At 40.9% G+C, this 144,179-nt stretch overlaps 3 protein-coding genes across 3 annotated transcripts in view; 1 reads left to right on the top strand and 2 right to left on the bottom strand.

Moving 5' to 3' along the window:
- Positions 1-2,033, bottom strand: part of LOC140495863 (tetraspanin-7-like) — a 14,574-nt gene extending 12,541 nt beyond the window's left edge. The window contains exon 1 of the mRNA XM_072595061.1: positions 1,887-2,033. Coding sequence (XP_072451162.1) covers positions 1,887-1,976 — 90 coding nt within the window. The 5' untranslated portion in view covers positions 1,977-2,033. The remainder of the gene's footprint in view (positions 1-1,886) is intronic.
- Positions 2,034-55,262: 53,229 nt separating this feature from the next.
- On the top strand, positions 55,263-125,757 carry srpx2 (sushi-repeat containing protein X-linked 2). Its single transcript, XM_072595060.1, has 11 exons — positions 55,263-55,416; positions 55,736-55,846; positions 94,746-94,829; positions 99,391-99,582; positions 104,532-104,708; positions 106,047-106,173; positions 108,616-108,737; positions 112,062-112,241; positions 113,924-114,057; positions 115,828-115,949; positions 123,419-125,757. Exons 2-11 carry the CDS (start codon positions 55,783-55,785, stop codon positions 123,597-123,599), a joined length of 1,383 nt encoding a protein of 460 aa, XP_072451161.1. The 5' UTR covers positions 55,263-55,416; positions 55,736-55,782; the 3' UTR covers positions 123,600-125,757.
- Positions 125,758-131,973: 6,216 nt separating this feature from the next.
- LOC140495658 (uncharacterized) overlaps positions 131,974-144,179 on the bottom strand; it is a 14,550-nt gene continuing 2,344 nt past the window's right edge. The window contains exons 3-9 of the mRNA XM_072594649.1: positions 140,845-142,518; positions 136,485-136,584; positions 135,759-135,907; positions 135,254-135,366; positions 134,431-134,520; positions 134,212-134,334; positions 131,974-132,540 (exon numbers count right to left, since the gene is read on the bottom strand). Of these exons, the coding sequence (XP_072450750.1) occupies positions 132,382-132,540; positions 134,212-134,334; positions 134,431-134,520; positions 135,254-135,366; positions 135,759-135,907; positions 136,485-136,584; positions 140,845-142,518 (2,408 nt within the window). The 3' untranslated portion in view covers positions 131,974-132,381. The remainder of the gene's footprint in view (positions 132,541-134,211; positions 134,335-134,430; positions 134,521-135,253; positions 135,367-135,758; positions 135,908-136,484; positions 136,585-140,844; positions 142,519-144,179) is intronic.

The following is a 144,179-nucleotide window of genomic DNA, read 5'->3' as shown; positions in this document are numbered from 1 at the left end:
GCCTGTTTCCACACTAAGTAATCTAATCTGATAAGACTGATGCCAACTTTGAACAAGTTTATATTAAACAAGAGAAATCAGAATGAAAGAGGGAAAGAAAGCTAAAAAGTTTCAGACAAAGCCAGGTCTGCTTAATTGAGTATTCTACCAAGCTGAAATGCAGAGATCAACTATGGAACAGAAAGTTACATACAGACCATTCAAAAATAAAAGCAGCTCAGTTGCAGAAGTGCTATTACATTTGTTGCTTCAACAAGCACAGCACCACCCAAAACCAGCCAGAATTACAGAAAGTGCTATCTTTTAGAATGTAGACAAACATCCAGAGGAAGCAACAGCATGTTGCTCTAGATGTAATAAAATATCCCAGGAGATCAAGAACATGAAAAAGTTTTACTGTCAAAAAGGAAGCCAAAATATAAGAGGTAGACAACTAAAGATGCAGATTTTAAATAACAAAGGGAAGCAAAGTAGAATAGCAGAGGGATTAAGGAGGCATTCCAGATATTTGAGCTAAGGCAACTGACCATACAGGCAATGCTGGTACTGTTGAACTCAGGGAATATGCAGAATGAGATGAGTGACAAAACCTCAGACAGAGCTGAGGATCAGAGAGAGGCTAGTAACAAAAGGTCAGTGGTTTGAAAACAAAGGACCATTTTATTGTAAAAGACTCTTAACTAGGAGCTAGTATTGGTGACTTGGTACAGACTACAGCATAATGACAATTTAAGTTGAGGGTGTAGAATAGAGAGCAAAAAAAGTGTTTCAATGCCCAACAGTAACAAGTTCATTCCTTGTCCACCACCACAATGATCAAATTCAAGAACACCTAGCACAAACCTGAATATCATCTATCACAGTAACAGGTGGTTTAAACAGTAGGATCAGTTTAAAATCTGCACCAGCCATTTTATAACTACATGGCAAATCTCTTGCCATGAAAGGATTTGACAAGGTGATCCATACATTGTTTCAACTGTTAAACTGTTTGCATAATTTACAGTCAATAAAAGAAAATACTAAAGAAATCCCTTTCCATCAAAACTTGCAAAGATGCACATAACCAGCCTTTATGGGGAAAAAAATTGGAACAGGCTGATCACATAGGTTAAAGCAACATAACTCTTCAGCATTAAAGCACAATACAATGCAAAGTATTTGCATTTCTATTTGGTTGTGCATTAAGACTGTGCGGAGTTTTTTTCAAAACAAAGTTAGTACCATAGACAAGGAATTTCCTTATTCCCTCGAACATAAACCACCCACTTTGGGAAACCAAAGCAGGAACACCACAGTCGAAAAACAAGCCGAGTTCGAACAAAAGGAGCTTCGAAAATAAGCACTGGAGATTTTTTTCCCCTAAAAAGCTCTCGCACAAATTGGGAGAAAAAATACCCAACTACTGTCAAAAAGCTTAGGTACGAAATACTTTAAAATCTTTCAGCCCAATACCTTCCAGAGCTCATCAGGTATAGATTCAAACAAATAACGAAACGGCTTTAAATGAGTTTTAAAAACTTTTGAAAACAAAAACTTTCCAGCCCAAACGCCGCTGCTCCCGGAGACCCTGCTCCGTCACCGCCTCCTCCAAAACTAAAAGAGAGTTATTTTAATAAGATTCTGAACACCGAGCAGACTAAAGTCTGACACCAGGAAACTCGTTTGCTTACGAAAAAAAAGAGACAAGTTTTGAAGCGGAGAGTGAGTTGGTTTTGATAAAGAGTATTTTAACCCCCCGCTCCCGGTCTGTAGCCCGGAGCCGCCACCGCGCTCTCTCTTTGTGTAGCCGCTAGTCGGGCCCTACTTACCCCGGGGCTACAACAGCCCAATCCTCCCCCCCCAACCGGGGGACACCACCCCCAGTGACTAACTTACACACTCACCCAGAAAACAAAACTGAAGACGATCAGGAAGGTTTTGAGACAGGTAATGACCGGCTTGGTCTGCAACCGTCGAGAAGAAGACGCCGCCATTTTTTTTCCACTGGCCCAGCGCGAGCAGACCAACTTTAATCCCGCCCCCTCAGGGCCAGCAGGTGACGTTGCTAATCCCAACTTCCGGTGTCTAACATGTGTACCTGACAGCCAATCATCCTGTCAATCACACCAACTGACAATCAAACTGACAGCCAATCATCCTGTCAATCACACCAACTGACAATCAAACTGACAGCCAATCATCCTGTCAATCACACCAACTGACAATCAAACTGACAGCCAATCATCCTGTCAATCACACCAACTGACAATCAAACTGACAGCCAATCATCCTGTCAATCACACCAACTGACAATCAAACTGACAGCCAATCATCCTGTCAATCACACCAACTGACAATCAAACTGACAGCCAATCATCCTGTCAACTTCCTACCCTCATGCCTGATGGAGGGCTTTTGCCTGAAACCCCTGCTCCTCCGATGCTGCCTGACCTGCTGTGCTTTTCCAGCACCACTCTCTGATCGAAACTCTGGTTTCCAGCAACTGCAGTCCTCACTTTTGCCTATCCTGTCAATCAACCTGACAGTCAATCATCCTGTCAATCACACCAACTGAGTTATAGAGTCATAGAGATGTACAGCATGGAAATAGACCCTTCGGTCCAACCCGTCCATGCCGACCAGATATCCCAACACAATCTAGTCCCACCTGCCAGCACCCAGCCCATATCCCTCCAAACCCTTCCTATTCATATACCCATCCAAATGCCTCTAAAATGTTGCAATTGTACCAGCCTCCACCACTTTCTCTGGCAGCTCATTCCATACACATACCACCCTCTGTGTGAAAACGTTGCCCCATAGGTCTCTTTTATATCTTTCCCCCTCACCCTAAACTTATGCCCTCTAGCTGTGGACTCCACAACCCCAGGGAAAAGACTTTGCCTATTTACCATATCCCTGCCCCTCATAATTTTGTAAACCGCTATAAGGTCACCCCTCAGCCTCTGACGATCCAGGGATAACAGCCCCAGCATGTTCAGCCTCTCCCTATAGCTCAAATCCTCCAACCCTGGCAACATCCTTGTAAATCTTTTCTGAACCCTTTCAAGTTTCACAACATCTTTCCGATAGGAAGCAGACCAGAATTGCACGCAATATTCCAACAGTGGCCTAACCAATGTCCTATACAGCCGCAATGTGACCTCCCAACTCCTGTACTCAATACTCTGACTAATAAAGGAAAGCATACCAAACACATTCTTCACTATCCTATCTACCTGCGACTCCACTTTCAAGGAGCTATGACAATCATCCTGACTGCCAGCACTCCAAATGTTAATCATCCCAGCTGTCAATCACCTTGACAGTCTACCATTCCAATTGTCAACTATTCCAACTGTCAATAATCCTAACTGTTACTCATACACACTATCAATCAAACAAACTGTCAATCATACCAACTCTCAATCACCACAGCTATGAATCATCCTGATTGTCAACCACTTTTGTCAATCACTTTGACTGTCAATAATCTTGACTGACGATCATCTCAATTGTGAATCATGCCAACTGTCAATCATCCTGCTAGTCAATCAATCCAATGGCTAGTGTCATGACTGTCAATCATCCTTATTGATAATCAGACTAACCCATCAATCATTTTTTTATTTCAAAAATATACTTTATTCATAAAATACTTTAATGGTCTGTACAGTTGGACATGCCATATATATGTAAACATTCCATTTGTTTGCATACCAAAACAGAGTAATCATTCCTATTTACAGGTCTGTATGATTACATTTTTAGCTGAGGCGTCAGCAGAGCCCAAATGACTGCACGGGCCCCCTGTTCTTCTTTAGGCAGGCAGATGTTACACGGTGGTTCTTTCCTCACCATGCTTTGGCGGCAGCTGCCCCAAGCTTCAGCGCATCCCTCAACACGTAGTCCTGGACCTTGGAATGTGCCAGTCTGCAACACTCAGTCGGGGTCAACTCCTTCAGCTGGAAGATCAACAGGTTTCGGACCGCCCAGAGAGCGTCCTTCACCTAGTTGATGATCCTCCAGGCACAGTTGATGTTCGTCTCGCTGTGTGTCCCGGGGAACAGGCCGTAGAGCACGGAGTCCCGCATCACGGCGCTGCTCGGGACGAGCCTCAACAAACACCACAGCATTCCTCTCCAGACTTCTTCTGTGTAGGCATATTCCAGAAGGAGGTGTGTAACAGTGTCGTCACCCCCCGCAGCCGCTTCGAGGGCAGAGTGTGGTGCAGCTGAGAGTCCGGGCGTGCATAAAGGATCTCACAGGCAGAGCCCTTCTCACCACCAGCCAAGCCATGTCTTGGTGCTTGTTGGAAAGTCTGGCGATGAGGCATTCTGCCAAATGGCTTTGACAGTCTGCTCAGGGAACCGCTCGATAGGATTCGCCCTCTCCTTTTCCTGAAGGGTCTCAAGGACACTACGTGCTGACCACTTCCTGATGGACTTGTGGTCAAAGGTGTTTTTCTTCATAAACTTCTCCATGAAGGACAGGTGATACGGAACAGTCCAACTTCTCGGAGCGTTCCGCGGCAGCGAGGCCAGGCCCATCCTTCGCAACACCGGGGACAGGTAGAACCTCAGTACGTAGTGACACTTGGTGTTTGCGTACCGGGGATCCACGCATAGCTTGATGCAGCCACACACAAAGGTGGCCATCAGGGTGAGGGTGGCATTGGGTGTGTTTTTTCCCCCGTTGCCCAGATCTTTGTACAGCGAGTCCCTTCGGACCCGGTCCATCTTTGACCTCCATATAAACTGGAAGATGGTCCGGGTGACTGCAGCGGCACAGGTTCTGGGAATATCAATCATCATAACTGTTAATGTACTGACGGTCAATCACTTTAGTTTTCAATTCTTCTGATTACCAATCATCAGAGTGTCAATCACTATGTCAATCAACTCAACTGTCAATTACTCTACCAAAAATCTCATGATGATACCAAAACTAGGGGTGTAGTGGACAGCAAAGAAGGTTACCTCAGATTACAATGGGATCTTGATCAGATGGGTGAATTGGCTGAGGAGTGGAAAATGACCAATAACATTACGGCTATACAGGACATTAGTTAGGCCACTTTTGGAATATTGCATGCAATTCTGGTCTCCTTCCTATGTTGTGAAACTTGAAAGGCTTCAGAAAAGATTTACAAGGATGTTGCCAGGGTTCGAGGATTTGAGCTATAGGGAGAGGCTGAACAGGCTGGGGCTATTTTTCCTGCAGCATCAGAGGCTGAGGGGTGACCTTATAGAGGTTTATAAAACCATGAGGGGCATGAATAGGATAAATAGGCAAGGTATTTTCCCTGGGGTCGGGGAGTCCAGAACTAGAGGGCATAGGTTTAGGGTGAGAGGGGAAAGATATAAAAGGGACCTAAGGGGCAACGTTTTCACACCAAGGGTGGTGCACGTATGGAATGAGCTCTCAGAGGAATGGTGCAGGCTGGTAAAATTGCAGCATTAGAGGCATCTGGATGGGCATATGTATAGGAAGGGTTTAGAGTGATATGGGCCAAGTGCTGGCAAATGGGATTAGATTTGGTTAAATTAGCTGGGTGGCATGGATGAGTTGGACTTAAGGGTCAGTTTCTGTGCTGTACATCTCTATGACTCTATGACTATCATGGACAGTGGCAGGCCTCTTCCTTGAGCACATTAAAGCTATACTAATAAACTCAGCTTCAAACACCCCAGCAAATCAGGACATCACTTCAGGTGCCCTGAGCCTGATCAGAACTCTGATCAGAATGTTAGGGTTTTGGGAAGGAAAGAAACATGGGGCCAATAGCTGTAACTATGTTCCTATATCTTTTTTAAAAATTCAAAATGACCACAGAGCAATAATGTCTCACATTTGCCAAAATCCCCATGCAAAATTATCCTCAGCACAGCTGCCTCTTAGCATAACTTTACTAAGACCAATTTTCTCACTAATTTATACGTTTACACAAGTGTTTTAATTCTTTCAATTCACAAGGACGTTTTTGAATGTTTAAATTACTCCAAATGCAGCTTGAGCATTTCACAAAATGCAACTTATTTGATCGAGATTGGCAAGTGCAACACGGTAAAATATGTTGACTTCAGATAGAACAAAAATAGATTAATTAGCTGTTCTCTTCTCAACTGTTTACTGAAGGAGACATCCAATCAGAACTTTGGCTTCTAACTGAAGCACCGTTTATTGCATGAAGCACTGTAATTTCCTGTCTAGCCACCAAACAAAGTCATCCAAACCAGGAATAATTTCACCCTTGAAAACAGACCTAGACAGTGCATTTTAAAGGACATGATGACATCCAAGAGCAAAGTATTTGCAGAGGCTTCTTAGTATATAATGGATAAGATTTCAGTTCCGCATCAGAGGTATATAAAAGTTAAAATATGTAGCCTTAAATTTGACCTTGTTCTTATAACAAACTTATGACAATACACTAACATCTTATGGTCCCCATCTGGTGGGATTGCAGGTGGTGGGTCTGTAAATTTCTCTGGTGGCCATTCCCTCACTCTTTCACAAACTTTTGAATTGTGTGCAAAGTTACAGAGGACAAAACTCGACACCTCCAACAACTGAGGTCCGTAAATGGTGGTGGAGGAGGTCTGCCTGGCCAATCTGCCTCAGACATTAATGGGGTATCTTTCTTAATTACCATCTTTTCACATTGGTATCTCTTCATTAAGATCTCAAGTCTTCAGGTGGCGAAGCAAAAAACTCTGAAAATTCTTCCTGGAAAATCCTCCTCAGTAACTCTCAGTTCCTCTGACAGAACCTTCCAAACTTACAACCTCTACCAGCTAGAAAGATAACAGCCTCAGCTACATGGGAACACCACCCTCTGCAAATTCCCTAACAAATCACATACCATTCTGACTTGGAACTTTATCTCTTTTCCTCCATTATTGCTGGGAACTCCCTTCCTAACAGCACACACCCAAAGGACTGCAAGGTTTCAAGAAGGCATCTCACCACCATCTACTGTCTGGAAATTTGGGATAAACAATAAATAAACTGAGTACGCCAGTGGCATACACATTCAATGAAGGTGACTGTACTTCTAATGAAAATATTTTTAAAATTGACAAAATGAGAGAAACAACAAATGTTTTATTCATGGGTTATTGTTTATTATGTCCATTATGTGTATTAAGTGCTAGACTAGTTTAGTTCATATTGGCTTGTTGGTCTAGGGGTATGATTCTCACTGAGGGTGCGAGAGGTCCCGGGTTCAAATCGTGAACGAGCCCTGTTTTCGGCTCAGACTTGGAGGGCCGAAGGGCCTGTTCCTGGGCTGTAAATTGTCTTTGTTCTTTGTTTGTTCTCTATTCAATATGTGAACTGAATCCCCATTACAGGATGAGGAAATAATCTGTGATGTCAAGTTAGTGCAGTACTGATACAATGCTTTCTCTTGGTACCAACCACCATGGAATATCACTATGCTGATCAATTAGTCATTCCTTGACTGCTATTTTTGAGACTTTGCTGTGTTCAGATGTTTTCTCACTTTTTATAGAGTCATAGAGATGTATAGCATGGAAACAGACCCATCGGTCCAACCTGTCAATGCTGACCAGATATCTCAGCCCAATCTAGACCCACCTGCCAGCACCCAGCCCATATCCCTCCAAACCCTTCCTATTCATATACACATCCAAATGCCTCTTAAATGTTGCAATTGTACCAGCCTCCACCACATCCTCTGGCAGCTCATTCCATACACTTACCACCCTCTGCGTGAAAAAGCTGCCACTTAGGTCTCTTTTATATCTTTCCCCTCTCACCCTAAACCTATGCCCTCATTCTGGACTCCCCAACCCCAGGGAAAAGACTTTGTCTATTTATCATATCCATGCCCCTCATAATTTTGTAAACCTCTATAAGGTCACCCCTCAGCCTCCGACGCTCCAGGGAAAACAGCCCCAGCCTGTTTAGCCTCTCCCAATAGCTCAAATCCTCCAACCCTAGCAACATCCTTGTAAATCTTTTCTGAACCCTTTCAAGTTTCACAACATCTTTCTGATAGGAAGAAGGCCAGAATTCACACAATATTCCAACAGTGGCATAACCAATGTCCTGTACAGCCGCAACATGACCTCCGGACTCCTTGTACTCTGACCAATAAAAGAAAACATACCAAATGCCTTCTTCACTATCCTAAAATCCTGCGACTCCACTTTTAAGGAGCTATGAACTTGTACTCGAAGGTCTCTTTGTTCAGCAACACTCCCTAGGACCTGACCATTAAGTGTATAAGTCCTGCTAAGATTTGCTTTCCCAAAATGCAGCACCTCGCATTTATCTGAATTAAACTCCATCTGCCACTTCTCAGCCCATTGGCCTATCTGGTCAAGATCCTGTTGTAATCTGAGGTAACCCTCTTCGCTGTCCACTACACCTCCAATTTTGGTGTCATCTGCAAACTTACTAACTGTACCTCTTATGCTCGCATCCAAATCATTTATGTAAATGACAAAAAGTAGAGGGCCCAGCACTGATCCTTGTGGCACTCCACTGGTCACAGGCCTCCAGTCTGAAAACCAACCCTGCAGCACCACCCTCTGTCTTCTACCTTTGAGCCAGTTCTGTATCCAAATGGCTAGTTCTCCTTGTATTCCGTAAGATCTAACCTTGCTAATCAATCTCCCATGGGGAACCTTGTCGAACGCCTTACTGAAGTCCATATAGATCACATCCACTGCTCTGCCTTCATGAATCCTCTTTGTTACTTCTTCAAAAAACTCAATCAAGTTTGTGAGACATGATTTCCCACGCACAAAGCCATGTTGATTATCCCTAATCAGTCCTTGCCTTTATAAATACATGACCATCCTGTCCCTTAGTATTCCCTCCAACAACTTGCCCACCACTGATGTCAGGCTCACTGGTCTATAGTTCCCTGGCTTGTCCTTACCACCCTTCTTAAACAGTGGCACCACGTTTGCCAACCTCCAGTCTTCTGGCATCTCACTTGTGACTATTGATGATACAAATATCTCAGCAAGAGGCCCAGCAATCACTGCTCTAGCTTCCCACAGAGTTCTAAGGTACACCTGATCAGGTCCTGAGGATTTATCCATCTTTATGCGTTTCAAGAAATCCAGCACTTCCTCCTCTGTAATATGGACATTTCGCAAGGTGTCACCATCTATTTCCCTACAGTCTATATCTTCCATATCTTTTTCCACAGTAAATGCCAATGCATAATACTCATTTAGTATCTCCCCCATTTTCTGCGGCTCCACACAAAGGCCACCTTGCTGATCATTGAGGGGCCCTATTCCCTCCCTACCTATCCTTTTGTCCTTAATGTATTTGTAAAAACTCTTTGGATTCTCCTTAATTCTATTTGCTAAAGCTATCTCATGTCCCCTTTTTGCCCTCCTGATTTCCCTCTTAAGTATACTCCTGCTGCCTTTATACTCTTCTAAGGATTCACCTCCCTTTCTATCCTTCCTGTAGCATTTGTATCCTGGAATATTAAACTGCCATTCCTACCCATCCCTGAGCCATGTTTGCGTAATTGCTATGATATCTCAGTCCAATGTTCCTAACCATGCCCTGAGTTCATCTGCCTTCCCTGTTAGGCCCCTTGCATTGAAATAAATGCAGTTTAATTTATTAGTCCTACCTTGTCCCTGCCTGCCCTGACTGTTTGACTCACTTCTGTTCTCAACTGTACCAGTCTTATCTACCTAACATTGATTACATTTCAAAAAGGAACATTTCAAATGTTGTGTAAAACATTTTTGAGTGTTACTTATATGCGAGTTCTTTCTTTTAAATCGTTTCATGTTTGGTAATACAGGTGAATGGCAAGTAATTATATTGTATGTCCAGTTGAATTTCATTTTAGGCAATATGCCTTTGGTTGGCTACTGTTTTCTTTCAGAATTTTGACTTTTATTGTTTAATTGCAGATGGACTTTCCAGTACCCATTGCAACACTGGAAAAATAGCACAAATATTTATTTGCAAGAATAACTTTGGGTGAAATTTCCTATGTTCTGAGTGACGTGGGTGAAGATGAAAGGAGTAGCAGAATCAGGCAACAAATGTTGCAAACCCCATCATGATGTTGAGATCATCTTGCTCCAATGTTTATGCTTTTCACAAGCAAACTTGTAAGGTCCTTGCTAGACACCTGTATGATACTCTTTGACAGGAGAAAGTGAGGACTGCAGATGCTGGAGATCATAGCTGAAAATGTGTTGCTGGAAAAGCGCAGCAGGTCAGGCAGCATCCAAGGAGCAGGAGAATCGACGTTTCGGGCATGAGCCCTTCTTCAGGAATTTTGATTCATGCCCGAAACGTCGATTCTTCTGCTCCTTGGTTGCTGCCTGACCTGCTGCGCTTTTCCAGCAACACATTTTCAGCTCTGATGCTCTTTGACAGTCATTATTGCTTGTTAAATGCATTGTCAATTGCTCATTGAACAAGCTAAACATTGGGAAAAATTGACAAGGAAACCAGAGAGTGTACCTGGCAGACTCAATCTGCTGCTGCTCTGAACCACTTCCATGTTGGTCACTGGCCAACAAAATTTTAGGGCACAATCCTAAGGAAGCAGCCAAATGCACTTGTCCTTCATGGAAGTTTGCATCCAGTAATCCATCACGAGCTTCCTGGCATTGCTACTATGCATTGGCATTGTGCTCTGGAAGGTTAGACTTGCATTGTAGGACACCTTAGGCACTTATATTGAAAGGCTGCAGTCGGGACACTTTGTGCAGAGGGACAGGTAGCCCTACACCGATTGGACTAGGCTGCATCACAGGGCTGTTCATTTGCTCTTAATACTCTCTAACTTAGTGGCACCTTCTTGATAACAACATTCCTGCTTTCCTTTGCCTTGCTATGCCAGCTACACAACCACACACCTTGCCTTTTTGCTAAACCTCAGTTCAGAGGTCCACATTTTGCTGCGTGGCAGACTGTTATGTCAATCTCACACTTGCTCTGTATGCCAGCAATATATGTGGCAAACACACTGTATGTCCCGCAAGCATATAGCTATGCATCCTCCACTAAAGGGAACAATCCTCAAAGAGGAATATTCAGGCACCCATCAATGAGCGGGAGCTGGCACAGTAAGTCAAGGGCAGTGTCCCATACTGGTGAAGGGAATTGGCCACTGTCAGGTGTCTGTTCTGGTCATTAGCAGGGCAAATTGGGGATGGAGTGTGCTGTTCTTGGTCAGGGAACCTTTGCTTCTGCAATCCAGGGAATGTGCCACTGTCAGTCCATTGAGTCCATAGTGGCAAGTCTGGAGTGGGGAGTGGTAAGGCAAATGCAGTTGGGGAGATCTACAGTCAGGGGTGTGGGCATTTCTTGCCTGGGATTGTCCAGGCATGTTAGTCAAGGGATGAGCCATAGTCAATCCATCGGGTCAACCCACAGAAAATAAAAGAGAAGGAGGAAGTAAGGGTGTGTGGAAGTGTGGCCGCAGCTGGACCACTGAGTCTCGGAAGTTTAGTCTGAGCCTGAGCCTGAGCTGCAGGCTTTTGGGAAGAACACTGTAGAATTGTGAAGAGGCTGCAGCAATTTTGAAGGGGTGATACTGTCATACAAGGCTGGGAAAGTTGCAGTGCGGATGGGGTTTGTCCATAGTTATAAGCAACCTGGCATAAAAGGGGGTTAGTGAATGACACACCAGGCATTGTCACCCTGGGTGGCATGCATAGATAGGTGGAGGCAAAGAAGGGTTTGATGAGGACATTGGAAAATGTGAATACTATGGACTTCATCAAATGGACTACTAGGAATGAGATTTGGGATGTTTAGATGCTTAATGACATAATCAGGCTGAGGCTAAAAGAGGGGCATTCACTGTCACCTTCCAGCGAGAAGAAAATGGCTACAAATATATGTGGAGTGGGTGGGGTAAGTGACTCGACCTCTGAGGAAGGGGTATGCTGTAATGACTGCACAAAGGGCTTTTAAAGGGGACCAATATAGGTCACAGGCCTAAGAAAGGTGCAGCATGCAGGCATGGAGGCTGCCTACTCCCTGGCCATCCTACAGCATTAACCCTCTACATACACAACACCTCCCTAGCATAATCACTGCTGGAGAAATCTCTCAGATAAAATCATAGCTGGACCTTTGTGCATCAAGAGAGATAGCCTTAGTGATGTTGAACCAGAGAGGCCATAGTGTCAGCAACACCTAATCCCATATGTACACATTGCTCCCCCTGCTTGCAGATACTGCTGTAGTCTGTCTGTGCAGACCTCTCTCCATTAAGCCTCATGTGTGGCCATGACCTGCTGCCAGCTGGTGTGAAAATGCATTGAACTGCTGCATGGAGAAACTCAAAAACAGGTACATGAAAGTTAAAGTAATCAACATTGATGTAGTCATGATTTGGAGATGCCGGTGTTGGACTGGGGTGTACAAAATTAAAAATCAGACAATGCCAGGTTATAGTCCAACAGGTTTAATTGGAAGCACGCTAGCTTTCAGAGCGCTGCTCCTTCATCAGGTGGTTGTGACAACCAATTAAACCTGTTGGACTATAACCTGGTGTTGTGTGATTTTTAACATTGATGTACACTGTTCTATTTACAAAGAAAAACCCTCCAAAGTGACCTCAATACAGTTTCTTCTTTTCTCTCCCTCCCACCACTTCTCAGTTTGGTAAGGTAGGACAAGAGAACTTGTGACATAGAACCCTGCAAAAAAACTCAATGCAAGCAAGATTTAACCAAAACAATGTAAGCTTCAGCTGTCATGTTTTGAGCAGTAAATGATGGTTGCAGCTGTGAATTAATTACATATCCAAAGTTTAATTACTGATCTTTATGCATGTACCATGCGTTCACCAAGCAATGGTGGTCACCTGTAGTGTGACGGCCCTCCTATGGGTATGGAACTTAGCTATCAGCCTCTTCTCAGCCACTTTTCGCTGCTGCCTGTCCCGAAGTCTGCCTTGGAGGATGGTCACCCGAAGGTCCGAGGTCGAATGTCCTGGACCGCTGAAGTTTTTTCTACCTGGAAGGGAACACTCCTGTCTGTTGTTTGTTTTGCGGTGCCCATTCATCCTTTGCCGTAGCCTTTGCTCAGTTTCCCCAATGTACCATGCCACCATTGCACTATATACACACACACAGACACTCCTACACACACACATACACACACACATGCACACAAACAGGCACTCCTATACACACACATACACATGGACACACCTATACACAGACACTCACACACACACTAACAGACACACACGCTCCCACACTCATACATGCATCCTCTCAGAGACTTAGACCACTCTACACTCACACATGCACATATACAGTCTCTCTCACAGACACTCACAACCCCCCAACCCAGACATACACACACTCCCACACTCACACAGCACCCCCTCACAGACATAAGACACTCTACACTCACATATACACACATATACACTCTCTCTCACACTCACAACCCCCCAAACCAGACACACACACAGACACAAAGACACAAAGACCCACATGCACACATACTCACATACGTTTGTGGAGTGAATTTGTACTTGCAGAGTTATATTGTACTTTGCTCAAAAACTGCATGACTTCATGTAAAACTCTGTTATCTCACTTTTTAGATTAGAATCAATCTAAACATCATGGCACAAACAGAGAACACAGGGGGCTAACACCTTCAACATATTGTCTCGCTAACACCAATTGTTACAGTTAACTTGAGAATGCAACTTTTAAAAAAAAAGTTTTGTGATTTACACATGAAAGAAATGAAACTATAATGGTATTCGAACAGATGAGAAACTCAACAGACAATCAAGGTATTTTTCAATGTATAATTTCAGTTACATCACACTGTAAACTTTTGCTATAAATTCTGTGCCTTACAATTGTGGCCTCCACAATCACCTGATGAAGGAGCGGCGCTCCGAAAGCTAGTGCTTCCAATTAAACCTGTTGGACTATAACCTGGAGAATTGGCTGAGTTCTGTAACTGCTTGTCATTTGGAAGTAGTATCAGAAGGATGTGAAGAATAAGATTTATAATTACAGAGAGTGAGTTTAGTAATGGAGTTTTTTTTTACTTTTAAGATTAATATTAAGGTTCAAATAAATGAGTCTTGCTTGAAGTGAGTGATGATTGTTAAATGCTGAAATCAGAATTCAGTAGGAGAGAGCTGCCTCATGATGGACTCAATAAAATTGAATCTGCAATTCAGTCAGAAAGACATTTAGAATAATTAGTATTTTAGAAATCAAATCTTCAAGTTCCTGGAAACAGTTTGGAAACAGGAATTCCTGCGTCTGACATCAGACTTCTGAGCAATCAGCCTGTGGCTTAGATTACTAGGAAATTTGAAGCTGATTGGAAAGTGAAAACTCAAAGTTTAGAGAGGCAAATTTTAGTTTGTGACTAGAATAGACACAAAGTTGTGAGTTTGGTTTTTCAGTGGTTGTTAGAACTGGCATAGACCTATTGTAGTTCAAGTTTTTCAGTAAGAAAAGAGCAGTTCAGGCTAGCTGTAAGTAGCTGTGTGTCCTTGAGATGACCAAAGTAAAAGTTATGGTACAGCTGAAGAAAGAGACCAAAAATGTTAGTTCCATGGGCAAAGCTTATATGGATTGAGAAAGTTATGTTTTTTGCATGGAACACAGGTGAAGGAAAAGTGTGGTTGGATGCAATATCAGATCTAACTCCTACAGGATTAAAGGAATTGATACTCCCACCTGGGAAACTGAAGGTCTCATTAACTGAGATCAATGTCATATATGGTGAAGTGACTATTGAAGATGTTGGTGAAGAATAATAATTTTTTATGTTGCTAGAGTTCTTGGCAAAAATATTCATTGGAAAAATCAGTGCCTCTACAAAGTGAAAAGAGGAAACATTTGTTGGAAAGGAACATGTCAACAATGATCTGGAACTAAAACAGAAATTGTTGGAGAAGCTCAACAGGTCTGGCAGCACCTGTAGAGAGAAAGCAAAGTTAATGTTTTGAGTCCAGTGACCCTTCTTCAGAACAATTGCAGCATATCCTGGAGAGGCACATCATGTTGTGAACTTTCGGTCAACTTTGAAGCTGTTAAAATGGTTGCAGGGAATCATGTTATTTTTTGGCATTTGGAGGTTAGACAATATGAAATCTTTGGTGAACATTTAACTAAATTGGTATGTAGCTGAAGGTACCTCACAGCCAACTGCAAAGATTCACCTATCACTTTATTTAAAGATGAGCCAATAGATAATGACTATGGAGTTTCCAGTTTCTTCATGGACAGAAGCAGACTGTACAATTGGGAAGTTTAAAATGCAGTGACCACTGACAACTTCCTATCGTAATGACTTCCCTCAAACAAACAAAGACCAGGCAGCTCCCAGAAGTGTAAACTCAGTGTTCTTGTGATTGACATTGGACTTGGAGGCTGCATCCTTATTACTTTACAACCCACCATATCCATCCAAATCATCAGTCTTCAGGTAATCTCAGAACTAGATGTTGAAACTAACTGCAAGCAAGTTGTCATGCAGCCAAGGTATGTAAGCTGTTCCAGTTTCAAAGTCCATTAGAGAGTCAATGTCCTAGATGTTCAACTACAAGAACTTTCACAACATGCTATAAACCTTTCGCTTTACAAGACCCCCACTTCAACTTCAATTATCAAATCCATTCAAGAACCTATAGACATGCCATGTGGAACAGTGCAGATCATCAGTCAGTGACTGAATTAAATATAATCTGTAAAAGGGCAGTATTTTGATCTGTATCAATTCTTTATGTGTGTATGAGATTGGATATGTGATGTTGCATTATTGGGTAAGTCAATAATCTTTTTTAAAATTCACACATCCTGCTATTGAATTAATTTGTTAAAATATACAGTCCTGATGTAAGAGGAAACAGAAGTCTTTCCATACAAAACATATTGATTATGAGCAGCAAGAGAGGACATTCTGTCCATGACATTCATTTGTACTGTGTGATAGTTGAGGTTTAGCAATACTTATTACTTAAGCCTCCCTTGAACAGGTCATTGGTTAAAGCTGCAATAAAACCATGTTTATCAATAATTACATCACTCAGCAAACATTTGCCACAGCATTTCATTTCTGTTTACAATTGTTGAAGTTAAAAAGAGTGCAGTAAATCTTCTGCATCTGCGAAATCACGAATCGGGAATTCTCCTATCCACGCCAACAAATAAATATCAACACAAATCAACATCTGTGCTTATCTGTGTATTTTAACCCAATTTTTCAATAAGCTCCACACTCGTGAATTTCATAATTTGTCAGGATTCTCAGGAATGGAACCCTCACTGATATGGAGGAATGACTATATGTTATATATCAAACCAATTGATCCATTAAAACTAAGTCCTTCTCTACTGTAGTGTAACTGTTCCGAAACCTGCTTGGAAAATATAGGTTTTTAGTAAACGCAGGAAAACAATATAAGTCAGTAGCTGAAATGAATGCTGTGAAGTGGCTAGGTGAACAAAACTAAGGCTGTAAGTTATGTATTTAACAGATCTGCCATTACAGATGACTAACATTGATAGTTGCGATCAGTAGTAACTTGTTACATACAAAAATATGAACAATGAGAAGGAGTAGGCCAGCTGGACTCTTGAGGCTCCTCTACCATTCAATAAAATCATAGCTTATCTAATTGTAACCTCAAATATACATTCCCATCTACTCTGATAACTTTTCACCCCCTTGCTTAACAAGTATTTATCCACCTCTGTCTTATAAATGGTTAAAGCCTTTGCTTCCACTATGCTTTCAGGGTGAGAATTCCAAAGACTCTCAGTTGTCAGAGGAAGAATTTCACCTCATCAATTGTCTAAATGCTTGACAATGGATTTTTAAACGTTGATCCCAGTTCTTGATTCCCGAATAAGAGAAAGCATCCTCTTCACATTGCTTGGGGTCTTGTATGTTTCAATCATCGCTCCTTACTCTGCTACAGATATAAGCCAAGACTACCCAATCTTTTCTAAAATGAGGACCCATCCATTCCAGTCTTAGTTTGGTAAATCTTCTCTGAATTGTTTCCAATGCATTTAACATTCTTCCTTAAATAAGTCAACCAGTCCAGTATGGTCTTACCAGTATCCTGTATAACTGAAGCATAATTTCCTTTCTTTTGTGTTCAACTCTCCTCATAATAACGGATAACTTTTTTTTTAGTTGTTCCTAATTATTTGCTGCATCTGCATACTAAACCTTTGTAATTCATGCACGAGGATACCTGGATCCCTCAGAATCTTAGAGATCTACATTAGCTCACCATTTAGATGATGTTTATTTTTTATTCTTCTTGCCAAAATTTATATCACTTTTACAACATTATTTACCAGATCTTTGACTAGTCACTTAACCAATCTATAACTTTTCACAACAAAAACAGAAAATGTTTGATAGTGTCATATCAAACGTTATGCAGAAAACAAAACATCATGAGCTAGGAGTTAATGTACTGTTTAAGAGAGAAGGTTGGTTGACTATGAGGATGCAAAGAGTAGGCATAAATGGGACTTTTCAGGTTGGCAAGATGTAAGGAGACGTGTCACAATAGTCAGTGCTGGAACCTCAACTATTTACAATTTGTACAAATGATTTGGAAAACAGGACAGAAGGCAAATTTGACAACACAAAGGTATTTAGGAAAGTAGATCGTAGACTACAAAAAGATGTAATAAAAACCAAAAAAAAGCAGATGCTGGAAATCTGAAACAAAATCAGAAAGTGCTGGAGAAACTCAGCAGGCTGGCCGTAAATGTATAGAGAAAACAGAGTTACCATTTTGAGTCCAGTGATCCTTTGTCAGAACTGATCAAAACATGAGTAAACTCTTCTAATTAGCCACAGATAGTGGGTCAGTGCCTTTGAATTGTTTCTTATTCTTTAGCATGTAGTTAGAATGTTTATATTCTGAAAACATCCCTTCAATGTCTGCCATTGCATCATTATTGATCTATTCTTTAACCTGACTTCTTAATTCACTTTAGCCAACTCTGCTTCCTGTCCTCATAATTTCCCCTTTTTAGATTAATAATATAACTCACTCCTCTGACCCTCAATCACAATGTAAAATTCAATCATCATAGTCATCACTACCTTGACAGCTATGACATAATTAATTAAACCTATCTTTTTGCACAATGCAGATCTCATATTGCCTAGTTGCCTCCAGGACATGCTGTTCTATGAAATTATCCCAAAATCATTCTATTTACTGTTCATCTAAGCTACCTTTGACAACATGACTTTTCTAGTCTATATGTAGATAAAAATCTCTCCTGATTACTACTGTGCCTTCCTGACAATCTCTCATTATTTCTTCTTTTATGCTGCAAAATACTATGTAGTTAATGTCAGTGGTCCTATATGTCACTCCCACAAGTGATTTCATGCCTTTACCATTTTTCACCTCTACCCAAACCATTTCCAAATCCTGGTCCTGATCTTTAGTCTCCCCTCGCTGTTGTGTCAATATTATGAGGAACTAACAGAACCACCATCCCACCTTTTCCTTCCCAGTCCTCCTGTACCTTTCAAGAGTCAGGTCTCAATCCATGTCATCGTGCAGCCATGTCTTTGTAATGGATACCAGTTCACATTAATCTATGTCTATTTACAACCCCACCAGCTATTTTGTTTCAAATGCGTTCAGATGCAGGTCTTTAGTAGTTAACATTTTTGACACTTCTAGCTTTATGTCTTAATTCACTCTTAAATTTAAACTGTCTATTCCTTCTTACCATGGCCTGTTTATTATTTTCAGTATTAATATCTTACTTTTTGGTCTTGGAGTATTCTTTAATTTACCATATATGCTCAAATTTGATCCCTTGCCTCATTTTAAAATTTAAAATCCTCTCTCCTTGCCTATCACGTTGCTGCAAGAACACTGTCCCCAGCAGATGGCACAAATAAGTACATAACTACATATCACCTTATTTGGTAGCATTTATAACTGTTTACATAACTATAAAATCAGAAATATTTGAAATGTTAGGGGAGGAAAATATAAGTATATAAATTAATCATGTCTAGATTTTCTTGATATTTTTAAGAATCATTCTATATGTTCATTAGAAGTATGAAAGTGAAGTAAACTCTTCAAATTAAAATGACACAAAGCACTAATATCTGAAGAAGGGTCACTGGACTCGAAACATTGATTCTGCTTTCTCTCTGCAGGTGCTGCATTTCTTTACCAATTTCTGTTTTTGTAATCTCTTCAAATGTGTCATCCATGTTAATAACTGTAAGAAACAATGAGCTTCTATCAATTTCGGATTTATTAATGCATTTCTGTTGGACCTCCAATTAGATTCTCTTTGTCTTAGTTAAATACAGTTTCTCTTTCATAGCACCATAGAAAGTTACGGCACAGAAAGAGATCATATACCTCTGCAGGCTCTTTTGTAGAGTTACCTATTTAACCTAGGTCTGTACTGAATGTAGTTTAGAAGGATGAGGGAGGAATCTCTTTGAAACTTAATGAATATTAAAAGGCCTGAATAGTATGGATATGGAGAAGATGTTTCCACTTGTAGGAGAGATTATGACCTGAGGGCAAAGCCTCAAAGCGAAGGGATGACCCTTTAGAACTGAGATAAGAGGCAATTTCTTCAACCAGTGTGTGGTGAACCTGTTGAACTCACTGTTGCTGAAGACTGGGGAGGCCAAGCCATTGAGTATCTTTTAGACAGTGATGGATTAGTAAGGGGATCAAGAGGATAGATTAGTGCAAGGGGAAGGTAGGAGAATTGGGTTGAGAAACATATCAGCCATGATTGAATGGAGGAGCAGAATTGATTCGCCAAATGACCAAATTCTGTTCCGATATCTTATGGTCTGAAGTCATTTACACTTTCCTCATAGCCCTGTAAATCTATTGCCTTCAAATATTTATTCAATTCTCTTTTGAATGCTACATTTACATCTGCTTTCACTCCCCTTTTCAGACAGTTCTTTTTATATCACAAGGTCTGATCATATAAAAGAGTTTCCTCATGCTGCCTCTGGTTCTTCTGTCACTTACTCTAAACCTGTGATCTTTTGGTTGATCTTTTTCTTCTGAAATGGTTTTTCCTTACTTACTGAGTTTGAAAATCTTTATCAAAGTTACTCTTCACTTTCTCTGCTTTCAGAGCAAGTTCGAGAATCCCTACTCACCACATACTTAAAAACCACATATTTGAAAACAGTTGCTTCTGCACACTTTCTAATACCTTGCTGTCATTCTTAAAGTATGATGCACTGACCTGAATACAATACATTTGCTGAGATCTAAACAATGATTTATAAATGTTTGATACAACCTCCTTGGTCTATGTCACCTTGAGGATGGACAATGAGTTTATGTCCCATCATCGTCATGATGGGTTGGCAGATGTCAGATGCCACTGCCTGTGGATGAAGGGTGCATGGGACTGGTGATGTGGATCATGCTCTGAGATACTGTTGCCAGTGTTCAGCATGGAAGCCATTTGGAGCAAGTGACAAAGTAAATCTACCAGATACTCACTTTGGTTTATTAGTTGTTTTCCCAACATAATTGAATGAAATCAGTAAGATGGCAGCCTGAATATTGATAACATATGTTGAGGTATGGCACCACATCGAACAAAAATCTCACAGTGCTGCTTTTGAAACATGTAAAAGATGACACAAGTTGTCCCCTATATCAAAATGAGCCTCAGTACATTTGTTGTGCAATTCTGACAAACATGTCACCATATCACCATTTGTGGCCGGCACGGTGGCACAGTGGATAGCGCTGCTGCCTCACAGTGCCAGAGACCTGGGTTCAATTCCCATCTCAGGCAATTGTCTGTGTGGAGTTTGCACATTCTGTGTGGGTTTCCTCCGGTTTCCTCCACAGTCCAAAAATGTGCAGGTTAGGTGAATTGGCCATGTTAAATTGCCCATAGTGTTTGGTGAAAGGGTAAATGTAGGAGAATGGGTTTGGGTGGGTTGCTCTTCGGAGGGTCGGTGTGGACTTGTTGGGCCAAAGGGCCTGTTTCCACACTGTAAGTAATCTAATCTAATCTAATATCAGATTCTGACCACAATTATGTTTTTGTAAAGCAGATTATTTATTTAACACTAAGAAATTTTATTTATTGCAAATAGTGAATTGATAAATTGTATGGTTCTAAAAACTTCTGAATACAGCCATTTGTCTAATGGATGGTTATCAATCTGTTCAGATTTATGGATTATGGTATATTCTGTTAGAGTGCCACCTAGTGAAAACTTCCACACGGTGGCTTTTACATTTGAGAATAATTTTGAGAAACTGCATCATAGTCCACAAGCAACATAGGCTGGTATGGAACACTGGCCATTTTGGTCTTCATAAAATGTGCCAATTGAAGGGATCCAAATCCATTGACAGGTTTTTGATGATTGAGTTTCTCGAAGTGCTTGGTGGTTTTCATGGTTTTTTAAAGTTGGAAAGATTGGGAGAGTGGACAAGAGCATACAGGGGTTAGAACCGTGAGTGGAGGGAAGGAGGGTAGTGGTTGTGGTAGATGAAAGTGTGTTGGGGAAGATGTTGCATGAAATAGTGAAAGTGATAGAGCATGAGCATTGCTACATGCAGTAGCAAGGATAGAGTAAGCCTCACAGCGCCAGAGGCCCGGGTTCAATTCCCGCCTCAGGCGACTGACTGTGTGGAGTTTGCACGTTCTCCCCGTGTCTGCGTGGGTTTCCTCCGGGTGCTCCGGTTTCCTCCCACAGTCCAAAGATGTGCAGGTCAGGTGAATTGGCCATGCTAAATTGCCCGTAATGTTAGGTGAGGGGTAAATACAGGGATATGGGTGGGTTGCGCTTCGGCGGGTCGGTGTGGACTTGTTGGGCCGAAGGGCCTGTTTCCACACTGTAATCTAATCTAATCTAATAAAGTAACAGACAGAAGATTTTGGTACTTATCCTGATAGAATGGACAAGATCATTAAGCTTTCTTGCTCCACCTATTAGACTATTGTTGTGGTTTCCTTGGGTGGTCCTCTGTGAAGAGGGCAAACCCTCATCTGTAGTATCCCATCTACAAGGACTTTGGGAATGCCGGTATACCTAGGCAATGGTGAGTACTTCCAGCCTCAGCAAGTGAAACAATCAGGCTAGAGTTGGATGAGGGGGGTGCCAAAGGGTGGGGTAGTTAATGAATGGAGTTAGGGACAAAAGCATGAAAAAATGCACCACACCTCCAAGAGGGAAGCCCTGGGAGAAACTGATAACCAAATTCCATACCCATGAGGTTGACCTCAACCATGATCTTGGGTTCATGTCACGCTACATGTAATCCCACCATACTGTTCTGTGTTCGTAAAATATTTCTTACAGTTCTGTTTTGACACCATGATAACTTGTTATTATCTCTCTAATTTAATTAATTTGTACAGTTTTGGATTACTTGTTACTTTGGTTAGACTCTTGCCACACAACTTTGTTACCAATCATTTTATTCCAGCCATTTGGTTTGTCTCTAGCACAATCCTATTTTTGATTTCTTTGTAATTATCTCTCTGCTGTTATTATTCAGTTCATAGGTCATACCTTCACTTGCTATTCAGCTATTTATTCATACAGCCTGACATATTTGACCACTTGCAAAGTCTTGTTATTCAGCCTGTCAACACTCCACTCACATTATTTGTACTTATCTGTTGACACTCTAAATTACCTGGAACTATCTTTCCATTATCTCTCCACCTATATATTCCTAACATGTGTGTTTCCCTCCACATCACCTGGTGAAGGAACAGCACTGTGAAAGCTTGTGATTTCAAATAAACCTTTTGGACTATAACCTGGTGTCATGTGACTTCTGACTTTGCCCACCTGAGTCCAACACTGGCACTTCCACATCTCGTCTATCAATATTCTGTTGTAATTTTGTGCTGTTGTCAATCCTGACTACAATGCCAGCTAATTTTGTATCATGAGTAAATTTGGATATTTGACTTTTATGCCATTATCCAAGTTATTAATAAATATTGTAAATAATTGGAGTCCCATTACAGATCTCTGGGGGAGACCACAAGTCACATTCATAAACTTCCAAAAAGCTTTTGAGACAATGCTGCACAATGGACTTGTCAGCACAGTTCGAGAGCATGAAATAAAAAGGACAGTAATATTGTGTATACATAAGAACATGAAATTTAGGAGCAGCAGTCGGCCATCTGGCCCATCGAGCATGCTCCACCATTCAATAGAATCACAGCCGATCTTTTCATATACTCAGCCCATTTACCCTCCCGATCACCATAATCCTTAATTCTTTTACTGCTCAGAGATCTATCTATCTTTGGTACAAGGTAACCTCTGCTGCTTCATTGGGCAGGGAATGTCACAGATTCTCAACCCTATGAGTGAAGAAGTTCTTCCTCAACTCAGACCTAAATCTGTTCCCCTTACTCTGAGACCACGTCTCCTCGTTCTAGTTTCACCTGCCTCTCTGCTTCTATCTTATCTATTTCCTTCATAATCTTATCTATAAGATCACCCCTTATTCTTCTAAATTCCAATGAGTATAGTCCCAGTCAACTCAGTCTCTCCTCATAAGCCAATCCTCTCAATTCTGCAATCAACCTAGTGAACCTCCTCTGCACCCACTCCAGTGCCAATATATCCTTTCTCAAGTGAGGAGACCAATTGGCTAAGTGATAACAAACAAAGAACAATTGGTAATGGATATGTTTTGGGGCTGGAGGTAAGTTTGTAGTACAGTTAGTATTTGGACCTTTGCTTTCCCTGTTGTATATTAGTAATCTAGATCTTGGTGTACGGGGACAGTTTTGAAGTTTGTGAATGATACAAAACTTGGAAAATGATGAACCGTGAGGAGGACAGTGTAGAACATCAACAGGAAATTGGCAAATAGGTGGCATGGACAGATGAACTGTCACTCAGAAAGGCGTGGATTAATCAGCGATATTCAGTGTGTGTTTTTTAAGGAAAGGCTAAGTCTTACTAACTGAATTCAAATCTTTGTGGAATTGACAAGGATGACTGATAAGGAGAATACAATGGATGCTGACTTCATGGATCTTTGCAAGGCATTTGACAAGGACAACAACAAAAGCAGAAATCTCTGGAAAAAACTCAGCAGGTCTGGCAGCATCTATGGAGAGAAAGCAGAATTAACATTTTAGATCCAGTGACCCTTCTTCAGAACTGACAAGGTCCCAGTTGGCAGACTCCTCATTTGACGGCAGGAGGCATGATTGGGAAATGTACAGGCAGCACAAATATTGGCCATGTAATTGATAGTGAAGAGAATAGCTGTTGACCTCAGAATTATATCAATTGCACTGTTGAGTGGATGGAAAAATGAGGTAATGCATTTGAGGAAGGTGAACAAAACTAAGGAATACAGAATAAATGGAAGGATATCGAGACTAGGGTAGAGCAAGTGAGATATCTTGGAGTACATTCCAAGGTTCCTTGGAGATGATAGCCCAGGTACTAGGTGGTAAAGAAAGCATAGTGAATGCTTTCTCTTTCTGGATGAGGTATAGAATAAAGGAAAGGAAGATAAAGACGGAGCTGTATAAAACACTGGTTAGGCTACATCTGGAATTTTGTGTCCAATTCTGGTCTCTACATTATAGGAAGGACATAATTGCTCTGGAGAGAATATAAAAATTTACATGGCTTGAAAATTGAAGTTATAAGGAAAGATTGGTTGGGTTACGATTGTTTTCCTTAGGACAGAGGAGGCTGAGAGCTGGCTTAACCGAGGTGTAATTATAATTAGGCCTAGACAGGAAATAACTGTTTCTCTGAGTGGAGAGGCCAATTATCAGAGTGCACGGATTTAAGATTGGTAGAAAGATAATCGGGAACCTGAGGGAAAACCTTTTCACTCAGAGGATGGTGGATGACAGGAATTTACTGCGCAGTTTGGTGATAAAAGCAGAAAATGTTAACTCATTTAAATGTACTTGGGTCTACACCCAAAGTGCTATAACTTGAAAGACTGTGTACCAGACGCTAGAAAATAGGATTAGAATGGTTGGCTTGTTTTTCTCTTTCTAGGAAAGGTAGGTATGATGGGTTGAATGGCCTCTTTCAGTCCTTAACTATTCTATATTTCTTAGGTGGCAGATGATTTTCAATGTAGAGAACTATATTGTGAATGTGGAGAAATAGCATAAAATAAAGTGTAACTGCTCTAAAGGAGCAGAGATACCTGGATGTATAAGTCAGTAAAAGTGGAAGGACATGTGTAGAGAGCAATTAATAAAGCTCTCAATATCCCACACTTTCTTCAGAGGGCAAAGAAACAGAAGCAACCTAGTGATGCTGAACCTACATAAGACAAGAGTTAGACTCAGCTGGGACACTGTAATTTTAGGTACCACACTTTAGGTTGGATATGAATGTGTTGAAGGGACTGCAGGTGTCGTTTAAAGGAATACTTCCCAAATTGAGAAATTTCAGTTATGAGACAGATTGGAGGTGTTGTGACCTTGAAAGAAGGCTAAGAGAAGACTCAATGAAAGTTTTCAAAACCAGATACAGGTTTAAGGTGAAAGGAAAAAGCTTTAAAAGGAATCTTTTTTACAACTTTTTCACACACAGTGGTGCAGATACAGAACAAGCAGCCAGATTAAGTGGTAGGTGTGTGTTGAATTGCAACATTTAAAAGATATTTGGATAGGTGCATGGATAGGAAAGTTTTAGAGAGATATGGGCCAAATGCCGGCAAATAGGATTAGTTCAGTTTAGGAAACCCAGTCAACATGAACAAATTGGGCTGAAGGGTCTGTTTCCATGCTGTTTTATTCTATGAAGTGTCTGAACAGAGTAGACATGGAGAAATGGATCCCATGCAGAAAGGATCAAGAATGAGAGAACACAGATTTAAAGTAATTTGCAAATGCAACGTGAGAAACATTTTCTTCATTCAGTGCATAGTTAGGGTCTAAATGCACTCCCTGAAAAAATGATGGAGGCAGGTTCAATCAAAGTATTCATGAGGCCATAAGTTGAACAAAAACAATATGCAGGGTTATGGGGAAAAGGTTGAATAATGGCACTAAGTCAAAATGCTCATTCAGAGAGGCAGTGCAGACATGATGGACCAAATGGCCTTTTTCTGCACCATAATGAATCTCTGATTCTAACTAAATATAGTGTTATGACATGGGGTAAACCGTCCTGCTTAATTTAAGTCAGCAAGAGAGAAAAGATTTATCCCACACAGTTATCTGTGAAAATCTAGTAGGCCAAGAAGTATTTAAAGTAAAAATTAACAATTTTACTTCTGAAAGTATAACAGAGAATAATTAACTAACAACTATTTACAACTCTTTCCTCTAACTTACCTTTTACTGTCCTTTCTATAATGCTATAATGATAAAGCCAACAATTAAGATTTACTGAAAAATTCACATTTCAAAACCAGCCAGCTTTGCAGATTTGCTCTCCAGGTCGGTGTCGATGTCTTTGTCTGTGCAAGCTCCTTCTCTAGACAGATACCTTTCAGAGAGTTCTGACTAGCAGTCTACAGCTGGTCTGGTGGAAGTTCTCCTCCATATGTTCAATTTCCCTCGGTCTTAAAGCATTGGATTGTTTCATTGGTTTTTAATATTGTCAATATACTAAATTCAAACTTGAGTTCGAGGTTGGTATTTTGGGGTATAATTTAAACTGATTGGCTGAATTCGAATTTGTTTTTTTGTCTCCAGGCAACCAGCTATACTAACTATTGGACCACATGCTACATTGTATCTTGTTCAGAACACTTGGTGCTGTCAGATAGTTTCGCTAGCTTTTAACTTTCTTAAAGGTACAGTACACCCACATCTTCATAACAATGGACATTCACACCTATTCTGGAAATTTACATGTCCCTTTTTTTTATGGACCATTAACAACCAGGCAATATATTCCAGCTGAACTAATGTTCTTTTTCACCATGGACAAAGGACACTTTGTAACTCAATCTGTGTTACATAATTATGAGTGAGTCCCCATTGACATTTCATTGTATTGCAGAATGACCGCAGTTTTACAGTCAGAAGAAGGCTACTTAACCGATTATGTCTGCACCAGCTTCTAAATGAGCATCATGACATTGCCATTCTCCTTCATCTTCCCCATTCTCTTGCTTATTATTTCTACTTAAGTAATCATCCCTTCTTGGGGAACTCCACTATAAACTTTTCATCAGCTTGAGAAATATCTGCTGACCATTACTCCACATTTTTTATCACTCAGCCTCAAGTTGCTACTGGAGCTATATCTCTTCTCATAAATCTGTTGAGTGGCACTATATTAAACACATTTTGCAAGTCCATATACACATTCACCCTTTTTGTTATCTATTTAGAAAATCTCTCGCAAGTTTGTTAGACATGATTTCCTCTTTAGAATTCCCCACTGGCTCTTCTTAATCAATACATAATTTTCCATATAACACTAATTTTATCCTAAATAATTATTTCTAGAAGCTTCCCATCACTGACATAAAACTGGCCAGTTTTTAGTTGCAGGACTTATCCCTACAACATGGGTGTGATGTTTGAAACTTTCTTGTTGTCTGGAACCTCCCCCGTGTATAGGGAAGATTGTAAGATTATTCTGCTGTGTCTCCTATGGTCGCAGTGCCTTGTCAACTTCTGTCACCAGCAACATTTCCTTCTTGTCAATTTTGAACTCTTCTAGTAACAAAATTCCCTCCTCTTTCAGCATAACTTGAGTAATATTTACTTTGTTGATAAAGACAGATTCAAAGTACTGACGTTAAATCCCAGTCATGCCTTCTCCCTCCAGGTGTTAATCCCCATTTTGGCTCTGAATCTGTCCTATTCCTCCTTTTCAAATCTTATTATTTATTTACCTGTAAAAGACTTTGAGATTCCCTTTTCTGTTAGCTGCCAGTCTTTTCTTATGATTTGGAGATGCCGGTGTTGGACTGGGGTATACAAAGTTAAAAATCACACAACACCAGGTTATAGTCCAACAGGTTTAATTGGAAGCACACTAGCTTTCGGAGCGACGCTCCTTCATCAGGTGATTGTGGAGGGCTCGATCGTAACACAGAATTTATAGCAAAAATTTACAGTGTGATGTAACTGAAATTATACATTGAAAAATTGATTGTCTGTTAAGCCTTTCATCTGTTAGAATACAGTGATAGTTTCACTTTTTTCATGTGTAAATCACAAAACCTTTTTTTTAAAAAGTTGCATCCTCAGGTTAGCTGTTAACAATGGTGATAGCTAGATCAGTTCAGTCAGTTGAAGGAGGGTGTCGGTGGAAGGGTACTGGTTGGTACGGCGGGAAAGGAAGAAGCGGAGGGCTTTGAGTCCTTCGTGACGGGGGATGGAGGTGTACAGGGACTGGATGTCCATGGTGAAGATAAGGCGTTGGGGACCAGGGAAGTGAAAATCATGGAGGAGGTGAAGGGTGGTGTCCTGAACATAGGTGGGGAGTTCTTGGACTAAGGGGAACAGGACCGTGTCGAGGTAGGCAGAGATGAGTTCGGTGGGGCCGCTTCAGCGCCCGCGGCAGCAACCGCCGCCGCGAACCATGACGTCACTTCCGCCCCCACCGACCATGCAGCCTCCGCGATCGCCGCCCAGACAACCGCCTCCACGATTGCCAGGAAGACCATCGCCGACAGATTCGCGGCCTCCGCGGGGTGCGCGGCTATCAGGAACAACACTGTTTCTGCCGTCCCCACAGCCACTTCCGCCCCCTGGGTTGCCGTCGCTGCAGCCACTTCCGTCCCCAGTGACATCACTCACCTGCACGACGACCATGCCGCATGCGTCTCCGCCCCCACGTCGATCTCCATTCGCACACCTAACCACGCCCCCACACCAATCTCCGTTCGCACGCCAAATCCCGCCCCCATACCGAACCCCACCCCCGCCCCGATCTCCATCCCCGTCACGATTTCCACCCCCATGCCTAACCCCGCCCCCACTCCCAGCTCCAGCCCCACACCAGGTCCTAGCTCCCAGCCCTGCCGTGTTTTCACCATCCCTCCAGAACTACCCCTCTCTGAGGATGAAAGATCAGTCCTCAGCAGAGGCCTCACCTTCATTCCCATACGCTCCCGGATTAACGAGTTCAACACGCGGCAAGACATCAAACAATTCTTCCGCTGCCTTCGCCTCCGCACCTACTTCTTCAACCAGGATTCTCGCCCACCCTCTGACGACCCCTTCTCCCACCTCCAACACACCCCATCCACCTGAACACTCTGTGCTGGCCTCTTACCTGCCCTCGATCTCTTCATAGCCAACTGCTGCCGCGACATTAACTGCCTCAACCTCTCCACCCCTCTCACCCACTCCAACCTCTCACCCTCGGAACGTGCAGCCCTCCACTCCGTTCCAACCCCAACCTCACTATCAAACCGGCAGACAAGGGAGGCGCGGTAGTAGTTTAGCGCACCAACCTTTACACCACTGATGCTAAACGCCAGCTCGCGGACACCTCCTCCTACTGGCCCCTTGACCATGACCCCACCTCCCACCACCAAGCCATCATCTCCCAGACCATTCATAATCTCATCATCTCAGGGGATCTCCCATCCACCGCCTCCAACCTCATTGTCCCACAAACTCGCACCGCCCGTTTCTACCTCCTGCCCAAAATCTACAAACCTGACTGCCCCGGCCGACCCATTGTCTCAGCCTGCTCCTACCCCATCGAACTCATCTTTGCATACCTTGACACGGTCCTGCCCCCTTAGTCCAAGATCTCTCCACCTATGTTCAGGACACCACCCACGCCCTCCACCTCCTCCATGATTTTTGCTTCCCCGGTCCCCAACGCCTTATCTTCACCATGGACATCCAGTCCCTGTATATCTCCATCCCCCATCACGAAGGACTCAAAGCCCTCCGCTTCTTCCTTTCCCGCCGTACCAACCAGTACCCTTCCACTGACACCCTCCTTCGACTGACTGAACTGGTCCTCACTCTGAACAACTTCTCTTTCCAATCCTCCCACTTCCTCCAAACCAAAGGAGTAGCCATGGGCACCCGCATGGGCCCCCGCATGGGCCCCAGCTATGCCTGCCTCTTCGTAGGATATGTGGAACAGTCCATCTTCCGTAGCTGCACTGGCACCACCCCTCACCTTTTCCTCCGTTACATCGATGACTGTATCGGCGCTGCCTCGTGCTCCCATGAGGAGGTTGAACAGTTCATCCACTTTACCAACACCTTCCACCCCGACCTCAAATTTACCTGGACCGTCTCAGACTCCTCCCTCCCCTTCCTAGACCTCTCCATTTCTATCTTGGGCGACTGATTCAACACGGACATTTACTATAAACCCTCCGACTCCCACAGTTACCTAGACTACACCTCCTCCCACCCTGCCCCCTGTAAAAACGCCATCCCATATTCCCAATTCCTTCGTCTCCGCCGCATCTGCTCCCAGGAGGACCAGTTCCAATACCGTACAAACAGATGGCCTCCTTCTTCAAAGACCGCAATATCCCCCCAGACGTGATCGGTGATGCTCTCCACCACATCTCCTCCACTTCCCACTCCTCCGGCCTGGAGCCCTGCCCCTCCAATCGCCACCAGGACAGAACTCCACTGGTCCTCAGCTACCACCTCACCAACCTCCATATACATCGTATCATCCGTCATTATTTCCGCCACCTCCAAACGGACCCCACCACCAGGAATATATTTCCCTCCCCTCCCCTATCAGCGTTCCAAAAAGACCACTCCCTCTGTGACTCCCTTGTCAGTTCCACACCCCCCACTAACCCAACCTCCACTCCCGGCACCTTCCCCTGCAACCACAAGAAATGCAAAACATGCGCCCACACCTCCCCCCTTACTTCCCTCCAAGGCCCCAAGGGATCTTCCATATCCGCCACAAATTCACCTGCACCTCCACACACATCATTTACTGCATCCACTGCATCCGATGTGGCCTCCTCTATATTGGGGAGACAGGCTGCCTACTTGCGGAACGTTTCAGAGAACACCTCTGGGACACCCGGACCAACCAACCCAACCACCCCGTGGCTCAACACTTCAACTCCCCCTCCCACTCCACCAAGGACATGCAGGTCCTTGGACTCCTCCACTGCCAGACCATAGCAACACGACGGCTGGAGGAAGAGTGCCTCCTCTTCCACCTAGGAACCCTCCAACCACAAGGGATGAACTCAGACATCTCCAGTTTCCTAATTTCCCCTCCCCCCACCTTGTCTCAGTCCCAACCCCCAAACTCAGCACCTGACTTCTCCGCCCTCACCCCTACTCCGGCCTATCACCCTCACCTTAACCTCCTTCCACTTATCGCATTTCCAACACCCCTCCCCCAAGTCCCTCCTCCCTACCTTTTATCTTAGCCCGCTTGGCACACTTTCCTCATTCCTGAAGAAGGGCTCATGCCCAAAACGTCGATTCTCCTGCTCCTTGGATGCTGCCTGACCTGTTGCGCTTTTCCAGCAACACATTTTCAGTCTATTTGTTGTGGTTACACCCATAGTAATATTAAGGATGAAATTCCAGGGTTTTAAACCAGTGACAGTGAAAGAACGGTGATATACTTCTGAGTCCGGATGGTACGTGCCTTGGAGGTTAACTTGAGTGTGCTGGTGTTCCTATGTATCTTCTACCATTGTCCTTTTGGATGGAAATGATCCTAGATTTGGAAGGTAGTGTCGAAGGAATCTTGGTGAATTTCTGTAATGCATCTTGTAGATACAGTCATAGAGTCATAGAGCTGTAGAGCAGGGAAACAGACCCTTCAGTCCAACTCATCCAAGCTGGCCAGATTTCCTAAAGGATGCTGTGAAACTTGAAAGGTTTCAGAAAAGATTTACAAGGATGATGCCAGGGTTGGACAATTTGAGCTATAGAGAGAGGCTGAATAGGCTGGGGCAGTTTTCCCTGGAGCGTCGGGGACTGTGGGGTGACCTTATAGAGGTTTATAAAATCATGAAGGGCATGGACAGGATGAATAGACAAAGTCTTTTCCCAGTGGTGGGGGAATCCAGAACTAGTGGCATAGGTTTAGGGTGAAAGATGAAAGAAAGTGGGCGGCACGGTGGCACAGTGGTTAGCACTGCTGCCTCACAGCGCCAGAGACCCGGGTTCAATTCCCGCCTCAGGCGACTGACTGTGTAGAGTTTGCACGTTCTCCCCGTGTCTGCGTGGGTTTCCTCCGGGTGCTCCGGTTTCCTCCCACAGTCCAAAGATGTGCAGGTCAGGTGAATTGGCCATGCTAAATTGCCAGTAGTGTTAGGTAAAGGGCATCTATAGATGTAGGGGTATGGGTGGGTTACGCTTCGGCGGGGCGGTGTGGACTTGTTGGGCCGAAGGGCCTGTTTCCACACTGTAAGTAATCTAATCTAATATAAGAGACCTAAGAAGCAACTATATCACAAAGAGGGTGGTGCATGTATGGAATGAGAAGCTAGAGGAAGTGGTGGAGGCTCGTACAATTGCAACATTTAAGAGGCATCTGTGTGGGTATATAAATAGGAAGTGTTTAGAGGGATATGGGCCAGATGCTGTCAATGGGACTAGATTAGGTTGCGATATCTGGTTGGCATGGACGAGTTAGACCGAAGGGTCTGTTTCCATGCTGTACATTGCTATGTTTCTATGACTCCAAATCTCTTCTGAACTCTTTCATATTTCACAACATCCTTCCTAAAGCAGGGAGACGAGAATTACATGCAGTATTCCACAAGTGGCCTCCCCAATGTCTTGTACAGCTGCAGCATGATCTCCCAACTCCTATACTCAATTAGTACCCACTGCTACCACTGAGCATCAATGGGAGAGGGAATGCATGCTTGTGGATGTGGTTCCAGTCAGACAGGCTGCTTTGTTTTGGTTGGTGTCAAATACCTTGAGCTCCACTCATCCAGGCAAGTGGTGTGCTTTCATTCACACTCCTGACTTGTGCCTTGTAGATGGTGGACAGGCTTTGTGGAATGAGCAAGTGAGTTTTTTGCTGCAAGATTCCTAGCAACCTGCTCTTCTCCCTGCAATTTATATGGTAGTCCAGTTGAGTTTCTGGTTAATTGCAACCTCAGGATTTTGATAGTAGAGAATGCAGTGATGGCAATGTCATTGAATATCAAGAGACGATGGATGGATTCTATCTTAGCGACGATAATCATTGTCTGGCATTTGTGTGGTGTGAATGTTACTTGCCATTTGTCAGCCCAAGCCTGGGTATTATCCAGGTCTTGCTGAATTTGCACATGGACTGCCTCAGTATCTGAAGAGTTGCAAATGGTGCTGGACATTGCAAAATCTTCAGTGAACATCTGTCTTCTAACTTACAATGGAGAGAATGCCATTGATGAAGTGGCACGGTGGCTCAGTGGTTAGCATTGTTGCCTCACAGTGCCAGGGACCCAGGTTTGACACTGTCTGTGTGGAGTTTGCACATTCTCCCCATGTCTGCATGGGTTTCCTCCAGGTGCTCTAGTTTCCTCCCACAGTCCAAAGATGGGCGGCACGGTGGCACAGTGGTTAGCACTGCTGCCTCACAGCGCCGGAGACCCGGGTTCAATTCCCGCCTCAGGCGACTGACTGTGTGGAGTTTGCACATTCTCCCCGTGTCTGCGTGGGTTTTCTCCGGGTGCTCCGGTTTCCTCCCACAATCCAAAGATGTGCCGGTCAGGTGAATTGGTCATGCTAAATTGCCCGTAGTGTTAGGTAAGGGGTAGATGTAGATGTAGATTTAGGGGTATGGGTGGGTTACGCTTCGGCGGGGCGGTGTGGACTTGTTGGGCCGAAGGGCCTGTTTCCACACTGTAAGTAATCTAAATCTAAATGTGTAAGTTAGATGAGTTGATCATGCAAAATTGCCCATAGTATTCAGGAATGTCTCAGTAAGGTGTATTAGTTTGGGGTAAATGTAAAGTAATAGGTTCAGGGAATAGGTCTGGTTAGGTTATTCTTCGGAGGGTAGGCGTGGGCTTGTTGAACCGAAGGGCCTGTTTCCACACTGTATGGATTCTAAGCAGCTGAAGATTGTTGGACACAGGACATTCGCCTCAGGAACTCTGCAGTGATGTCCTGAAACCCACATGATTCACAACAACCATCTTCCTTTATATCAGGTATGACTCCAACTACTGGAGAGTTTCCCATCAATTCCTATTCACTCTAGTTTTGCTGGAGCTCTTAGAATCATAGTCATAGAGATGTCCAGCACCGAAACAGACCATCGGTCCAACTCATCTATGCCGATCCAATGTTCTAAACTAAACTAGTCCACTTTGCCAGCATTTGGCCTATATCCCTCTAAACCCTTCCTATTGATATACTCATCCAGATGCCTTTTAAATGGGTAATTGTACCAGTCTCCACCACTTCCTATGGCAGCTCATTCCATATATGCACCATCCTCTGCACGAAAAGTTCACCTTTCACTTTAAACATATGCCCTCAAGTTTTGGATTCCCTCACCCTGGGGAGATTACTTTGTCTATTCACCCTATCGATGCTCCTCATGACTTTGCAAACCTCAATAAGGTCACCTCTCAGCCTCCGACACCCCAGGAAAAAAACTTCTATTCAGCCTCTCCTTATAGCTCAAACCCTCTAATCTTGTAGATCTTTATTGAACCCTTTCAAGTTTCACAATGTTATTCTTATAGCAGGGATACCAGAATTGCATGCAGTCTTCCAAAAATGGCCTAACTATACAGTCCTGTACAGCTGCAACCTCCCAACTCCTATACTCAGTGCTCTGACTTATAAAGCCAATCATACCAAACACCTTCTTCACTATCCTGTCTACCTGGGAGTCCACTTTCAAAAAACTATGAGCCTGCACTTCAGGATCTCTTTGTTTAGTAACAGTCTGCTGAACCTTACCACTACATGTATTGGTCCTGCCCTGACATGTATTTCCAAAATGCAGCACTTCACATTTATCTAAATTAAATTCCATCTGCCACTCCTCGGCCCATTGGCCCATCTTGATGCCACACTCGGTCAAATGGCCTTTATGTCAAGGGCAGTCACTCTCAGCTCACCTCTGCTGCAGTGCCCATCCCATGTAATATCCCCCAACCCACGCTGGCATTCTCCTCAATCTTTCCCATTGGCCAGTCCTTAATTAGTCAACCTGTGCTGGATTGTGATTGGCTGCTGATGATGGGCAGGAGTGGATGTTATATCTGCTTTCACTTCTGCCCACAGGATCCTCACATTGACCACTAAACTCTGCTTCTGGAGGACAACTTGGAAATTTCAGTCAGTTTTTTGAGGTGACCCGTAATGAGCCTAATCACCGAACTAACACGTGAAGATAGGTAGCTTGACAACAACTTCCTACCATTCTCTCCCCTCAATTCTGTTTCTGGAAGGTGGCTCAGAGGTGGGATAGAGCTCTGAAACTGGTTCAAAAGCCAGAAATGCTGCCCAATTCCACTCCAAATATTGGTGTGGTATCACTATCCTGTATCGAGCATGATTTTAGGAAATATCCTTTTGGGCCTCTCCCAGGCCTTGAAGACCAGCATTTAGCATTGGACATCATACTCCAAGTGAGATACAACGTGTAATTTGTGAAGGTTTTGTATATTGTCCTTGCTTTTGTATTCCAAATATATCCATTTGTAAAGCCAAGGATCTCATATATTTAACATTATTCATTTCAGTTTATATTGCCTCTTCCTTATTCTTCTTACCAAAATACATCGCTCCACAATTCTCTACATTAAATTTAATTTGTCATATGTTTGTTCATTTCATCAGTCTATATTATGATCCTCCAATCATTCTTCACCACATTTCTGACTCATCTGCAGACATTGTAAGTATGCCTTGTATATAAAGTTCATTGTTAACATAGCAAAAATATTTCAAAAGGATTTTTAATTGCAGAATTTTTCTCTACTATTGATGTATTGGATTAATACATCTCTGTCATTGTATTTCATTTCTCCATGCTATTATTTAGTTTTGAAACTCTTCATTGTTGCTGACTTCATATTCACGACATACAAAGCAGTGAGGATAAGTATTCATTTTGTGGTTTCAATTGAATTAAGGAACAGGAATGTGCAAATAGTCAACAAATGCAGTAGCAGCAGTCGCCATCTAAGACCCTGTGTTTATAATGTACTCCCTCACTCCCCATCATATCAGATGATATTTATTTCTGCCACGTTTGCTTCACAGAACATCATGTCTGACAATGAACAATGACCTACAGGCAACATTTGTTTCAGGAACTTTATTCCTTATAGAACCAACATCCACTGTTACATGAAGCTTTTATGTTACTAAATCGTTTCAAAGCACCCAAGAGTCATCAGCCATGTCAGGCACTCTGCAAGGGAACATCTCTCAATAAGTGAATGTTAAAAGAACGCTAAAGTAGAGCGTGCACATCTTTCAGTAGTTAACAGGCTTCTCTCAGTTCCCAAAGTAGTGGATAATGTTAATGGAAATGAAATAACTTGTATTTATATAGCATTTTGTAGATCCCCAGCACCTAAGATAATTTAACTCTTTAAATGTAATTACTGTTGTTGCAGAGATTAATAGAGTACCCTGGTCCCACCAATGCAAATGAAAGATGTAAGATGATTGGAAGGATGTTGGTACTGATTGAGGACTAAATGTTGACCAAGGCACTAGGGGAAATTTTACTTTTAGGTGAAAAGCAGAGCTATGGGAAAATACCGAGTTGACCAACACAAACATTTATGCTTCTCCCAAAGGGACAATAAATAGAAATATCTAAAATTCTACATTCTTCTGGAATTAATTGCATTTGACCACTGAAATGGCTGAGGCCTTGAAAAGGTCCGGTAGCCTGGATAACAGAAAGAATCCATAATGTGTGGATAACCAGAGTATTTCAAGTATATTCTTGATTTTCAATAGTTCATGGAATGTGGGCATCACCGACCAGGCCAGCAGTTATTGCCTGTTCCTATTGCTCTAGAGAAGGAATTGGTGAGTTATCTTCTTAACCATTGCAGCCTTTGGGGAGTAAGGATATCAATAGTGCTGTTAGTGAGGGAGTTCCAGGGTTCTGACCCAGCATCAATGAAAGAGCAGCGCAACCAAGTTAGGGTAGTTTGAGACTTGGAGAGGAACTTATAGTTTTGGTGTTCCCAACATCTGCTGCTCTTGTCCTTCCAGGTGGTAGACCTCACAGATTTTGAAGATGCTGTTGGATGAGCCTTGGTGAATTTCTGGGAAAAGAAGTGACTATTGAAGGTTAATTAAGCAGATGGTTTGTCCTGAGTGGTTGCTTTGTCAGCGTTGTAATGACACACATTCAGGCAAGTGGACAGTATTCCATCACACTCCTGTCTTGTGCCTTATAGCTGGTAGACAGGCAGTGGGGAGAAAGGATCAAGTTAGTCTGCACAGAAATCTTATCTCCTGGCTTGCTCTCGTATCCACATTTTCCATACAGCTAGCCCAGTTCAACTTCTAGTCAATGATAACCCCTGGAATATTCACTAATGGTAATGAAAGTGAACATCAAAGGCCAATGAAACAAAATCAGAAACTGCTGGAAAAACTCAGCAGTTCTGGCAGCATCTGTATTGAGTCCCGAAGGTTGCAATGTTTCCAAGTGGAGAACGAGGTGCTGTTCTACCAGCTTGCTCTGAGCTTTGCTGGAGCATTGTAGCAAGCTTGAGGGAGAGATGTTGATCAGGAATGTAGTCGTGTGTTGAAATGGCAGGCAACAGGAAACTCAGGGCCATTTTTTCAGACAGAACACAGGTGTTCTGCAGCCCAGTCTGCACTTTGCTCCCCAGTGTAGAGGAGACCACAATTTGGGCAGAGAATACAGTAGACTATATTGAATCAAGTGCAGGTAAATTGCTGCTTTACATGGAAGATGTCCCTGGGGCCTTGGATATTGAGGAGGGTGGAAATAAACAGGCAGATGTTACACCTTCTGTGGTTGCAGGGGAAGGTGCTATGGGTTCAGAGGAGGAGAGTAGAGAAGGAGTGGATCAAGGTGTTCTGGAAGGAATGGTCCCTGCGGAAAGCTGGCAAAGGAGAGGAGGGGAACATGTGTCTGGTGGTGGCATTCAGTTGGAGGTGGTGGAAATAGTGGCTAATGATCTTTTGGATAATGGTGCTAGTGAAATAGTAAGTGTGGATGAGGAGCATCCTATCATTATTGTGGGAGGGAAGAAAGGGGATTGAGGACTGAAGTGGGATGGTTTGGACACAGCTGAGGGTCCAATAGCTTTGGTGTGAAATATAATCTTTACAGGAAGCAGTATATGACAGTGTATTGTCAAAGTAACAGTGGGTGGGTTTGTAGTGGATATTGGTGGTCAGCCTATCCCAAAAATGGAAAAAGAGCTGTCAAGGAAGGGAAGGGATGAGTCAGAGATGGAACAGGTGAAATGTGAGGGCAGGTTGGAAATTGGAAGTGAAATTGATGAATTTTTCCAATTCTGGATGAGAGAGGGAAGCAGAACCATTGTCATCAATCTACCAGAGAAAGAGTTAGTGATGGGGGCCAGAGTAGGACAGGAACAAGGAATGTTCCCCACAGAGACATAAACGGCAATGGTTAGTTTCTCTCAATGGCACTAGTGCGGTACAAATATATCTTGCCACTTATCAGCATAAACTTAGGTATTGTCCAGGACTTGCTACGTATGAACATGGATTGCTTCAGTGTCTGAGGAGTTGTAACTGGTCGTGAACATTGTGCGACCATCAATGTCTTTGCTTTTGACCATACAATGGAGGGAAGGTCATTGATGAAGCAGCAAAAGATAGTTGTGACTGGGATACTATCCCAAGGAACACCCACAGTGGTTTATTGAGACTGTGATGACTCACATCCAACAACCACCACCAGCTTCCTTTGTGCGAGGTATGACTCCAATCAGCAGAACATTTTGCCTTGATTCCCATTGACTACAGTTTGTTAGGGCTGCTTGATGCCAAGGGCAGTCACTCTCATCTCACCTCTGGAGTTCAGCATTTTGTCTATGTTTTGACCGAGGGCTGTAATGAACAGTCATGGTGGAAACCAAACAGTTACTAGATTATTCCACTGCAAATGCTGCTTGAAAGCATTGTTGATGATCCCTTCCATCACCAAATAGTAACAGGACTTTGGAGGATGGGCAGGAGTGGTGATGGGAAGGAGAAGAGCAGAGTTCAACAAAATATTCATACACTCTTTCCTATTCCATCTGGATTGAAGCATAAATGAGGTTTGAACTCCAAACAAAAATTGCTTTCCTGGTGACTGTTGAAGACCCATTCTACATTGTGTCTTTTACCAGTGAGAAATTCCGCGACCATTATTATATTTTCTTCAGCACTTTGCAATGGGGTCAAAGAAAGTAGATCATAAAATAAACATTGATATTTTAGAAGTTGCCAACTATCTGCCTCCCTTCTTCCTTCCAGATTGGTAACTGTGTGTGCCCAAACTTGCGTTGCCTTTCACTGGACAATTCCTTTCTTGTTATTGTTATAAATCCACGTAATGATTGCTGTCACTTTAGATGGTTGTTGTAGCACATTTCCCCTTACAGCATTTTCTTAGTAGCACAGAAACTGTGTTCCACATTCACTTCTTGTGACTTGATTTAAGCCAGACAGCTGCGTAGAGTCAGCCAGTTTCTTTCTGTGCTGAATGATAAGTCAGTCTGGCAAGAAACCAAAAATGTGGTCACAGCTAATATTTAATATTCTGACTGTTTCGTTGCTTGCACTAGCCTGGATAATTTGGAATGAACTTATATATTGAGAGCAAAGATTACTATCACCTGTTAATATGCCACTGAATCCAAAAAAAAAGTCATGTTTGTAATGCAAAATCAAAATTCTGTTGTCAAATTGCCATTCACTAGGATTGGACACCTAACAACATCTAACAGCAAATTTTGGCACATTTGTAATACTCAATGGTACCATATCCTAAACAAGGAACCATGCTTAAAATGAGCATGAATTCGAGTAAGGGCTACTTTTACTATCATTTGTCAATGAAAGATTTCTTCAAATATGATTTTACTAGAATTATTAGAATACTAAATTAACTAAATTAAACTCATTTAAAACCCATCCGGTATTAAAGTCTGTTAGTTAATCGTGTTGTACAACTGAAATGTTTTTGGTAAAATAAATTGCAAATTAACCAAGGGGAATCATGAAAATTCATTTATGAAAATAGAACCAGGAGTAGGCCATTTAGCCCTTTAAGCCTGCCCCACTGTTCAATAAAATTATGGTCAAACTGATTGTGGTCTCAGCTCCACATTTTTTTCTGCAGCGCATAGCACTTGATTCCTTTGTCTATCAAAGCTGACTCTAACTCAACCATATAACCATAAGATGGAGGAGCAGAGTAAGCGATTTGGTGCATTGGATCTGCTCCACCATTCAATGAGATCATGGTTTATCTGATAATTCTCAATTCTACTTTCCTGCCTTATTCTCCATAATGCTTGATTCCATTTAGTCATAGAATCATAGAGATGTACAGCATGGAAACAGACCCTTTGGTCCAACCTGTCCATGCCGAGCAGATATCCCAACCCAATCTAGTCCCATCTGCCAGCACTTGACCAATATCGTTGTAAACTCTTCCTATTCATATAGCAATCCAAATGCCTCTTAAATGTTGTAACTGTACCAGCCTCCACCACTTCCTCTGGCAGCTCATTCCATACACGTACCACTCCCTGCATTAAAAAGTTGCCCCTTAGGTCTCTTTTATTTCTTTCCCCTCTCACCTTAAACCTATGGCCTTTAGTACTGGACTCCGTCTCCTCAGGGAAAAGACTTTGTTCATTTATCTTATCCATGCCCCTCATAATTTTGTAAACCTCTATAAGGTCACCCCTCAGCCTCCGATGCTTCAGGGGAAACAGCCCCAGCCTCTTCAGCCTCTCCCTATAGCTCAAATCCTCCAACCCCGGCAACATTCCTATAAATCTTTTCTGAACCCTTTCAAGTTTCACAACATCTTTCCAATAGGAAGGAGACCAGAATTGCATGCAATATTCCAATAGTGGTCTAAGCAATGTCCTGTACAGCCGCAACATGACCTCCCAGCTCCTGATCTCAATTCTCAATTCTCTGACTAAAGAAAAGCATACCAAATGCCTCCTATCAGCCCGCAACTCCACTTTCAAGGAGCTATGAACCTGCAACCCAAGGTCTCTTTGTTCAGCAACACTCCCTTGGATCTTACCATTAAGTCTTACTAAAATTTGCTTTCCCAAAATGCAGCACCTTGAATTTATGTGAACTAAACACCATCTGCCACTTCTCAGCCCATTGGCCCATCTGGTCAAGATCCTGTTGTAATCTGAGGTAATCTTTTTTAGATTAGATTAGATTACTTACAGTGTGGAAACAGGCCCTTCGGCCCAACAAGTCCACACCGCCCCGCCGAAGCGCAACCCACCCATACCCCTACATCTACCCCTTACCTAACACTACGGGCAATTTAGCATGGCCAATTCACCTGACCTGCACATCTTTGGACTGTGGGAGGAAACCGGAGCACCCGGAGGAAACCCACGCAGACATGGGGAGAATGTGCAAACTCCACACAGTCAGTCGCCTGAGGCGGGAATTGAACCCGGGTCTCCGGCGCTGTGAGGCAGCAGTGCTAACCACTGTGCCACCGTGCCGCCCGTCCACTACACCTCCAATTTTGGTGTCATCTGCAAACTTACTAACTATACCTTTTATGCTCGCATCCAAATCATTTATATAAATGATGAAACATAGTGGACCCAGCACCGATCCTTGTGGCACTCTACTGGTCACAGGCCTCCAGTTTGAAAAACAATCCTCTACCACCACCCTCTGTCTTCTACCTTTGAGCCAGTTCTGTATCCAAATGGCGAGTTCTCCCTATATTCCATGAGATCTAACCTTGCTAACCAGTCTCCCATGGGGAACCTTGTCAAACGCCTTACTGAAGTTAATATAAATCACATCTACTGCTCTGCCCTCATCAATCCTCTTTGTTACTTCTTCAAAAACTCAATCAAGTTTGTGAGGCATTACTCCTCATGCACAAAGCCATGTTGACTATCCCTAATCAGTCCTTGCCTTTCCAAATACATGAACATCTTGTCCCTCAGGATTCCCTCCAACAACTTGCCCACCACCGACGTCAGGCTCACTGGTCTACAGTTCCCTGGCTTGTCTTTACCACCGTTCTTGAACAGTGGCACCACGTTAGCCAACCTTCAGTCTTCCGGCACCTAACGTGTGACTATCGATGATACAAATATCTCAGCACGAGGCCTAGCAATCACTTCCCTAGCTTCCCAAAGAGTTCAAGGGTACACCTGATCAGGTCCTGGGCATTTATCCACCTTTATGCATTTCAAGTCCTTAATGTATTTGTAAAAACCTTTTGAATCCTCCTTAACTCAATTTGCCAAAGCTATCTCATGTCCCCTTTTTGCCCTCCTAATTTCCCTCTTAAGTATACTCCTACTTCCTTTATAGACTTCTAAGGATTCACTCGATCTATCCTGTCTATACCTGACTCATGCTTCCTTCTTTTTCTTAACCAAACTCTCAATTTCTTTAGTCATCCAGCATTTCCTATAGCTACCAGCCTTTCTTTTCACCCTAACAGGAATATACTTTTTCTGGATTCTCGTTATCTCATTTCTGAAGGCTTCCCATTTTCCAACCATCCTGCAAACATCTGCCCCCAATCAGCTTTTGAAAGTTCTTGCCTAATACCATCAAAATTGACCTTTCTCCAGTTTAGAACTTCAACTTTTAGATCTGGTCTATCCTTTTCCATCACTGTTTTAAATCCAATAGATTTATGGTCGCTGGCCCCAAAGTGCTCTCCCACTGACGCCTCAGTCACCTGCCCTGCTTTATTTCCCAAGAGTAGGTCAAGTTTTGCACCTTTTCTAGTAGGTACATCCACATACTGAATCAGAAAATGTTATTGTACACACTTAACAAATTCCTCTCCATCTAAGCCACTATGGCAGTCCCAGTTTGTGTTTGGAAAGTTAAAATTCCCCACCATAACCACCCTATTATTCTTACAGATAGCTGAGATCTCCTTACAAGTTGGTTTCTTCATTTCCCTCTGACTATAAGGGGGTCTATAATACAATCCCAATAAGGTGATCATCCCTTTCTTATTTCTTACCTTTACCCAAATAACTTCCCTGGATTTATTTCCGGGAATATCCTCCCTCAGCACAGCTGTAATGCTATCCCTTATCAAAATTGCCACTCCCCCTCCTTTCTTGCCTCCCTTTCTATCCTTCCTGTAGCACTTGTATCCTGGAACATTAAGCTGCCAGTCCTGCCCATCCCTGAGCCATGTTGCTGTAACTGCTATGATATCCCAGTCCCATGTTCCTAACCATGCCCTGAGTTCATCTGTCTTCCTTGTTAGGCCCCTTGTATTGAAATAAATGCAGTTTAATTTATTAGTCCTACCTTGTCCCTGCCTGCCCTGACTGTATGACTTGCTTCTGTTCTCAACTGTACCAGTCTCAGATTGATCTCTTTCCTCACTATCTCCCTGGGTCCCACCCCACTCCCCCACCTTACTCATTCAAATCCTCCCGAGCAGCTCTAGCAAATCTCTCTGCCAGTATATTAGTCCCCTTCCAATTTAGGTGCAATCCGTCCTTCTTGTACAGGTCACTTCTAATCCAAAAGAGATTCCAATGATCCAAAAATGTGAATCCTTCTCCCATACACCAGCTCCTCAGCCATGCATTCATCTGCTCTATCCTCCTAGTAGCACTGAGAGTAATCCAGATTAGATTTGATTACATTACAGTGTGGAAACAGGCCCTTCAGCTCAACAAGTCCACACCAACCCACCACCCACCCATACATTTACCCCTTACCTAACACTACGGGCAACTTAGCATGGCCAATTCACCTTACCTGCACATCTTTGGACTGTGGGAGGAAACCGGAGCAGCCGGAGGAAACCCACGCAGACACAGGGAGAACCTGCAAACTCCACACAGTCAGTTGCCTGAGGTTGGGAATTGAACCCAGGTCTCTGGCGCTGTGAGGCAGCAGTGCTAACCACTGTGCCACCGTGCTGCCTACTCTTGAGGATCTCCTTTTTAAATTCCTGCTTAACTCTCTGTAATCTCCCTTCAGAATCTCAACCTTTTCCTTTCGTATATTATTGCTTCCAATGTGGACAATGACCTCTGGCTGGCCTTCTGCCCCCTTGAGAACATTCTCTGAGACATCCTTGATCCTGGCACCAGGGAAGCAACACACCATTCTGATTTTTTGCTGCTGGGCACAGAAATGTCTGTCTGTACCTTGGACTAGAGAGTGCCCTAACACAATTGATCTCTTGGAACCTGATGTACCTCTCATTGCATTAGAGCCAGTCTCAATACCAGAAACATGGCTGATTTTGCTATGTTCCCCAGTGAATCGATCTCCCCCTACATTTTCCAAAACAGCATACTTGTTTGAAATGGGGATAGCCGCAGAAGACTCTTGCACTAACTGTCTACCTCTCTTACTTTTCCTGGAGTTAACCCATCTCTGTGACTGTATCTGCAACTTTTCCCCTTCTTATAACTGCCATCCATCACATACCATTGCTGTTGCAAATTCTGTCAATCTCAACCTTGAATGTACTTAACAACCCAGCCTTGACAGCATTCTGTGGTAAAGAATTCCAAGGGTTCGCTACCATCTGAGAGAAAAGAAAATCCTCCTCATCTATGTCTTAAATGGACAACCCCTTACTCTGAGATTATGCCCTCTGATCCTAGACTCTCCCATAAGGGGAAATAACCTCTCTGCCTCAACTCTGTCAAGTCCCATGGGATTAATATATATTTCAATTAGATCACCTCTCATTCTTTTAAGCTCCAATGAGTACAAGTCCAACCTACTCAGTCTGTCCTCATAAGTAAATCCTTCCATACTCTGAATCATTTTAATGAACGTTCTCTGCACTACCTCAAACGCCTAACATTTTTCCACAGATTAGGGGGACCAAAAATGTGTACAAGGTCTGACTATTCAACCTTGAATAAATTTGAAAATTCCAGTCATGTCAAGATCTTATACACTGCAATAGATCACCTCTCATTCTTCTAAACTCCAAATGATATGGCCTTACCTTTACAAAGTTTCTTCATAAACCTTTCATTGCAGGAATGAGCCTTCATTGATACGTTTCTAGAACAATTATATCTTTTTTTCAAGTAAGATCAAAACTGTACATAATACTCCAACTGTGGTCTCGTCAAAGCCCTGTACAGCTGCTGTTAAACTTTCCTACTCTTATATTCCATCCCTTGCGCAATAAACAACATTCCATTCACCTTCCTAATTACTGGGGTTTCTATAAATTAACTTACTCTAATTAATGCGCAAGGAAGCCCAAATTCCTCTGTATCACTGAGTCCTAAAGTCTCTCTTTCTTTAAAGAGCATTCAGCTGTTCTATTTCACATACCAAATATAATGTGAAATTATGTTTAATTGAATATTTGGCTTAAGTCATTATGATAGCAAGATAATGTTCATAACTAAAGGTGAGAAAAAGGAGGAAATGGAATCAAAATGGCAAAGGTATTGACTATAAGTTACTGAAAACAAAAAATGCTGGAATCACAGTGGGTCAGGTTGCATCGGCGGAGAGAAAGCAAGCTAATATTTTGAGTCTAGATGACCCTGATGAGGCATCATCTAGAGTCTAAACATGAGCTCGCTTTCTCTCCATGAATGCTGCCTGACCCGCTGTGATTTCCAGCATTTTTTTGTTTGTAATACAGATTCCAGCATCTGCAGTAATTTGCTCCTACATTGACTATAAATTGATACTATTCGAAATATTTACTGTATGTTCAAATTGTTTTCTGTGAATTTTGCCCTGCTGTTTCTCATTCTAATCTGATTGCTGTTTAGACTGAACTAATGTAAGGTTTCCTTGGCAGCTGGTCATCTTCCACTGCATCAAACTTTGACCTCATGCAGAACCCTGCTGTCCATACTGACCATGCCAGCTGACTTACACTGTCTCTTGATCCACCAATCTCTCCATTATAAAATTCTCATCCTCATTCTCAAACTTCTACATGGCTTCACTCACATTATCTCTGTAATTTCTCCCAGCTCTAAAATTTTCCAAGTTACCTGTGTGCCTTTCGTTCAACATTTACACATGCACAATGTTAATTGCTCCCCTTTGGTGGCCATACTTTCAGTGGCCTAGTGCCCAGTTTGTCAAATTTTCTCATAATTCAGGCTGTAAAGAAGCTTTGATGTAATAATTGTTGGAAAATTAATTAGCATCTGAAAAAAAGGATAAGTTATTACCTTTGGTTGACCTGAATGCAGTTTTAGCAATATTTCTGTTATGTTTCCATTAGCACAGCTAAATGCCTACTCATAGTAGAGTCAACAATTGCTGTCAGGTAGATCACATTGAAAATGACAGTATGACTTTTTTGTTCAAAGCTATACTGTAATGATGATGCTCCTTTAACGAGGTTAAGTTGTCCTTGTTTTTATTTCAGGAGGCCCTAAAGACACAAACTCCGAAATGCTGGGTTGATCTACTTGAGAATGCTTTCAAGTTTTTGTTTTTCAAAAAACACCTCTACAATGAAGGCGGGATTGGCTGGTTCTCCCAGCTCAGCTTTTCTTTGATTTGGTTTGGTTTGGTTTTAGCAAACAGTCAGTAACTTTGGAAGCTGCTGGACCCAAAGAAGCAGGTCCATGCTGATCCTCTCTCTCTGACATCTCTCCTGTAAGACCCTGTGTTTGATTTCGTCTTTTTTGCCAAGGGATCTTTATGGGGGTTGTCGCAAGTACTTGGAACAGCATCATTAAGTTGCGATAATCTGTTGGGTTTTTGGATAGGTTAAGTTATTCTGTATTCTGTTCAGTTTTGTTTGTGTTTCATTTGGTAATCTTGTAAATAAATTCTGTTTGGTTTAAAGCTAAGTGGTCTGACCAGCTGTATCATTCTAGGATATCTGAGTTACACTGTCTTATAAAAGTAGCGAAGTTAGGGTCCGGGCTACTTTCTTGAAATGTTTTGAGGGGGTCTGGCCTGGTCTGTAACAATATCAATACTTTTGATAGTCTTTTTTCATTACAGTGCCTTTTGTTTACCTTATCAGAGACTTGTTTTTATGATGCTGCTATTTGCGAACTGCTTTTACAACAGTTTCATTGTCTACCTAGGCTGGTTTTCTGTTTGGTCATGACTGTAATTAGGCTATCTATGCTGGTTTTAAAATATGTGACACTCTGTCTATCTTGTGCCAAAGCAGGCACAAGTTTTGTATTCAAAGCTGTCTTATGGATGAAGATATGTTAGATTGCTTTCAATAAGGCGAATAACTACTTTGTTGGAACTAACTATTTCTTGGACTGTTGGTAAGGGATTGAAAGTAAAGCCTCGTAGACTATCAAGGGAAATAAAGCCTGACTAGGAATAAGGAAATATTATGACATTGTTAATGAGCTCAAAAATCAAAAAACATTTTAAACATGAAAGAACCAGCTAACTACTTTCAGCAGGAAAGGCTTCAGGTCAATCAAAGCTTTGTTTATTGTCCAGAGCACAACAGGCAATCTGTTATGCGACTGAAACTGTGAGCAGTTAATTCTAGCCAAATAATTACAGCCGGCTACATGTTAAATGAGTCAGGTGTATTGATTACCAGGAGTTTAAAAGTTATCGCACTTTACAGCAAGATTGATAATGAACTTGAGCCTGTAGTTTATCAAATAACTCCACAGAGGCCAGTATCCTTTCATCTAATCATCCTTTACTTACACGTGATGAGGTCATCACTGGCTAGACCAGTATTTATTGCCCATCCCTAATTGCCCAGAGGGCAGTTAAGAGTCAACCGCATTGTTGTGGGTCTGGAGTCACATGTAGGTGACAGTTTCCTTTCCTAAAGAACATTAGTGAACCAGATTGGGTTTTTCTAGCAATTGATAATGAATTTATGATCTTCATAAGATTCTTAATTCCAGATATTAATTGAATTCATACTCCATCATCTGCTGTGGCAGGATTCGAACCCAGGTCCCCAAAACATTATCAGGCTTTCTAGATTAACAGTTCAGTGATAATACCACTAGGCCACTGCCTCCCCAAATGAGGCTAACCTCATTACAACCATTACAGTTATCCCAGTTAAAAGGAAGGACTGTAAGAATAGGGGTAATCTATCATGGGTGTCTCAGGAAATAAGGAGGCTATCAAATTGAAAGAGAAGGCATACTAAGTAGCCAAGCACAGCTGAAAGCTAGAAGATTGGGAAAACTTTAAAGGTCAATAGAAAGCCATGAAAAGAGCTATAAAGAAAAGTAAGATAGAACTTGAGGAAAAACTAGCACAGAATATAAAGACAGATAGCAAAAGTTAGTATAAATATATAAAATGAAAAGGATTGGCTAAAGTAAACATTGGTCCTTTAGAGGATGAGAAGGGGCATTTAGTTATGGGATAAATTGGAATTGCCAAGAAATTAAACAGGTATTTTGTGTTGGTCTTCACAGTGGAAGACACTAGTAACATGCCAGTAATTGACAAAGAGACCAAGGTAGATGAGGACCTGGAAACAATCTTTATTATGGAAGAGGCAGGCTGGGAAAGCTAATGGAGCTAAAGAAAGATACGTCTCCTGGCCCTGATGGAATGCACCCCAGGGTATGAAAAGAGATAGTGGGTGAAATAGCAAGTGCACTTGTGGTAAGTTTCCAAAATTCGATGGGCTCTGAGGCAGTTCCACCAGACTGGAAAACAGCAAATGTGACGCCATTGTTTAGAAAGGGAGGTAGACAAAAGATGGGGAATTATAGACCGATTTGCTTAGCCTCTGTAGTGGGGAAGATGCTTGAGTCTATTATCAAGGAAGAAATAGCAAGGCATCTTGATAGAAATTGTCCCATTGGGCAGACGCAGCATGGGTTCATAAAGGGCAGATCATGCTTAACAAATCTTTTGGAATTCTATGAAGACATTACAAACAAGGTGGACAACGGGGACAGTGAATGTGGTGTACCTAAATTTCCAAAAGACCTTTGACAAATTGCCACACAAGAGGCTGCTGCATAAGATAAAGATGATGCATGGCACTACAGGTAAAGTATTAGCATGGATACAGGATTAGTTGACTAACAGGAAGCAAAGAGTGAGGATAAATGAGTGCTATTCTGGTTGTAGATCATTAACTACTGGTGTGCCTCAGGGATCAGTGTTGGGACCACAATTATTCACAATTTATACAGATGATTTGGAATTGGAGACTACGAATAGTGTGTCAAAGTTCACAGATGACACTAAGATGAGTGACAGAGCAAAGTGTGAAAAGGACTGTGAAACTTTGCAGAAGAACACAGATACTTAAAGTGAGAGGGCAAAAGTCTGGTAGATGGAATACAATGTTAATAAATGTGAAGTCATCCATTTTGGTAGGAGTAACAGTAAAAAGATTACTTGAATGGTAAAAAGTTGTAGCATACTCTTATGCAGAGGGACCTGAGTGTTCTTGTGCATGAATCACATAGGGTTGGTCTGCAAGTGCAACAAGTAATTAGGGAAGGCAAATGGAATTTTGTCCTTCATTACTAAAAGAATTGAGTTTAAAATCCGGGAGTTTATGTTGCTGCTGTACACAGAGCTGGTGGGGCGACACCTAGAGTACTGCATGCAGTTTTGGTTTCCTTACTTGAGAAAGGATGTACCGGCACTAGAGGGGGTGCAGAAGATGTTCACTAGGTTGATTCTGGAGTTGAGGGGGTTGGCTTATGAGGAGAGACTGAGTAGACTGGGATTATATTCATTGGAATTTAGAAGAATGAGGGGGTGATTTTATAGAAACATAAAAAATTATAAAGGGAATAGATAAGACAGAATTAGAGAGGATGTTTCCACTGGCAGGTGAAATTAGGATGAGAGGGAATAGCCTCCAAATTAGGGGGAGCAGATTTAGGACTGAATTGAGAAGGAACTTCTTCATCCAGAGGGTTGTGAATCTATGGATTTCCTTGCCCAGTGAAGTAGTTGACGCTACTTCAGTCAATGTTTTTAAAGCTAAGATAGATACTTTTCTGAACGATAAAGGAATTAAGGGATACGGTGAGAGGGCAGGTAAATGGAGTTGAGTCCACGAACAGATCAGACATGACCTTATTGAATGGCAGAACAGGCTCGAAGGACCAGATGGCCTATTCCTGCTGCTCGTTCTTATGTCATGTTCTTATGTTCACTGCAGTTCACTCTTAATAATTTGGAGTAAATCAAAGCACTTGTAATGCTTAGATTAAAGCTTTGACTAATGCATGAAACTGAAGGCAGAGCTAATGTGATAATAATAAAAATAATAAAGCAAGCTAAAAATAATATTCCTTCACAAGGAAATTCTTTAGTATGTTTAGGTTAGCAGATGTGGTAGCAATGTGTTGATGTCACTCAACTACACAAGGCTAATAGGAACATGGGTTTCAGTCCCACTATGGTGAAATTCTAATTCAATATAAATCTGAAATAAAAACCTAGCCAAATGTAAATTGTTGTAAAAATGCAAAGTTCACTCATGCCCTTAATGGAGGGAAAGCTGCCTTCATACCTGGTCTGTGTTACATGGGACTCAAAACCCACAATAATGGTCAAAATACATTGGCCTCGCCAATGACATCTATGTCGCTTGAACAAATAAAAAAAAGTACCAATTCCTTACTTCTGGTAATTTCAAGGGGAGAGAAACAACTTCACAGTAGCTCCATAAACCTATAGTTTACGAGTGAAGAAAGTAAAAAGACTCATTCCACTGTTGATTATTTTTAAAGGTGGTTTCTGTGTAATTTTACAGTCAGGAAGAAAGAATAAGGAATTTGTATTTATAAAGCACAGTGTTACAACCTCAAAGTCCTTCATAGTTTTCAGTAAAAGGAGGAAAAGGAACTGGAAAACCTTCTGAGGGAATATGGATGGTGTAACTGGAACTTGTATGTTCACTTTTCATTATCAGCCGTGTGATAGTCAATGTTGCTGAAGCAACAAAAATGTAAGTTGAAAGGCTAGCCCTCCTGAGCACCCTGATCTTGTGAAGGCTTCCTTCAGATTGTAACCTTAATTAACATTAAACAAAAAGAATGCCATATAAAATCAAATCATAACACTGTTTTTGCAGATGGGATTGTACAGGGGATGCTGGCCTCAGCAGCATCAAACCATTTATAGTCAGTCAAAAGTGACTTCATACAATGCAGTTTCATTGAAAGGGGACCTGCTTGTATTGCTTTGAACAACATACTGCACTGTAAGATGCTGAAGGTAATATTCTTTCTGAAGAATATCCTCATTTCACATTCAGTATCATGCTGTGGTTCTCACAGATTCTGATTGTTCATCACATGACAGTGGCCACTGAGATGACCCCTGTACTTATCTGTCTGCTGTCCCTTTCTTTTCAAATAATGGTTAGTTTTCCAGTTCTCTGGGATGTTTCCAGAATCCAAGAAAGATTGCTCAGTATGCACCCTACCTATGGAACTACTTCCTTTAATATTCTAGGATGCAATTCATCATGTTCAGTGAACTTATCAGCCTTTGCCTCTATTAGTTTCCTGAGCCTTTTTTTTCTATTGTTAGTCATTGTAATGATTTCCTCCCATTTCTCCCCCTTCATTAGTTAGCATTTTTGAAGTACTATTTGTGTCCTCCATTGTGACGACTGATAGAAGTTACTTATTCAACTCTCCTCCATTTCATGATTCCCAATTATTACTTTCCCAGCTTTATTCATTAAGGAGTCTATCTTCACTTTGGTCTTTTTTGGGTTTTTTTCTATATTTAAAGGAGCTCTTACTGTCCATGTTCATAGTGCTTGCAAATTTCTCTCAAAGCTTTTACCTCTGACTTACCACTATACTTTGACACATTATATACTTTTTTCATTTCAATTTGACACAATCCTTAACTTCTTTGGTAAACCATTGTTGGTTTGTCACCTCCAAACATCCTTCTTCCTCATTGGGATATACCTTTGTTGTGAGTCATGAAGCATTTTCTTAAATGTCTGCCATTATTCCTCAGTTGTATTTTTTGCTAAACCTTTTTCCAGTACACTGCAACCAGCTCCACCCTTATCCCTATATAGTTACACTTATTTAAGCTTTTCACAGTAGTTTCCAACCAACGTTTCTTACTCTCTACTGAATATTAAATGTTATTTCACTGTTTCATTGGAGATCTTTTATTCTGACATCTGGTAACTACTGTGGGAACCATAGCAGTAGGTAAGCATGTGTGGTGATTGAGGTGTAAGTCGAGATTAAGTTAAGTAGGTCTTATAGAAAGAACAGATAGGATCAGGTTAATGAATATGGTGGGACTTGTGGTCTGAAGTGTATTTATTTCAATGCAAGGAGTGTAAGAGCAGCACGGTGGCTCAGTGGTTAGCTTCACTGCCTCACAGCCCCAGGCACTTGAGTTCGACTCCAGCCTTGGATGAGTGTCTGTGTGAAGTTTGCATGTTCTCCCTGTGTATGTGTGGGTTTGCTCTGGTTTCCTCCCACTGTCCAAAGATGTGCAGGCCAGGTGAATTGGCCATGCTAAATTGCCCATAGTGTTAGGTGCATTAGTCAGAGGGAAATGCATCTGGGTGGGTTTTTCTTTGGAGGGTAGGTGTGGCCATGTTGGGCTGAAGGGCCTGTTTCCACACTGTAGGGAATCTAATCATAGAACCTGGATTAGTACAAGGAACTATGATGCTGTAGCCATTACAGAAAGTTGGCTGAAAGAAGGGTCTGACCGGCAGCTCAATGTTCTAGGGTTTAGATGTTTCAGGTGTAATATAGAGGGATGTAAAAAGGGTGGGGGAGTTGCATTACTTATTAAGGAGGATGTCTCAGCTGCACTGAGAGAAGACATCTTGTATGGTTTATCCAGCAAGGCCATATGGGTAGAACTCAGGAACAAGAAAGGCGCAATCGTTATGATGGGGCTATACTGTAGGCCACCCAATAGCCAGTGGGAGATAGAGAAACAGAAACATAAGCAGATCGTGCAAGGATGTAAAAAAGACAGGATTGTTGTTGTGGGTGATTTTAACTGGAAGTTAAAAATGATTGGAATTCCCTTAGTTCCAGGGGCTTAGATTGAGCAAAATTTGATAGGTGCGTCCAGGAGGGTTTCTTGAAACAATATGTAGATAGTCCAACTGAGAACGGACCATGCTAGACCTTGTGCTAGGGAAACCACCTGACCAGCTTCAGTGAGGGAGTATTTTGGGAATAATGATCAGAATTGTGTAAGCTTTAAGATAGTTTTAGGATAAGACTAGTCCTGGGATGAAAGTGTTAAATTGACGTAAAGCTAATTACATAATATTAAGCAGGAACTGGAGAAATTAAATTGAGAGTGAGTATTTGAGGGTAAATCCCACACCTGACATGTAGGAGTCTTGTAAAGGCCAGTTGATCAGAGTTCAGGACCAACATTTTCCTGTATATAGTAATGGCAGAACCCTTAGGAATATTGACATACTGAGGGATCTTGGAGTGCAAGTCCATAGCTCCCAGAAAGTGGCAACACTAATGGATAAGGTGGTAAAGAAGCAGTATGACATGCTTGCCTTCTTCATTTGGGGCACAGTTGCCAAGTCATTTGGCAGCTATATAAAATTTTAGTTAAGCGATATTTGGAGTGTTGTGTGCAGTTCCAGCCGCCACCCTATAGGAGGAATGTGGATGCTTTGAAAACAGTGCAATAGAGGTTTACCAGGATATTGCCTGGACATTGGATAACCTTGGATTGTTTTTTGTTAGGGCTTCAGAGGCTGAGAGGTAACCTGAGGGGTAAAAGACACTGGCGGGAGTAATCTATAGACCCCCAGTGTCAGACTATTTAATCAATACTGAACTGGAAGTTATTCCTGAATCCCGAGGAGCTGGGAAGGTGAAGAGGAAGAAGCTCGATTTCGGTATGAATTAAATAGACTTCATCTAATGGCCTCGCATTCTGAAGGCTCTCTAAAAATGAAAGAAAGACTAAATTTAAAGTGATACATAATTGGCTGAAAAATAAAGGAGGCAGGAAGAATCGATCCTCGAGAAGGCACAGTTTTCTTCAGACACAACAATCCTGCTTGGATTTGAAACACGATCTTGAAGTAAACCCGAGCTAATATTCAATGTCATTGACAGTTTCACTAAGCTATATTTTACGAGAAGTTTTTGGGGTGGCAGGTAGTTTGTGGCTATGTATGAGAAACAAATCTCACTCACTTCAATAATTTCAGTCCGAGACAAGATCTGAAGTAATCAGTACGTTTATTATATGCTTGCAAATAGACACACAGAGTTTAGCAAGTACATACCTTATTTAGGATTCACTACTCCCAACCCGGTGCCCATTACTATTGTTTATCTCTTGCCTTATCCGGCCTTGTGCATAACAAAGTACAAGTTTTACTCGGCCATTTCACCACATCCTATTGTGGTCCATTGTTAGGTACATCCTCCTTCACTGCCATCTATTTCCCCCACTTGTGACATTTCCTCCCTTTCCCCAACCATATTGATCCTTATGACCTTTTAATTGGGGTTTGTATTTGTGTTTTTGTGTTTTTGCAGAAGTGGGAAACAGATGCTTATAACTACTGCTTGTACAAGCATATCTGGCTTAACCTACATCCTCACAGCACCTTATCTATTTGTCTGTAACATCTACCATTGCTTGCAGGCACGTTTCATTCTTGTATGCACATTTTAGCTAATACAAAAACAATTATATATTTCCTTCACATAGTTTTCAATCTTGTTGGCTCAGCTCTTGGCTGAAACAATTATACACTGGTATGAGAGCATTTACCTTGCATAAGTAATTATGATTGCAGAAGTAACACTACTTTACCTATATCCCACACTATGCCAACTGCTCTACAGCAAACTCTATTACAACATAAAAATTGTAAATATTGAAAGCTTTCAGGGAGATAATTGGAGAGTGCTCTATTTACTAAATACTGCACATTTTAGAGAAGATGTCTGCTGTTCAAAAGATAAAAAAACTTTATTTTTAAAAAAAGAATTTTTAAAATTCCAATTGATGTAGTAGTGTTTATTCCCCTTCACATTTGCTTTCATACGGGAACTAAGTATTAAACTCTACCAGATTTTGCGATTTTTCCTTCAAAGCTGCTTCTTGTTAACTTATTTAAATTCACAAAACAATATGACGATGAAAATATCTGATTCACATCCGGCATAGTTTTGTTCCTGGCAGCCATTTAAAGCCACTCTTTAGCGAGGTTTATTATTGTTACTGGCGATGTTTAATGTCAGAACGGCACAGCTTTAAGGGGCTTCTAGAAGCCCCTCACTGGATGGAACCGAATGATGTCACTCGCTCCTGCTTCCAGCTTCCTTGCTTTCCATATGTGCCAAACTTCAGGATTGAAATTCCTCCTGTACGGTAGGAAGGAAATATAATATAAAAGGTAATTCATTAGATCTGTCGGATCGTGAAGAAACAAAATTTTCCATCCTAGTGTGGCCTGAATGATATTTGCTCCTTTTGGTCAGTTTCAGTTTACATTAAAACGCTTACTGTTTAGAGAAGAAGCAAGGTTTAAGTGACCCTTCGTCCGTGGTTTTAAACTAAGTGGGTGAGCAACTTTGGCAGGGGTGCATGTCCTGACTTTGAATACCTTTTAGATCAATGTATAATTTGTGCATTATTATTCTGTTGAACTGTTGTAAATGCTCGGGAAGCAGCAACTTTATGGCATAGTTGAATAATTTTAATCTTATTCATAGACATACTTGTGGAGTTTGAAATTTGAATCAGATTAATTGAACGGGACATGAGAAGATTATTTTTCTTGCTCACTCTCTCTGTGAGGGCAGCAGTTGCCTATCGTTATGAAGGTAAGAGTGAATTGTTTTCTTGTTATATTGAGAGGATCTAACTGCCAGAGAATTTTCATTCAATTCAATTTCCTTCCTTTCTTTCCCCAAAACCACTGATTTGTGATGTGGCAGTACACCAGAAATATTTGTGTAGAATATCGAGAGTGCTGGGTTCTCTCCTTTTACTGAGTCAACTCAACATAGTTGAGAATTAAGACTAAAATAATGTGTCCCCTACAGAGTAGACTACTGAAAGAAAGGGTACCTCTTTTTGTGGGAATGCTGATGTAATAGATATATGGATGGTTTATGAGGACGGGAAATTGAGGAACTGAATTATAACAGAGCCTATTTAATATACGACAGCTGGTTTGTTCAGGAAAAAGCTGTTGCTTTTGCTGAGGTGGCTAATTATGATCTGAGTCGAGGTAGAAGATGAGGAAAAGGAAGCTGATGCAAATTCCTGTCAAGAATCACACGAAGTGTAGCTTGGATGTGTGAGGCATAGGCTTATTTTGTCAACTACTTTAATTCATCTGTATCCCAATAGTCAGCTGCTCTTTTCTGGCCAAAGTTGACTGTTAGTAAGTGGGGCTAGGACTAAAATTGGACACTCCCAGGGCACACATTGGTGTCAGAAAAAGGTGCTTGATGGTAAATGGGGAGAGTTGGAATGTAACCAGGCTCTGGAGGGGGTGCCAAAGGGCAGTGGCTTAAACATGCCTGGAGAAAAAGTCCTGGAGATGGGATTGCTCCTGAGTTCACGTTTAGTTGCATACCACTTCAAGAAGGATGAACATATGTCAAGTCTTAGCTTTTGTGTCTTTGCAATAGGGTTTTCTTTTTCTACCTCACCATCTTTTGTAGCTTGTATAGAGTTAGAGTTTTACAGTACAGAGAGAAGTTCTTTGGCTCATTGTATCTACAGTGGTCATCAAGCACTTATCTATTCTCTTTCCATTTCCAGTACTTGGCTCATGGCCCTGTATGCTGTGGAACTTAGCGTGTATCTAAATACTTCTTAAGTTGTAGTTTGTCCCACCACTACCACCCTTTTTAGGTGGATTTCCATATAAACCACTAGGTGAAAAATATTTTCCCTAAATACCTACATTACCCTTCTGCCCTTGACTATAAATTTATGCGTCCTCATTATTGATCCCTATTCAAAAGGGAAAAAAATTCTTCCTATTTAGATCCCTCAAATTTGTACACCTTAAGCATGTCTCTCCCCCAGCTTAACCATCTCTGTTCTTCTTAATTCAGTCCTAAATCTGCTCCCCCTAATTTTTGAGGCTATGCCCTCTTGTCCTAGTTTCACCTGCCAATGGAAACATCCTCTGTCTATCTTATCTATTTCCTTCATAATTTTATATGTTTCTATAAGAAACCCCTGATTCTTCTAAATTCCAATCATTATAATCCCATTACAATCATTATAAGCCAATCCCTGAACCTCTTCTGCACCCCCACTAGTGCCAGTACATCCTTTCTCAAGTAAGGAGACCAAAACTGCACGCAGTACTCCAGGTGTGGCCTCACCAGAACCCTATACAGCTGCAACATAACCTCCCTGCTTTTAAACCCAATTCCTTTAGGAATGAAGGACAAAATTCCATTTTCTTTTCTGATGACCTGTTGTACATGCAGACTAAATTTCTGAGATTCATGCACAAGGACACCCAGATCCCTTTGCATAGCAGTATGCTGCAACTATTTACCATTCAAGTAATAATCAGTTTTACTGTTACTCCTACCAAAATGGATGGCTTCACATTTATGAACATTGTATTCCATCTGTCAGACCTTTGCCCACTCACTCAAAGTATCTATGTTTCTTTGCAAAGTTTTACAGTCCTCTGCACACTTTGCTCTATCACTTATCTTAATGTCTCCTTACAGCTGAAAAGCTCCAACCCAGGCATTTTTATCAATGACTCAGAATTAATGCTAGAGAAGACCATAAGCTTACTCATAGAATTAAATTTCAAAACCAATAGTTAAAGATGTCAATTGAGAAAAGTGCTAGCTTTCCTGTATGGCATTTTAGGATTTGCCACTTTTCCATTCAGCTCTAGTTTGATGAATTGCCAAAGGGTGATTAGCTAAAAAGTTAGCTGTAAAATATTTTTGATTGAACACAGCTGAGATTTATTGAGGTTATAAAGGTACAATGGTATAATGAATTAAAATTGGCATCAAGTGCCACCAGGTGGTTCAGGAATATAGGAAAATCAGAAAGCTAAGTGCTTTTGAGCTTGAAGACCCAGCAACAATTGATGTTAACAATTCTATGGTTTCACTGAGTAAAGGCAATTTTGGAAACAGAAATGCATTCCGCCAGGGTTGTTTTCAACAGATAATCTGATCCATCCCAATAGAAAACAAAATGATCTCTCAAATAGGAAGCAAGATGGTTCAACTAATAATGTACTTTTCACAGGGGCAAGAGAACAACACATAAAAATAACATACTCGCAATCATTTACTGACTAATGAACAGGGAATTTAAGAAACGTGAAAGTTTGAGATTTTCGATAAATTGAGGCAGTGATTTGGTGTGCTTAACTGATCTCAATCTCTTCTGCGTTTCCTTCCCAGAGTTTGATTTGGTTGATGTAATGATGTTTCTGAGCTTGGCTGGACCAGTTTTTGTTTTGTACTCAAAACACTTGCTGTCTATCATTTCTTCTGTAAGCTTTCTAAATTCAGAAATTTACAAAGAATTATTACAATTAGCTATAATTTATTTACCTTAGGTGTTGTTCAAAATGCTCAATGTCACAAAATTTAGAAATCTATTGGTCCTAGCTGCAGTTGCAATTGTTTGAATTGAAGGTGAGTCTGTTATTCAAACCTTGTTGACGCTGCTGTATCTGGCTATTTCACTTATTTGCAAAACCTATTTTTTAAAAATGTGATATGATGGTTGTTCTGCTGATTGTTAAAGTTAGTCTTAGTTAGAATTAAAACAAGTTATCTGAAAATAAACAGTTCTGAAAAGCAGAAACATGATCCTCCCAAGTATGTATTCCTAATTTTCTAAAGGGAAAAATATAGTCTTGAGTTTCAATAAGTTGTATTTGTACAAGCACATTACAGAATGCTAAACTATATTACATCAATCAATGGCAAGTTAATATGATATTGTCATATTAACTAAAGTCTGACATTGACCTAACTTTCCTTTGTGTTATAACATCTGGTAAGAAGGAAAGAAATCTACACCAAGAACTCTAAGCTCCAGTGAGAATATTTGTAAATTGAAAGTGCCCTTGAGGAAAGGCAAAAGTATGAAATCAACTTCCTAACACTTTCTAGGTTAAATTGACAGACAATATAGCAGCATAAATTGGGAATAATCTTCCTAAAAGACCATGTATACTGGTACAATTTGTATGGAAGAATTGTCTTATGAACAAAGGGTAAAAGGTTGGGACTCATTGGAATTTAGAAGATCGAGAGGTGGGCTAATTGAAACATATCTTAACAGACTTGGGAGGATGTTTTCCCCTCATGGGAGAGTCTAGGACCAGAGGGCCTAGTCTCAAAATAAAGGGGTGTCAGTTTAAGACTGAGATGAGGAGGAATTTCTTCTGAGTGTTGTGATTCTTTGAAATTTCTTGCCATGGAGATTTGAAGGGGTGACATACTTGTGTATATTTAAGATTGAGTTTGATAGCTTCTTGATCAATAGGGGAATGAAGGGTTATGGGGAAAGGGCAGTAAAGTGGACGTGAGGAATGTTGGATTAGCTATGATCCTATTGAATAGCAATGCAGGCACGATGGCCAAATGACCTGTCACTGTTTCTGTTTCTTATAGTCTTCTGGTCAAATGTTCAAGACTGAAATTGATCGCCTTTTGTTAGATAAGGACATTGAGGATTGTAGTTATGGTAGCAAATTATAATCAGCTATAATCTAAATAAATTATTTGGTTATTCACTTAAATAATCTCATTGAAGTAGAGCAGAAATGGTGGCTGAGTGACCTATTCCCCTCTAATGGCCCTACAGTTCAACTCCCATGATTTTAAACCACCTATCTGGCTGAATGTTTGTTTGGCTGAAATTCCGGTTTCATACCTGGCCTACAATGGTTAGGTTTGATTTTCAGTTGTTGACTATAGCAGGCACTAAGATAAAGGTCTCAAAACAGGTAGGATTATCTTTAATACATCTTTATTCTGCCAAGCTAATACAGTAACAAAATAGTTTGCTATTGTAGGTGCCCAAAGAAGTAAATTCATTTTTCTTTCTTTCTTCTCCATTTGGGTTAGAAGGAACAATTTGGTACACTCAAGGGGAATACAAGCATTCCCCACCATGCGTTTGTTCTCTTTCCACCCCGACTCAATTATCCTGGTTTTTGTAACAGACCTGGCAGTTGATCCTATTGCTTACTGGGTTTTAGTGACGTTTTCTTTGCTACCTTGGCATGAAATGGATGGGTGGTTAATTGGAGAGGTTTAAATGGGACTTGGTGTAAAACAGTCCCAGGCATAATTTCTATAGCAATGGGTCAGTTTCTATTCCTCCTGCACATGTACATTTTAACTACCCTGAAATTGAGTTTATACTCACAAGATTACAAATTGTAAATGGAATATAAACACCATTGTTTTGTTAACATCTGTATACGCTGTTATGCATGTGTTTGCAAGTTGCCTTGGACATATGGATAATTAGAATGTTGGATCTTTGTGGTTTTATTGACTTGCAAAACTGGTGTTGCTGAAATTTTTAAGAATCTGGTTTGTGCTCTCTCTCATTTGAAGGCTGGGTGTGAAAAGACACGTATGTGTTGTCCACCCAAAGACAGGTTCTCTGCTCATTGCTTCATGATTTAGATATTTCCTCCTAAGTTGCTTAGAGCAATCTCTGATTTCCAATTGCATTACATAATGAACAATATGACTAGGGAAAGGAAAACATTCTTTGCCTTCTTTGTATGTGTATTTCATGGAAACACCGGCTCCCTTCCTGAAGGATCCTCTGCCGATAAGCAGACACTATAATTAAGGTTCTTCTGCTATCACCACTGAAATGTTATGGTTCTTAAGGAGAGAACCTTTACCTGGTAAGTGATAGGATCAGCCATTAAGAGTCCTGCAAATGTTGGGGGTTGTTGGGAGGGATGAGGGAGAGCACAATCATGGCAGTGTTATTTCCTGTGTATTTAAATCACAAAGTTGCAAAGTTATTAATTAATGCTTTTTATTTTGAATTGATCTATTTTGTGCTTCTCAAATTGAGTGAGTGGTTTCAAGGAACCGGAATACTTCTCCAGCTTGCCTATCAGAGTACACATTTTCATGAACACAAAGGTTAAAGCTCCTTCTATACTGCAGCCATTGATTGTAGTTCAAACTTCTGGAGCAAAGTGTTGAGAAACATGTGGCAGTAAAAATTACTGAGAGACATGAAATGATAACAAAAGCTATTTCACTTATATTTTGTATGGCGGAAAGCTGACTTAAATGGAATATGCACACATATTGCTTGAATAGCTGGGTCCATAATTCTAACAGGTAAGTTTCTTTGGAACTCTCACCAGCTAGGAGTTGTAAGAGTTCCAAGAGGCCTGGATTAGGATCCAGATTTTGAAATTAATTTCTACTGCTTTCACAGTATCTCTTTACAAAAATCACATTGCATATGTTCTTAGAGACTAAAGATTTTTCCACTGTATTCATGGGTTATGTCACTTTACTGTGATGGATTAAGAAGGTTACATGTGTCATTACATACATTAACCCTGCCACAATGCGACTGATCGCTATTACCTGGGGCACCAATGAGGCCCATCCCATTTGTGCTTGGAGAAAGGAGTTCAGTGAAACTTAGGGCCTTGATCCTCTTTGTGCTGAATAAATAGTATGCACACACTTAAACATAAAACAAACTCTTAGCAAAAGCAACTGAGGATGAAATGGTAAACTTAGTTTTGAATAAAGAGAATTAGATATCAAGTTCAGCTGTGTCTTTAATTAAATACTTGTGTACCTTCATAATTCCCCTCAGTTTGTCATACTTGGCTGTTGCTTGATTTGAGAATGACACCATGGTTTCTGTCATGGATCGTCATATAATTCAACACAACAATTCTCAACTCCTAGATTTTTGGGAACATTGGGCATGACATCCCATGAGGTCACGGGATCCAAATTGGAGGATTTGCTTCTTTTTTTCTCTGCCCTTCCTCATCATTGCATCAGCATGACCGAATGCGATAGACAAGTTGTTTTTTGAATGACTCTGTAGAATGACTCCCAGTCATTGAAGCTCTCTTTGTAGTGCAGCACCATTAACGTAACGAGAACCTTTTGAAGTGTTTTCTTTGTCTTCCCCTGACCACATAACAATTGAAAAAAGAATACCTGATAGAGAAGATGATTTACTCACAGTGGAGTTGATTTTTGCTGGCATTTTGCCTGAATGCTTGTAGAGCTAGCTTCCAGAGAGACATTAGCCTTTATTTGACTGTCCTCCCTACAACAGTCATTGAATCTGGAGAATACAGCAGAGGCATTGCTAATGGAAATTCTGTAACACTTTTATGCATCATGTTAACAGTCCATGCTTTGCTGAAGTACAGGAGTGTGGTGATGACAGCTTCTCTGTACACCAGGGCTTTTGTTGACTAGCAGAGATCTGTATTGTCAAATATTCATTTTTTTTTTGATTTTGATCATGGAATGCAGGTGTCATTGGCTTTGCCAACATTTATCACCCAGTGACAAAAACAGAAATTGTTAGAAAATCTCAGCAAGTCTGGAGAGAAATCAGAGTTATTGTTTTGGATCCAGTGATGCTTCTTCAGACTTGCTGAGATTTTCCAGCAATTTCTGTTTTTGTTACTGATTTCCAGCATCTTGTGAATTCTGAATACTAGGTGAATGTCCATTGTTGGTTGGGCATGGTGACAGTCTGTCCAGACCTTTGCAATCGGATCCTTGGTAGCTTTCTTCAAGGTCGACAATGAGCACCACGATTTCACTGCTAATGGTAAAATCTGTGAAATGAATAGTAATGTGGAGGATTTGCAGTGCAGACATCTTATTTTTTACTCTTGTGTGCCAATGTTGAGGGACATCACATTTCACTTATATCCAAGCAAACCCCCCAAAAAACTATGCCTCATCAAATATATATCCACTTTTTCTTTTGCTCAATTACGTCTTATCAGTAAAATTTTGTCAGATTCAGAAATCCTTTGACTGGTTATCTCATATTTCTGGATGCTTTATATTTGGAAGATCTGATACTTCAGAAGTAGCAATCCTCTTCTGCTGTGTCTCTGATAACTTGCCAAGAAATGCAGTATTTACTTATTCTGAATGGTTTCCGATTGAACATTTTCATGTGAGTGCTGCTAAAAATAATATCTAACCCTTCTACTGGAGTTAAAGCTAACTGCTTTTCATCACTCAAGACAGTTAACAATTCTTTAATGGAATTAACATCATATGTATTTTCCACAATAAATTGAATCTCTGTCATCCCAACATACTTAGATAATACCAGTGGAATTATAACAGGAATGAAAACTAGTGTCTTCATTTTAATCTGTTATCATTGAGGCTGCAGAAATGCCCCATCACTCTCGTCCCATGGGTCATAACAAAACTAAAATTATCTTTTCCAGGGCATTGGTGATTACACTGCTATGAAAGGCTTATCTTTTAGTAAAATGTCTACATCAAAATTATCCACATTTTGGCCTTTTTAAAATGTTTCCACCAAAACTTATGATCAATCTCATTCTGTAGTCATGACAGACATAACATCAAAATATTTAAGAGCAGATAGAGAGGACTTATTGACCACTACAGACAGATAATCCATATCCCCAAAGAAAATTTCAGATAATGTAACAGAAGAAATACAAGCTGTAGGCCATTCCTTGCTCCAAATCTGCCCTGCCATTCAAAAGGATCTGCCTGAGAGGGTGCTGGAGGCAGATATTATCTCAATAATTTAGAAACAGTGGGTACTTAAAATGCCAGGATATTATAGGCTATGAATCAGGTGCAGACAAATAGGATTAGTGTACTTTGGTATTTGTTGGTTAGCATAGACATGGTGGGCTGAATGGCCTGTTTCTATGTTGTATGAGTCAAGATTAGAGTAGTGCTGGAAAAGCACAGCAGGTCAGGCAGCATCCAAGGAGCAGGAAAATCGACATTTCGGGCAAAAGCCCTTCATCAGGAATGAAGCCTTCATGTGCTTTTCCAGCACTACTCTAATCTTGACTCTAATCTCCAGCATCTGCAATCCTCACCTTCTCCTCTATGCTGTATTACTGAATAACTGTATGACTCTATCATGCATAATCTGCTTCGGTTTCAACTCTTCTTTCATGCCAGCTCATCAATTCCCTAGTATTTCAAAAATGTATCTACTTTCTCCTCAAAACTTCCAGTAATCTCTCCTTTCGGGTAGAGAATTCCAGATATTCACTACCCTTTCCAGAGTAAAAAGAAAAGCACCTCAATTTTAAACGTGTCGCCTAGTTTGAGATTCCCCCACTAGTAAAGTCATCATCTCCAAATCTATCCTGCCAAGCTTCCTCAAAATCTTGCGTGTTTCAAAAAGATCACATCCCATTCACTAGAGATTAGAAGAATAAAAGATTAAAATGTTTAGCTGTTCTTGATAAATCAAGCCCTGCATCCCAGAAATCAAGTTAGTGAATCTTTTTTAATGACCTTTAGTACAAGTAGATCCTTTCTTAAAATCTGTGCACAGAAATCTCGGTGTGACTTCACCAACACCATGTGCAATTGTAGCAAGACATCCCTAATTATTAAACTTCAATCCCTCAACAATAAAGGTCACAAATCAAATATCTACTTGTGCTGCCAATTTTACCTTCACAAACAAATTTTGTTTAGCCATTGCACAGGCCACTATAATGAAGGAAGCATTTCTGCAACATTTTCCAGTAACTGCTCTGTTTCCTTGACCTCACTTTTTTAAAGAAAAATATTGCTGGGATGTGGGCATTGTGAACTGGGCCAGCATTCATTGTCCATCCCTAAGTGCACTTGAGGAGGTGGTCAGCTGCTTTCTTGAATCGCTGTCTGTCTGGTGTGGGTATACCTACACTGCTGTTGGAGAGGGACTTCCAGGATGTTGACCCAGCAACACTTAAGGAATAATTATATACTGTAGTTCCAAGTTAGAATTAGTATGGATGATATGTGACTTGGAAAGAAACTTGGAGATGGTGATATTCTTAAGCATCTGCTGCCCTTGTCCTTTTAGGTGATAGTGGTCATGGCTTTGGAATGTACTATCTAAAAAGCCTTGGTGAATTTGTACTGTGCAAGTTGTAATTGGTACACTTTGCTGCTACTGTGTGTATTGTTGGTGGCGGGAATAAATGTTTGTGGATGCAGTGCCTGCTGAGTAGGCTACTTTGTCCTCAATAGTATCAAGCGTCTTCAATTTTGTTTGAAATGGGCTCATCCAGGCAAGTGTGGAGTATTCCATCATACACCTGACTTGTGTCTTATGGATGGTAGACAAGCTTTGTGGAGTTGGGGGATGAGCCATTACTGTGGCACGGCGGCTCAGTGGTTAGCCCTGCTGCCTCAGCACCAGGGACCTGGTTTGATTCCAGCTGCGGGTGTCTGTCTGTGTGGAGTTGCACATTCTCCCAGTGTCTACGTGGGTCTCCTCTGCTTTCTCCCACAATCCAAACACATGCAGGTCAGATGGTTTAGCCATGCTAAATTGGCCTGATTGTCCAGGGTTGTGTAGGTTAGGTAGATTAACCATGGGGAATGCAGGCTTACAGGGATAGGGTAGGATAGAGTGGGTCTGGGTGGGATACTCTTTAGGGAGTTGGTATGGACTTGATGGGCTGAATGGCCTGCTTGCACATTGTATGGACTCTATGGTTTTATTGTTTATTAACATTTTAGCAGTTCAAGCCTGGATGTTGTCCCAGTCTTGCTGCATTTGAACATAGATTGTTCCTGTATCTAAGGAGTCATGAATGTGCAATCTTCAGAACCAATCATTAGTGAATGGCACTATTTTGCACTTTATAATAGAGGAAAGGTCATTGCTGAAGCAGTTGCAGATTTTTGGATGTAGGATATTACTGAGATGACTGATATCCAACACACTGAATCATCTACTTTTATGCTTGATATGACACCAACCCGTAGAGAACTTTCCTCTGATTCCCATTGACTTAAATACTGTTTCACCTTGCCTCACCTAACTTCTGGATTTGAGCTTTTTTTTGTCTATTTTAAGGACTAGACATAAATAATTGGAAATATGAACCAGAAAGTGCAATTTGGACTAATAGACTATTTTTACTTTTACTTTTCCTTTTTTTCTTTAAAGGAGAAGTGATCCTATGTTCTGTTGCTTTGTGAGACATGCCAGCACCAGGTATCCTTTAGGAATGAAATAGTTGCAGCAACAGCTCAGCTTGTGGATTGGTTACAAAAGTAGCTGTTTCTCACCTGCCTTTTCTGTCCTGTCCGCATTTGCGATTAAAAGTGATATAGTTTAAATTTGCAGATTAGTAACTAATCTATTTTTAACATGTTGGGGAGGCTTGTTACAAGAAAATAACCATGCTAGAGATTAAACTGTGACCATAAGACGCAGGTAGAAAAGTAGTCCATTCGGCCCATCGAGTATGTTCCAGCACTCAGTGAGATCAGCATTGATTTTGGAGTCCTCGAATCCACTCTCTTACCATTTCCCCAATTCCCTTACTGGTTAAAATTCTGTCAAGCATATCCTTGAACATTATTAGCCCCCAGCCTTGAGCGCTCTCTGCATAAAATAATTTCACTACTTTCTGAGAGGAAAAAAACCTCCTCATCTATGTCTTAATCTTTCACCTTTCAACTTAAACCTATGCCCTCTAGTTTTGCACTGCCCTATCCTAGGAAAAAGACTTTGACTATTCACCCTCTCCATGCCTCTCATAGAGTCATACAACGTGAAAACCGACCTTTCGGTCCAACCTGTCTATGCCAACCAAGTTTCCCCACCTAAATTAGTCCCATTTGCCTACATTTGGCCCATGTCCCTCTAAACCTTTCCTATGCGTGTACCTGTCTAAATATCTTTCACATGTTGTAACTGTACCTGCATCGACCACTTCCTCTGGCAGTTCATTCCACATTCAAACCACCCTCTGTGCAAATAAGGTTACCCCTCAGGTCCCCTTTAAATTTTTCTCCTTTCACCTTTAAAGCTTTGCCTTCCAGTTTTGAACTGCCTGAGCTTTGAGATTCTTTTCCATGGAGAGGCTAATCTAGACTGTGCCACTGAACAAACTGAAGGCTGAATTAGATGGATTTTTAATCAACAAAAGAGTAGAAGGTTACAGGCAGCAAAATGGAGTTTAAGCCACAATAAGATCAGTAATTGTCTTATCAAAAAACCAAATATTCTACTCTTGTTCTAATTTCTTATAATCGATGGCGGGGGATGTACCACTGGACCAGAGGTGCTGACTTTCAGGTGAGATGTTAATATTGAGACCATATCTACATTCTTGGTGGAAACATGGAACTACGCAAAAAAAAAGGCAGTTTTCCCAGTGCCCTGTCCAACAGTTTTCTCTCAACCATCACCAGGTAAAAATGGATTAAAGTGGTAATTTATCTTACTGCTATTGTTGCATTTTATACAAAAAATAAGGTTAGATCACAGAGTACAGTTGGAAGTTTTCATGCTTCGTATGAAATGGAATTTGAAACATTAGAGGATGGACAGTGTGGATGTACCAGGATGATGTCACTGATGGGAATTGCAGTTTTCACGGACTTTGATACTTGAACTTGATACTGCCATTATAGCAAAGAGAAAATTTAATAAGAGCTTTTCAAAATTGTGACTGGGGTAGGCAGTAGTAAAAGTCCTCAAATTCTTCGATGTACAAGGAATGAAGTTTAAAGGACTTTTTTTTTGCAGAAGGTTGTTGCGTCATGGTTATGATGTAGTACAAGTTCAGTTTTAAAAGGGGTGATCCTTTAATCGTGGAACCTTTTGAGCATAGACAGCCACCATTCAGCTAATCATGCCTGTGCCTTACCAATACAGTTAATTTCCCATGTCTATTACTGTTAAATCCATTTCTAACATCCTACAGATCAACGGAGAGCATTGTAGCCTCAACATAAAGTGATGACGAGTTCAAATCCCACTTCAGAGACTTGAGTCCGTAGTGCAAGCTTCAGTAAAATGCTGAGACGGGTTTCAACGTTAAGGTGAAAGGTCATACTGACACCCCAGCTTCTCCAAAATGTAAATATTGGCTAGTTCCTTTGGCTGTATTGAGTTTTGGAATGCCCTTAAGCTAGTGCAAGGTGCTATGAAAATGCAACTTGTTAACAAAACAACAGAGGCTGAATTTCAAATAATAAGTGGAGAGAGTGATCTCGAGGGCTTATGAAATACAGAGTTCACATAACTTGCCGGCAGCAGGATGATGGTATAGAATCAAAGCACAGGTCATTTAGGCCGTCATTCTTGTGGCAGCTCTTGGAAAGAAATTATTCCCAATGCCCTGCTCTTTACCCATAGCCTTACAATGTTCCTTCCTTTTACCCTAATTTCCTTTTACTATTGAATCTGCTTCCATTAACCTTCCAGAACAATTCTCCAACCAAGTCTTCAACACCACCCCCTAGACCCCCGCCCCTTGCCAGATTTTTTACTAATTACCCTAAATGTTTATTTGTAATCAACTTTTCTCCATTACAGGGCCTTGCAAAGTAGTCAGGACCTCACATCGGGATGATTTTATAAATCTCTATAAGATCACTCTTCAGCTCCAGGGAAGATAGGCTGAGGCTATCAGCCTCTCCCTATAGCTCAAAGTCTCCAATCGCTGCCATATCATTTTAAATCTTTTCCAAGCCCTTTCAGGTTTAATAATGATCTTCCTGTAGTAGTGAGACCAGAACTGAACACACTATTCTAAAAGTGGCCTCACCACCAATGTCCTGTACAACTGCAACATGACATCCCAACTCCAAAATTCTGTGCACTGACCAATAACAGCAAGTGTGCCAAATGCTGCCTTCAGCATCGTGCCTACCTGTGACTCCACTTTCAAGGAACCATGAATCTGGACCCTAAGGTCTCTTTGTTCGGCAACACTCCCCATGACCCTACCATTAACTGTATAAATCCTGTCTTGGTTTGCCTTACCAAAATGTAATACCTCACATTTATCTAAATTAAACTCCATTTCGCACTCCTCAGCCCATTGGCCCATCTGATCAAGGTCCCATGGCATTCTGAGATGACCTTCTTCACCATTCACTACACCACTAAGTTTGGTGTCATCTATAAACCTATGAACCATAACTCCCATATTCACATCCAAATCATTTATATAAATGACAAAAAGCAGTGGACTCAGCACCAATCCTTATGACAAACTACTAGCCAGAGGCCTCCAGTCTGATAAACCACCCTACACCACTACCCTCTGTCTCCTACCTTCAAGTGGATTTTATATTCAATTGGCTGGTTCTCACTGTATTCTGTGTGATCTAATCTTGCTGACCAGTCTACCATGTGGAACCTTGTCAAATGCCTTACCGAAGCACATATAGACAATGTCTATGACTCTTCTTTCATCAATCATTTTTGTCACCTCTTCAAAAAAAGTCAATCAAGTTAGTGAGATATGATTTGCTAGGCACAAAGCCAAGCTGACTATTCCTAATCAGTCCTTACCTTTCCAAATGCATGTAAATCTTGTCCTGGGAATTGATTTAGCTCAGTTGGGTTGGATCATTGGTTTGCAGAGTAGGGTGATGCCAACAGTGTGGGTTCAATTCCCATCATTGGCTTGAGGTTGCCATGAAGGACTTTCCTTCACAACCTCTTCCCTCATCTGAGGTCTGGTGGCCCTCATGTTAAATCACCATTAGTCACTTCTCTCTAATAAGAGAGCAGCCCCTATGGCCTAGTAAGACTATGGTGACATAACAACAATTCCTGTCCCTCCGATTCCCCTCCAACAACTTACCCATCACTGATGTTGGGCTCACTGATCTATAGTTCCCTGGCTTTTCCTTACTGCCTTTCTTTACTAGTGGCACCACATTAGCCAACCTCCAGTCTTCTGGAGACGAACTGGAGGCTGGAAGGACACAGCAAGCAAGTCAGCATCAGGAGGTGGAGAAGTTAGCATTTTGGGTGTAACCCTTTGTCTCTAAGCTCCAGTCTTCCGGGACCTAACCCATGGCTGTTGATGATACAAATATCTCCGCAAGGAGCCCATCAATCTCTTGCCAAGCATCTCAAGAAGTTCTGGGATACACCTGATCAGGTCCTTGGGATCTATACTCCTTTGTGTTTTAAGACCTCCAACACTTCCTCTTCTGTAATATGAACATTTTCAAGACATCACTATTTATTTCCCCAAGCTCCCTAGCTTCTATGTCCTTCTCCACATTAAATACCGACGTGAAATATTCATTTAGTATCTGGCCCATCTATGCAGTTCCACGCATTGATGGCCTTGTTGATCTTTAAGGGACGCTATTCTCTCCCTGGTTACTCTATTGACCTTAATGTATTTGTAGAATCTCTTTGGATTCTCCTTAAACCTGTTTACCAAAGCTAACTCAGATCCCATTTTTGTCCTCCTAAACTACCCTCTTAAGTATACTCCTACTGCCCTTATTCTCCTCGAGGGATTCACTCAATCCCAGCTGTCTAAACCGGATATATGTCTCTTTTTTTTTTCTTACCCTGGGTAATCCAAGATGGAGGATGGGGAAAGTTTCTAGCTGTAAGAGCTGCTCCTTTTTTTTTAGGTATTTTAGGTGTTGGAGGTGATTTCCTTGAATTCCAGGAACAGCAATTACTGTTTTATATGCTGTTGCATTGTTTTGGAACTTTGGAAAAAAATAGTCAAAACAACAGCAGTTTTAAAAGGGAGAAGAGCAGACAAAGGAAGCACATTGTAAGAATAGTGCAGGAGAGAGAGAGAACCTGCACAGTTACCACCTTTGCTGTTTGAATTCGTGTATCGCTGGACATCAGAGTGCATCTGGGAAAATTAACAAACAGTGAAATTCACAACTAATCTTGGAGGAACTGCTGGGCGAAGTTTGCAGCACAGAATCAGATAAGTTAATTGTTGTTTTAAGTGTGGCCGATAGAGAATCTGCAGTAGTGAGTATAGTGGATTCTTTCTTGATTATATATTTTTGGAGATAAGTCTCTTGATTAAACTTAAAATATAAGCCATAGCTACTAATTTAATCTGGGACAGTGTTTGTAGAGGAATAAGACGGTGTTATTTTCTGGGTCTGTAGATTGTGAAGGAGCAAAAATGTCATATGTGTGAGTTTAAAGAGAGTTTAAAGGTTACTGTGGATTATATCTGCCATAAATGCTGTTGGATGCAAATCTTATCAGATCAAGTGGATCAGTTGGAGAGACAGAAGCGATGAGGAATTTGCAACAGCAACAGTATGTGATGGATGGTAGTTATGGGGTGGGGGGGGGGGAAGTCTCAGATACAGTTAACTCCAGCAAGGGTGAGAGAGGTAGGCAGCTAGTGCAGGATCTTTTGTGGATATACCCATTTCAAACAGGTATGCTGTTTTGGAAAGTGTCGGGGGTGATGGAATCTCAGGAGAACGTAGCACGAACAGCCAAGTTTCTGGTATTGAGACTGGCTGTAATGCAAAAAGGGGTACGTCGGCTTCCAAGAGATCAATTGTGTGAGGGGATTCTGTAGTCAGAAGTATAGACAGACGTTTCAGTGGCCAACAGAGAAAAAGCAGAATGGTGTGTTGTTCCCTGGTGCCAGGATCAAGGATGTCTCAGAGAGGGTGCAGAATGTTCTCACTGGAGAGAGGGGCCAGCAAGAGGTCATTGTTGACATTGGAACCAACAATATAGGAAGGGAAAAGGTTGAGACTCTGAAGGGAGATTACAGAGAATTAGGCAAAAATTTAAAAAGGAGGTCCTCAAGGGTAGTATTATCTGGATTACTCCCAGTGCTACGAGCTAGTGAGGGCAGGAATAGGAGGATAGAGCAGGTGAATGCATGGCTGAGGAGCTGGTGTATGGGAGAAGGATTCACATTTTTGAATCATTGGAATCTCTTTTGGGGTAGAAGTGACCTGTACAAGAAGGATGGATTGCACCTAAATTGGAAGGGGACTAATATACTGGCAGGGAGATTTGCTAGAACTGCTTGGGAAGATCTAAACTAGTAAAGTGGGGGGGAGGGGTGGGACCCAGGGAAATAGAGGAAAGAAATCGATCTGAGATGGGTACAGCTGAGAACAGAGGTGAGTCCAACAGGCAGGGACAAGGTAGGACTAATAAATGAAACTGCATTTATTTCAATGCAAGGGGCCTAACGAGGAAGGCAGATGAACTCAGGGCATAGTTAGGAACATTGGATTGGGATATCATAGCAATTATGGAAAGATGGCTCAGGGATGGGCGGGACTGGCAGCTTAATGTTCCAGGATACAAGTGCGACAGGAAGGACAAAGGGAGGCAAGGGAGGAGGGGGAGTGGCATTTTTGATAAGGGATAGCATTACAGCTGTGCTGAGGGAAGATATTCCCGGAAATACATCCAGGGAAGTTATTTGGGTGGAACTGAGGAATAAGAAAGGGATGATCACCTTATTGGGATTGTATTATAGACCCCCTAATAGTCAGAGGGAAATTGAGAAACAAACTTGCAAGGCGATCTCAGCTATCTGTAAGAATAATAGGGTGGTTATGGTAGGGGATTTTAACTTTCCAAATATCGACTGGGATTGCCATAGTGTTAAAGGCTTAGATGGAGAGGAATTTCTTAAGCGTGTACAAGAAAATTTTCTGATTCAGTATGTGGATGTACCTACTAGAGAAGGTGCAAAACCTGACCTACTCTTGGGAAATAAGGCAGGGCAGGTGACTGAGGTGTCAGTGAGGGAGCACTTTGAGGCCAACGACCATAATTCTAATCGTTTTAAAATAGTGATGGAAAAGCATAGACCAGATCTGAAAGTTGAAGTTCTAAATTGGAGAAAGGCCAATTTTGACGGTATTAGGCAAGAACTTTCGAAAGCTAATTGGAGGCAGATGTTCATAGGTAAAGGGACGGCTGGAAAATGGGAAGCCTTCAGAAATGAGATAACAAGAATCCAGAGAAAGTATATTCCTGTTAAGGTGAAAGGAAAGGCTGGTAGATATAGGGAATGCTGGATGACTAAAAAAATTGAGGGTTTGGTTAAGAAAAAGAAGGAAGCATATGTCAGGTTTGGACAGGATAGATCGAGTGAATCCTTAGAAGAGTATAAAGAAAGTAGGAGTATACTTAAGAGGGAAATCAGGAGGGCAAAACAGGGACATGAGATAGCTTTGGCAAATAGAATTAAGGAGAATCCAAAGAGATTTTTACAAATACATTAAGGACAAAATGGCAACTAGGGCGAGAACATGGCCCCTCAAAGATCAGCAAGGTGGACTTTGTGTGGAACCACAGAAAATGGGGGAGATACTGAATGAATACTTTGCAACAGTATTTGCTGTGGAAAAGGATATGGAAGATATAGACTGTAGGGAAATAGATGGTGACATCTTGCAAAATGTCCAGATTACAGAGGAGGAAGTGCTGGATGTCTTGAAACGGTTAAAGGTGGATAAATCCCCAAGGCCTGATCAGATGTACCCGAGAACTCTGTGGGAAGTCGATCTGAGATGGGTACAGCTGAGAGGGTAGTGGAGGGTGACAGAAGCTAGAGAAGTGATTGTTGGGCCTCTTGCTGAGATATTTGTATCATCGACAGTCACAGGTGAGGTGCCGGAAGACTGGTGGTTGGCAAACATGGTGCCACTGTTTAAGAAGGGCGGTAAAGATCAAGCCAGGGAACTATAGACCGGTGAGCCTGACCTTGGTGGTGGGCAAGTTGTTGGAGGGAATCCTGAGGGACAGGATGTACATGTATTTGGAAAGGCAAGGACTGATTAGGGATAATCAACATGACTTTGTGCGTGGGAAATCATGTCTCTCAAACTTGATTGAGTTTTTTGAAGAAGTAACAAAGAAGATTGATGCGGGTAGAGCAGTAGATGTGATGTATATAGACTTCAGAAAGGCGTTCGACAAGTTTCCCCATGGGAGACTGCTTAGCAAGGTTAGATCTCATGGAATACAGGGAGAACTAGCCATTTGTTTACAGAACTGGCTCAAAGGTAGAAGACAGAGGGTGGTGATGCAGGGTTGTTTTTCAGACTGGAGGCCTGTGACCAGTGGAGTGCCACAAGGATCGGTGATGGGCCCTCTACTTATTGTCATTTACATAAATGATTTGGATGCGAGCATAAGAAGTACAGTTAGTAAGTTTGCAGATGACACCAAAATTGGAGGTGTGGTGGACAGCGAAGAGGGGTACCTTAGATTACAACAGGATCTGGACCAGATGGGTCAATGGGCTGAGAAGTGGCAGATGGAGTTTAATTCAGATAAATGCGAGGTGCTGCATTTTGGGAAAGCAAATCTTAGCAGGACTTATACACTTAATGGTAAGGTCCTCGGGAGTGTTGCTGAACAGAGAGACCTTGGAGTGCAGGTTCATAGCTCCTTGAAAGTGGAATCGCAGGTAAATAGGATAGTGAAGAAGGCATTTGGTATGCTTTCCTTTATTGGTCAGAGTATTGAGTACAGGAGTTGGGAGGTCATGTTGCGGTTATACAGGACATTGGTTCGGCCACTGTTGGAATATTGAGTGCAATTCTGGTTTCCTTCTTATCAGAAAGATGTTGTGAAACTTGAAAGGGCTCAGAAAAGGTTTACAAGGATGTTGCCAGGGTTGGAGGATCTGAGCTACAGGGATAGGCGGAACAGGCTGGGGCTGTTTTGCCTGGAGCGTCAGAGGCTGAGGGGTGACCTTATCGAGGTTTACAAAATTGAGGGGCATGGATAGGATAAATAGGCAAAGTCTTTTCCCTGGGGTCGGGGAGTCCAGAACTAGAGGGCATAGGTTTAGGGTGAGAGGGGAAAGATATAAAAGAGGCTTAAGGGGCAACTTGTTCATGCAGAGGGTAGTATGTGTATGGAATGAGCTGCCAGAGGATGTGGTGGAGGCTGGTACAATTGCAACATTTGAAAGGCATTTGGATGTGTAAATGAACAGGAAGGGTTTGGAGGGATATGGGCCAGGTGCTGGCAGGTGGGACTAGATTGGGTTGGGGTATCTGGTCGGCATGGACGGGTTGGACTGAAGGGTCTGTTTCCATGCTGTACATCTCTCTGCCTCTGTGACTCTGACAGTGCCTCAATGTTTCTATTCAACCAACATTGCTTACCAGCTACACCTACCAGCCTTGCCCTTTACACTAATAGGAATATTCTATCTCTGAACTCCTGTTATCTCATTTTTGAAGACCTCCTACTTTTTGATAGATACTTATCTGATAGATACTCCAGATCACAGCAAAAATAATTACTTTTGTCCCATAAGCATCTTAAAACAATGTCTCATAGAGAGGAAGGTAAGAAAGAACAAATTTGGCCATTGAGGTAGTGGAGGGTGACAGACAGTAAGCATGAGATAGAATCAGAGTTGGACAGTTCACAATATGAATCTACAATTAACTAATAATTAAATACTGGGTCAGTTATGCATTTTCACACTTTGAGGGAGGAGAAGAGTATGGTCTAGTAAGGTCGTTTAGGAAATTAAAGGAAATCTATGCTCCTGACACTCTGAGTGGAAAAGAAATAACACTCAAAGACATTGCAAAAAAAACGAACTGTGAACTCGAGCCACAATCTGAGTCTAACTGACTGCCTCCTGAATTGATGGTTGCTGCCATTGATAATGTAATAGAATCACCAAAATGAAGTCACCTCCTTTCCCTTTCGAGGTTGTGACTCTCATCCATAGACTGTATTTTTTTAAACAGTACTTTCCACCTACAGTATTGCTGCAAAGCTGGTTGTCTGGTCTGATCTGTCCATACTGTATGAATGATCATGTATATTCGGATTTACGGGGGGTGGAGGGGTTTCATGTTAGTAATTAGCAATTGGTGGTTTTGCTACATTTTAGAGGATAAGTTTGTTATTTTTTTTTGTTTTCTTGTTTATTGACGAAAATTACTTGTTTTTAAAAAAACTCTTAGATGGTGGTCACAATTTAGCATTAACCATCCTTGAGATTAAATTGGTCATATTCACATTTGTGATGACTCAGATTCGTGCAGCTGATTTCCATAGCACTTTTCCCATTGTGATCATAAAACCATATTTGGACCAAGGCTGGGAATGATTCAGGAGCTGAATGGTTCTAGTGGGACCCAAACTGAGATCCAGGAGCAAGTTATTGCTAAGCAATTGGTGCTTGATGGCACTATTGATGTCATGTTCCATCATTATACTGATGATTGTGAGTAGATTGGGGCAGTCATTGGCTGGGTTGGATTTTATCAGCAGTTTATGGACAGTATATTCTTTGGTAATTTTCAAATTTCTGGGTAGATGCCTGTTTTGTTGCTCCAATGGAACAGCTGGTCTAGGGCTACGGCACATTTTGGAGCTCAAATCTTCAGTACTAGTGCTAGAGTTGTCAGAACCCATAGCCTTTGAAATGATCAGTGCCTTCAGCCATATCTGGATATCATGTGAATTGAATAGAATTGGCTGAAGACTGGCATTGTGATGCTGGGAACCTCAGGAGGAGTCTGATTTGGATTGTCCATTGCTTTGTGATTAGTCCTGATGAGTACAAGATGTGACACCTCAACTCTTGGATGTTTTTTAAAATAATTTTATGTTCTTTCTTGTACCAAGAGCCATTCTACCCCTATTTTGATTTGGACCTGTGATGAAGAGGATATTACTGTTAACCAGGCAAGATTAGTGTTGGGTTTAAATACGCAGATTTATAAGTGTGGTGTAATTGTGCTATACTAGTAAAGTTAAAATGTGTGTGTGGAATTTTAAGCTTCCCGTGTCGTGAGAGTAATGGTGAAAAACCTGGAAAAATACAGTGAGTGTAAAATATCAAATTCTCAATGTCGAGAGAGACGATCCTCCAGGACCCTGTATCCTTGCAAGACCTTTGTATGTCTGTTTTCACACCAACTCAGCCACAATTCAGCCCGTTAACACTTTACTTTGGAGCTCAGGGCCACCAATGCTTCTGCCAGGTCACTTTATGTACAAGGACAGACAAGGATGTCGTGCATCCGCACAGGTTGTTTTTCCACTTGACGTTGACACCCACACCTTATGGCTGTTAGTTTGCTTTCGTAGCACTTTTAATGAATTACTTGAGGCTTCCAGCCTCTGTGAGGGTTACTTTGCTTTCTCAATGTACAAAGTCTATAGCGATCAGACACTGGCAGTCAGTCTCTGTGGCTTGCATTGTTAAAGGCACAGGGAAAGTAGACAGGTTATGATAAAGATTGACGATTCAGTGTAAGCTACACATGATATTATGTTACATCAGTATCAGATCTGCAAAATGTACCAGCAGTTTAACTGGTGACACACTCCACATACTTCAAAGAATTATGTGAAAGTCAAATTGGAGCAGTTCTTTGTGGGTTAAGTGGGACTCAGTTAGAGATACAACCACAGTCAGCAAAGAGGCTCAACTAATTCGAGTCCAGGGGTTTCCATGGTTATTGAAGCACATCAGTCCTATAAGCATCCAGAAATCCATCAGTTTGCAGTCCGGAGATTAAGGCCCAGTCAAGCGCAGGGAGAGTTTGGTTGATGAGTTGAGCTACTGTTAAGACATCAATTGGAACTTTGTTGCCAATCAGTTTGGGGACTGGGTCACGATCAGTTCTGGGGTTTTCTCAGCGATGGTCAGGGACTTTATTTGAGTGCAATCAGGAGAGTCCTGGGAAAAGCAAGTAACTGAAATCTAAGAATGGGCTTCATTGTACTCATTCACTGAGCTGTGATAAGGGGCAGTTGGAAATGGCAAGATCGGACATCATTGTAAACTGGGTGGAACTAGATGCTCTAATAAGGTGGATCATACAGGTCATGGTAACTCAGGGCTCAAAATAGGGAGGTTGTCGAGAGAATAGCACAGAGTGAATTTATAGAGGCATGGTTGAAATGATACAAAGAGGTTCAACAAAACTGGAGAAAAGCTAAAAGGTCATTGGAACAGCAACAGAAAAAGGAGTGTGAAGAGCAGGAGAAAATTGTGGGTCATGTGGAGCTGATAAATCACTCATATGAAGATGAAGTTGTGACCTTGCTATTCCCAATCGAAAGTCAAATGGTACATTATGACACAAAATGGCAGCCACTACATATAAATTACGGGGAGTAAAGTACTTTTATTTTTCTCTTAGGGAAGAATAAAAACCTTGGATTTTGAGATCCTGCTAAGGATATTTACAGTAATTACACCTTCACTGATATACTGCTACCTAAAAGGCTTCAATTTGTGCTTCTTGTCAGGCCATTCATTGTCCAAGAATATAAATTTAAAATTATGGCCACAAGCAATTAGTAGATTGCATTACATGATGTGCATTAGTTGCCTTCTTGTCATGTAATCTAAAGAAGTATCATGAAAACAAGGAACTTAATGGTACCTGGAATTTCCAATTTACAAACACATTACACAGCAAGTTCTAGAAGAAATACTTTGCAGCAGCCAGATTCTCTCATTGAAATGTAAACATGCAAGGATAATCCTTGGGATATGGAAGGGTGCCTTTTCATTGGGCAGGGACTGAAATTGTGACTTACCTGCAGATTTCCCAATTTGGTATGGAAACTTTGGTTGGGCCAGTATCCACAATATCTCTCTGTTCCTACAATCCTGTGTGGTTGTGTCTGGCAGGTGCAAAACATTCCACTGCCTTTAGCAAGGTCTCCAGTGAAATATCCAAAAAACCTGGAACTTCCTCTTCTCCTAGTTTGCCACTGTTCACTGTTTGCCATGTCAAGTTAATTCCTCCAACCACAATACACCTCACTGGCTAGTAAAGGCGATGGCAAGTTCCAATTTTGGGCCCCCCTGCAGATGCATGCAGCCAGAGAACAGTGCAGTCACCATTGCCTGTGTATAATAATTGTTTGCATTCATTGCATTGAACAAAAACCAGTAAATGATATGTCCCACTATCCCTCTGCATGTTTATATACTTGTGCCTGTTTTTGGGAGGTATCAACTTTATCCTGCTGTCTAAGTGAGCATATTTCAACCTTATTTTGTTTAAGAACCCAATTCTTGGATTGCTTTGTTCACAGGAATTCCTAATAGCTGGTGCCATGCATATTTCATGGAAATCCCAATGTGAAACCTCCAACAAGTCTGTAGGTAGTTGTCAGTGAGTTAAATTGAGAATGTTGTTCCTTTTGATGCTGTGAAAAAATATCTGGACAGTCAATTTGATATCCCATTGCTTCTGACAGGAAGTTCTTAAGTGCATCACTTCAGAGTTGCTTTGTTTAATTATCATCAATGCCCACTTCAAAGTAATTCTCTGCATATGAAGTGCTTTGAGATGTCCCTAAGAACTAGCATCTCTTATCTTTTCAGCTTCCTAGATTTCTTTCTTACCTTTGTCCTTCCTTTATATAAATCATATGTTTTAGACCAGAGTTGTTCCTTTTACATTGTGTTATATTTTAGAATTGAGTTGTTCTAGGCAGTTATGCTCCTGAATCATGAGGAATGACGTATTTGTTTGTGACAGACTCTGAATCTGCAAAGGAAATCAGTGTATTTACTGTTTTGCAGAATGACTCAGGAGTTCCTGTCTCGTCTCATGTTGAGAAGTAGATCCTGCTTAATTTCAATTGCATTATTTTAGCATGAATCAGAGGAATAGTTTAAATGCAAATCCAAGTGAGTAAATGCTTACATTTTCCATGGAATTAATTTAAAGCATATAAATATATACGGTCCTCTTTAGGATAACAGTTCCCCAGTGAGAGAATGTATTTTCCTACAATTGCATATCTGTGGAGAATATATTTTGATTGTTCTGCCAACAAGATTGGCTTACTGTTTGCAAAAACTGTTGATTGTTGATGTGTTCTCCTCCCAAAAACAAGAAAGGTGAATTTTATCATGTCTTCATGTGGGCTTTTCTCTGCACATTTTCCAATAGAGGCTCCTGTTGAGCAATGTAGAGTTGAAGCTCTGGCATTTTCTTTATCCTCCCCCTTAACAAAGGTATTTGGAGGCTGCTGTGATGTCTGCACCATTACTGGCTGAGATCAACTTACTCAGCACGGACTGGAGGGTAAACTTGGAATTATCTGATCTGCATTACTTAGTACCATATTTGGTTTGCATTTCTTCACTGAGATACTAAGGAAACAGTGTAGATAATACATTCAAACAATTGTGCTTCATCATCTACAACTGATATAAACAAAAACCGGAAAGTATAAATCATCAACAAAACACATTTGTTGAACAGTTTACAAACTATTGTTTTGTTTGCTGAACTCCCTTAAACAGAAGTAATTATTTCATAATGTTATCAGATTGACTAACGTTTCTTCAGCAAACGTACATGATATTGAAAACAGAAGACCCATTACACAAAACCAACTCTTATTGTTTAAATAGCTGAAACTTTTTTTTCACATCAAAATAACTTTATTTTGCATCAATATATTAACCTAAATTATGATAATGATTGAAGATGCAATTAAAGTTGTGTAGTTTATAAGTAATTTTTAGTAACCAGTAAAGATCAGCCATTTGAACAACTATATTTACCAACAACCTTTTGTTATCAATATCATCATTACTGTGGCAAAGATTCTCAGTACTCAGAGGAAACAAAAACACAGTGGATTCCAGGAAATTATGGGAGTGTTTGGAAATGTCACTGAAAGTTTGGCCAATCAGAAGGATTTGAAAGATTCAGAGGGAAGAGTTTTTTTTCATTAAGGAGATGTGGGCATTGCTGATTGGCCCAGTATTTATTTCCCATCCCAATTTATCCTTGGGAATGTGGTGGTTAGTTGCTTTCTTACTGCAGTTCTTTTCCCACAACGCTGTTGAGGAAGGAGTTCATGATTTTGACCCAGTAACTCTGAAGAAATTGTGATATAATTCTGCAATGCATTGGTGCTGTTATGTTGATGGTGGAGCAAGTGGATATGGTATCCATGAAGCAGACAGCTTTCTCCTGAATGGTGTCAAGGTTTTTGTGCTATTGGAGCTACAGTGATCCATGAAGGTAAAGAGTATTCCATCACACTCCTAACCTGTGCCTGGTAGATGATGGATAGCCTTGGAAGTCAGGAGGTGAATTACTTGTTGCAGGATTCTTAGTCTTTGACCTGTTCTTGCAGCCATTATTTTTATAGAATGTCCTGTTCAGTTCCTGTCATTAGTAAATGGTAACACCCATGATTTTTAATAATGGGGCCTAAGTGACAGTATTGCAATTTATGAGACAATGGTTAGATTCTCTCATGTTGGAGATGGTCATTGCCTGGCACTTGTACATAGAGGCATAGAGATGTACAGCATGGAAACAGACCCTTTGGTCGGCATGGATGGGTTGGACCAGATATCCCAACCCAATCCAGTGCCACCTGCCAACACCCGGCCCATATCCCTCCAAACCCTTCCTATTCATCTACCCATCCAAATGCCTCTTAAATGTTGCAATTGTACCAGCCTCCACCACTTCCTCTGACAGCTCATTCCACATACCACCCTCTGTGTGAAAAAGTTGCCCCATAGGTCTTTTTCCTATTTTCCCTTCTCACCCTAAATCTATGCCCTCTAGTTCTGGACTCCCTGACCCCAGGGAAAAGACTTTGTCTATTTACCCTATCCATGCTCCTCATAATTTTGTAAACCCATCCGCCTCCGCTCCAGGGAAAATGGGCCCAGCCTGTTCAGCCTCTCCCAATAGGTCAAATCCTCCAACCCTGGCAACATCCTTCTAAATCTTTTCTGAACCCTTTCAAGTTTCACAACATCTTTCCGATAGGAAGGAGACCAGAATTGCGCACAATATTCCAACAGTGGCCGAACCAATGTCCTGTACAGACGCAATGTGACCTCCCAACTCCTGTACTCAATACTCTGACCAATAAAGGAGAGCATACCAACCGCCTTCTTCACTATCCTATCTACCTGCGACTCCATTTTCAAGGAGCTATGAACCTGCATTCCAAGGTCTCTTTGTTCAGCAACACTCCCTAGGACCTTATCATCAAGTGTATAAGTCTTGTGAAGATTTGTTTTCCCAAAATGCAGCACCTTGCAGTTATCTGAATTAAACTCCATCTGCCACTTCTCAGCCCATTGGCACATCTGGTCCAGATTCTGTTGTAATCTGAGGTAACCCTCTTCGCTGTCCACTACACCTCCAATTTTGGTGTCATCTGCAAACTTACTAACTGTACCTCTTATGCTCGCATCCAAATCATTTATGTAAATGACAATAAGTAGAGGGCCCAGCACCGATCCTTGTGGCACTCCACTGGTCACAGGCCTCCAGTCTGAAAAACAACCCTCCATCCTCTGTCTTCTACCTTTTGAGCCAGTTCTGTATCCAAATGGCTAGTTCTCCCTGTATTCCATGAGATCTAACCTTGCTAATCAGTCTCCCATGGGGAACCTTGTCAAATGCCTTACTGAAGTCCATATAGGTCACATCTACTGCTCTGCCCTCATCAATCCTCTTTGTTACTTCTTCAAAAAACTCAATCAAGTTTGTGAGACATGATTTTGCACGCGCAAAGCCATGTTGACTATCCCTAATCAGTCCTTGCCTTTCCAAATACATGTACATCCTGTCCCTCAGGATTCCCTCCAACAACTTGCCCACCACCGACATCAGGCTCACTGGTCTATAGTTCCCTGGCTTGTCCTTACCACCCTTTTTAAACAGTGGCTCCAGCACCTCCCCTGTGACTATTGATGATACAAATATCTCAACAAGAGGCCCAGCAATCACCTCCTTAGCTTCCCACAGAAGTTCTCGGGTACACCTGATCAGGTCCTGGGAATTTATCCACCTTTTACCCTTTTCAAGACATCCAGCTCTTCCTCCTCTGTAATCTGGACATTTTGTAAGATGTCACCATCTATTTCCCGACAGTCTGTAACTTCCATATCCTTTTCCACAGTAAATACTGATGCAAAGTACTCATTTAGTATCTCCCCCATTTTCTGCGATTCTACACAGAGGCCACCTTGCTGCTCTTTGAGGGGTCCTGTTCTCTTCCCTCGGTACTCTTTTGTCCTTAATGTATTTGTAAAAACTCTTTGGCAAATAGACTTAAGGAGAATCCAAAGCTATCTCATGTCCTGTTTTTGCCCTCCTGATTTCCCTCTTAAGTATACTCCTATTTCCTTTATACTCTTCTAAGGATTCACTCGATCTATACTGTCTATACCTTACATATGCTTCCTTCTTTTTCTTTAGCAAACCCTCAATTTCTTCAGTCATCCAGCATTCCCTACACCTACCTGCCTTCCCTTTGACCCTGACAGGAATATACTTTCTCTGGATTCTCGTTATCTCATTTCTGAAGGCTTTCCATTTTCTAGCCATCCCTTTACCTGCCAACATCTGCCCCCAATCAGCTTTCAAAGGTTCTTGCCTGGTACTGTCAAAATTGGCCTTTCTCCAATTTAGAACTTCAACATTTAGATCTGGTCTATCCTTTTCATTCATTATTTTAAATCCAATTGAATTATAATCGCTGGCCTCAAAGTGCTCCCCCACTGACACCTCAGTCACCTACCCTGCCTTATTTCCCAAGAGTAGGTCAAGTTTTGCACCTTCTCTAGTAGGTACACCCACATACTGAATCAGAAAATTGTCTTGTACACACTTAAGAAATTCCTCTCCATCCAAACCCTTAACACTCTGGCAGTCCCAGTTGCTGTTTGGAAAGTTAAAATCCCCTACCATAACCACCCTATTATTCTTACAGATAGCTGAGATCGCCTTGCAAGTTTGTTTCTCAATTTCCCTCTGACTATTGGGAGGTCTATAATACAATCCCAATAAGGTGATCATCCCTTTCTTATTTCTCAGTTCCACCCAAATAACTTCCCTGGATGTATTTCTGGGAATGTGCTCCCTTAGTACAGCTGTAATGCTATCCCTTATCAAAAATGCCACCCCTCCCCCCTCTGTTGTCTCCCTTTCTGTCCCTCCTGTAGCATTTGTATCCTGGAACGTTAAGCTGCCAGTCCTGTCCATCCCTGAGCCATGTTTTTATAATTGCTATGATATCCCAGTCCCATGTTCCTAACCATGCCCTGAGTTCATCTGCCTTCAGTGTTAGGCCCTTTGCATTGAAATAAATGCAGTTTAATTTATTAGTTCTACCTTGTCCTGCCTGCCCTGACTGTTTGTTTGACTCGTTTCTTTTCTCAACTATACCAGTCTCGGATCGATCTCTTTCCTCACTATCTCTCCGGGTCCCACCCCTCCACCTTACTAGTTTAACTCCTCCCGAGCAGCTTCAGCAAATCTACCTGCCAGTATATTAGTCCTCTTCCAATTTGAGTGCAATCTGTCCTTCCTGTACAGGTCACTTCTACTTTCTTCCGTAATTACACCGGCACCACTCCCCACCTCTTCCTTCGCTACATTGATGACTGCATTGGCACCACCTCGTGCTCCCGCAAGGAGGTTGAGCATTCATCAACTTCACCAACACATTCCACCCTGACCCCACCCCCAGGGATATATTTCCCTCCGCACCCCTTTCCGCCTTCCGCAAAGACCGTTCCCTCCATGACTACCTGGTCAGGTCCATGCCCCCCCCCCCCCCCCCCCCCAACAACCCACCCTCCTGTCCTGGCACCTTCCCCTGCCACCGCAGGACTTGCAAAACCTGTGCTCACACCTCACACCTCCTCCCTCACCTCCATCCAAGGCCCCAAAGGAGCCTTCCACATCCATCAAAGTTTTACCTGCACATCCACCAATATCATTTATTGTATCCGTTGCTCCTGATGCGGTCTCTTCTACATTGGGGAGGCTGGATGCCACCTAGCAGAGCGCTTTAGGGAACGTCTCTGGGACACCCGCACCAATCAACCCCACTGCCCCGTGGCCCAACATTTCAAATGCCCCTCCCACTCAGCTGAGGACATGGAGGTCCTGGGCCTCCTTCACCGCTGTTCCCTCACCACCAGACACCTGGAGGAAGAACGTCTCATCTTCTGCCTTGAAACACTTCAACCCCAGGGCATCAATGTGGACTTCACCAGTTTCCTCATTTTCCCCTTCTCCCACCTTACCCCAGTTCCAAGCTTCCAGCTCAGCACTGTTCCCATGATTTGTCCTATCTGCCTATCTTCCTTTCCACCTAACTACTCTACCCTCCTCTCTGACCTATCACCTTCATCCCGACCCCCATTCACCTATTGTACTCTTTGCTACTTTCTCCCCACCCCCACCCTCCTCTCATTTATCTCTCCACCCTTCAGGCCCTCTGCCTGTATTCCTGATGAAGGGCTTTTGCCCGAAATGTCGACTTTTTTTTCCTGCTCCTTGGATGCTGCCTGAACTGCCGTGCTTTTCCAGCACCACTCTAATCCAGAATCTGGTTACCAGCATCTTGCAGTTGTTTTTACCTAGGTCACTTCTATCCCAAAAGAGATTCCAATGATCCAAAAATGTGAATCCTTCTCCCATATACCAGCTCCTGAGCCAGGCATTCATCTGTTCTATCCTCCTATTCCTGCCCTCACTAGCTTGTAGCACCGGGAGTAATCCAGATATTACTACTCTCGAGGACCTCCTTTTTAAATTTCTGCCTAACTCTCTGTCGTCTCCCTTCAGAATCTCAACCTTTTCCCTTCCTTTATGATTGGTTCCAATGTGTACAATGACCTCTTGCTGGCCCCTCTTCCCCCCCCCCATGAGAACATTCTGCACCGTCTCTGAGACATTCTTGATCCTGGCACCAGGGAAGCAACATGCCATTCTGATTTTTTGCTGCTGGCCACAGAAACGTCTGTTTGAACCTCTGATTAGAGAATCCCCTAACATAATTGATCTCTTGGAACCCGATGTACTCCTCGTTGCATTACAGCCAGTCTCAATACCAGAAACTTGGCTGTTCGTGCTATGTTCTCCTGAGATTCCATCACCAAAACAGCATACCTGTTTGAAATGGGTATATCCACAAAAGAACCCTGCACTAGCTGCCTACCTCTCTTACCATTCCTGGAGTTAACTGATCTATGTGACTGTACCTGAGACTTTCCCTCCTTCCTATAACTGCCATCCATCAAATACTGTTGCAGTTGCAAATTCCTCATTGCTTCTAACTGTCTTTCCAACTGTTCAGTTCGATCTGATAAGATTCGCAGCCAACAGCATTTATGGCAGATATAATCGGCAGTAACCCTTAAACTCTCTTTACACTCCCACATCTGACAAGAAGTACATATCACTCTATTAAAAGCCATTCTCTCTCCCTCTCTCTCTCTCTCTCTCTCTCTCTCTCTCTCTCTCTCTCTCTCTCTCTCTCCTCACCATCTACTTCCTTTCTCTAAAAACCCTGTTGTTTTGACTTTTTTTTTCCAAAGTTCCAACACAACGCAACAGCATATAAAGCAATAATTGCTGCTCCTTGAATTTGAGGAAATCACCTCCAACACTTAAAATACTTCAAAAGGAGCAGCTGTTACAGCCAGAAATTTTTCCCATCCTCCATCTTGGATTAACCAGAATCTTCAATGTTTTGTCACTTGTCAATGCAAGGCTGAAATACTGTCCAAGTCTTGCTGCATTTAGAACATTGAACATTACAGGCACTTCAGTCCTTGATGTTGCGCTGACCTGTAGAACCAATCTGAATCACATCTATACTACACTATTCCATTTTCATCCATATGTTTATCCAATGACCATTTAAAATGTCCTTAAAGTTAGTTAGTCTACTACTGTTGCAAGTAGTGCGTTCCATACCCTTACTACTCTGAGTAAAGAAACTACCTCTGACATCTGTCCTATATCTATCACCCCTCAATTTAAAGCTGTCTCCTTGTGCTACATCACCATCTGAGGAAAAAGGACTCTCGCTGTCCACCTGATCTAATCCTCTGATTATCTTATATGTCTCAATTAAATCACTTCTCAACCTTCTTTTCTCTAACGAAAACAGCCTCAAGTCCATCAGCCTTTCCTTATATGATCTTCCCTCCATACCAGGCAACATCCTAGTAAATCTCCTCTGAACTCTTTCCAAAGCTTCTACATCATTCCTATAATGCGATGACCAGAACTGTACACAATACTCCAAGTGCGGCCATACCAGAGTTTTGTACAACTGCAGTATGATCTTGTGGCTCTGAAACTCAATCCCTCTACCAAAAAAAGCTAACACACCTTATGCCTTCTTAACCACCCTATCAACCTGGGTGGTTAACTGTCAGGTATTTATGTACATGGACACCAAGATCTCTCTGCTCATCTACACTACCAAGAATCTTACCGTTAGCCCAGTACTCTTTATTCTTGTTGCTCCTTCCAAAGTGAGTCATTTCACACTTTTCTGCATGAAACCTCATTTGCCACCTCTCAGCCCAGCTTTGCAGCTTATCTAAGTCCCTCTGCAACCTGGAACATCCTTCAGCACTATCCACAACTCCACCAACCTTCATATCATCCGGAAATTTACTAACCCATCCTTCTCCGCCCTCATCCAGGTCGGTTATAAAAATGGCAAAACAGATCCTTGTGGGACACTACTAGTAACTGAACCCCAGGATGAATATTTCCCATCAACCACCACCCTCCTTCTTCTTTCAGCCAGCCAATTTCTGATCCTGGATCAGCCAATTTGGGTCTGGACTGCTTCACTCTGAGGCAGCAAATGATGCTGAACATGATGTAATCATCTCCACTTCTGGCCTTGATGAAGCAATTAAAGAGATGGCTGGGCCTAACCTGAAGGACTGAGGTATCCTGGAGCTGAGATCACTGACCTTTGTGCTAGGTATAATACCAATCAGTGCAGACTTTTCCCTCCATTTCCATTGACACGAGGGGTGGCATTTCTTGATGCTATACTTGGTCAAGTGCAGTCTTGATGCCAAGGCTAGTTACTCTCACCTCAGCTCTTTAGTCCATTTTGGCCTAATGCTGTGTGAGGTCAGAAGCTGAGTTCAGGAAGAGGTTTGAGAGAATCATGACACCTGAAATTCATGTAATTCAAAAATAGAATTAGGACGGTGTGGGCAAAAACTAATGAGGATGTGAATAGAGAATATCATTACTGCAAGTTTTTAAGATATCATGGAATGATAAGTTTTTTTTTTAAAAGTGAAGATGTGCTATCCGATGTATTGTGGAACAGGAGGCCAGTGAGAACGGAAATTATCTGCAAGCAGGGATTCATATCGAGAAAATAAGGCAGTTATGGACAATGTGGAAAAAGTGAAAAAGAACACAATGGTTTTGCAGTCTCATTTATTCTGTGTGCATTTAGTTGGACAGAATACAGCTCATGGTAAGTAATCTGCTCTTTGGATAGGCCTGGAAACTATGGCTTTGTTTCTCTTGAGAATTACAAAATAAAGCTTTGAATTTAGGCATTTTGCCAGCATTGATGTGAGTGAGAGGTTGAAGGCAGCAATGGAGTCCCATCACAAAGGCAGCAACAAATTGTAGTTAGTTGGCATCCTTTTATTGCAGTTAAAAATGCTTGCTGCTCTACAGGGAGTATAAGGAAACAAAATTTAATACTAAGCTATATAAGGAGATATTAAAAACAGGTGAGCCAATGCATGGTGAAAGCAAAATATTTGAAAAAAACAAGTCTGAAATGAGGAGAGAGAACTGAGAGATGTGGGGTGTGAATTTGAGCTTAACACCTAGACATCTGATGGCATCACTATCAATAAACGTACACCGGCTATGGACGGTACCATGAGGGTATCCCTACCTCTTTCTGTACCACCATCTAAACACGCTATTACCCTCTCCAGATACACACCTACTTGCCATGGAAACTATTTACTGTTTCCTCTTTAGTGGGCCCTCATACATTTTATTTTATTCTGCTTGTTATAATTAAATGCTTCATAGCCTGAAGGAAAGTTAACATTGAAATAAGGAGAGCAGTGAAACAAGGTAAGAGTGCAGATTCAAGGATAATCGGGGAGCAGAATATCATGAACCAGGAGAGTTATGGAGGGTGATGAAGCAGACTCGAATGGAAATTTGATTTCTATTTCTGAACTGAATACTTGACTTTTATTCTGCTGAAGCAGCTTTGTTTTGCTAATTCTAAAAATCAGAATTTAAAAGTTTATGTGGGTATATCAATCAAGTCACTGCTGAAAAATTAATTTTTATAGTTTTCTGTGAATATGCTCTTTGCATAATGTTGTCTCACTCATTACAGCTGGAAAATTACTTGAGGCAAAGTTTTCCGACTATTTTGCCTGAGAGAGAAGGATAGCTGGCTGTGTGACTGTAAAATACTCAGCAAATAACTGTTAAAAACAGGCTCATTAAACAAGAGTTCTGACATCCCTCTTTCATTATTGAATATAATGATGTATTTCACTCTGAGAGGGCATGACCTAGCACATCTGAAACATTCCATTACCTGCAGTGGTTGAAATGGACCCAATGAAACAATAAAAATCAGTAACTGCTGCCCTGTACTTAGAGGGTGAGAAAAGCTAGGAACATAACGTTAGAAATTTGGGTCATTTATCTGACCGATGGTCACTGCAAATTGAAAGACACCTCAGAAGCATTAAACTTTCCTGATATCATGCATATTGGGGGTGTATCTTCAGTTTTTCCTGTTTTATATTTCCATTTTCCAACCGAAGGCAGATTAGGAATAATGGACAGGGACTCTGCCCCAATGTGACTACTGATGGATCTGTAAACGTCTGTGCTGGGGCCTCAGTGATGCTCTATGTCTATTAATGACATTAATTTTTGTATTTGCTTATATGGGATGTGGGGGTGAGCTGCCTTTTTGAACCAATCCACTTGGTCTGGTGTATCCACAATGCCATTAAGAAGAGAGTTCCAGCAACTGCTAAAGTTCTTCCACTGGTGGACAGGAGAGAGTTATCAAAGCTTGAAATTTAATCAGAATTAAAATTCCCCCCCCCCCCCCCCCTCCCCTGCCATTGTTCCTATTTGAAAATGTATCTATCTTTACTAAATGATTAAGTTGGATGATTTGAAACTTTGTAGAATAATTTTTTCATATTCACAAAGTCTGTCACTCACCTAGCCGAAAATTCAGAAAGTATCATTCACCAACATGTTGGTTTCATGACTGTTTGCAGATTCTTCCGCTGAGAATTTACAACCAAGTTGCTTGACATTTTCTATGTTATGAAATATTCCTGTAAACTTAAGAGTCAGTTTAATTATTGTGAGAAGGGGCTCAACTATTCAGGTATTGGCTTTAAATTAAGAAGTTGGCAGAGGGAAGGGAAGTTGGTGACATTTTTCGTGGAAAGGATGGTAAAGTTGTGGAATGAGTTCCCAGTTAAGATTATTGCAGCAGTTGCCCTAAGTGATGTAAATAACTTTTAGATACCTTTTGCAGATAAAGTTGAAATTGCAAGATGTGAGAGGTACTAATTGTGAACATGCTTGTTGAGCTCAAAGCTTTTTCCAGTTCTTAGACAGTTTTTCTCATTTAATTCTCCTCCACCCCAAACTTCCCCTTTATACTTCCTGTGGTTATGACTCCCTGCTGTGGAATGCTGCAGAGGCAATGATTTTCCCCTCTCTTGCCTTACCCCAATGGCCATATTTAATGTAAAAATTAACTTTGGTTTGGCTATTGACCTGCAGGAAGCATCATAATCAAATTTAATTCTGTGTTTTCCTAATGTTTATATATACACTTTTCCAGCAGGGGCCTGAGTCTTGTGAATCAGCTAATCACCAAATCCAAGATGCCGAACTTAATTGTAGTAAACTTACCATGATCCCAGCTGAAATCCGGAATTAAAATTAGACCTTCAAGGACTACAGGGCTACTGACTTAGGGGAGAAAACTTTTGCATTATAAAATTGAACAACTGAAGTTTGGTGACCATGCTGCTTGTCATATCGCCACTGATCAATGATGTCTATACTGGAGACCCAGTATGAATGAGATTTATGATCCATAGAAGAAGGATTGCAGGTCCAGTGATTTACAGGGCCTTTGGACATGGGCTTGAAGGCATGGACGTTGGCATAATGGCATGGAATGGTATTGGGCAGCTAACTAAGGACCTTTCTCCCCCCTCTGACATTTCACCAATTGTGGGCACTCTCCACTATGTAAGGAGGCTATGTGCCATTATTTGTCCTCGGTGAAACCTTCCCACTTGCAGGAGCCTGCCTAAGTAGACTTCGCACTCCAAGGTTCCATCTTACTTTGAGGATGCATGCCCATCGATGCCCCTCTTCCTCTCGGTGCAGTCCAAGCACTGCCGACGACATGGAGTGGGACTGCTGATCTATCAGCTCTCTAATTGGGCTGATGGCTTTTTGGGCTGGCCTGCTGCCACCCAGTAACCTACAATTCCTAGATCTGCCACTTACCCCTCCAATCCACTTTCAACCTCAGCCACAGGATTACTGATGTCTTTGAAAAATTCATTGAGACATAGTGAGGGAATGTGGAGGTGGATGTTTTTTTGGGTGTATTAATTGTAATAAACATTTTCAAAAAAATTTGTTTTCAGTTTTAACAAAGAAGAACCTTGCCTTCAGTGATTGGTGTCAGATATTTTAGTGTAGGTTCAACCTTAATGGAAATTTAAAGTTTACTATAGGTTAATGAAATGAATTGAATTTGAAATCTGGTCCTCAAAAACCCTTTCTGTATTTACCCTCTTCATTTGATTTAATAGTAGGAGACATGACTCCTTGTGCTATTGTGTCCCTTTTGGATTTGTTGCCTTGCCAATCTCCAGGCTAGATGGACCCTCGTGTATGATATGGAAGCTTGGATGCAGAAGAATAAAATGAGGCATTCTAAACTTTTTACGTTATGCAATGAAAAACACTTATTTTGATGACAAATGCATAGATCCACATTTTCTACAATGCACTCTATTCCAAGCATGTTACATTATTCATATTTATGGTACAGTTGATAGAAAAGACCTACATCTGCCAAGAATTGTTGTCCCATTAAGGGCAAAAGGATTAGAATTTGCCTCTAGTATGTTTGCTAAGAATGTTATTTGGAATGCACAAAAGAACTATACTTTTTTCAAAAATGTTTTGCTTCAGTAACCTCTCTACATTAATGTTGCTGACTAACTTAAGAATTGGTAGTAATGTTGTCAAGTAAATAAAAGGTTGCTACTGCCATGATGCTAGGGATCAAAGTCACTGCTAGTGATGCCAGTGCTTGTTTTCTCCCTGTGGCTGTGGAAGGGGTAATAGAACATTCAATCTGGTTATTTAACTGCTGAGCTTTCTTGACAGTCTTGTGGACATTCCCAGTTGGATTTGTTTTCCAAATAACTTGTTACGCCTCATTGGAATAGGTCACTGAAAATTAAGCCCATCTTTTCCAGGAATTGGCACAAAAGTTAAAGATTTTTAATAGTATGTCGAATTCCCCAATTTAGCTGTCTTTTAGACCCAGGTTGACATAAAGCACAAGCTAGGTATCTATGCAAAACAAGAATAGATATTTATTGCAATAAAATAGATTCTGACTACAGATAAACAACTAAAACATTGATATTTAATTCTACTAACTAAAGCTCTAATCTACTTAGAATGTTTATAGATATACAGACAAGTATAAAAGCATATCTGTTGTCAGAGGAGGGAAACATAAGATCAGAACAGAACAGACAATTTGGCCCTACTCCACCATGCAATATCCATTATGGCTGATCGTCTAACTCAATGGCCTGTTCCAACTTTCTCTCCATACTCTTTGATCTGTTTAGCCCTAAGAACTGTATCTACTCCTTCTTGAAAACATTGAATGTTTTGGTTACAACCAGAGAATCCCACAGGCTCATCACTCTGTAGGTGAAGAAATGTTTCCTCATCTCTGTTCTAAATGGCCTACCTCATATCATTAGACTGTAACCCTGGTTCTGGACACCCTGTCATCAGAAACATCCTTTCTGCATTTACTGTATCTAGTCCTTTTAGAATTTTATAGGTTTCTGTGAGACTTCTCTAATTCTCCTAAACTACAGTGAATATAGTTATAACCTATCTATGTTGGTTCCTGCCATCCCAGCAATCAGTGTAGTAAAAAAAAACTGGGAAAACAATTCTGAGGTCTCTGTCTAGAAGGTCCAGAGATAAACCTTTCCTGATCAGTTCACTGCTTCTCAGTCATCATCTTCAGGTACTTTTGCTTGTGTGCAAGAGGTATAGAGTGACTGGCTCACAGTTATAAAGGTCTCCAACATCAATCAAAACTCACGAGCTATCTTAAGGCTTGAGATATTTATTATTGCAGAGCAGAAACAGAACTCCTTCCAGTCTTCTGCCTAAACATTTACACCCACAAATTGTTCAGCTGGCTAGGAGTCAATCACTCGTTGTTGGCAGGCAGGGGGGCTTTTCCATTGATATCTGGTCACTAGTCCGCAGTGCTACTTGTCACCTGAATCTCTAGCTAATCTGTAATGAGGCTTCCACTACTGCTTGAACAAGCAGCTGAGTAAATAGTACTCAAACTGAGTGCCAGGCTATTTGATTTTAATAAGTGCATTGATCCTTCAATAATACTTGGCTTTTCAGCCAGTTCTTTTCCTCATTTCAGTCTGCAGTCAAAAATACTGAAGGATGGAAAATTTGGACTTTACAAACTATATATATGTATGTTGTGAAATTCTCCCCTCAAAATATAAATTAGATGCCCTACAGTATAGAAACAGGCCATTTGGCTCAACAAATCAACACTGACCCTCCAAAGAGTAACCCACCCAGACCCATTGCCCTATATCTACCCCTGACTAATTCATCTAACACTATGGGCAACTCCGCATGGCCAATTCACCTAGCTTGCACATTTTTGGACTTCAGGAGGAATCCCACACAGACACAGGGAGAATGTGCAAACTCCACACAGACTGTCACCTGAGGGTGGAACCGAACTCGGGTGCCTGGCACTGTGAGGCAACAGTGCTCACCACTGAGACACTGTGCTGCCCTTGTAATTATATTGGTTTCTATTGTGGTTCCATGAATAAGTTCCACTCTAGGTATTGCACATAAATATTAAGTCTCACACTCCAGTACAGTACTGAGAGAGTGTTGCACTGGCAGAGGTACCATTATTTGACTGAGGCATTTTGGAAGTTTATTGTGCAAGCATTGACTGTCGCATTTTGTAAATTACGACAGTGACTGTCCTTCAAAAGTGCTTCAGTGGGTGTAAAGCATTAAAAATTGCAATGTTAATCTGTTTTTGCTTTTTTAAAGGCCCTTTTTTGGATAATTGGGATGCTTTGCAACATGGAAGCCATCTGCATATTTCAGGCATATGTAGATATTCCGTTTGAGTCTAACTAGCTCAGTTGAGTTGTATAGAACATTTGAGAAACTTAATGCTGCTTCAGTTCCGTTCACCTCAGTGTGACAGTGTTACATACTCATGGATGCTAGCCATTCCTTCTATACCTGTTCTCAGTGACCAGCCTGCACACGCTGGCTTCAGAAATACAATGATGGCAGGTTGGCTGGTTGCTCATCAATTGGTGCACTGCAGATCTATTTGTCATTTTACAGAATATTCCATGAATTGAGTCAATTCTAAGCATTCATTCCCTTTTCCTACTCTGGAGCCAGTAAGACCAGAAAGGGAACTTGCATTTTCTTTTCAAATCAATAGATATAACTGGAAACATACTGCTGGAATAAATATGGTGGAAAGTCAAACACAAAAGAATTAACAGAAAAATGAGACAAACCAACATATCTATCACATTGTTCTTCTTTGTTTTTTCAGGGTCTGGATATTCTTATGTTGAGAGCCATGATGTTGATTACAGTGTTCAATATACAGGAAGCAGCTACTATGTGGATTACAAAGGTAAATTTCTTATTTATAGAGACAGATCTGTAATATTATCACAGACTTTCCAACAACACAATCAAATAAAGTTGTTTTAATATTAATTGCAATATTGTGACAGTTCCATTCATGAAATCTTAAATCTATGCTCTTGCATTTATTTTAGGTGAATCCTGCGAATATGTGAAGGAAGGTTAGCCATTAATAGATCATTGTATTTTGAGTGTTATATGTCTAATGGCTGCCATATCTGTTTCCATGCTGTACATCTCTGAGTCTAGAGGTTGAGGTCATAAGCCAGCTAGTACATGAAGTAAAATAGCTTTCTCCAAGCATTTCCCCATTTCATGGAAAATATTGCGTGTACTTTCAATTGTAGGTGCAAGTTACTCAGATTATCCAATATACATGATATTCAAGAAGTGGATATGTTTTTATGGAAGTTAATAGTTTCAGTAAAGGTGAACATAAAACTAGGTTATAATTCCAAATTTACTAATGAGTTGAATTTTGCATTTTACCATTTACCATGATAAGATTTGAACCTGTGTCCCTAGAACTTGGGTATCTGGATTATGAGAGTAAGAACACTAGCACTATGCCACCTCCCATTAATTGCTACATGTTGCAGACAGATATAGTGGAAAGCACACCTTTAGCCTATTCTCTAACCTTTCTTCTATTCTATTTAAAATAATGCAAATAATAATAATTACCGACTTAAAAAAAATGCTTTTAATATTTGCTAGAAACAGTAAACAAAAGAACATTTGAGAAAGATGCAGCAGAACTTTGTGCCTTCAAAAAATATATTTAATTAAATTCTTTTAAATTAGTTTGATGTGGTATGGATGAAATATTTGATGTATTCAAATTTCAGTGGATTTTCTTCAGTTGCAAAGAGAATGCCAGAAGTTTGAATTTGTGCATGATCATTGCAGCTGCTCCTTTCCTTCAGGTTTCTATTTAAGTTTGAACTCTGCAAATGGGATGTAACATTGGCAACTTTATAGGACTAGTGCTGAGTGTCGTGGATATAATGCTGCCTCGCTGAAGCCTGTCAGTGTACATGTTAGATGGCATTGAGACTCCAGTCCTGCAAAACTGCTTTTACGAATGTACTTGCCTAAAGTAAATTAGGCAAATGTACTTTGATCAGGAGTGTTTATATTAGTGCCAAACTACAGCATATGTTTTATATCAGTGCACGTTCTTCAGCTTAATATAGTCTTTATTTTACATGATTATAATAATGCTAGATTAGGTTTCCAAAGGGGGCCTCTAGCTTTTAAATACCTGAGCTTCTGACCACAAAATTGATCTTGAATAACTGCAAAAGACACTACACACATGCAATGGCTTCAGTATTATAAATATCTTTCATCAAAATACATCTATTAAAATACCACTTTTGCGCTAATATCAGTAAGTTCATATGGAGAATGATCAATGCTTGGAATGAACTTTTGGTCACTGATGGAGACAAAAATCCAAATGCATTTATAAAGCAGTTGTAGCTCATGATGGTATTTTTGAGTACCTCTGGATAGCATAATTGTTTTAGTAAAAATGTCATCCATATTTCTTAGTATTTAATAGTCTTCTAACTAGCAGTGTTGTGGAAACACAATGATGTAAATATATAGAAAGCAAAATTTGCTTTCCTAATAGTTACATTCATATTTCAAAAAATCCTCAAATTGAGTTTGGGGATTTCTAGGTACAATAGAAGAGTTCTTAGTGTCCAAATTCAAAGCACATAGGGTTGTGGGTAATGTAGTGGCATGGATGGAGAACTGATTAGCATGTGCAAAAACAAGTGGGAATAAAAATGTCCTTTTTGAGTGGAAAATGCTGTCTAGTGGGATATGGCAGAGTCCTCAGCTTTTCACAATATGTATCAATGATCTGGCTGAAAAAATCAAATGCACTAATTCAGAGTTCGCCAGCAATACAAAGCTAAGTTGGATTGTGAATGGTGAAGAGGATGAAAAGAGGCTTGAAGGCAATTTACACAGTCTTTTTAGTTTACTCGTGGAATGTGGATGGTGCTGGCTAGGTCAGCATTTATTTTCAGTCCATGGATGCCCTTGAGAAGATGATGATGAGCTGGTTCTTGAACCTTTTGCTGTCCATGTGCTGTTGGTAGCCCAACAATGCCATTAAAGAGAAAATTCCAGGATTTTGACCCATTGACACTGAAGGAATGATGATATATTCCCAAGTTAGGATGGTGAGTGGCTTGGAGGTGTACTTGAATGTGGCAGTGTTCTTTTGTATCTGTGGCTCTTGTCCTTCTAGATGAAAGTGGTCATGGGTTTGGAAGCTGCTTTCCAGTGAGCCTTGCTGAATTTCTGTAGTGTATATGGCAGATGGGACACACTGCTGCTACTGAGCATTGGTGGCGGAGAGAGGTGGATGCTTGTGGACCTGGTACCAATCAAGCAGGCTGCTTTGTCTGGATGGTGTCAAGCTTCTTGAGTGTTTTTGGAGCTGCACTCATGCAGACAAGTGGGGAATATTCCATCACCTTTCTGACTTGCGCTTTGCAAATGCTGGCAGGCCTTGGTGAGTCGGGAGATGAGTTACCAATTGCAGGGTTCCTAGTTTCTGGCCTTCTAGCCACTGAGTCACTCGGAATTCTGTTTTATATGATTTCTGTGGTAACCATAAGAATGTTGATAGTGGAGAATTCAGTGTTGGTAATGACACTTTATGTCAACGGATGATGTTTAGATTCTCTCTTGTTGAGATGATCATAGTCTGGCATTTGTGTTGTGTGAATATTATTTGCCACTTGTCAGCCCAAGCCTGGATATTGTCCAGGTCTTACTGCATTTGCCCATGGGAAATGTCATTATCTGAGGAGTTGAAAGAACAGGAAATAACATGGTAAATTCAGTAAAACATGGATAAGTGTTGATTATCCACTTTGGTATAAAAAACAGAAAAGCCAATTATTACTTCTATAATAATAGATTAGGGAAATGTTGAGGTCCAAGGTGTCTTTACGTCAGTCATTGCTGCACCTGCATGCTTGGATTCAAGCAGTTAAAAAGGCAAACAGCATGTTAGCCTTCATTGCAAGATGGTGTGAGTACAAGAATGAGGATATCTTGCTGCAGCTGTGAGGTGACATCTGGAGTATAGTTTGCAGTTTTGGTCTCCTTCCCTAAGAAAGAATCTCAACTAATTCCTATAATGACAGGCTTGTTGTATGAGGAGAGATTGGGTCCATCAGACCAGCATTCTTATTGAAACGAGATTGAAAATTCTGCCAGGAGTGAACCGACTAGATTCAAGGATCTTGTTACACCAAGCTAAAATGTCTGGAACGAGAGGTCACAGTCTCAGGATACAGAGTAGGCTATTTCCGATTAAGATGAAGATAAACTTCTTCGCTTAAGGTGGTGAACCTGTGCTATTCACATAAGACTGTGGAGCCCAAGTCACAGAATATTTAGGAAATAAGTAGATAGATTTCTAGACACTGAAGGCATCAAGAGTATTGGGTGAGTGTGGTGCAGAGATGGAGGATCAGCCATGGCCCTATTGAAAGGCAGAGTAGGTTCAACGAGCCAGATGGCCTATTCATACACTCATTTTATATGATTCTATGTAATATACGTTTTTGCTCAGGTGGAATGTTTCAGCTTTAATGGCCACATGTGCACTGGAATTGCTTCCTGGGCTTCAAAGAAGCGGTAAAAAAAGTATCAATTTTCTTCAACTTAACAGTTCCAAGTTCAACACTCCCTCTGCTCCCTCGGAGAAAGAATACGTGCATTGACATTCAATGAGGCTGCTGTTCTACCCTCTGGTATTTAATTGATTTGCTGACGCCTGTTATATTGGTTATATTGGCTCACATAGTGAATGGTGATATGAATGACTTACTGGAGGACAAAACCACTTCAAAATCTCATCTTAGCAAGCATCTTCCAGAGAGAGGGTAGCAAGTTGATTGAGGAAAGAAATACTTGCTGTAAGTGCTTGACTTTGTCACTGACTGCAGTAACCAGCGAGTTATTCCTTTATCTAATGTTGTACTTCTCATCAGCATTCTATCTTGGTCAGGTCAGTAGAAAAGCTTTAAACTAGAAAAATGGATCATGTCAAGGAGCTTGAACTGGAGGAGAAATGGAAAAGAAATTGGTTCTTTCAGACATTATAATCAGAAACATTCTTGTACATTTTACTGGGTTTGAATTGAAATGTGTAGAATGCGGTTCGCCCAGTTGTCGGCACTGAATGCCAGCTGGTTGTCCTATGTTATTAAGCCAAACAGCTTTGATGCCAGCAGATGGACAATGCTATCATCTGTCCTGGTTTTTCTGCGGGAATAATATCAAAATACAAAAGCTCCCAACCAGCATTCCATTTCTGTTTGCAGCCTTCCATGCTTTGTGGAAGTCAAGTGAGAACAGCTTCAGCCCTGAATGACTACTTGGTGAGGCATCGCGAGATACTAATGTTCTTGAAAATGTTCGCGAACTTGAATTGATACCTCCCAGAGAATTGGGGTAAGGAAATCTCAATATCCAGCTCTACTGACCCTAAACATATCTTTTTTTTTCAGAGCCAAGATGGTGTTACCCGTTGAGCATAGAAAATGGTGACACAGAATGTCATTCACCAAGGGGTGCAAACTACAGAAGCACACTCGGAACGCGTTGTCGAATACTTTGTGACAGAGGATACCGGTTGCTAGGTCGAAGGCATGTTGAATGTACGGTGACCAGGTACTGGTCTGGTATGAGCAGATGCAAAGGTGGGTCCATGGAAAATGTAGTTGCCTTAAAGCTGAGTTATCATCAAGATCATTTGTGAGTAAATTTGCTGTAAAATGTGCCTTTGTGAATGCTTGGTGAGGGAAAAATCAGACCCAGCTATGTTACCTAAGCTGAATGATCTGTTGATCTTCTCCTGGGAGTACCCGCAGTTGAAAGTACATGTTGGATGAGGTAGTGGACAGTGACCAGCTGCTTTGGAATCATACCCAGTTTCATTAAATTCCTTCAGAACTGTGGACAATGGAGAGAAGCAAGAATCTGGTGTTAATTAACTTATGCTTGCTGGTTGCTTTTCCGCTGTCTGTAAAGCCATAAGGAAGGCCTCTATCAATTTAGATTGTATGAACAAAAGTGCAGAGTATAAATAAAATGCTAAAAATGTACAACAAATTGGTTGGGTGACAATTAAATTGCTGTGTGGAAATGGAAAAATACAGTTCTGAGCAAAATTTCAGATTTTACATTGAGTTGTTAGAGCACAGAATGCTTTTCCATGTGGAGTCATGCAGGCAGAGACCACTATTTGTTTCAATCAAGGGGTAACTGGACCATTAATTGAAACAATCCAACAGAGCTGTATGAGGAGTGTGACATAGTGAATAATTTTGGGTTAGTCAAGTAAAAAAAATCATGGATATAATTCCTTGCTGTAATTGAGCAGGCGCTAGGGGCTAAATGGCCTGATTCTATTACCATGAAAACATTTTGTGGTTCTATTTTTATAATGGGCAAATATTGTCACTGCACACAAGAGAAAAATTTCCCAAAACATTTGCAAGTCTGGGAATGTTCAGACTTTATTTGCACACATTTTATATGTTCATTCTGTTTATGAAAACTGTTCTTTCACATTAGTTACAGTAAGTAATAAATTTACATCTGGCCATCTTTTAACTGGTATAAGTTTTCAATGCAGTTTGCCCTTGGTCTTGCCTATATCATTTTGTTGCAGTTGAAACTTACCACCATTTGCCTCTTGCACATCATGATCTTTGACTTGTATTACTTAGAATATTTCTCAATGTTTCTTCTTTCCTTTTGTTCATTGTCTTACAAAATGAGACAAAAAATATAATTTGATTTGCACATTATTGCAAAATCTTTGGATGATTCTCAAAACTGCAATTTGAAACCTCCTCAGTGCGCACTCCAGTATAGCTGAACAATAGAGGCCATTCACTGCGGTCAGACAGTGTGAATATGTTCCAGGAGCAATTCAATGACTTAAGGAAAAATTGGAGAATATAAACTCCACGACAGTGGAGAAAATGTTTTTGTGTTACTTTTATTTGTATTGGTAATAACAAATTTTGCCATTACACGTATACTTTGAAAACAGGTGACACTTTATCACAATCTGTATTGATCTGTGAATGTGGCGAAGGAGCAGTTGTAATATACCATGTGATAAAGGCAATAACTTAATGACAGAAAATTCTAATCTGTCATTGTTTATAAGGCCAAATGTAATGTTTCAGTAAAAACATTTAAGAAATGAAATGGTTTCATACTGGCTTACATCTATCACTGCTGATGGGAGACAACTGAAAAGCATAGCGAAAAACTCCAAATTCTTCAACTGTGATGTTACAACTCCTCAACTACCGTTATATTAACTATGTTGGCCCTTCAATATCATGGTCTTGCACGATGAGATGAGCATCCTTTTTGGAGAGGATATCAGACATTTGAGGTGTACATGTACTCCAACATCAATTTTATTAGCTTCAAACTATGATCAATTTTTATTTTATGACTGAGGCCCATAACACAGAACATCAATGAATTTTAAAAGCATGTTGCAAATCAAGCAATTCCATTGGTTAGTAATACCAGACTTGATTTGAAAGGTTGTCGCATTTCTGTAAATATGAAAATGTGTTAATGACTAATTGTATGTAGGATTAAGTTAGTGTTCAGCTAGCAGAATTTCTCGGGCTGTTTCTGTTATTTATTTCCTTCATGCTTGGTTTCTTTTTCTAATTTTTTTTTTGCACTTTCTTTCTTGTAATGTTTAAATCCAGCATTTGTTTTCCACACTAATAGTCCTTAAGAAGGTGATGGTGAACTGTTCATCTGGTGTAGATACATACACAATGCTATTATGAAGGTAGTTTCATAATTTTAAGAGAAACTCAATCTAATTCCAAGACTGGATGGTGTGTGACTTTGAGGGGAGCTTATAGGTGATGGTGTTACCATGTGCTTGTCTTTCTAGATGGTGGAGGTTGATGTTTTGAAAGGTACTGTTGAAGGACCCTAGTGGAGTTTCTGCAGTGCATCTTGTAAATGAAACACACTGCCGTTACTCTGCATCAGTGATGGAAGGAGTGAGTATTTAAGGAGGGGATAAAGTGTTGATTAAGTGCTTCATCCTGGATTGTATTGAGCTTATTGTGTTGTTAGAACTGCAGTCAACCAGACACAAAAATTGTCATTACATTCTTGGCTTGTGCTTTAAGCATGGTGGTCAAGCTGTGGGGAGTCAAGAATTTCCTCATACTTATTTGTATGTACTTGCTGCATTGTTCCCAGCCTGTGGTCTATAATTATAGTATCTATATGATTTGGTTTAGTTAAGGTACTGATCAACGGTCACCCCAAGGAGTTGACAGTTGGAGTTCAGATTTGGCATTACATTGAATGTCAGGAGGTGATGATTAGATTCTCCCTTCTTGGAGAGGGTTATTGTGGAATGTGTGGTGTGGAATGTTGCTTGCTATTTAGCAATCCAGGCCTGAATGTTATCCAGGTCTTGCTGCTTATAAATGTGCAGCACTTTGGTATCTGAGGAATCGGGAATGACGCTGAATATCCCCACTTATGAAGAAGGGAAAATCATTGAAACAGTTAAGATTGCTGGGCCTACAACACTGTTGAATGACACGTAAAATGATTTAACAAGGACTGTCAATTACATCAGGTACACAATGACTTTTCAAATATGGCGTGGACAGCTCAGATGCCAGTCAATTTCAGGATATCTGGTGATTTTGAATTCCTCTAAATACAATGAGCAGTAGAGTCAGCCTACGATCAGACAAAAGAAATTCCATAAGGCACAGTAAGTAGTTACTGATGAGTTTGGGAATGATGTGGTGACAAACTTTGCTGTGCCTGACAGACAGAAACCCTCTTTGAAACTTAACTCAATTGGCACAGCCAAAATATGACAATAGTCAGCCCAAACGAATTCCCATGCCTCGATGACTATGACCCAATCCCTGATAAACTTGTAAGGATGATCCTTACTGATAAGTTAACTAGACTTCTGACCAATCTCCAAACAGTTCCCTTACTAATGTATTGCTAATTTCCTCACTGATTGCACTGAACCAGCAGTATCCATTATGGCCCACTCAATGGATGATGATGATATGGAACCCATGACCCTGATTGCCCTGAAAGGTCAACTGAACACGTCCAAGCCTTTGGACGGAGATCACATGCTGCTCTTGATTGATTGTGACTGTGCCAGGACCTCTGGCTTGACCAAGGAGTATTCTGTTGAAGATTTTGAGACATCATTAGTTGGCTGAATGGACACGATGCAGCATAATATTGTACAGCAGCATGTCCACTCTCATCACTGATCACTGCTGGCAACCGTGACAAAATGCCTGTATACAATGAAAGATGCAATGTGCGCTCCAAGGTGCAGCATTAAAGTAGATCACTGTGTTTCTAGGGAGTCAGAGCCACGATGACATAATGAGGGTAGTGTGTTCCCGTTGCCAACCTCTATGGAAAAGGTGGTCAGGCAGTCACTGTCCGTGGAGTGTACGCTGAAGTTCTGATGAGCAAATGGCAAACTGGAGCTGCCAGGTATCTGCTCAGACTTTCATGTTAGGAATTGTCACCATCTAGTTTCTGACTACGATGTGCGATGATAACGAACTGTAAGTAAACAAGGCAAGAATAGTTAATAATGAGACATAAGTACATGCAAGTAAGCCTCTCTGCCACTCACCAATGAGCTATTAGTCTCACCATTCAAAATTTGGGTGGTAAGTTGGATATTTTCCCTTAACAGAGAGAATCTCATTTATCTAATCTTGCCTTATTTTCACCATGGGCTCACTGTTACTGGGAACATTCAATCCCAGCATCAAAATGACACTTATTTCTTTCCATCTGACATCTCTATCTTTTACCTCCAATTGTGTTGTGCTCACAAAACTAATCTGTCTTGTATTTCAAAATATTTTAACTAATATGCTGTGCTTCGCTCTGTTTTGAGGTTTTGTTTCACAGTATTTGAAAATTTTTTTTCTACTTTTTTAATTATTCCTAAATGCTACCAGGAGCCTGAATCCTCTGGCTTCTTGGTTGCTTGCTTGAAAATATGATTATGCATTATACTGGCTGTACTCCATGAGATTTCCAAGTTTCTTTGAAACTGAAAGCTCTGCCTTCCTTTGCAGGCTGGTTTGCCCCACCTGACACAGGAGCGATGATGTTCCATGTTTCTGCAGTGGCCTAAATGTTTATACTGATTATAATCTGACAAGTGCAACTGAGCTCTTTTAAAATGGATTACCATGAGCAGGATTTGTGGAGCAAATTGTGTATAATTGCTAAGTTAATAACTTAAGGTCTGATACCAGTTTGTTTACCCCAAGGTCCTATTTAGCTTATATGATAGCATTACTGATACGTGGAAACGTTGATAAAATGATTTGAATTTTTTGGCATTATTTCATCTAATCCTGATTCAAACAAGGAGGTGCTCATAAATGTTATGCATTTATATGAACTAGTTTTCATCTGATTTGACACTGTAAGCAGAATGAGTAGGATACGAAACTCCTCAAATTTGCTAACCTGGTATGTAGTTAAATTTATGTACAGTTTTTAACTGGAATGTTTTATGACTGTTCAATATGAGTGTTAATAATCCAATTATTGAAGACTGTTTCCTTCCCAGAGGTGCGTTGTCATTCACTTCCTGCATTTCCATATGGATCATTTGTGTGCTCAAAGGGGACACGTGTGGATTCAGAGTGTGAGTACATATGTGAGCAAGGATACCAACTGGAAGGAGATAGAACAAGAGTATGCCAGGAGAATGGCCAGTGGAGTGGGAGTGAACCTATCTGTGTAGGTAAATTGGACTGTAATCCATTTTGCATTGTACTTGCTAAATGCTTGCACCTTATTTAAAAAAAAGGAAAAGAAATGGGTTTTAATTTCTGTTAGGATCTTCAAACCTTTATGCTTCAGACAATATTCCTCAACACTCTGCCTTACACAAATATTTTAGTTCAAAATCTGTAATAAAAATGTCAAAAGATACCAAATATCCATTGCGATTTCTCAGTCCTGATGTTTTATTTTCACTATAGAAATCTCTGCAACCATTTTGTATGTTTTTAGTATTTGTTCCTTGCATTTGGAGCTTCTCATTGGTATTACTTTAGTGATAATTGTTGTTGCTAATGTTAGCAGTTGAATGCTTAAACTATTTGCATGGTATTCCTTGGCTGCTATTTTATGACAGGTGTTACGCTATTTCAAATAAATGGTTAATCTTTTATTAAAATTGTAATATGAGAATAATTAAAGCATTCAGTAATATGGCTAAGAGTAATTTCTAACAGTTTATGTAGTTTTAGCAGGTTTCAAACCTGCATTAGTTAAGGTGAGGGATTTGATTGTTGGTCTTTTTTTGGCATCAGCGTCAAATTAAAAATAAAATCCTCAATTTTAGCATTCATTAATGAACCAGTGCAAATGTTCCCCTAATTTTTGTACCCTTTTAGAATGTGCATGTTACTATCTCAATTGAGAATTAGGTTGAAATTGGCCAAGGGAAAGAATGTCTCATTGCCTCAACAGGGCTGAAGTAGGATCTGCCAAGACCAGACAGAACCTGTTGAGCCAGCAGAGACCTTTTAATAATTACTTCAAGTTGGTTTCACCAGAAGGCCTAGAGATTACGTAGATTGAACAATAAGAAACAAAATTGACTTAATCTTCTCAGCCCAGTACATATGTATCTTAGAAATATCGGACAGGGAACCTAACTGAATCACATACATCCAGAGTTCCCTGGCTTGACCCATAGTGTGTGCTCACTTGGTGTTCTCTGTTATATAAAGATGGAGCCGTTGCAATTACTTTACATTAAGCGTCCGGGGTCTAGTGAAACAGAGTCAGCTGAGCTTTACAAACCTGATCACTATTCATTTAAGCTTTGTTCTAAATGTGTGTACACAATTTTGTCAGCTGCGAACAGTACTTCTGATTCTCCCCTGTATTCACGCACTATTCATAACCAAGGTCCACACAGGGGAAGTAAACATATGGGCGTGCAACTCTACTACTGCTGTTTTCATTAAAACAAACCCCAGCAACGACACTGCCTTCCGGACAGCTGGGACTTAAGGATCCAATTGGAATATTTAAAAAAAACTAATTGACAATTTATTGATTTTAATAGATTATGAACCTCCAAGGATAAAGTGTCCGGGGTCCAGAGAGAAGGTGGCTGAACCAGGGCAGCAGACTACTCGTGTATATTGGGACTCACCGCGTATAAAAGATGTAGCCGATAAACACAGCACCAAGTTAGTATGAAACATTAGATCGCGTGCTTTTCACTCCATTTCTGTAACTATTTGATCTTGGAGAGACGAACCCTAGTGTGATACCCACATCAAGGAAAACGGAAGTAATTGGAACCAAATAAGCGATGGGACAGTATAGGAGAGAGATGGGAGGGAATAGGAGAAACTGAGGATGAATTAAAGTGAACTGGAGATGGGGAAAGGGAGGGAGATGAGGATGTAGAGGTCAGTTACTGACAGAAATATACAACAGTGACTTTCTGGATCCATTTAGAATCTCTGTGGAGTGATGAATTAGCAACGTCTCTGAGTGGAAGTGCTATGGATTTTCTGCAAGGTGACAAGCGTAAACAACTGGGAAAATAGTGCCACAGAAAGGAAAATCTTGCAGCAGAATTAGGTGGAAGCATGCATGGGAGAGCATTTGATAATATCTTAATTATTTACATTTTAGAAACATACGTGTATGTATTATTTACCTCCTTTTGTTATCTATTCAAAATGTTTACTAGTTCTGGCCAAGGCTGCCCCATGGTGACATCTTGTGGTCAGGAACCATGATTACAGGCAGACTCGATTTGCGTTTCCACATCAATGATGTGGAGGTGCTGGTATTGGACTGGGGTGGACAAAGTTAAAAAATCACTCAGCACCAGGTTATCGTCCAACTCGTTCATCAGGTAGCTGATGAAGTAGCAGCGTTCCAAAAGCTGGTACTTCCAAATAAAACTGTGGATTATAACCTGGTGTTGTGTGATCTATAACTTTCTACATTAAGTATTGCCATGCCACCAAAGATGGTTTAAATAACTCATTTAATACTGAATACTGTTATAATTGTAGCAGCACAAATATTTAAATTAAATTTCATTTAAATGTTCATATATTTGTAATGAGCTTTCAAAGATCAGTGCAATTTACTTTTCTCGGGACCTGGAGTACAGATGCCAATTGTACTTCCCTGCCTCTGGGATGGAATAATTCTATTCTGGCTCCAGATTTGATAATCCAGTGTGTGGCGCATCTCATCCTAACAGCTGCAGCATTTGATCATATGTCAGATTTGATTCTGTGTTCCTTCACTGATGAGTTTGAAAGCAGAAGACATGTAAAATCCAGTGGATGATCTCCTTGCCATGTACCAGGTACCCTGACCTGTCAGAAGTCATACATTCAGAAGCATCATCAAGCTATCTGCTTGCTCTTTGTCTTCTTGAGGCCATTATGGTGCCAATTAATCACCACATAAAGAGCTCATCTGCCCTGTTGGCATTTACCCATTCTGATGGGAGGCCAAAGGAATTCGGGAAATAGTCATAGAGATGTACAGCATGAAAACAGACCCTTCTGTCCAACTCGTCCATGCCAACCAGATATCCTAACCTAATCTAGTCCCATTTGCCAGCACTTGGCCAATATCCCTCTAAACCCTTCCTATTCATACACCCATCCAGATGCCTTTTAAATGTTGTAATTGTACCAGCCTCCACCACTTCCTCTGGCAGCTCATTCCATACACGCAGCACCCTTTGTGTGAAAAAGTTGCTGTTAGGTCCCTTTTATATCTTTCCCTTCCCACCCTAAACCTATGCCCTCTAGTTCTGGACGACTCCACCCCAGGGAAAAGACTTTGTCTATTTATCCTATGCATGCCTCTCATGATTTTATAAACCTCTATAAGGTCATCCCTCAGCCTTTGATGTTCCAGGGAAAAGAGCCCCAGCCTATTTCAGCCTCTCCCGAGAGCTCAAATCCTTCAACCCTGGCAACATCCTTGTAAATCTTTTCTGAACCCTCTCAAGTTTCACAACATCCTTCCTTCCGATAGGAAGGAGACAATTGCACGCAAAATTCCAACAGTGGCCCAAACCAATGTCCTGTACATGACCTCCCAACTCCTGTACTCAATATGGAAAGTTTAGCTGTGTTGGCTGGTATCAGGAGTTACTAGGCCCTCTGGGCCCATTGGAGACATTGGTCCAATCTCCCACAACCTCTTCAACCTGGCACTACACCTCATCTCCCTTTTTTGAGGTCCCATGTGCAGACTTACCTGGGTTTCTCCCAGTGGTGAGACAACCTGTAGTGCCAGCAGTAATTATTGATTGGTGCTAGGTGGATGGAGAGTTGTCCATTCTCTAGAGAGATGCAGGATCTCCTTTAGGCAATTAATGTTGCTCCCTGCATTAAATTGTGGTGGGGAAAGCATCTAAACCATGAGCAAGCCCTTTCCAACAGTTTAGCTGGGATGAAGAGGGGGAACCTGTAAAATCTAAGCCGAGATAACGAGTACCATTCCAGCAACTGGGCAAGATAATGCAGCTATGATTCACATCTTATGATTTGTTGCTGTGAGCATATATATTTACAGAATTCTTCAGCAGTAATTTGTCAAATACTCAGATGTGACAGACAGATAATAAACCTTTCGTTCTTTCACAGAATAGTTCTGAGAGGACCACCCTCAGGTTCTGAATTTGGAAAGGGGGAGCATATTATTCGCTATGTAGCATATGACAGAGAGAGGAACAAAGCCTCCTGCAAGTTTACTGTCACAGTTCATGGTCGGTAACCTACTACATAGTTTGCTTCTCTCATGTTTAACATCTTCAGGGATGTATGATAGCATGGTACCAACAATAAAAAATTTATATTCGTAGGAATTGTTCGGTTGAAATAAACCATCAGAGAAACAAACATTCAGAGTAAGAAATGTAAAATCACTTCAAAGAATAATAAGAAAATGTGAGTGGCTGAGCTTTTGTGTAAACAATAAAAATAGATTGGAAGACAGCAAAAGCAGTGAATAAGAGAAAATGAGTTTGAAATTTTGTCAAGTAATGGAGGTCAGGGAAAGCTGAAACTCCAGTACTCCCATTCCATCGGCACAAGTGAAATGGATCAGAACTTTTATTTGCTCAATTCCATCCCCACTGACATCCATATCTCAAATCTTGAGCTTCAGGTGATTTACCTGGTAGGAATATCATTAGAAGCTTGAGGCATACAAAGATGGGATATCACTCATTCAACATTTACTCCCTTAAATTAGAGCAGAGCTCTGCCTGCTTCTATCAGTACCAAACCCATACGATATGACATTGTCATGACGCAGCTCCCCATGTACTTGCTCTGTTGCTATTATCAGAGTATTGATACAGTTAAGCCCTGTATTCTATATTCTCCCATCCCAGCCCCGCAAGCCCAAGTGATTAAATTTCTAAGGATAGATGGAACACTTACAGACATATACAAAGTTGTGGAGGGCAGTGGATGTAAAACGTATGCACTGGCCCATCTCCTGAGGTTTACACCTATAAATTAAAGCCATTGTTTTTGAGTCAGGAACTGCTTTCTGATGAATGAAGCTTTTTAGAACTATTCAAATCCCTACAGTGTGGAAACAGACCCTTTGGCCCAACTAGTCCACAACAACCCTCAGAAGAGTACCCTTCCCAAACTCATTCCACATTACTCTACATTTACCCCTGACCAATATGCCTAATCCTCACATCTCTGAACATTATGGACAATTTAGCATGGTCAGTTCACCTAACCTGCACATCTTCAGATTGTGGGAGGAAACCAGAGCAAATCCATGCAGACATGGGAAGAATGTGTGAACTCCACACAGACAGTCGCCGAAGGCTAGAATTGAACCCAGGTCCCTGGAACTGTGAGGCAGCAGTGTTAACCACTGAATGTCCAAACTCCTTGGATATAAGTGAGATTAGGGTTCCAGGTTGGTGCATTTCAGTTTGGAGATATTTTGAATTATTTATGTGATATTTAAGAACTTTATTGTCATCGATAGTAGAAGTCCAAGTTATCCGTCTAATTTTATTTGCCTTTTGTCTCTCTACTTTCCTGATTTGCTGACTCATTCTGCATTGGGACTAGATAAACTTTGATAGTTGTAAAAATTCTCACCCAAGAAGCTATTACTGATTTGTGAACCTCCGCAGAGGTGACAGCAGGCTAGTTTGATCAATAAGGTAAAAACAATGACTGCAGATGCTGGAAACCAGATTCTGGAAGAGCACAGCAGTTCAGGCAGCATCCAAGTAGCTTCGAAATAGGCTGTTACTGGTGCTAATCTTGCACTAATCTGACGTCCACACATTTGCATTCAGGACACATCAGTCAGCAACAATCAGGAGTGGAAAGCCTTTTAATTCAAGGCCAATTGTAGTGATCACTTAGCTGCCTTGGAAGGCATTAGGTTGTTTAATCATCTTCTAACTCCTTAGTAGAACATGCCAGGATATTTATCAATTCCGCCATTAGGTAGTCTTACTGTGCATGCTAGTTACTACAAAGCTGGAAATGATTGACTATTTTAGAAGATGAATTCTCAACCTGTTTGTATGACAGCATCTTGTTTAAATGAATTGCTTAATGCTCCTGCAAATATGTTAGAGGAATGTCATAATGCTAAGAAATTTGTCCATAACATTACCAGCAACAATCCCTCTATTTGGATAAACAACTTTTTTTTATTCTGGAAAGAATGAGACCTGTGGGAGATCCTACTGAAGTATTCAAGATCATTGCTTGTGATGGATATGAGATGATTAAGAAGTTTATAAAAAGGGGAAATGATTTCAGGCTGAGAGTAGCAGGCTGTTTGGATTTGACTGTTCAACTGTGCCTGGTAAATAGTGGGACAACTGTCCAGGCAGCTAATGGAGGTGAATAGTCTTCTAGAGATATTAGAGTCCAAGAGACAATTATTAAATACGTAAGTCAGACAGATTGGTTGGTCACTCACAATTCTTTTACATCTGTTTAACTGTATCATTTGCCAGTGTTCCTCTTTCTACAATTTGAATAATGATCACAGATCACAGTGGTCATAGTTTTTTGAGCTTTAAAGTCAATATCTCTCCTGTTCTCATCACTTATTGTGATTTTATGCTTCCCCCTTTGGGGAATGGAGGAATATATCCTTTATTTGTTGGCTCTGACTTTGCAAGGGCTGTAACTGCAATATGACTGCAGTGAAATCATATGTTAAGTGATAGTTACGGTTCAGAAGTAGGGTTTATTTCACACATTCTTAGACACTAGAGTGGGGGAAGTTGGGTAATACTTCACAACGATACAAGTAACGAGGAGAAAGATAATTGAACAAAAATATTCAATTAGTGAAAATTAAGCTTGAATAACATTTTCTCTTTGCTTTTTAAGATGGAGTCCAAAGTTCTAAAGTTGGTGTTGCAATTGTAGAATGCTTTGTGGGGATGGTTGGTTGGCAAGTCAGAAGCAGAGTGAAAATAGGAAATGTCCTCTCCTCCAATCTTATAAGGATTTTTTTTCAGGGTGTCGCACCTACTCTGTGTTGATGAATGAAAATTTTACTTGCAGGGGCAGGTTGTTAGCTGTTTTTAAATTATTGTACAGATCAGAAGCTTTTTTTATTGTAGCTTACAGTAAAGGGCATTGAATCAGTAGATGTGAAAGGAGCAGCTCCGACCTCTTACCTGTCTGCTCTTTTTTCTTTCAAAATTATGAGTTCCGCAACAGTTGGGTTCTATACCTTTGGAGGTCATGTGAGCAAACCTCTTTGTCCTGGGCAGAGAAACAGTTACCCTGGAGACAAAAGTTTGCATTGCCACTCCAAGGATTAAGTGGAAAGTCATTAACACCATTTCATTATGTAAATGTTTCTCATGGAGACAATAGTTTCTCTCTCAGATTTGTAACAGTGTGAGCATTCTGGACCCATCAGGACAGATGTAGGTATTAATTGGTTGCTGTTGAGAGGGTTCCAGAAGATTTTTGCCAAGTTCAGTCATGTGATTATGAAAGTGGACTCTTCAGTTTGTTTGAAAAACAGTCTATGATATGCATCAACATTTTTTTCCCTCTGTTTCTGACATTGCCAGTTAGAAGATGCCCCGTGCTGAAGCCCCCAGTCCATGGTTACATCACTTGTACATCGGCTGGTAATAACTATGGGGCAACCTGTACTTACACATGTGAGGGAGGCTACGAGCGACAGGGGATCTCCAAAAGAGTGTGTCTGTTTAATCGAAGCTGGTCTGGATTGGCACCATCTTGTGTACGTAAGTGGATTTAGTTAAATATTGGGAAGGTGGCACTTTAATCCCATCCATGGGAAATGAGCACTCAGGCCTCTGTGTTGCTAGTGCTGCTGCAGCATATTGCTTTATAAATGGGATAAAGTGTAACTGTATGGCTACATATTTAGATGAATGAAGTTCTGTTTACAGCACGGTAATCAGCAGCCATCATAAAAAAATGTTGTATTTCTAATGCTAAACCTGGATACATTAGTCAATATTATGACCGCTGTCAGTCAGACACATTGATATTATGTGATCCTGGGTATGTTATGGAGGTGGGCTTGATTGGGTTGTTGGCAGACCACCACTTTCCCATCCACTCCTGAGTTGACTTGCAAAATTAGAAGCATACATAAATACATACTTAAAGGCCAATTGAGCGTATTTTAAAACTTTAATACGGTTGGCAGGGACAGCTGAACAGAAGTGGGCATCCCTTTTTTTTAACTGAAATGTATCAAGAGAAAGAGGAGGAGGTGGTTACTACCCTCAGAAGACCGTTTTACACAGGGAAAATCTGTCCCGGAAGAATCTGCCTCCTTCCTTCACTGTAAAATATACTCCAAAAACGCTGCTGTCTCCCCTAATACCTTCCACCTGCCACCCACTATCCTGGACCTGGGTTAACACAGATGCTTGTTTTTTTTCTTTTGAGGGCCTGTCTGTACCTCCAGCTCTACCAGCTGGGTCACATGACATCCGAGTTTGAGGCTGTCTCATAGAAAGCAGTTTGCATTCTTCACAAATACAACCATTTTAGTTACTGTCAGCTAATGTCCTTTTCTTTGAAAATTGTCTTGCCAAACATTACATGATCTATATCTAGCTGATGACAAATCAATGTTTCAGATATTACATCTTCATAATAAAGTGAACAGCCATAGTTGCTTCAAATTTTGTACTTGGACTGTAATGATTCCAACCAAAAGCTTCCCTGAATTATCAAAGGCAAGAGAAAAAGTAAAATGTATCCATGTTCTGAATTGAAACAATAATCCAAGTGTTATTGGAGGAAGGCCTATGAGGTAAGAGGTATGAGGAACACGTAAAGTATACTTTTTTTTAGATTAGATTCTAAAAAAAACTGACAAACTTTTTTAGAAAAAACATTGACAACAATTAGAAATTGAACAAGAGAAGAGGAAACTATAAATTGTGGGCGGGATTGGTACAGGGTTGATCTCAGTTTAACTCTGGAATGCAGATACCAACTGAAGACCAGACACTTTTCCACAAGGTGAGAAAGAAGTGTTGTTTTTGATTTTCACCTTGGACATGTATTGCTTTCTTATTTGTAATTGATAATTCAAGGAAGGTAGAAAAATGTATTTCAATCAATCAGTGCAAAATGTAGTCACTGTAGGTGGGTAACATTCATGGCTTTTGGGGATCAGCATATAAAGAAACCTTGTTTGTGTGCTCTTGTTCCTTTGATGTTGTGTCTTCACAACAGTGTGAGCTTGGTGAATTTAGCATAAATAATGTCAGCACAAAGCTGCTATGTTGCATAACTGGACATAGTTAGGGAGTACTTTTGGCCCCTTCTTCACCTCCTCCAATGACTCTCTCTGTATACACAGGCTACCAAGTACATTTTCAGTTGAGAGAAACATGTCATATATGCAATGTGATGGTTACACATTTCTCTTATATAATTGCAGCAATTGAAATTAATGTTGATGTGAATTCGGTGGCTGCTCTCTTGGACCAGTTTTATGAGATGCAGCGTCTCCTCATCATATCCTCTCCAAGTGCATCTGATATGTACTACAACCTCCAAATGAACATGCTACAGGTTTGTAAATAGGACCTGATAGTCAATACTGATGAGCAGAGGTAATATCTTCAAATTAAATTTCTGCCTGTTCTGCACAGGGGAGGGACTTTCACAATAAGAATTTGTGATTCATGGCAATGTAGGAATTTGTGTCTCATAAGGATTTAAAATGGATTGTTACATTCATTCATCACTTGGATCAAAGATACATTGAGACTTTTCTCAAATGAATGACTTGATGAACAACTTTTCACAAAGAGGTGTCTAGAAAATTTTGTGGTACAGGTAGTTCTCGGATAACACACGTTTCAGCAGCGCGATTTGGCTATAACATTGCTGAAACGTTAGGGAACGGTATTTTCAAGAACACTTACCTTCGTTTGTAATAGTACGATTTCAGCGGCAATCGGTTCAGGCTTTGCGCGTTACTGCGTATACGCCGATGTCAGCTGCCGACAGAGCAGCTTTCTGTGAGAGGTACTGTACAGAGCGCAGCTTTCTTACATTTTTTGATGTACTCTATTAAATATACTTTTGTTTCATTAATAAGTATGATTTCAACTTTCGTTTAGGCTGTTCTCTACTTTGCATTAGACTTTTGGGAGCTTTTTGAGTGACCGTGAGAGATAATTTTGCTGGTCTGCCCCGACCCCCTTTTTTCCCATAGGCGTCATTATTTTGAAGTGATTTTCTATTAAGCAAAGGTTTTGCTGGAATGCAACTCTGGCAATTTATGAGGATTATCAGTAATTGAAAGGAAGTCCCTTGCTGTCCATCCCATTACCTTGTGTGGAAATGCACTAGTAACACCTAACAGATGAGTGCTCTAAGCTAAAATTTTTAAATGAACTTTTCATCAAATGTTGACCTGTTATATCCTAGTAACCAAATAGTGATTGGAGCAGCACAGACTGGAGTTGCGTGTTGGGACCCCTGAAGAGTTCCACATGGGACTTACTCGGGAAACTGCAGATTCTGATGGGCAATTCAGCACTTAGTTTGGAGAGTTCTTCCATTTAGTTAATAGTTACCCAGGAAAAATGAAACAATTAAAAACCTAATCTAATTTCGGTGTAACAATTAAGCTGACCCCCCCCCCCCCCCCCCCCCCCATTCCCCATTGGGAATGGTAGCTGAGATAGTTGAACTGGCCCCCAACGACACAATTCCCTTAAGAGATTAAGGAGGGCTGATGGGAATGAGGAAACTCTCAGGATTTTTCTAATGAGATCTAAACCATAGGCTTTATTCTATGTAAATTGTGTCTCCTTTATTTAATCTTAATTTCCCTTCATGTTTGTAATGATGTGAAGCCAATGGAGCAAATAGTCCTTGCTTCGTTACTTTTGGACCATTGTGTATTCAAGTCTCATGTTCCAAACTAATGAAGTACAAACTGCTGTAAATGGTAGGGAGCCAGCGAAGTTTCTTGAGGAGAGATTTCACTCAAAATGAATGAGCTGACAGATGAATAGATGGTGTTCTGAGACAGAGAGGTGTTGAGAGGATTCCACACTTGGGAAACAGACAAACCCAACTGACTGACTGGGTGATGAATGACATTGAAAATTATAGTTTATTTTTTGGGGGACTGAAAATTGTCGTATGACTAATTAATACAATGGGGATCTCTAATAACGATTTCTTAAAATTCTAATCTTCCTATTTTATAAAATTTAATTATATTTGGTGTCCTCAAAGAATAAAGACTGTCTTGGAGGTGTGTTTAGTGAATGTTGTTACTAACTACCCTCTCTTACTGAAGTGTATTGTTTCTCTCCTTATTAGGAAGCTGCCTGTGGTCTGGAACTGAGACAAACAACAGTAATAGAATTGGTTGGAAATCCACCGAGAGCAGTAGGACGTATAAAAGAACAGCAACTTTCTTCAGAAATTATTGAACAACTCAGGTAAAAGGCTATTGTGAATTAACTTTCAAATGTGGACTGAATTTATGATTTTGTTGTAAACTGAAGTTGGCTCAGAGGTGAGGTAAGAGTGGCAAAAAGGATCCCTAGGATCATGGTTGCAACTGAATATTGTGGCATCGAGGAGCTCTAGCAAAACTGGAGTCAATGGAATTGAGTAGACTGGGAGAAATTCTCCGGCTGGAGTTACACTTGGCAAAGGAAGATGGCTGTTGTGGTTGGAGGTCAGTTGTCTCAGCAGAAATTCCTCAAAGTGGTATCCTTGGCACAACAATTTTGAGCTACTTGATCAATGACCTATCAATAGATCAATGATCTCTCATAATGTTCGCTGATGACTGCATAATGGTCAGAACCATTCTTTAGTTCTTAGCTGCTGAAACAGTCCATGCCCAAATGTAACAAGACCTGGATAATATCCAGGCTTGGGATGATGAATGGAAAGGAACACTTGTTCCACACAAGTGCCAAGCAATGACCATCCCCAGCAAGATGGAATCTAACCATCACCCCTTGATGTTCAATGATATCACCATCACTGAATCCTCCCAGTTTTCAACATCCTAGGAATGCCAATGCCCAGGAACTGAACCAGACTAACCATATAAATATTGTGGCTGTGAGACCAGGTTAACAGCTAGGAATATTGCAGAGATCAACTCACCTCTTGAATGTACAATTGTTGTACCTTCTGCGGCTACTATGGGAGTGTGATGGAGTGTTAGGAGTGATGGAAGAGTGGGCCAGGGTGTCATGGAGCTAATGATTCCTGTAGGGCGCTGACAGTGAAGGGAAGGGGACAATGCATTTTTGTTTTGCTGGCTTGAGGTGGTGGAAATAGTGGAAGATGAACCTTTGAATGCAGAATCTGGTGGATTGGAAAATGAGCACATTAGAAATCCTGTTGTTGTTCTGGGAGCAGGTGAAGAGATGAGGGAAGAAGTGTGAGAGATGTGTCAAACATGGATGAGGGTCCTATCAATCATGCTGAGGGGTAATTCTTGCCTGAGTAAAGAGCAGGACAAATCACAGGTACCCTGTTGGAAGGGGGCGTCATTGGAACTGATATGGCAGAGATGGAGAAACTGAGTAATTGGAATGGAATCCTTGCTAGAAATAGGAAGTTTAGTCAAGGTAATAGTAGAGGTTGGTGAGTTTGTAGTGTGTATTAGTGGATAGGCCATCTCCAGAAATGGAAACAGTGATGTCAAAGGAGGGTAGAGTTGAAAATGGACCAGGTGAAGGTGAGAGCAAAATGAAAATTAGAAGCAAAATTAATTAACTTTTTCAAATCTGGATGAGAGGAGGAAGATGGATGAAAGTAAGAGATGTAGGTGGGGCCCAAGTAGGACCAGAACACATAATATTCCACATATCTATAAAGAGATGAGCATTAATGGGACCCAAGCTGATCCCTACAACCATATCTTTGACTTGGAGACAGTGAGACCAGTTAAAGGAAAACTTGTTCAAAGTGAGAATGTTCTCAGCTGGATGAAGGAAAGTGTTGGTGGATTGGAATTATTCAGGCTCTTTTCAAACAAGAAGTGGAGAGCCTTTAGGTGATCCTGATGGGGAATGGATGTGGAAAGAGATTGCACATCCATAGTGGAGAAGGAAGCTAGAGCCAGAAACAGGAAACTGTGAAACCGATGTAAAGTGTCAGAAGAATCACAAATGTAAATGGAAAGAGACTGGATGGGACTGGGCAGATGGTGGGGCTTGAATCAAGTTTGGGAGAAATAAGTTCATGTAGGGTTAGAACAATTTGAAATGATGAGTTTGCCAGAGCAATCCTTTTTCGATTTTGCGATGGAGGTAGACAAAGGGCTGTGTGGTGTTGGGGGATTATGAAGTGCAAGTTGTGGTCAGTGACAGTCCTAGAAATAGCCATTTGATGTTCTATGGTAGAATAACAATCTTGGGGAGATTGGAGGAAGTATTTGAGAGTGCCAACTTGGCACCTGCATAGTAATGGTCAGCATACCAGGCTAGAACAGCTCTAGCCCTAGCAGGTTTGATAACAAAGTCAGAGTTAGACATGAGAGAACAGTGTAGCAGTTCCGAGAGAGATGTATTAGAGTGGGTGAGGTGAGCAGAGAAATTAAGGCAGCTGGTGTAATGTTGGCAGTTTTTGAAGATGTAAGATGCAACTAAAAGACTAGAAGTGGGAGTCCAAGTGGAGGGTGAGTATTGAAGATGGTTGAAAAAGTCCATGGAGTGGGGAGTAGACTCCTGTCTGGATGTCAACGTAGGAGGTATAATTAGTAAGTTTGTAGATGACACCAAAATTAGTGATGTAATGGACAGCAAAGAAGGTTAACTAAGAATACGACAGGCCTTTGATCAATTGGGCCATTGGGCTGAGGAGTTGCAGATGGAGCTAATTTGGATAAATGTGAGGTGCTGCGTTTTGGAAAAGCAAATCAGAGCTGGGCTTATACGCTTAAAGGCAAGGTCCTGGGGAATGTTGCTGAACAAAGAAACCTTGGAATGCAGGTTCAAAGCTCCTTTAAAATAGAGACGCAGTTAGACAGGATAGTGAAGAAGGCATTTGGTATGCTTGCCTCTATTGGTCAGTGCATTGAGTACAAGAAGTGGGAGGTCATGACGCGGTTGTACAGAACATTGGTTAGGCCATTTTGGAATATTGTGTGCAACTCTGGTCTCCCTGCTATAGGAAAGATGTTGTGAAACTTGAAAGGGTTCAGAAAAGATTTACAAGGATGTTGCCAGGGTTGGAGGGTTTGAGCTATAGGAAGAGACTGAATAGGTTGGGGATATTTTCCCTGGAGCTTCGGAGATTGAGGGGTGACCTTATAGAGGTTTATAAAACCATGAGGGGCATGTATTTGGTAAATAGATGAGATTTTTTCCCTGGGATGGGAGAGTCCAAAACTAGAGGGCATAGGTTTAAGGTGTGAGTGGAAAAATTTAAAAGGGACCTAAGGGGCAACATTTTCATGCAGAAAGTGGTGCGAGTATGGAATGAGCCGCCAGAGGAAGTGGCGGAGGCTGGTACAATTACAACATTTAGAAAAGGCATCTGAACAGGTGTGTATTACATGCTGGCAAATGGGATAGATCAATTTAGGATATCTGGTCAGCATTGATGAGTTGAACTGTGGATCTGTCTCCATGCTGGACAGCTCAATGACTGTATGAAAATTGACGAAGTTGTGAGTTGTGAAGAAGGCCGTTAAAGGATTCTGCAGGATCTAGGTCAGTTGAAATGTTGGGCGGAGAAATGACAGATGGAGTTTAATTTGTACAAACGTGTGGTGATACATTTTTGGAGGTTAGTTGCAAGAGGAAAGTGTAAGTAAATGGCAAAGAACCCTTAGAAGCACTGATAAACCGAAGGATTATGTCAACAGCTCCCTGAAAGTGGTATAAAGGGTGTGTGGCATTCTTGAGTATAAAAATTGGCATGCTATGTTGCAACTATATAAAGTTCTAGTTGGGTCATATTGGGAGTATTGTGTGTAGTTCTGGTTGGCACGGTTTAGAAGGATGTGGAACTTTAGGAAGGATGTGGAGGCTTTGGAGAGTGTGCAAAAGAAGTTTACTGGGATGTTCCCTGGATTGGACTTTTGTAGCTGTAAGGAGAGGCTGGATAGCTTGGATTGGTTTCAGTAGAATGCTGGAGGCTGAGAGGCAATCTGATAGAAGTATAAACAAATTATGAGAAACCTGCACAGAGTGGATTGTTTGAGTCTTTTTCCCACAGTGGAAACATCAAATACTAGGGGTTTATGGTGAGAGGAGGCAAGCTTAAATGAGTTGTGCAATGCAATTATTTACAGAGGGTAGTAGATGCACTAGATTGCACTGCCAGGGGAGGTGGTAGAAGCAATTATGATATCAACTTTTAAAAGGAATTTGGACTGACGCGCATGAACAGGCAGGGAATAGAGGGATACAGGGCTGAAAATGTGTTGCTGGAAAAGTGCAGCAGGTCAGGCAGCATCCAAGGAGAAGGAGAATTGACGTTTCGGACATGAGCCCTTCTTCAGGGATGAGGGAAGTGTGCCAAGCAGGCTAAGATAAAAGGTAGGGAGGAGGGACTTGGGGGGAGGGGTGTTGGAAATGCGATAGGTGGAAGGAGGTTAAGGTGAGGGTGATAGGCTGGAGTGGGGGTGGGGGTGGGGGTGGAGAGGTCAAGAAGAAGATTGCAGGTTAGGAAGGTGGTGCTGAGTTCGAGGGTTGGGACTGAGACAAGGTGGGGGGAGGGGAAATGAGGAAACTGGAGAAATCTGAGTTCATCCCTTATGGTTGGAGGGTTCCTAGGCGGAAGATGAGGCACTCTTCCTCCAGCTGTCGTGTTGCTATGACCTGGCGATGGAGGAGTCCAAGGACCTGCATGTCCTTGGTGGAGTGGGAGGGGGAGTTGAAGTGTTGAGCCACGGGGTGGTTGGGTTGGTTGGTCCGGGTGTCCCAGAGGTGTTCTCTGAAACGTTCTGCAAGTAGGCGCCCTGTCTCCCCAATATAGAGGAGGCCACATCGGGTGCAGCGGATGCAGTAAATGATGTGTGTGGAGGTGCAGGTGAACTTGTGGATCCCTTGTGGCCTTGGAGGGAAGTAAAGGGGGAGGTGTGGGCGCAAGTTTTGCATTTCTTGCGGTTGCAGGGGAAGGTGCCAGGAGGTTGGGTTGGGTTGGTGGGGGGTGTGGACCTGACGAGGGAGTCACGGAGGGAGTGGTCTTTTCGGAACGCTGATAGGGGTGGGGACCGGAGGGAAATACACTGGCACCATCCCCCACCTTTTCTTCCACTACATCGATGACTGACTGACTGTATCGGCGCTGCCTCGTGCTCCCACAAGGAGGTTGAACAGTTCATCCACTTTACTAACACCTTCCACCCCAACCTCAAATTTACCTGGACCATCTCGGACTCCTCCCTCCCCTTCCTAGACCTCTCCATTTCTATCTCGGGCGACCGAATCAGCACGGACATTTACTATAAACCAACCGACTCCCACAGCTACCTAGACTACACCTCCTCCCACCCTGCCCCCTGTAAAAGAACTCTGATTTCTCCAGCTTCCTCATTTCCCCTCCCCCCCACCTTGTCTCAGTCCCAACCCTCGAACTCAGCACTCACCTAATCTGCAATCTTCTCTCTGACCTCTCCACCCCCACCCCCACCCCCACTCCGGCCTATCACCCTCACCTTAACCTCCTTAAACCTGTAGCATTTCCAACGCCCCTCCCCAAAGTCCCTCCTCCCTACCTTTTATCTTGTCCGCTTGGCACACTTTCCTCATTCTTGAAGAAGGGCTCATGCCCGAAACATCGATTCTCCTGCTCCTCGGATGCTGCCTGACCTGCTGTGCTTTTCCAGCAACACATTTTCAGCTCTGATCCCCAGCATCTGTAGTTCCCACTTTCTCCTAAAAGAGGGATACAGACCATGTTTAGGCAAATGGGATTAGTTTAGAAAGACATCATGGTCAGCGTGGGCTGAAGGGCCTGTTGTGTGCTGTAATGCTCTACGTTACATGTTCCATCGTTAATGCTGTCATCAACCCCTCTTGCAGTACCAGCAGCCACAACTACTTTGGTGGCGCTGTTGGTCTTCAATTGACTGGCAGCTCTGAGACAACGTTACTGCTGGAGGTGGAAGGGCAAACTGACCAACCAGAGCTACACTCACCACTTAAACTTAGTGTGGTGTGAGATGTACACCCTCCGTGTAAAATGTACCCCATGATTTACAAAGAATAATTTGAGGCTGGTTGGTAAAAGAGATTTTATTTTTGAAGATATACGCTGATTTGAACTGGTCGGCTGCTGGAGCCAGATGTGAAATAGCTGGATTCACATCTAATATGGTTGGCACAAGCTGCTGAGAGATCGGTTGACAGCAAAATATAAAACCTCAGTTGTAGGTGGGTTTTATCTGACCTGATTAAAAGACTGTCAGATTTATTTGTTGAGTGAGGGTATTGGAGATAAAGCATGTACAACGGCATAGGCTAGGTTTTACAGTTTTCTGCTTGAAGTGGGATCTGGATTGGGGGTTGGGAGAGTTGGCATTGTTGTGCGTACACACACTCACTCACTCACTCACTCACTCACTCACTCACTCACTCAGAATGCTAGCTCACCATCTGAAGTAATGCCACCTTACTGCAATCGCACTGTTGCTCTCCTTAAGTTGGTAGGTAAAAACAATGACTGCCGGCTCTCTGCCTGTATTCTTGCTGAAGGGCTTTTGCCCGAAATGTTGATTTTAGTGCTCCTCGGATGCTGCCTGAACTGCTGTGCTCTTCCAACACTCCTTATGTTTGTGTCAATGGAGGGATACCTCGAAAGCTGTCAATGGATTTGATGCTCCTGGGACTGCAACTAGGCCTCGGGATGAAGACAGCCATTGTAGTTGGACCCAGGTTTTTGGATGGGAAGGATTGGATAACTTAGAAAAGGGAGCAAGCAGAATAGAGGCTAGACAGGGAATGACAAAGGCTGGGGGTGAGTTTGGGAAAGGTTTACTTCTGGTGTACACAATGTACCCTGAAGTATGCCCAACTTCTTCCTGCTTTTTAATTAGACTGGCACAAGAAGCAGGCCTATTTATTCCAGCCTGCTTTCCTGCTAACAGTTTTCTAGCATGGACAGCATATTCTTTAGGCCATTTGGATTATTAACCAGCTGAATTGCTCATTCATTATATTTTTTTTCAGAAGTAGATGGGTTACCAGTTTTGGAGTTTACTCTCCTACCCTCCAATGGGAAGTGGGTTGAGGATGGTGAGAAGACCGTGGACTATCATACTTTGTCATACTTTATGCATACTCTGAAAATACACCTGGTTGGGACTCTAAAAGCCAGCCATGTGAAATTCACTTCATGGCATCCTGTCAAATTTAATAGGTGTTTGTTCCAGTGATTTCTGGGACTTTTAGTTAGAGGATGGAGTGGGGAAAGGAAGTTGCTCTGACCCAATGCCTTCAATATGGAATGCCCATTGTACAGATGTAAATGAGTGTAATACTTAAGTATCTAACTAATTTTTCTGGGAACTTGCTTACTGCCCTCAACACAGAGTCACTCATTGAAGCATGATACTTACCCCAGGATTTCATGATTGAATGGTCAGTTGGGGTCCCAAATGTAGACTGAAGGATCCAACAAAACATGGGATGCAATTCCAATCACACCCTGGCATTGTAGCATTTGGGCCAGGACACAATGACATGCCAGAGAACAATTCTTGTAGTAACTTGCATGAGGGTGAACTAAGAGGCAGGCGAGTATGTCCGAGAGATTTGAGAAAGAAAAATGCATTTTGATAGGAACTTGTACTCTTTTTTTTAATATATATTTTGTAGTATGTTAAGTTTCATATTAGTTGATAATTTTGTATGAATAATACACACATGCTTATGAATTACGAATATTGCTTTGCAACCTTGATAACCTTACTTCTTTTCTGGTTCCTTTGCAGGCAAGTTTTTTACTTATCCAGTATGCAGTTTAACGCTGTCCTGGTTGACAAATATGGTGCAGACAGAGAGCGTTATATTCAACCAGTTGCATCCAGTGAGCTGTTTCCATTCATAGATATTTACTTACTCCAGAAGGAGGAAAAAACTATCCTGCAGGAAAGAGAGAATTTCTGTAACTAAAACTCAAACTTGACAAACGTTTTATATATTTCTAACCATCAACAACTTGTATTCATACTGTGCTTGTGAAATAGTAAACCATCTTCAAACACTTCAGAGGAATGTTATCAAACAAAATTTGACACCAAGTCGCCATAGGACATACTAATGTAGATGGCTAAAATCCTGGTCAAAGAGTAAGAGTTTAATGAGCCTCTTAAAAGAGGGAAGAGAAGTGGGGAGTTTTTTTTTGGAAAAAAAAACTCCAAGTTGAGCATCTTGGTAGCTGAAGGCGGGTTTGTCAATAATAGAATGATTAAAAGTGATGAGGCTGAACGTGGCAGACTCAAGTTCTCATCAAATTGTGTGACCTGAGTCTCAGTTTGAGAATTGATCTTTAAAGATTAATCCGTTCCTCAACTTCCGATAGGATCACTTCTGTCATTTGATATTAAAAATACTTGTGTTTTTTATGAATAGAAAAATATACCAAAACTGATTTTCTGTAACAAGAGATGCATTTCAAATATTTGCAGTTATACATGTACAAAAGCTAGAACATTTTCTAAAACAAATGTATTTGGGAAACATGAGATGACCATTTAGCTGATCAAGCCTGTATGACTTATTTGTTCATGAGATGTTGGCATTGCTGGCTAGGTTAATATTTATTACCCATTGCTAATTGCCCAGAGGGCAGTTAAAAGTCAACCAAGTTGCTGTGGGTCTGGAGTCATTTGTAGGTGAGACCAGGTAAGGATGGTAGTTTACATTTTGAGGGGCATGAGTGAACCTGATAGATTTTTCTGACAATTGCCAATGGCTTCATGGTAATCATTAGATACTTAATTCAAGATTTTTAAAAACTGTACTCAAATTCCACTGTGCTATGGGCAGAATTTGAATCATTCAAAATCCTCAGAACTTGACTTGGGCCTCTGGACTAACAGTCTAGTGATAATACCTCCCCGAAATGACCTGATGAATGAAATGTATTTTGTCCATCCATGGATATTCCCTAATTTATTCTTTCCCCTGAGAGCCATAGAGAATCGCAAGGAAAGTTCCAGAGAAACCTTAAATGTATTTTTGACACTACTTTCACTCAAAAATTCTCAAACATAACCACCAGCCTATCAATTTACTATTTAAATCTACATTATAAAACATTGCCCAGTTCGCAAAAAATTGACTGAAGTTTCCCTCAAAGTTTTTGACTTGCATCATTCTTTTATTTTAATTCATTCAAAGGATGTGAACACTGCTTACAATGCAATCCTCATTCTAATTCCACTTAAGTGAAATGGCTTGCAATGCCATTTCAGAGGTAGACAAACAGGAGGTGGGAAGAACATCCAAAACATTGACTTCTCCTCATCCTGATGCTGCCTGGTTTTCTGTGTGCTTCCAGCCTCCTGCTTACCTACCCTGGATTCCAGCATCTGCAGTTTTTTTTGTCTCATCCCGTATCAGAGGGCAGTTAAGATCAATCATTATTGCTGTGGATTTGATGTCATATTAGACAAGACAGGTAAGGTTTCCTTCTGAAAAGAACATTAGTGAACCAAATGGTTGTTATAACAACTCAGTACATGTTTACCAATGATATTAGCTTTTAATTTCATGTTTGTTTTTATTAACAGAATTTAATTTTTTGAGCTGCAGTGGTGGGACTTGATCTCATGTCTTGAGATTGTTAATCTAAGCCTCTTTGTTACTTGCTTTGTAACCCAAAAGCATTATGGTGGTTGAATAGTGTTTTTGCTAGCTATCTAAAAAAGGTAGTTTCCAATGCAAATCCATACATAAATCATCTCATTCAAGTCAAGACATCCTGAGTTTGGGGATTGAGTTGAATTATAAGTTGTCTTGTCTTGTCTGGAGATATGGATCTTACTTTTGAGAACAGGAATCCTCAATGAATTGTTGCAGCCCTTTGATAAGCAGCTCTTCAATTGGAAACTTCCAAGTATGAGTCTGGCTCAGAAGGGCAGTATTAAGCTTGTCAGTATGTAGGGTTACCAGAGGCACTGAATTATTTCAACTGAGTCAGGACTTTTCCAAACAGGAAGTAAACTACTTTCAAGATTTTTTTGAAAATCAAGAGCTAACTTCTGGGAAGCATGTGCTTTCCTAAGCAATGTCACAATTCAGAATTACTGTAAAGGAATTGTTTGTGCTGAATACTAATCATTCATGTGTTCTGTGTTAAATAAAATCCTCATGATTTCTAGCTGAAGTCTCGGTCTGAGTGTGTTTAACCTCAGAAGCAAAGATACAAAGAATAGTCACAAACAGTACATTTCTATAAATGGGGTACAATGGAAATGACTTTCTGAATAACCAGAATCTCACACCATCATTAACCTAGATATTCTGCAAATGACTACTGCCAAGTTCCTCCTCCCCCACAACTCATATGACATCCTGTCTTGGGAAATGTATTGTAATTTGTTCACTGGGTCAAAGATTTGGATCTCCCTGCCTAATATCACTGTGGGTGAATCTACACTACAAGGGCTGCATCTGTACAAAAAGATATGGGCTGGTTTTTATTATACTTTCATGAGATTGGATATCACTGGAAAGGAAGGCCAGCATTCATTGTCCATTTCTTACTGCTATTTGGCATGTAATATAAGGGCCCACTTGAACTGCTACAGTGGGCACATATCACAATGAGTTTAGGTATTGAGTTCCAGGATTTTGATCCAGTGACCGTGAAGGAGCTCCAAGCCAAGATGATATACTACTAGGAGGGGAACTTGCAGTCAATGGCCTGTGTCACCATTCTGTCTGCTGTATTCAATCTTCTAGGTGTCAAAAGTTACAACTTCAGGAGGTAGAATTGAAGGAGCCTTTCATAAGTGCTTTATGTAAATGATATAAACTGCCACCCCTTTGACTCCTTCCAATATGGATTCAATGTGTAATTAGTGTTTGGGATGCCAATCAAGTGAGCTACTTTGTCTGAGATGGTTTTGAGCTTTTTGAATGTTGTTGGAGTTGCATTCACCCAGGCATGTGGAGAGCCTTCCATCTCACTTCTGACTTGTGCCTTGTAGATGGTGTATAGGCTTTGAAGAACTGGGAGATAAGTTAGTCACTGCAGAATACTCAGCTTCTGGCCTGCTTTTATCGTCACAGTATTTACATAACTGATCAAGTTATGATTCTGGTCAATAGTAAACCCAAGATGTTGCTGGAGAGGGAGTTTAATGATGGTAATGTTATTGACTGTCAAGCCAAATGGTCAGATTCTCACTTTATTGGAGGTGGTCATTACTTCGTACTTGTTTATTGCAAATGCTACTTGCTACTTCTTAGCAAAACCTGAATTTTATCTAGAGTGTGAAATTGTCATTATCTGAGAACTCTCAAAAGGAAGTGAGTATTGTATAAGCATCAGCAAAAATCCTCACTTTTGACCGAATGGTGGAGAAACCATCATTGAAGCAATTGAAGTTGCTCATTCCTAAGGTCCTGGCCTGAGGAATCCCTGCAATGATGTCCTGAGGCTGAGATAATTTACTTACAAACTCTAATTATTTTCATTTAATTATGATTCCAACCAGTGAACAGTTTTTCACTGATTTCCATTGACTTTGATTTTGCCAAAGTTCCTCAATGCCACTTTCAGTTAAATCATGCCTTGATTTCAGGGGCAGTCACCCCCATCTCACCTCTGGAGTTCAGCTCTTTAGTCCACTTTTAGACCAGGGTTGTAATGGGTTCAGATGCTGAGTAGTTTGGTGAAAGTCAGACTGGCACCAGTGAACTAGTTATTGGTAAGTACTGCATGATAAATCATTGACAACACCACCTATGAACTTTCTAATAAGTAAAAGTAATCAGATAGACTGGTAATTGGCATAAATAGACTTTTCTATTTTTATAGACAGGACATACTAGAACAATTTCTCAATCATGTGGTATATGCTCCTCTTGAAGCTGTATTGGAACACCTTGGCAAGGAACGCTGCTAATTCTGGAATGTTTTCAGCACAGTTCTGTCATCAGAATATTTTCAGGGCCTGTAGCTGCTGCTATATCCAGTGTACCCAACAATTTCTTGAGATCATGTGCAATGACAACTGGAATCTAAGTTTCTTAATTCTTCAAGATGAGGCCAAAATGGTCATTTATTTGAAAATATTGGCTGAGAATGACTGCAAATGTTTCAGCTTTATCTTTTGTACTGATATTCTGAGTTCTCCATCATTGAGGATGAGACTTTTTGTGGAGAATTCTCTTCCAGTTAATTGCATACTAGAACAAGCAGGTCCTAGGAATCTCTACACTCAAAGAGAATGGTGGCAACAAAACAATTCTATGGTATGATATAAATTTGGTTTTAACTGTACATACAATATGGTGAGTAGTGATGCAGTTTTCATTTACAACATTTGGCAGCAGTGGAGATCAGAGTCTGCTTTATGTCACTGACCCACGTAGACAGCAATATGGAAGAGCTGAACAGCTAAGGGTTTCTTCTGTAAGGTTCTTGTGGCAAGATTCAAGAAGAATGTCTAGTCAATAGTAAAAGGACTTCTGACGTGATAAGAATTGCTTTGCAGCAGCAGTGATTGGAACTCATGGAGAAGAAAGATGGTTGTGATTGACCTTCAACAATCATCTCAACTCCAGGATATCTCTGGTGGAGTTCCTCAGATTAGTGTCCTTGGCCCAACCATCTTTAGCTACTGCATCAGTGAACTTCCCTCGATCATCAGGGCAAAATTGGACATGTTCATTCATGAGTTCACAATGCCCAGTGACATTGGTGACTCTCTGATACTGAAGCAGCCTGAATACAAACGTAGCAAGATCTGTAGAACATTGAGGTTTGGACTGATAAGTGGCAAGTAACATTTCTACCACACGTATCCCAGGCAATCACCATTTCTAACAAGAGACTATTACCATCGACTCTTAAGAGGCTTTTTTCCTGCTTTCCCTGGTCTGTCAGGTTAACTCTGGACATCACTAACCAGAGGCATCCCATCAACAGGATGCACCCAATTGTTCTTTATTGAAGGGAGGTGCACTAAACAATTATGCGGAAATAATAATATATACTTATTCAGACAATGCTTACAGTTGCAAGTGAATCAGTTTATGTCGACTTATCTGAGGATCAGCCTGTTTTGTCTCAACCTCCAGCCACTGATTTTTATACACACTGATTTTTGGTTGCTACTTAAACCCTTGTTATTCAATGGCTTTGCATTCTCTGAAACTTGCTCAGTATCAACATCCTGGATGATTAGAGGTCAGAAACTGAACTGCACTAGTCATGTAGAAACTAGGAATTCTGCAGCAAGGAATTCACCTTGTGTATCTCCAGTGCTTATCTCTCCTCCGCAAACCACAAGTCAGGAGCATAATTGACTACTCCCCACTTTTCTGGATGGGTGCTGTTACAATAACACATAAGAAGCTTGATTATAATCCAGGTCAGAGCTGCCTGCTTGCTTATCACTCAAACTATCATCTTCAATTTTTAACCCCTCCACTGCTGATACACACAGGTTGCAGTGCGTACCATCTACTAGATGTACGGCGGTTGTTCACAAAGGCTTCTCCAATAGCACATCCCCAATCTGTGACCTCAGCTGCCTAGAAAGATGAGGGCAGTAGATGGATGAAAACACTACCAGCTCCAAGTTCCTCTACAAGCCAGTCATCATCCTGATTTTTTTAAAAATGTTATGTGTATTTTACTGAGAAATGTTTTGCCATCCTTTGACTGTTTGTGGGTCAAAATCCTGGAACTCCCTTACAGGATTGTGAATATTCCTGTGATCCGAGGACTGGAGCAAGAAGTGAAGGCAGCTTGTGCTGCCACTTTCCCAAGTGCTTTTGGAAATGACAATAAATATAGTCTCAGCCAGTGACTTTGATTATTTTTTAACTTTGTACATGGGATACCAATCTTATAAACACAAGATGCAAATAGCTACCCACAAACAGATTAATCTAGTAGATCAGTCTATAATAGAAGAGAAATCTGAAGTATTTCTAAGGGAAATAGATAATCCAGGATTTACAAATATTTTCGCAAGTTGATATTAATGTCCGTGATAATCTCATGAATTTCCACATTGAATGTAATCATATAACATAGCTAAAAAGGCACTCTCTACAGCACAAACAGTGCAACTGCATAGTCCAGGAGGCATAGCATTTAAGATTAAAGGCATGCTTCAAGAAACTCTCCAATAGATTTGATGTAAGAAAGTATTTACATAGTTCACAACCAACAATTCCCACTGTTGAGTAGAATGTGTGCTTTGACCTTCTTCATCAAATCATGGAAGGGGTTAAAGACAAAGAAAACCATTAAAGGAACAGTAAATTAATAATAATTAAGGAGCAATGGATCAAAGGATAATCAGTAAAACTTTTAATTGGACTTTCTGGACTTATCACAGAACCCAAACAGAAAATAGAATCCATAGAATTTTGCCATATTAGCATAAACATAAGAAGTTTTTGTGTCATCAACGTACATTCATAGAGATGTACAGCATGGAAACAGACCAACCAGATACAAGAGAAATCTAGTCCCATTTGCTAGCACTTAGCCTAAACACTCTAAACCCTTCCTATTCATAAAGCTACCCAGATACCTTTTAAACATAATTGCACCACCTCCACCACTTTATGTTGGGTGGAAATGGCTTTGTAGCATTTTTGTTCTATTAATACTAAAGAGGTGCTGCAAAAATCAGCAAGGTTTAAAAGGAAACACAAACAATGATGTAGCCAATGAACAGCATATCATGTTTAAGTCAATTACTAAATGATGCAACAAAATTTGGTGAACAAGTAGTTGTGGCAGATTCTAGTTTGATGCTGAGGAGACTCAGAAGAGGCAAGTTAAAAGGAATGTTTCATTTCCTTATCTCCCCAAGAAGAACTCTCAGTAACAGTGACATATATTATCCAATCAAGAAGCAATTCTTAAATAGCAAGAACTGGGGAAGGAAACATATTATTTTTGCCAATAATGCATTGACAAGAGTGAATGTGAATATGAAAAGCAATCAACATGTGAACTTTGGGTCCTGTATATTTCAGCATGTATTTACAGTAAATTTAGAATAAAGATCTGGTGACACAGATTGAAGATGTAGTGCATACAACTCCATGGAAATCAAAATTGCCTGTTTTGGAGATTCAGGTTACTGCAAAGAAGCAATTGTGTATTTCAGCACAGAAAGCATCCTTCCAGAGGAAATCTAAGAGATTACAGGTTCTCCAGTTTAATGGAGCCTACAGACCTCTGACTGTCAGGAACAGACTCAAAGACAACATTCTTCTGAGACACAAACTAGAAGTTTGAAGTGAACATATACTTGAAATTAATGAAATCTCCAGCTCACTTTGTGAGTGACTTTGTAAAGTAAGAGAAGAGATAGGTCAATGGGAAATGTAATTATTTCCATAGATTTATTATAATAATGGGGGAAGATGTTGTAAATGGATCTGAGAAGATTAAAACTGTGAAGTGCTCTAAGTACCATTTGCTGTGATGATATCATTTGGGACTTGTTGGGAGGACAGTTTGGATTTTTGAGGAGTAAGACCCAACAACCAGGTTCTCCTCATTGACTCTGTAACAATGTCTACTATATCAATGTAACTTGTAACAAACTAGCTGCTAACGTAGAATAAACTACCTCATTTTCAATACAACAGATTTTCTAATTAGACCATTGTTATTTTCCTTTCTCACACTTGACCAAGCAGGTTCTATAGATCTTACAGTTAAAGAGGAGCAAATCTACCATCTGGCAAGGTGTTAAATCAGTTTAGCTGTGCATGCACCAACTAACAGCTCTATCAATTGGGACTTCTTCCCAGACGCAGGTGGGAGTTTCACTGTGGAACAATGAACGTTGCTGCCACCTTACTATTGCTGTATCAGATGGACTTGCTGAAAATTGACTTTCAGTTGTGTCTATCTCCTGACAAGAACAAAGAACTGAACACTTCACAGAACTTTACTGTACTCCAGAGATGGCTGACCATTCAAACAGTGGAAGTAAATCTACATTCAACAGAGCTGCCTGCTTTAGTTAATTGTGGGACTGAATTTACTGGAAACATATCTGAACATTGTGGTACCTGGTATTGGTGAAATATTTATTTGCGAATGTCACAGCTGTTGTTTTAAAATGTTGTTCTCCATGAACCAGTTAACTTTTGACCATGTTTGTTTTAAAGTAATTGTGCCCTGTATGACTTGGGAAGAAATTGAAATTCAACAATAAATACTATAGCTTGGGAATAAAACTATTCCTTCATTCAGTAATACTATGACAATCAGTGACATCAAAGAATAAAGTAATTCAGATATAAATTTAGAAACTTCCATATTTATCACAGTGTACAAAAAAAAAGTCTTTATTTATTTCCATTTCTTGTACCATAGGTACAAAATCTTCCAGTGGTTACTTCCACTGACTACAGAGTATTTATGTCTTCACACAATTGAACTGTTTCATACTCAGAAGGAAAATACAGGAAAACATGTATGATGATGACAGATAAGGACAGGGTCAGATGACATCAAACAAGTCTGTGGTTCCTCGTTGTTCAACAGCTTGTTCATAATCACTGCCTAGACCCACTAAAAATGGTTGGGTGCTTTTAATGCTCTTCAGGAAAGGAATGAAGAGAAAAATGGAACCCATCATGTGGTTGTTCAAAAGATGTTGGAGTTCATAATGGCATATTCAAGTACAAACACAAATAAGAATATATACATTGCTTCAGTAATATCTGTATGTTACAACTAGCTCTCTTGCTCATCTTTTATGAAGTTAATGTTATCGTAGGCATTTGTAACTTCTGGAAGCTGATGTGTGCTACATTCTGTTTCATCCTCGTTGAATCCATCATTGCTTTGGCCCTTCAGATGTTTCTTCCTCACTTCTTCAAACAATTGCAAGACCTTCAGTCAAAATGTAAATAAAATTAGTAAGTTGACCCAAAACACATGGTTTGAACTTTTGGGGCTGAAATGGTGGACTGGAATTTCCTACAAATGGTAAACTCATGAATATTGCCACTTAAACCTTTGCCTTTTTTTTAACAAAAGAAGGGAGCTCAGCATTTATGAGAGGAGATTACACTCAGGGCTCCCTCACAAATCCAGAAATCCTTGATTTTTATTGTTATTTCATAGCGTGGTACTGTAAGAGGAAGGCAAATACGCTCTTGTACACAGCAGTCAGCTAACTTGACCTGGAAATTGAAGGTCCTTTCAGCTGCTGTCTAAGGGTAAGGATGCTGGGAAGACAGGGTGCCAGATGGTTTCAGTACAGTGCCAAGTACATAGGGTGCCAGGTGGGTAAGATATCAGCTAAGGATAAGGTAGGGTGTCAAATGTAGTAAGCCATATGAACAGGAGGAATATGGTGCCAGTTTAGTAGGATGCCAGCTGGGTATGGTGCCAGGGGAAGAATTTTCAAGCTGGGCAGGGTGTCAGCTGGTTAAGGGATAGGATGCTAGATGAGGTGGGGCTAGGGTGCCAGCTAGGCAAGGGAAAGAGTGCCAGATGAGAGTGGTGCCAATGGGAAGGTATTAGGATGCCAGGTCAGTATCGAGCCAGAATGTAATGTGGCAATATAAGTGATCCAGTATTTAGCATAGGTAGGGGAAGGAGAAATTGAGTCTGGCAGGATGTGGGAAGGACAGGTGACATTGTTGCATCTGGACAGTTTGTGTCCAGCAGTGGTGGGGTGGTCAGGTTGGGCAGGGAAGGGGGACTGTCTTGGATGAGGTTGATTCTAGTGTGACAGTGGAGGGGCTATCTTATCAGGTCCTTCAGGAAAGGGTCTGTCCATTTTGGGGTGAATCAGGTTGGCTGTACTGGAGGTGGGAGATAGAGTGAATGTCAGTTCCTTGGGGGGTGGGGTGGGGGTGGGGTATGCGGGGTTTACAGTCAGGGTCTGATAGCTCTATGTGTTCCGAGAGAGATCTCCTTGAAGGTAGGTGAATTAGGCAATATATTTTGTTGTTTAACTTTCCACTGTTACAATTTTACTTAGTTTTATTGAATCCCTTTGAATCCTTGAATTTAAATGGAGACTTTCAGAGGGCTCCAGGACCACAAGGCCAATTTCAATGTTAAAGAAATCAGCTAGGAAGAATCGCTGGAGGACATTTCTACTTCTACTTGGGTGGGGGGGGGGGGGCGGGATCTTAAGGCAATAACGAAGATGGGATAAGTGAACCTACAAAATTACATTGAACCATGAAAATATTCAGATTAGTAAGCAACAAATATCAGACAGTTATTCAGAAGTTCTTTTGATCTATTGATGAATGCATGAAATAGAATGATGAGAACAAAATTCCTGGAAGCATTTAATAATCAATTTGATCATAAAATAGTGTGAGATTTTGGGTGGGGTGGGGGGGTAGGAAAGGAAGGCTAATTTCAGAGTCTTTCAGGATGAATAAGTTAAATGGAGTCAAATGTGTTCTTCATCTGTAATTAATTTGCAAACCTTTCAGTTTTATTATTAAACGAATCCCCATTTTAGGACAATCACTTAAAAGCAGGTTTCAGAGAACAAATGTGATACATCAATGCAGCAGAAAGTATTCATAGTTATACCTGTGATTTGGGCACAAGACCAACTCTAAAGAAACCCAGTGTTCCTGTCTCTATCTTGGTGCAGTCCACAACTGTAGAGGCAATGTTTTCAGGTGAAGGACCATCACACAATACAGCATCAACCTGTACCATGGACAAACAACTTTTTTGAGTAAAAGCTGTAATTTTAAATGTTAATTATTTTCTGAAGTCAAAGAATAAGTTGTAAACAAATAGGACCTTGTTGCCAAGTTTGGCATAGACTTGATTGTGGTGAGTGGTGTCTGCTTCTCCAGTTGGGTTTGCTGATGTCACTGCAATAGGCCCCACCTGAACATACAGAAAGCAATGAGTTAGGACATCAATCAGTGGAAGCCACATTCTCAATCTCTGTTCTATGCTGATTTCAGAATCCACAGACAGGAAAGAGGGAACTTGTAAATTAGAATGCAGTGCCATCACTGACATGCTTGCTTCCTGCTCAGTCACACCACTATTGTATGAGTGGCAAGGGATCTCTTTAAGTGTGCAGTTAATTCTTTTAGCAATTGGATTTAAAAGACTAATATAGATTTCAAAGACACTCTGTTATCCATTAATTTGTGTGTCGCTTACTGAGACATGTGTGGTACCTCCATTTTTTCTACCTGACTAACTTTGTTATATGACACGGTGTCGTAACAGATTTGTCCAGTATTAGCACATTTGAAGCAGACAGCTCAACAGAATTTTAATGAAAATTGAAAGCCATTTGAAAATGACCCCATCAAACTAAGCAATAATTAATATTAACTCTGCTTCCTTTCCACAGATGCTGTCAGACCTGCTGAGTTTTTCCAGCAATATTTGTTTCTGATTTCCGGCATATGCACTTCATTCGGATTTTTCATTTAATAAGACTCGAGCTACCCATTGTTTCATGGTCAAGAACATTTCCATTGAAACAAGCATAGAGATTCTGTAAAAGCTGTCATCACTTAAAGTTAATAAAGAAATCCAAAATAACTCTTATTATAGTTTGCATATTCAACACAAAAGCTATTTGGAAAGGTAGGAATCTTACCTGATCAATGAGGTGTGTAGTAACAGTGCAGTCTGGAATTCTTATGGCAATGCTCTGAGGAGTTCCAATGTATTTTTCTGCATGTTGCAGTCCAAATAAGTTCAACCACTCTCCTTTTAATGATAAGAATATTTGTTAATACTGTAGTTACTTTTCCACATTTATTTAACTTATATTGTGACAAAATACCCGGTGTTGCAATGTTGAATATTCACAAGTTTAGAATTATAATCATGAGTCTGTGATATATACTTGAAATGTTTTAATTCTAACCTTGTCAGACAGGATAATTCTTAACAGAAGTGAGACTCTTTCCCAAACTGAGACCATAAACACAGCTAGTTTGTCACCTTAGATTGCATTAAAACTCCAAAGTCTGGCTAAATAGCAACATTGGGAGAGAACAGATTTCTTAAGTGCTATTGGAACTGCAAAAGGACAGAGTTTGTGAGGTTAATAATTAAGTGATGATGAGCAGATATGCAACGTTGCCATGCAGCCTTACCTCTGGGGATGACAAGACTGATGGATGAAGGCCAAACCTTCTGCATGAGGTCCCAGAGTAGAGGACTCAATTGATGTTTTGCTGGTTCTAGCTGGGCAACATTGGAAATCCATAAAGACATTGGCCTCTCTTTGGCTTGTTTCTTTGTACTGTGAAGATAATAAAAAGGTAAGTAAAATCTCTCACCAATTTGTGTCTATCAATAACATTCTTATAAGTTTTAAAATGTTAGCATGCTGCAGCTACTTGCATTTGGAATATGTCATTTAATTCATTAAAGTTTAGTAAAATGAATCAAATAAATAGAAAACTGGATTTCGTGTAGGTTTTATTTTAAATCTGCAGGTTGCTATTACTTTGCTTCTTACAAAATTATGCCAGATGAACTCAAATTTCATAAATCCATCATGTGAAAGTGGAGTTCGGTACTCCAGTTTTACAGATGTATCACGACTGACCTAATGAGTAATGGGATTTGCAGCAATGTCACAAGATAATATATCGACAAACAAATCAAAACTGTATTTGATCCAGTTGAAATTTCATGCTTCTAATCTTAGTAGTCAACAGCAGCAAATCATCCCACATACGTAACATCCGTTTTCTGTTTCCAAATATAGTATATTGTTTTGCAAGATACATTACTCTAATGATACTCCCTCAAAAACTGAAACCTCTAGTACTCTTCAGAAGAAATCAGAACATCCAAAGCAAAACTATTCATACTTGTAAGCTTTTTCAACAGCATCTGGACGGTTGCAAGCTGCCACCAACACATACACAGTGTCTGTTGGAATACCACATGTCCCTCCATTTTTCATAATCTCTGCAGAAAAAAGTGATGTTTTTATTGTGTAAATCTGGAAAGCATTAAGTTTTAAAAATATGATTGCCAGAGATTTTGTTTTCTGGAATATGCAACTGTAAGATTACAAGGGGAATTGACAAGGTTAATTCTGATAATTCATTACTTGTTGAAAGCACAAGTAAAAAATTATGCAGCTGAGAATGAATGGAGATCAGACAAAATAAAAGTAGGTCTACTGGGCACCTTTCAACTGGAACTATCTACTTAATTCCATTTGTTTGTCCTTTCCTCGTATTCTTCCTTTTTAAATATATATTTATTATCTTTTAAATATATGGGTACAGCAAATATACTTAATGTAACATCATTTCACTTTGGAAAAGAAAATTCTAACATCCCCTTCATTCTTCTCATGATCACCTGAGCTAATGTTTCTTGGTTATCAAATTGACAATAAATCAAAGCAACCTTTTCACGACTGCCTGTCTCAAAACCAGTTACAACTGCCTATTAACCCAGTTTTTTCAATGGGATAACCCCTCATTTTCCACATTTTCTTCACACTAAAACCTCATTATTTTAATAAACATTTCTTGTTTCCTTTCAATTACTACCATGTTTCTGCAAGGTTTGTGAAGGTTTGTAACTCAGGTTGAGGTTTAGGGTGTAGGTTTGCTCGCTGAGCTGTAGGTTTGATATCCAGATGTTTCATTACTTGGCTAGGTAACATCATCAGTGGCGACCTCCAAGTGAAGCGATGCTGTTGTCTCCTGCTTTCTATTTATATCTTTCTCCTGGATGGGGTTCCTGGGGTTTGTGGTGATGTCATTTCCTGTTCGTTTTCTGAGGGGTTGATAGATGGCATCTAGATCTATGCGTTTGTTTATGGCGTTGTGGTTGGAGTGCCAGGCCTCTAGGAATTCTCTGTCTCGTCTTTGCTTAGCCTGTCCCAGGATAGATGTGTTGTCCCAGTCGAAATGGTGGTTTTTTTCATCCGTGTGTAGGGCTAGGAGGGAGAGGGGGTCTTGTCTTTTTGTGGCTAGCTGGTGTTCGTGTATCCTGGTGGCTAACTTTCTTCCTGTTTGTCCTATGTAGTGTTTGTGGCAGTCCTTGAATAGAATTTTTTAGATGACGTTGGTTTTGTCCATGGGTTGTACTGGGTCTTTTAAGTTTGTTAGTTTTTGTTTGAGAGTGTTGGTGGATTTGTGTGCTACTAGGATTCCGAGGGGTCTTAGTAGTCTGGCTGTCATTTCTGAAACTTCTTTGATGTATGGTAAGGTGGTTAGGGTCTCTGATTGTGTTTGGTCAGCTTGTCATGGCTTGTCCTTGAGGAATCTGCGGACTGTATTTTTTGAGGATCGTTCTTCTTGAATACGTTGTATAGGTAGTTCTCCTCTGTTTTCCGAAGTTCGTCTGTACTGCAGTGTGTGGTGGCTCGTTGGAATAGTGTTCTGATACAGCTTCGTTTGTGTGTGTTGGGATGGTTGCTGGTGTAGTTCAGTATTTGGTCAGTGTTTGTCAGTTTTCTGTACACACAGGTTTGTAGTTCTCCATTGTCCTTTCTTTCGACTGTGACGTCCAGGAATGCGAGTTTGTTGTCGGTTTCTTCCTCCTTGGTGAACTTTATGCCTGTGAGGGTGTTATAATGATGTTAAATGTCTCTTCTATCTTATTTCATTTTATGATGACAAAGGTGTCATCTACGTAGCGGACCCGGATTTTTGGTTTGATGGTTGGTAGGGCTGTTTGTTCTAGTCTTTGCATTACTGCTTCTGATATGAGTCTGATAGCAGGGATCCCATGGGTGTGCCGTTGGTTTGTTTGTAGATTATGTTGTTGAAGGTGAAGTGGGTGGTGAGGCACAGGTCCACTAGCTTCATGATGTTTTCGTTGGTAATGTGATTGATGGTGGTTGGTGTGTGTGTGTGATGGTCTCTTCTAAAAAGTGTGGTAAGTATTTCCCTTGCCAGGTCGATGTTGATGGAGGTGAATAGTGCTGTTACGTCGAATGAGATCATTGCTTCGTCTTCCTCTATTTTGATGATTTTTAGGAATTCCTTGGTGGAGTGGATGAAGTGCTGTGACTCCTCTACTAGGTATTTCAGTCTTGCGTGTAGTTCTTTGGCCAGTCTGTAAGTTGGTGTTCCGGGTAGTGAGACTATGGGTCTGAGGGGGGTTCCTGGTTTATGGATTTTTGGTAGTCCGTAGGATCGTGGGGTGTTGGTCCCGTCGGGTTTCATTTTCTGGAATTTCATCTTGTTTAATTGTCCGGAATTGTGTAATTTTCTTAGGAGATATATAATTTTGTTTCCTAGTTGTGGGGTCGGGTTTAGTGCCACCTGTTGGTAGGTGTTAGTGTCTACGAGTAGTGCTTTGGCTTTCTCTATGTAGTCCTTCTGTTCAGGATGACTGTGAGCCGACCTTTGTCTGCAGGTAATATAACGATGTTTTTGTCTTTTTTGAGGTTTTCTAGGGCTTTCTTTTCTTGTGTGTTCAGTTTGTTTCCTTCCCTCTTTTAGCTCAAAATAGGTGCAACTGTCTGTCTGATCGTTTCTTCCGTGAGTTTGTTGTCCTTCAATGTGGTTTCTGATGCCGCTAGGAAATCCTTGTCAGTGTCTCGGTAATTGAAATTTAATCCTTTCACTAGTACCGCTTTTTCTGTGTCTGATAGGGTCTGGTCTGATAAGTTCTTTATCCATGCCCCTGTGTTCTCGGTTTTGTCTTTTTTTGTGAGTTTGTCAAGTTTTTTCTTCAGGTCCCGATTTTTCTTTATCTGTGTTTGTCGTTGTTTGGTGTTTATGGCTCGTTCTACCGCGTCTGTCCATTCTTGATTTGTTGCTTGTTGAATAATGGTTTTGGCGCACAATTTCCTGATTATATTTTCGGAGTCTGTGGTGGGCGTCATTGATTAGTTCTCGGAGCATTCTGCAACGGTCTCAAACAAAAACTAACAAACTTAAAAGACCCAATACAACCCATGGACAAAACCAATGTCATCTACAAAATTCCATGCAAGGACTGCCACAAACACGACATAGGACAAACAGGAAGAAAATTAGCCACCAGGATACACGAACACCAGCTCGCCACAAATAGACATGACCCTCCCTCCCTCGTAGCCCTATACACGGATGAAAAAAACCACCATTTCGACTGGGACAACACATCTATCCTGGGACATGCTAAGCAAAGACATGCCAGAGAATTCCTAGAGGCCTGGCACTCCAACCACAACGCCATAAACAAATGCATAGATCTAGATGCCATCTATCAACCCCTCAGAAAACGAACAGGAAATGACATCACCACAAACCCCAGGAACCCCATCCAGGAGAAAGATATAAATAGAAAGCAGGAGACAACAGCTTCGCTTCACTTGGAGGTCGCCACTGATGATGTTACCGAGCCAGGTAATGAAACGTCTGGATATCAAATCTACAGCTCAGCGAGCAAACCGACACCCTAAACTGCCATGTTTCCTATGGTGAGTGCATATAACTACATGGAATACTTTAGTTGTAATCTAAATATTATTTTGTAGAGATGTAACACCACTTGACTGCTTTTATGTTCCATATCCAATACTTAAAACCCAGCCCTTAGGTTACCTTTCTATAGCATTTTCTATCTTTTCTCCTACCTTTACTGATCTACCTATCTGCATACTGAGTTATCTTTGTTACTTCACCTTTTAGCATTAACCATCTATGGCATTTCTGTTTTACTGTTCCTTCCCAAAATGTACTATTTCATATTCTATATACACAATAACATCTATCTCGTATATTTCTGTCTTTCTAACCTATGTGCATTTCTGTGTCATCTGTCTTCCTTAAAATTTGCCAAGACCCAAGTTTGGTATAATTAACAAATTCAAATTCCATTTGCCCCTATATTCAAGCCATTTGTACAGAAGTTAATTGACCTCTGGAATAAGATACCAAGGAAAGTTAGGAAGCAGACATAGTGTGAGTGCATTCAAGACACAAAAGAGTACCTTTATGGAAGGTGCTTTTATTGTTCCTAGTAACTTCTACATTACTATGTCATTACTTGCATCCATTTCAACATGTTAGAAGACACAGTAAATGTAAAACAGGTTTAAGGCTAACAGTCCGGTAATTAAGTGTAAGTAATTGTTACAGGCAACAGCCATCCACATGAGTAGTTAAATTCCATGGAAAGAAATAATGTTGTAAGATAGGTTAATTGATATGAACACAATAATGATTTGATTGAATTTGTACTTAACTTTTTTTGTACTTTTATGAACTTTACCTGCAATTTTTCTGACTGAGCTGGTTTTTCTAGAAGACAAATGAGGGCATATGGAGTTGCTGTGTCCAAATCCACAGAGGCTGGCCCAGGCACGTCCCAATGGCAACTGAGGTCTCTCAAAGCTCTGGTTAAACAGGGTGGCCAGAAAGCAGTAAAAGCTAACTAAACCAAAAATGATGGTGACCCCAATATCATATCCAAAAGGATTTGAATTAATGGCATCCAAAAGAAAGCTGATCAGAATCAGTTGAAAGCTGAGAGAAAAGGCAAACCATGCTGCATTAAGAAACAAAGTCCCTATCACCACAAAGCCATTAAAAAGCAGGAAGCAAATAATTCCTACTGCAATACCAAACCCCCTAGTAGACCCATAGAGGCCACCATATCTGGTCAAACCCCAGATTATCCATATTAAGCTATACAAGATGAAAGCACAACTTTCCAAGGTTTTACCACGAGAAAAAGAAATTGAACCACATATAAGCTGAAGAAGTCCTCCAGGAATGATAATCCAGGGTAGGACAACAGTGGCTAAAGGTGTAGAAGTATTGACTGATATAGTGATAGCGAAAGCAGCTACAACGTTACAGGCATGAGCTAGAATTTCAGCATCTGAGTATTTGGAATATCCCAAATAAGGACTGTGGGTGTCATTATCTGACTTTGGTGTTAATGCATTCATCCTAATGAGAAAACCCTTTATGATCCCCTTTCCAGTGGGAATAGTAATGGATCCAATACTATTGAAAAGGGAAATGAAAGCTAAGCAAGCAGATGCCACAAATATAGCTACACTGACACCTTGTGCGCCACCATGAAAGAAACCAGTTGGGTGAGCTGCCACTGATATACAATAGGAAACAAAAAACAGTACATAAATTCCATCAGCTAGACTTTTACTAGCCATAAACAGAGCCAGAATGAAAAACAACACTGCAAGAACGGTAGGAGCTGGAATTGGGAAGAAGGGTTGATTGTCTTGCCAAAGCTTGTAAAGAAAAGCATAACCTTCAGCAAATTTTAATATTGAGGTTAAACCAAAGAAAGTAGCAGTCAGGCTGTCAATGGCTCTATAAGACAAAACACTGCCAACAATTTGATATACTGCTGCTGTCCATAGCCAGGGGACTTGGCCAACAAACAGATTGGTTGTTACACCCAAAACCTGACATCCTAACACACTGGCAGATAGCATATTTGTGATGTAGCCTAGAACAACTACATCATTTTTAATTGTTTCTGGTTTTAGATAGGTATCAATCTTATGCAGACATGTCCCTGGGAAAATGATTTTTCCTTTACTTAAGGATACAGAAACTCGCCCTAACCCAAAATAAAGCCCTATAAAGAAAACAATTAAATAACTTAAAGCTATGGCAGAATGCCCAAAAGATTGATCATATAATGCAGCAATTTCATGGGCAGTAGCGAGAGAGATGGCAAAAGCAATCATAGCAAGGATAATTTCCATTTGAATTAATCCTATCACCCCAATGATGAAGAGCCCCAAGGTGAAAGCTGAATAACCAGGGACTAGTGCATTCCTGATCCCATTATCTTGGATGACTTTCTCCCCAATCAATATGTGAATAAGACCAGTTCCACACCAGAGAGCTGAGACTGTCAGACACAAGTTCACAAATAACACAGCATGACTTGAATTCTTCCTTATGCCTGTAGAAAAAGCAACCAAAAAAAAATGATCATATACACATAAAATGAATGACAGTGACTGTATAATGTACAATAAGCCATTTTCCACGCAATAGGGGTATGCTGGCATTTATACTCCATACAAGTTTACTTCCACACTACTTCATCTAGTTCTTCCTACCAAACGCATCTTACACTATATGCACAGGAAATAATTTGCCAATTATGTGCCCATTTACAAGCTATTAATGTTATTTTGTATCACTTTTCCTGTATATTTACAACATTTACTAATGTAGCGTTGTCAGTACATTTTTAAATTGCATCAAGACCAAACAGTTGATGAATTTCTGAACAATAGTAGTCTCAGCAATGAATAATCTCTGTGGAACACCATTTACAATGCTTCCGTTTCTACGGAAGTAACTTTAACTCCTACACTCTATTTTCTCTGTTGTAGTTAACATAGTCATGGAGTCATACAGCATGGAAACTGGCCCTTTGGTCCATTCATCCATGCTGAACAGGTTTTCCAAATTAAACTCGTCTACACTTACTTGCATTTGGCCCATATCCATCAAAAACTTTCCTGTTCATGTACCTGTCCAAATGTCTTTAAAATGCTGTAACTGTACCTGCATCTATCATTTCCTCTGGCAGTTTATTTCATATATGAACCATCCTCTGTGTCAAAACATTGCTCTTAAGATCCCTTTTAGATCTTTCTCCTCTCACCTCAAAAATATGTCCCTAGTTTTGAAATCTCCCACTCTAGGGTAAAGACCTTTTCAATTCATCTTAAGTATGCCTCTCATGGTTTTATAAACCTCTATTAGGTCACCTCTCAGCCTCCTAAGCACAAGGGAAAAAATACTACCCTATTCGGCCTCTCCTTATAACTCAAACCCCAAAACATCCTGGTAAATCTTTTCTGAACCGTTTCTAATTTAATAATACCCTTCCTATTACCAGGCTAACCAGAACTGGACAAAGTACTCCAAAAGTGGACTCACCAACATCCTGTACAACCTCAATGTGATGTCCCAATTCCTGCACTCGATGGTCTGAGTAACGAAGGCAAGTGTGCTAAATGTCTTGTAAATCACCCTGGATTAGTGGTGCTGGAAGAGCACAGCAGTTCAGGCAGCATCCGAGGAGCAGTAAAGTTGACGTTTCAGGCAAAAGCCCTTCATCAGGAATACAGGCAGAGAGCCTGAAGGGTGGAGAGTTGATTTTAACCCTTATTAATCACCCTGTCTACTGTGACGCAACTTTTAACGAACTATGTACCTGAACCCCTAGGTCACTCTGTTCAACAACAGTACCTAGGATTCTACCATTAACTGTATAAGACACGTTACTGTTCAGTTTACCAAAATGCAATACCTTGCATTTATCCAAATTAAATTTCATCTGCCACTCCTCAGTCCATTGGCCCAATTGAACAAGATTCCTATTGAATCTTAGATAATCTTCACTATCGACTATACCAGCAGTTTTGGTGTCATCTGCAAACTTACTAACCATGCCTCCTAAATTCTCACCAAAATCGTTAATATAAATGACAAACAATATTGGACCCAGCACCGATCCAAATGGAACACCACTGTCCAAAAAAAAACCCTCCACCATTACCATCTGTCTCCTAATGTCAAGCCAATTTTGTATCCAATTGACAAGCT

The sequence above is a fragment of the Chiloscyllium punctatum genome, chromosome 25, assembly GCF_047496795.1.
Source record: "Chiloscyllium punctatum isolate Juve2018m chromosome 25, sChiPun1.3, whole genome shotgun sequence".
Lineage (NCBI taxonomy): Eukaryota > Metazoa > Chordata > Chondrichthyes > Orectolobiformes > Hemiscylliidae > Chiloscyllium > Chiloscyllium punctatum.
The sequence above is the reverse complement of the archived record's forward strand: the minus strand, read 5'-3'. Positions and strand labels throughout refer to the sequence as shown.

Coding starts and splice junctions, on each gene's coding strand:
- srpx2 (XM_072595060.1), top strand. CDS start 55,783: ATGAGAAGATTATTTTTCTTGCTCACTCTCTCTGTGAGGGCAGCAGTT. Junction 104,709..106,046: donor GAGTGAACCTATCTGTGTAG/GTAAATTGGACT, acceptor TGATTTTAATAG/ATTATGAACCTCCAAGGATA. Junction 106,174..108,615: donor GCCGATAAACACAGCACCAA/GTTAGTATGAAA, acceptor GTTCTTTCACAG/AATAGTTCTGAGAGGACCAC.